Source organism: Oncorhynchus mykiss, chromosome 15 (genome assembly GCF_013265735.2).
Source record: "Oncorhynchus mykiss isolate Arlee chromosome 15, USDA_OmykA_1.1, whole genome shotgun sequence".
Lineage (NCBI taxonomy): Eukaryota > Metazoa > Chordata > Actinopteri > Salmoniformes > Salmonidae > Oncorhynchus > Oncorhynchus mykiss.
In genome coordinates, this window is record NC_048579.1 from 1,782,930 (window position 1) to 1,927,108 (window position 144,179).

Below are 144,179 nucleotides of genomic sequence, written 5' to 3' on the forward strand. Positions count from 1 at the left end.
TGTTCATATTTGTTTTATATACCTACAGGGTTCCTAAAATTCACAATCAAATGTCTGAATTGACTTTGGTGTGATGATCTTTAAACAATTCCACATGTTTAGTTTAGTAGTAATCTCGCGTTGCCAAACTTCCAAAATCCCATCGCTGTCCCGCCTCCCTTGACGGTCTGGATAATGCTTTATTGTTGAATGGTCCGCTGGCTCTGTGGAAAGATTTTGATTGGATGTTACATTTCAAGAACCCTCCCCCCACATGCCCATTGGTGCTACGTGTTCATTGTTTTCAGACCGGGAAGGACACATTTGGCAGAGAGTTGTTCCAATCTTTGCAACAATGCAGAAAATGGAAGAAAACCTGGAGAAAAAACATCATTCTGTTTTGTCAGTGTGCTCTATATAGGAAATCAACATCAACATATTTTTATGGGGTTTAAAAAATAAAAATATTATAATTATTATTATTCTGGGATTTCCCGGCCATCCTCACCATAAACTTTAAAAATAATCGTCACACACTGTTGCATGTATGACACTAATCTAATAAATTATCAAATTACGTCTTTACTATAAAACCCATAAAAAAATGGGATGGGTGGTGGGGGGGGGGCTCAGACTGGCCTCTGCCTGGGTCCTCCAAATAACTAAGTCCGCCCCTGGTTGTGTGAGAGAAACCATTTTGTAACCCTAAGGTTTTGATGAAGTGTTTGGGGTGTGGCTAGATGGTATACAGCCTGGGTTGAACAGATGTAAAAATGTATTACCTTTCATGCTCAAATTGAGTCAGTCAGAAGTTTAGCTAACCTTAACCTACTTCTCCTAACCTTAACCCACTTCTCCTAACCTTAACCTACTTCTCCTAACCTTAACCTACTTCTCCTAACCTTAACCTACTTCTCCTAACCTTAACCTACTTCTCCTAACCTTAACCTACTTCTCCTAACCTTAACCCACTTCTCCTAACCTTAACCTACTTCTCCTAACCTTAACCTACTTCTCCTAACCTTAACCTACTTCTCCTAACCTTAACCTACTTCTCCTTACCTTAACCTACTTCTCCTAACCTTAACCTACCTCTCCTAACCTTAACCCAATTCTCCTAACCTTAACCCAATTCTCCTAACCTTAACCTACTTCTCCTAACCTTAACCTACTTCTCCTAACCTTAACCTACTTCTCCTAACCTTAACCTACTTCTCCTAACCTTAACCTACTTCTCCTAACCTTAACCCACTTCTCCTAACCTTAACCCAATTCTCCTAACCTTAACCTACTTCTCCTAACCGGCTATGAGGTATGTACTGTAGTCGAGGTCTGTTTGTTCCTGTGTGTTTATTTGTTTGACAATATTCATAATGTTGTATTATTTTATTAAGTTATGCAATAATGTATTTAGTTTTCAGTTAGTTGTGTTTGGAGTGGGGTATTTCATATGTGCGTGTCACTGTCAGACATGCAGTATCTTGACGGGTGAAGTAAACACCCACTATTAAGTACTGATACATGGCTCAGTAAGTTAGCCACTGGGCCCTATAGGCTATGCTAAAGAATGGGTAAGCAGGAAATACTGTTTCTACTTAGAAGAGAATTGGCTGGGTTCTTTGCCTGAGAGAATATTAAAGATTGGCCCAGTCAATGGTCGGGGGGGGGGGGGGGGCAGCACACTGCAGGATGCAATCTGTTTCCTGCTAAAACAGATGGACACACTGTACCCAAAGGCGGACATAGTGATTTGGAGAACCTAGGCCGAAGCCAGTCTGAGGGTTTTAGAGTAAAGATATAATTATATTATAGAAATGTTTTTTACCTTGTTATTAATGTGCTACGAACACAACCAGTCATGATGTTTTCATCTGATTGTCAAACAAAGCACTTTAAAAAAGTAGCTTACCTTCACACATTCATCCAGAATAATTCCAGCATTCGAACAGTGAGCTGTGCACCCGCCAGCTTTCCTATAATTCGAGGTGGCTGAAACGATCTCTCCAGAGAAGGCATCCGAGCGAAACAGCGCCCCTCTGTGTTACTATACATAGCCCATGTATCTGATGACGTCTGGCCAAAAAGAGTAATGACACGTCAGCGTCAGGCTACACGTACATGTCCTCTGCCTCAACGATGATGATGACAGTAGAATCAGCAGCGCCTGTCTTTTTTTTTTTACTAAAGAAATGGATATTGTATCCCCCTACGGTCTAAGGGCACTGGGTTTCTACCAAGCTAGCCTTGTGGAGAACCAGGATAAGCCTGGGGAGGTTCATGGCAGAAAAACAGCTAAATGGGGAGGTGACTCTGTAAATCACCTCGCTACATGTCAAACCAATCAAATGCCTTGGCTGAGCTCCATTAGTGCTCACTAGATTAGTGTCGCAGGTGCAACAGAGCATGACAATTATTGTTTACAGTCTGTGGTGAGGATGGCCAGGAAACCACTGATTTAAAACCCCATCAAAATGTTGACGTTGATTTTGGATATTGAGCATACTGACAACACAATTACATTTTTCCTCCAGGTTTTTTTTTTTTCATTTTCTGCAATGATGCAAACATTGGAACAATTCTCTCCAAGATACGTCCTTCCCGGTCTAAAATCAGTGACAAACAAAACATGTAGGTTTAGATCTTGAGGTAGTCACCTCATGGCCCTCGCTTCATACTCGTCGCCAACCCTACTGGCTCCTGGTCATCTACAAGACCCTGCTAGGTAAAGTCCCGCCTTCTCTCTGCTTGCTGGTCACCATAGCAGCACCCACCTGTAGCACACGCTCCAGCAGGTATATCTCTCTAGTCACCCCCAAAACCAATTATTTCTTTGCCCGCATCTCCTTCCAGTTCTCTGCTGCCAATGACTGGAACGAACTACAAAAATCTCTGAAACTGGAAACACTTATCTCTCTCACTAGCTTTAAGCACCAGCTGTCAGAGCAGCTCACAGATCACTGCACCTGTACAAAGCCCATCTATAAATAGCCCAAACAACTACCTCTTCCCCTCCAGTATTTATTTATTTATTACCATTAGGCCATCAGATTTGCCACCAATTCTCCTTATAGGACACAACACTGCAGAGGAGTATAGAGTGTAAACTGGTCATCTCTGTATATCTGTCGCAAGACCCACTGGTTGATGTTTATTTATAAAACCCTCTTAGGCCTCACTCACTCCCTCCTATCTGAGATATCTACTGCAGCCCTCATCCTCCACATACAACACCAGTCACATTCTGTTAAAGGTCCTCAAAGCACACACATCCCTGGGTCGCTCCTCTTTTCAGTTCTCTGCAGCTAGCGACTGCAACGAGCTGCAATAAACACTCCAACTGGACAGTTTTATCTCAATCTCTATATTCAGACTCAATCATGGACACTCTTACTGACAGTTGTGGCTGCTTTGCGTGATGTATTGTTGTCTCTACCTTCTTGCCCTCTGTGCTGTTGTCTGTTTCCAATAATGTTTGTTCCATGTTTTGTGTTGCTACCATGTTGTGTTGCTACCATGCTGTGTTCGTCATGTGTTGCTGCCATGTGCTGCTACCATGCTGTGTTGCTACCATGCTGTGTTGCTACCATGTTGTGTTGCTACCATGTTGTGTTGCTGCCATGCTGTGTTGTCATGTGTTGCTGCCATGTTGTGTTGCTACCATGCTGTGTTCGTCATGTGTTGCTGCCATGCTGTGTTGTTGTCTTAGGTCTCTCTTTATGTAGTGTTGTGTTTTTTTGTCCTATATCTATATATTTTATTTTTAATCCCAGGCCCCGCAGGAGGCGTTTTGGTAGGCCGTCATTGTAAATAAGAATGTGTTCTTAACTGACTTGCCTAGTTCATTTGTATTTATTTCAGTAGCACCAACGAGTGTGGGGGAGGGTTCTTGAAATGTAATATCCAAATCGTGTTGCTTGGGGCCCGCCTCCAAGAGAGGCGTGAAAGCGACGTGATATTAGATGTATGGTAACGGGAGACTATTAAATTTACATATGGAATTGTTTAAAGATGGAAACTAAGGGTAACAACAAGGATAATTTCACTGTTTGATTTGGAATTGTAGGACCTCTGTAGGTATTGTTATTTAATCAAAACAAGTTTGATGAATGTGTCATGCCCTGACCTTAGTTATCTCTGTTTTCTTTATTATTTTGGTCAGGTCAGGGTGTGACGAGGGTGGGTATGTTTGTTTTGTATTGTCTAGGTTTTTTTGTAAGTCTAAGGGTGTTTGTAAGTCTAGGTATATGTATGTCTATGGCGGCCTGAATTGGTTCCCAATCAGAGGCAGCTGTTTAATGTTGTCTCTGATTGGGGACCAAATTTAGATGGATATTTAGGTAGCCATTTTCCCTTGGGTATTTGGTGGGTTCTTGCCTGTTAGCACGCGTGTGTATAGCGTCACGTTTCATTCGGTTATTTTGTTAGTTTGTTTCAGTGTTCATTCATTTAATAAATTAAGAATGTACGCTTACCACGCTGCGCCTTGGTCTCCTCTTTACAACGGACGTGACAGAATGAATGAATGAGTCCTTACTGCTATTAGCCCATAGAAACACATTGAATTGATTCATACATAGGTGTTTTTTATCCTGAAAAAGTCCACAGTCCTTAACAATTACAAGCATACCCATAACATGATACAGCCACCACTATGCTTGAAAATAGAGAGTGGTACTCAGTAATGTGCTCTACTGGATTTGCCCCAAACAACACTTTGTGTTCAGGAAAAAAAGTGAATTGCTTTGCCACATATTTTGTAGCATTCCTTAAGTGACTTGTTGCAAACAGGAAGCATGTTTTGGAATATTTGTATTCTTCTTGTACAAGCTTCATTGTCTTCTTTTCACTGTCAATTAGGTTCGCATTATGGAGCAACTACAATGTTGTCAATTCATCCTCAGATTTCTCCTATCACAGTCATTAAACTCTGTAAATGTTTTAAAGGTTACCTTGGTGAAATCCCTGAGCGGTCTACTTGTTCGGAATTAGGAAGGACGCCTGTGTCCTGGTTGTATTCATATACCATCCAAAGTTTAAATAACTTCAATGGATATTTTTTTTACCCATCTACCAATAGGTGCCCTTCTTTGCGAGGCACTGGAAAACCTCCCTGGTCTTTGTTGAATCTGTGTTTGAAATTCACTGCTTGACTGAATGACCTTACAGATAATTGTATGTGAGGGGTGCAGAGATGAGGTAGTCATTAAAACAATTTGAAAACACCATTATTTTATTTTGTTCTACTGTATTATTGACTGTATGTTTTGTTTGCTCCATGTGTAACTCTGTGTTGTTGTATGTGTCGAATTGCTACGCTTTATCTTGGCCAGGTCGCAGTTGCAAATGAGAACTTGTTCTCAACTAGCCTACCTGGTTAAATAAAGGTGAAATAAAATTGCACACAGAGTGAGTCCATGCAACTCATTATGCGACTTGTTAAAGCAGAAAAGTGTACTCCTGAACATATTTAGGCTTGCCATAACAAACGGGTTGAAAACCTATTGATTCAAGTCATTAAAGCTTTTCATTTTTAATACGTTTTGTAAAAATAAAAAATAAACATAATTCCACATTGACATGATGGGATATTGTGTGTAGGCCAGCGACCAAAAAGATCTAACACAACATAATATCAAATAGTCAAAGGGGTTGAATACTTTCTATAGGCACCGTATGTTTTGAGGTGTAATCACCAGTACAGCTTTTTTACACTCACATGGATTTTTCATCCCGGTGCCGGGTTACCTTCAGATGAGCCTCGTTTAGCAAAACGGAGAACACAATCGTGTTGGTGAGAATCCACTTTCCATGTCGTTATATTCATTTTTGTAGGCCAAATTGTTGGTAGGATACAGATGTTTTCTTAAGACAGATTTTAGAGATGCCTCCTGTTCTGAGAAATAATTTATGTTTTTATATATATGTTATTAGTTATATGCAGGTCGTGAGGTCTGAGGTCATTTTCTCATCTGCCTGAAGGTAAGTCCACCAGTGCACACAGCACAGACCTCTCGCCTAGACGAGACTAAGTCCACATTCCAAACACTTAAAAAGACACACCCTATCCCCTCAGCCCTCAAATTAAGTGGACACTTCTGATGACGTATCATGATGTCTGACGAGTATACACTTGCAGGGCGAAGGAGGAAGGAATGATTTGTGAATGGACTGCACTTTGCCGGAAATTCATCACTCATCCCGCGATGATTGTGTTTTCAGTGCTTTCTATGCGTTAGTCAATTATGATTACAAGTCATCTTAAATTAACTATATCATTATTAATATACGCCTACTGTATGATGACTAGAACATTAATTAGCTAACTAACATTAGCCTGCCTAGCTAATTCTGAAGAATGATAATGTTCAATTTCTACAATTTCTAAAAGTTAACCAAACAAAAACATATTTACTTTTATGAGACGTGTTTGTGTATTAGTAGTAATAGTAGTATTTACATTCGTTTTTACTTAAACTTCTATTTTGGCTCCAAATTGACGTTGAGTTAAGTTTTTGTGGGACAATCATCGCAAATTTAATAATGTGGCGTTTCAGGCCCCGAAGTGAACCTAATTTTTCACTCGCAAACTCCGTTAAAAACCAGGGCTGAGGGGCTTACGTCCCTTACTTGGCTAATAATTTGGACCGACGACAAATATGGACGCAGGGATTCCCATAAGGATAGGGTTTAGGACCAAGGGCTGCCTACTTTGATTTGAAACTCAGGCTAAGAAGAGGTAGAGACGTTGAGGGTATATATACTTTCTACAGGTTCCCCATTAATAAATGTCCCACAAGAAACACTGACCAAAACGTTGGTTCCTACCTTGTCACACTTTGCGGTGTCGCCACGGCCTCATCAATAGGCACACACTGTCACACAACCTACATAAATAGATCTTAAATAAACATGTAAATATTGATTTGAAAATGTGTTTCTAAATGCCTCATGAGGTAAAGGGAAATGCACCAATGCGTTTCCAAATATCACAGACAAACTTCTCAATCAAATGTGTAGAATAAAAAAACATTGCAGAAATACAACAGAGATCAGTAGATTACCATACTAGTATTGTCTGGTCAAGACAGGACCATACTAGAATGCCATGGTGGTAATTGAATGCCCTCTTCTACAGCAGTAACCCACTATCAGACTTCTAGTTGGACAACCTGCCAATTATAGTGATTGATACATTAATCATTTATTAATTTATTTCAGAGAAATAATGCTGCTGATATGAAATACTAGGCTAATATATGCTGGTGATACACTTAGCCTTACCTTACTGTGGTGGGAAAAGTACCCAATTGTTGTACCTAAGTTAATGTAAAGATCTCTTATTAGAAAATGACTCAAGTAAAAGTGAGTCACCCAGTAAAATACCACTTGAGTAAAAGTATGTTAATTACTTGTTTTTAAATAAACGTAAGTATCAAAAGTAAATGTAATTACTCAAATGACTTACGTCTCAAAATATAATTATAAATAATTTCAATTCTTATATTAAATAAACCAGAACCATGATTTATTTTATTTATGGATAGTCAGGGGCACACTCCAACACAGACAAACTAAGCATTTGTGTTTGGCAAGTCCGCCAGATCTGAGGTAGTAGGGATGACCAGGGATGTTCGCTTAATAAGTGCATGAATTAGACCATTTTTCTGTCCTGATAAGCATAAAAAATGTAATGAGTACTTTTGGGTGTCAGGGGAAATGTATGGAGTAAAAAGTACTGTAATGAAACAGGCAGGGAGCAGGCCTCGAACCCCCGACCTTCTAGCCCGATGTCCAGCGCGCTAAAAGCATGCAGTACATTATTATAACATTATAAATTACAGTACATTATTTTCTCTAGGAATGTAGTGCAGTAAAACATAAATAAATAGTAAATACAGATACTTAAAATGTATTTACTTAATTGTACTTCACACCACTTTCTACATGAGAGCACATATGGAAATAGAAAATGTGTCTGATGGAAAAATAAACATTTCATATCAATGGGATTGTTGCGGCGGCACCGGTTTGATTGACACTGACATCGTCCAATAACAATACGATTTTTCCCCTGCAACAACCAATAGGAGTGGTGCATCGTAAACATCTCCAAAGAGCTGGCGTCGTGCTGGAAACCAGGAGGCTAGCTAGCTCTTTCCAAAAAGGCATATGATAAACAGCCAGCTAGCTAGGTTTTGGTCCTATCTAGTCACCATCCATCTACACCGGCGTTTCAAATCCCCTTTTTCAGTATAATATGGTGATTTCATCAAGCAAAAACGGACAGGTACGGCCTATCAGCTAAATTCACAGGTAAGAAGACCAGCGGGGTCTGTGATGTTCATTATGCGTTTTAAAATTAGCTTCGCCAACTAGCCTGTTTTCGGCTAACGCTAGCTAGCTAGGTTAGCTACACTTCTCTGACCTAAAATCTGGAATAGGGGTGGGGGGCACGGCTTGACAATAAAATACAGTCCTATTTTTTTAACGTTGTAGCTAAATGTTTGATAAATAGTATATTGATTAGTTTCACATCAACGCTTACTTCACAAGCCAACTCACTGGCTAACGTTAGATGACTCAATGTTAGTGTTAGCCACACCTGGCTAGCAGGCTAGCCAGAGTGACAACTAACTTGGCTGGCTTTGATTGTTCTGTCTCACGGATTCAGTTTTATGCGATACCCTTCAATTAGAAGACATCTAAATTATTATTATTATTATTATTGGTCAGAAACCCGGTCATAATTGGGGCTGTTGTCTTACATTTTGTCAAGGCATTTTAAACTTGGAATGCTTATTAGTTAACCAGCCAATTTACTGCATAACTAGTTGGCTAACTAGCCAGGCTACCTTTTTTGTTGTTGTAAGATTTCCATAGCCATTTGCCACTCAGTAACGGTTCACGGGTTCCCCTACCAAGAGCTAGCTGACTGATCTTTAGTGCCCCTTTCAAGAGCTAGCTGACTGATCTTTAGTGCCCCTTTCAAGAGCTAGCTGACTGATCTTTAGTGCCCCTTTCAAGAGCTAGCTGACTGATCTTTAGTGCCCCTTTCAAGAGCTAGCTGACTGATCTTTAGGGCCCCTTTCAAGAGCTGGCTGACTGATCTTTAGTGCTCCTTTCAAGAGCTAGCTGACTGATCTTTAGTGCCCCTTTCAAGAGCTAGCTGACTGATCTTTAGTGCCCCTTTCAAGAGCTAGCTGACTGATCTTTAGTGCCCCTTTCAAGAGCTAGCTGACTGATCTTTCACTCACGACTGTGGAAAACCATTGATTGTCATCTGGACCTTGCCATATTTTCCTAATGACATAGCTAGTTAACCCAACCAAGCTGGGTTAGCCTTACAGTCTGGCACGTTACCTGTGTTTTAGCTGTTTAAACTCTAGCCAACCATCTTATCAAACTTATATTTTTGACAGAACGGGTTGGATCAAATACATTGTTTTGTTGTTTTTAAAATGCAGAAGTCCTCATTAAAATAGTTCCTCTTTATCAAAACAACTGACAGAATGAGATGCAGTCTGTTAATTAACGTGACTGCCCATCACAATGCCATACATGGGTTATGTACCATGTTTGTCTTGTCAGAGGGAACTCCTGGACTAGAACAGAATGTATTACATGCTCATAGTGAATATGCAGGGTGCCAATGCCAAGCAACTATTGTCCTTGTCACCGCAAGACAAATCAGAGCATCTGCGCATGCAATTGAACGTCACTAGCCGAAACCGCTATCATCTGAGGGGGTTTGATTGATTTCGCCCGGGCCCCTGAATAGGCGGGTTTTGTTTCGGCTGAAAGTTGATTGCATTCGATTTGGAAGTGGGCTGCCTTCCGGTCGTGAGTTAAGTTCCCCGTTCAAAGCCCACGGCGAAGTCTGCTTAAAACAAAAGTTTTGTAATTAATCACGTGTAGTAATTAGTAGCATTCGGTGTTCTCTCATGCAAAAAGGAATTGCTTTTGAAAAAAAAAATGTTTTATCAGAAAATTCAACCATTTTTATTTGATCGAAAACAGATGATGTATGTGTCTGAACGATGCACCATGCTACCTCGTTGACAACATGACCAAACGGCACACATCAGTGTTCTATTTGAGAAGGGCTCGTCTCCTCCGCTTTCGCCCTTTTCAAGTGACGGGCCTATGCTTGGCGCCCCACTGTTCAGCATAATCGAATCTGCCCATTGTCCAGTCATGCCACAGCACTGTGAACCGCGGCACATTGAAGCATATGATTGGTCTAGTTATGGAAAGGGCCAAGGAGATTTGATGCGCGTTTTAAAGAAACGCCCCTCAATATTAGAGTGGAGCTGAATGGAGAGGGAACGTTCTCCGCTGAGTTTATACTGTAACTGTAAAGGGTAGCGCGGTTTTATGTACAATATTGTCTACAAAATTAGGTTGCTGTAACACTCGTTCCTATTGCAGAATGCAGCGTTTTGACAGCATAACGTTAATTTAATTCACACATGTATTAGTCCCCTTGTTTGGTGGTTTGTCATTAGGCTTTGACAAAGGAAAGGGGGCAGGCGGACCTGTAGGATGTTTTAGCAGGGAAGTTTTGGCCTGATTTTTTTTTTCTTCTTTCTTTTAACTATGAAAATAATTTGGTCAAACATTGGGGATCCAGAAGTGGCAATTTTGACATTTTAGTATTGTGGAGATGGTAGGGGGACTCACAACTCGCAAATATATCATTTTTTAATCTGTAAAGTAAACTGGTGGCAGATACCTTAAACTAATAGGCATAAATTACCTGAGTAATGATATTCATTAGATTTTTTTTTTTAAAGTTGGGTGATTTTGAGAAATGAATTGTTATAAACAAGAAGATTTTCCAACACTCAGCACTTGGGAAACAGATGAGGGGAGGCCAACCCTCCTGGAGAGCCTGCAGGACTTTCTTCCAGCCATGTGTTAGAGTTCACCCAAAATGCTACATGTTTGTGACCTTACCTTGAAAGCAATCTATGATTTGGTTCCTCACAACCATCAACCATTCATATAAACTTTTCCTGTGCAGCGCCTTGGTGTAGTGGTAACATTTCACAGCACGTGTCTCAGAGAACTTTCCACCTGAGAACCGGGATCAATCCCTGCTTCCGACCTTCCCACTGTTTCCCCCCCATCTCCCCATATCATGTCATTACTGTCGGAATAAGGTGTCAAACTACCTAAATAAACAAACAAAAAGTATTAGCGTACTTAAAATATAATCTGCCAACAATCTCAACAAAGTTGACTAACATAGCTGACTAACCTGGGAAACCAGCTCTGCTCTTCATAGCTGACTAACCTGGGAAACCAGCTCTGCTCTTCATAGCTGACTAACCTGGGAAACCAGCTCTGATCTACATAGCTAACTAACCTGGGAAACCAGCTCTGATCTTCATAGCTGACTAACCTGGGAAACCAGCTCTGATCTTCATAGCTGACTAACCTGGGAAACCAGCTCTGCTCTTCATAGCTGACTAACCTGGGAAACCAGCTCTGCTCTTCATAGCTGACTAACCTGGGAAACCAGCTCTGATCTTCATAGCTGACTAACCTGGGAAACCAGCTCTGATCTTCATAGCTGACTAACCTGGGAAACCAGCTCTGATCTACATAGCTGACTAACCTGGGAACCAGCTCTGCTCTTCATAGCTGACTAACCTGGGAAACCAGCTCTGATCTTCATAGCTGACTAACCTGGGAAACCAGCTCTGATCTTCATAGCTGACTAACCTGGGAAACCAGCTCTGCTGACTAACCTGAGAAACCAGTTCTGCTCTTCATAGCTGACTAACCTGGGAAACCAGCTCTCATCTTCATAGCTGACTAACCTGGGAAACCAGCTCTCATCTTCATAGCTGACTAACCTGGGAAACCAGCTCTGCTCTTCATAGCTGACTAACATGGGAAACCAGCTCTGATCTTCATAGCTGACTAACCTGGGAAACCAGCTCTGATCTTCATAGCTGACTAACCTGGGAAACCAGCTCTGCTCTTCATAGCTGACTAACCAGGGAAACCAGCTCTGATCTTCATAGCTGACTAACCTGAGAAACCAGCTCTGCTCTTCATAGCTGACTAACCAGGGAAACCAGCTCTGATCTACATAGCTGACTAACCTGGGAAACCAGCTCTGATGACTAACCTGAGAAACCAGTTCTGCTCTTCATAGCTGACTAACCTGAGAAACCAGCTCTGCTCTTCATAGCTGACTAACCTGGGAAACCAGCTCTGCTCTTCATAGCTGACTAACCTGGGAAACCAGCTCTCATCTTCATAGCTGACTAACCTGGGAAACCAGCTCTGATCTACATAGCTGACTAACCTGGGAAACCAGCTCTCATCTTCATAGCTGACTAACCTGGGAAACCAGCTCTGCTCTTCATAGCTGACTAACATGGGAAACCAGCTCTGATCGTCATAGCTGACTAACCTGGGAAACCAGCTATGATCTTCATAGCTGACTAACCTGGGAAACCAGCTGTGATCTTCATAGCTGACTAACCTGGGAAACCAGCTGTGATCTTCATAGCTGACTAACCTGGGAAACCAGCTCTGATCTTCATAGCTGACTAACCTGGGAAACCAGCTCTGATCTTCATAGCTGACTAACCTGGGAAACCAGCTCTGCTCTTCATAGCTGACTAACCTGGGAAACCAGCTCTGCTCTTCATAGCTGACTAACCTGGGAAACCAGCTCTCATCTTCATAGCTGACTAACCTGGGAAACCAGCTCTGCTCTTCATAGCTGACTAACATGGGAAACCAGCTCTGATCGTCATAGCTGACTAACCTGGGAAACCAGCTCTGCTGACTAACCTGAGAAACCAGTTCTGCTCTTCATAGCTGACTAACCTGGGAAACCAGCTCTGCTCTTCATAGCTGACTAACATGGGAAACCAGCTGTGATCTTCATAGCTGACTAACCTGGGAAACCAGCTGTGATCTTCATAGCTGACTAACCTGGGAAACCAGCTCTGATCTTCATAGCTGACTAACCTGGGAAACCAGCTCTGATCTTCATAGCTGACTAACCTGGGAAACCAGCTCTGCTCTTCATAGCTGACTAACCTGGGAAACCAGCTCTGCTCTTCATAGCTGACTAACCTGGGAAACCAGCTCTCATCTTCATAGCTGACTAACCTGGGAAACCAGCTCTGCTCTTCATAGCTGACTAACATGGGAAACCAGCTCTGATCGTCATAGCTGACTAACCTGGGAAACCAGCTATGATCTTCATAGCTGACTAACCTGGGAAACCAGCTGTGATCTTCATAGCTGACTAACCTGGGAAACCAGCTGTGATCTTCATAGCTGACTAACCTGGGAAACCAGCTCTGATCTTCATAGCTGACTAACCTGGGAAACCAGCTCTGATCTTCATAGCTGACTAACCTGGGAAACCAGCTCTGCTCTTCATAGCTGACTAACCTGGGAAACCAGCTCTGCTCTTCATAGCTGACTAACCTGGGAAACCAGCTCTCATCTTCATAGCTGACTAACCTGGGAAACCAGCTCTGATCTACATAGCTGACTAACCAGGGAAACCAGCTCTGATCTACATAGCTGACTAACCAGGGAAACCAGCTCTGCTGACTAACCTGAGAAACCAGTTCTGCTCTTCATAGCTGACTAACCTGGGAAACCAGCTCTGCTGACTAACCTGGGAAACCAGCTCTGCTCTTCATAGCTGACTAACCTGGGAAACCAGCTCTCATCTTCATAGCTGACTAACCTGGGAAACCAGCTCTGCTCTTCATAGCTGACTAACCTGGGAAACCAGCTCTGCTCTTCATAGCTGACTAACCTGGGAAACCAGGTTAGTCAGAGCTGGTTTCAGTAGCTATAGTTAGCTAGCTAACACCTGTTTCAGTAGCTGCAGTTAGCCGGCTAACACCTGTTTCAGTAGCGCTGCAGTTAGCCGGCTAACACCTGTTTCAGTAGAGCTGCAGTTGGCCGGCTAACACCTGTTTCAGTAGAGCTGCAGTTAGCCGGCTAACACCTGTTTCAGTAGAGCTGCAGTTAGCCGGCTAACACCTGTTTCAGTAGAGCTGCAGTTAGCTAAAATAAGGATTAGCCACAATAGTGGACTTCGCAGTTAGCCTTTTATTGATAGTGATGCTAATTAATACATAGTAGAATTATGCCTTAATTGAATAGATCAGGCTAAACAAGGTTGGAATATTATTTAAAATCAACAAAAGACAATTGTTTATTTGACAAATCTGTTGAAATCACACTGGATGTATTATACTTTAGAATTGCATTTGGGGCATCATTATTTCACTGTACAGCCTTACCTATGGGTTGTGGATCAATGACATGGGGCATCAGTCTACTCAACCCAATGTCTCCAGTCTGCTCTACTGGCAACCCAATGTCTCCAGTCTGCTCTACTGGTAACCCAATGTCTCCAGTCTGCTCTACTGGCAACCCAATGTCTCCAGTCTGCTCTACTCAGCATGATCTTCTCTTGATTTCAATATTTTCCTTTCTGTCTTCACTGGAAAACATATATGTGAGTGTGTGGGGCAGGGGGCCTGTTGCAGCTGGTGAATATTGTACTTTCCCTCTTCAGTCTGAAATTACTGTTCCGTGGATGGGAAGAGGGAGACTGTATCCCAGTGTGCTGGGGGAGGGGGTTGAGGCAAGCTAGGCTATTTATAAAGGGCCGTTTCCTTTAAGGCTAAAAGTCACCCCCAGTCCAGTGAGAAGTTTATTGGACTGGCAATAACTGGCCACTGGGAGCCTCTAGCCCTGTGGAAAAGTCCTTTCCCCCTCCCGCTATGTGTCACTCTCTCCAAGGCCAGCTAGCATTACCCACATTGTACAGACTAGTTTTGAACTGAAACGGTATCAAAAACAGGCCCTACAAAGTGGTGACTAGCCTAATAGGTGGCAGATCAAATCAAATTTATTTGTCACATACACATGGTTAGCAGATGTTAATGCGAGTGTAGCGAAATGCTTGTGCTTCTAGTTCCGACAATGCAGTAATAACCAACGAGTAATCTAGCTAACAATTCCAAAACTACTACCTTATAGACACAAGTGTAAGGGGATAAATAATATGTACATAAAGATATATGAATGAGTGATGGTACAGAGCGGCATAGGCAAGATGCAGTAGATGGTATCGAGAACAGTATATACATATGAGATGAGTATGTAAACAAAGTGGCATAGTTAAAGTGGCTAGTGATACATGTATTACATAAAGATGCAGTAGATGATATAGAGTACAGTATATACGTATACAAATGAGATGAATAATGTAGGGTATGTAAACATTATATTAAGTAGCATTGTTTAAAGTGGCTAGTGATTATATTTTATATCAATTCCCATTATTAAAGTGGCTGGAGTTGAGTCAGTGTCAGTGTGTTGGCAGCAGCCACTCAATGTTAGTGGTGGCTGTTTAACAGTCTGATGGCCTTGAGATAGAAGCTGTTTTTCAGTCTCTCGGTCCCAGCTTTGATGCACCTGTACTGACCTCGCCTTCTGGATGATAGCGGGGTGAACAGGCCGTGGCTCGGGTGGTTGTTGTCGTTGATGATCTTTATGGCCTTCCTGTGACATCGGGTGGTGTAGGTGTCCTGGAGGGCAGGTAGTTTGTCCCCGGTGATGCGTTGTGCAGACCTCACTACCCTCTGGAGAGCCTTACGGTTGTGGGCGGAGCAGTTGCCGTACCAGGCGGTGATACAGCCCGACAGGATGCTCTCGATTGTGCATCTGTAGAAGTTTGTGAGTGCTTTTGGTGACAAGCCAAATTTCTTCAGCCTCCTGAGGTAGAAGAGGCGCTGCTGCGCCTTCTTCACGATGCTGTCTGTGTGGGTGGACCAATTCAGTTTGTCTGTGATGTGTACGCCAAGGAACTAAACTTACTACCCTCTCCACTACTGTCCCATCGATGTGGATAGGGGGGTGTTCCCTCTGCTGTTTCCTGAAGTCCACAATCATCTCCTTAGTTTTGTTGACGTTGAGTGTGAGGTTATTTTCCTGACACCACACTCCGAGGTAGAGTCCTGGAGCCGACAAGGTGTAAAATGTCTCTGTGCCCTTGAGCAAGGAACTTAACCCCAATAGCAAGGTGCATAAAGATGGCGGCCCCCATCGCCTCATTGGCTAAGTTCGGCGTATCGCTACTTTTTTGTTTTGTTTGTTTCTTCTTGTATCGGCGTTAGCGCGGTATACATGATCTCAATTTTAGCTCCAAGACGACGGCAATTTTTAAAAAGCGAAAAAGTAGATTGTGCTGATTTTATAGTTGCGCCATAGTTTCAGAACTCTGTAGATGGTGTTCAAACGATGACGTCATATCTGAATTCCGCCATCTTTATGCACCTTCGTGCTCCTGGGGGCGCTGGACAAGGATTGCCCCTGGCCTTGACCCCACTGCCTGAGTGTGTCTCGGGGAGATGGGATATACAAGAAACAGATGTGATAATATACCTAATATAAGCACTCCCAAATAATAATAATTATTAGTTTATTAGAGAATAACGGGAAAATATTAAGACCCTTAGATTGTATTTCTACGTTTTGTTACGTTACAGCCTTATTCTAAAATGGATCACATTGTTTTTTTCCCCTCATCAAATCTACACACAATACCCCAAAACATGTTTTAGAAATGTTCGTAAATGTATCAAAAATACTAACTGAAATGTCACATTTTACATTAAGTATTCAGTCAGTACTTTGTTGAAGGACGTTCGGCAGTGATTACAGCCTCGAGTCTTCTTGGGTATGACTCTACATGCTTGGCACACCTGTATTTGGAGAGTTTCTCCCATTCTTCTTCGGTGGGTTATCTCAAGCTCCTGTCACGTTGGATGAGAAGCGTGACTGCACAGCTATTTTCAGGTCTCTCCAGAGATCTGGTTCAAGTCCGAGCTCTTGAACCAGATCTCTGGTCTACTTAAGGACATAGAGACTTGTCCTGAAGCCACTCCTGCGTGTCTTGGCTTTGTGCTTAGGGTTGTTTTCCTCAGTCTCCCAGTCCCTTGCCCTGAAAAACATCCCCACAACATGATGCTGCCACCACCATGCTTCAGCGTAGGGATAGTGCCAGGTTTCCTCCAGAGGTGATTCTTTGCTTTCAGACCAAGGAGTTCAATCTTGGTTTTATCAGACCAGCGAATCTTGTTTCTCATGGTCTGAGTTATTTAGGTGCCTTTTGGCAAACTCAAGGCGGGCTGTCATGTAACCTTTTACTGAGCAATGCCTTCCATCTGGCTACTCAGTGCTGCAGAGATGGTTGTCCTTCTGGAAGGTTCTCCCATCTCCACAGAGAAACTCTGGAGCTCTGTCAGTGACCATTGGGTTCTTGGTCACCTCCCTGACCAAGGCCCTTGGGCGGCCAGCTCTAAGAAGACTCTCTAGGTGATTCCAAACCTCTTCCATTTAAGGATGATGGAGGCCAATGTTCTTAGGGACCTTCAATGCTGCAGACATGTTTATGCCTCAACACAATCCTGTCTCGGAGCCACATTGGAGAATTCCTTTGACATGGCTTGGTTTTTGCTCTGACATTCACTGTCAACTGTGGGACCTTATATAGACAGGTGTGTGCCTTTCCAAATCATGTCCAATCAATTGAATTTGCCACCACAGGTGGATTCCAATCAAGTTGTAGAAACATCTCAAGGATGATCAATGGAAACAGGATGTATCTGAGCTCAGTTTCGAGTCTCATAGCGAAGGGTCTGAATACTGATGGAAATAAAACTTTAGTTTTTAGATTAGACATTTTTCAAATATATTCAAGTCCTTTTTTCTCTTTGTCATTATTTGGTATTGTGTGTAGATTGAAAATAATTAGGGACCTATAAAATCTTTTTTTTTTGTCTGATTCGGTTGACCCCAAATTCAGTTTCTTCTGATTTGGTTTTCCGTTTTCCACTTTTTCAGGTTTTCCCTGAAAAAAAATAGAATGTCCAATTTTGTAGTTTTTCTAATTCCTCAACAATATTTAAACCACATCAGGAGACCACCTTTTTGAAGTCTGGGAAAAATGTGTAGTTACCCTTTTAAAATGCAACTGTGCACCAACCAGAGACCCCTGTTCGGTTAGGGATGCTTCTGTAGCGCTCGTGTGATGGCAGATTTCTCAAAACAAAATGGCTACGGGATCGACGCAAATAATCCTGATCTCCTTCTGCCAGGTAGACAGGCTAATTTGTCGTCTTTTCATCTCTATAAGAAGGTTATCATTGGCATCATGGCCAACGGCTAAACCATGTATACACGAGGGCGGGAAAATGCCAATTACTGATGCATGTGGTTCATGTCTTATGATTTAACTTGGGCAAATTAATTCATTTTTCTGTTAAGTTCGATACATTTAGTTGATTTCCTACTAAGTTCAACATTTTTGAATAGTGTTGAATTCAGTTTTAATGTCTGGATTTCGTCATTGTTCTCCAACACAGAATTTATATATTTTTTTTAAATGTATTTATTTTTTGTTTCAATCTATTAGTAATTAGTTAGTCTAATTTGTTTCTTCTTTAGCTCCCCATCCTGTAAACTCCTTGTACTCGTCTGTCTAAAGCTCTGGTTAGCTAATGGGCTCCAGTTTCCACAACAACCGACATTAGAGAGAACTGTTCTCTGTCTGCTAATAAGTGTCTGAAAACCCCCTCTAGTCAAATGACAACTCTGCTGTATTAGACAGTTCACATTTTAGGACTAAATTGAGCAATGGAGGAAAAAGAATCTCGCCCACCATCTTACTTCACTTCTCTAATGCGCTTGCCAGTCTCAATATTGCATAAGCTGATCTCCATTTCACTTCCTCATTTCTGGTTCATGATATCTCTCTCTGGCTGACTGGTTTTACTATGGCTGCTCATGCATGTGGACACATGTCTGAACGCTCATTAATAACCAGGGGTTGGAACGTTCTGAACAGAGTCCCAATTTTTGTATTTTAATTTTCGTGCAACTTGTTCCCGAGCAGCAAAAATAAAGTTCTGAACTGGTTCGAACCCCCAAAAAAGCACCGCTTTATAGTGTTTATTTTTTTTTACCTTTTGAAATCCAAGTTTTTCACTTTTAAGTCATTAAATTACCTTACCAATCAGTGCGGATAGAGCAAGCAAGCTAGTTTAAATGCGTGATGGACAGTGTAGCCTATGGCTCAGGATTTGTCTACTTTTTGCAGGTGGGGAGAGAGCGAGAGAGGGTTGAGGAGGAGGCTTGAAGCTCTGGGGCATCTTGTTATGAAATGAAGTACACAGAATTATATCTAGGTGGAGCGGCTTCTATGGGAAAACTTTGAGCTAGCTAGCTAACAAGCTCGTGTTTCCGAAGAGGCACCAGAATTAAAAACACATCATGTCCTTCTTGCAGTTAAGAAATACAATATGAGACGTTATAACTAGGCCTATAGTATCCTTAATAACAAGCATTGAACAAGTCAACCCGTTCTTCTCAAGATCATTTTTAAATTAGCTTTCTTCTGAATCAAACTTGTAGCGTCAGTACAGTAGCCTATGATCTGGATTGGCAGGTAGCCTAAACCCACTCAAAAAAAAATTCAGCTTGCAGGAAGACACTGGAATACGTTTGAGTGAGGGCTTTGCAAACGTGTTGCGTTTTTGTTGTTTTACTAGAAGAAGAAAAAGCGCTAAACATTTTATTAACCGGTTTCTCAATTTCTGTTACGGATCATTTTCGTTCCGTTTCAGTTTATTGAAAATGTTCGTTATTTTCTGTTTCCTGAACCGGTTCTAACTTCTGTTAATAACAGAGGTACGAGTCCCCGTCAAGGAGAGGTACGAGTCCCCGTCAAGGAGAGGTACGAGTCCCCGTCAAGGAGAGGTACGAGTCCCCGTCAAGGAGGGGTACGAGTCCCCGTCAAGGAGGGGTACGAGTCCCCGTCAAGGAGGGGTACGAGTCCCCGTCAAGGAGGGGTACGAGTCCCCGTCAAGGAGGGGTACGAGTCCCCGCCAAGGAGGGGTACATGTAGGGAGCTGCGTCTGAAACGGCACCCTGTGGACTCTGGTCAAAAGCAGGGCACTATATACTGTGTAGGGTGCTGCGTCTGAAACGGCACCCTGTGGGCTCTGGTCAAAAGCAGGCCACTATATACTGTGTAGGGTGCTGCGTCTGAAACGGCACCCTGTGGGCTCTGGTCAAAAGCAGGCCACTATATACTGTGTAGGGAGCCATTTCAGACAGCGCCTCTGTGTGCAGCCGAATGTTCTCAACTGTTCGTCTTGACTTATCATGCAGAAGACTGAAACAGCAGCGGTTTAACTTCCTCTTTCTGTGTGGGGAAGTTGTTGTCCACAGTGTCAATGTTTGGGTTTCATCTGTCTATCTTCCGTGGTTTTGGTGGATTTTAATGAAGTTCCTCTAAGTAGTGAGAAAGATGTGGCCACTGTTCATGACAGTCTTTCTATGAAGAGATTTTATATTGCCACCGAAATAACTTGTCATATTTCATCGTGTGGTTCTCTAGAGATTGAGACAGTTTTTGATTTGCTACAAAGATAACAAGTGATACAACAATACAGATTTTAAACAGTGTGGTTAAGTGATGCAACAATACAGATTTTAAACAGTGTGGTTAAGTGATGCAACAATACAGATTTTAAACAGTGTGGTTAAGTGATACAACAATACAGATTTTAAACAGTGTGGTTAAGTGATACAACAATACAGATTTTAAACAGTGTGGTTGAGTGATACAACAAAACAGATTTTAAACAGTGTGGTTAAGTGATACAACAATACAGATTTTAAACAGTGTGGTTAAGTGATACAACAATACAGATTTTAAACAGTGTGGTTAAGTGATACAACAAAACAGATTTTAAACAGTGTGGTTGGAAGCCTAAGGGGCTTGTAGAAAAACCACACCACAAAATAAAGGTTTATTAAAATAACTAATGGAACCTACTAATTCTAAATGTAATTGATCAGTAATCACAACATTCGGTTAAAGATCTGGCTACTGACGGTTAGAAAGCAAACATTTCCATTGTTTAGTGAAGGCCGAGGTCTTCTAGGTGGAAGGGGGAAGACGAGGCTTCGCCATGAGGGATGTGGTTGAACATAACGAGAGTACACTTCGACTGGTTTCACTATTACGCAGTGAAAACGAACCTCAACGGCACACAAGACGAGATAGGAGTGCTCCCAGAACAGGAAACATAGGCTTACAGTGTGTGTGTGTGTGCACACCTCAACCTGATTTCTGTATGAAAGGAATATTGCCAGGTGTGGTTCTGTGTGAAATTGAAATGTCTGTTTCCTTCTCTCTTTCACCCCGTCTTTCAAACATTTCCCTTGTTGTATTTAACTAGCCTACATCTGGACCATCCCATTTATCACCGTACTCCTTAGTGTCATGGGAAGGAAACAGAACAGGAAGTGGATTTAACCGCCGTAGTGTTGGAAACAGACATCATTATGACGTTATCCATTGGCACACGTGTTTATTTCCCAAGCTACAGCACAATATTTAACACACAGCAGGTCTTTGAAGGACCAAAGAGATGTGATACTGCTATCTTCCCGGCCAAACATCTGTATGGCGTCGTGTTCCAGAATGCCTCCCTCTGCTTCAGAGAGTCGTCCATCTTGTTTAGTCCTGTAGTGACAGCCAAGCGGCTCCCCCCGGGGGCTTGTTTAGTCCTGTAGTGACAGCCAGACGGCTTCCCCCCCGGGGGCTTGTTTAGTCCTGTAGTGACAGCCAGACGGCTTCCCCCCCAGGGGCTTGTTTAGTCCTGTAGTGATAGCCAGACGACTTCCCCCCGGGGGCTTGTTTAGTCCTGTAGTGACAGCCAGACGACTTCCAGAAGGACAACCATCCCTACAGCACTCCACCAATCAGGCATTTATGGTAGAGTGGCCAGATCAAAGCCACTGTTCAGTGAAAGGCACATGACTGCCTGCTTGGAGTTTGCCAAAAGGCAGACTCGCAGACCATGAGAAACAAGATTCTCTGGTCTGATGAAACCAAGATTAAACTCTTTGGCCTGAATGCCAAGTGTCAGTGCTGGATGAAACCTGGCACCATCCCTATGGTGAAGCATGGTGGTGGCAGCTGCAGGGACTGGGAGACTAGTCAGGATCGAGGGAAAGATGAACAGAGCAAAGTACAGAGAGATCCTTGATGAAAACCTACTCCAGAGCGCTCAGGACCTCAGACTGGGGCAGAGGTTCACCTTCCAACAGGACAACAACCCTAAGCACACAGCCAAGACAACGCAGGAGTGGCTTCGGGACAAGTCTCTGAATGTCCTTGAATGGCCCAGCCAGAGCCTGGACTTGAACCTGATCAAACATCTCTGGAGAGACCTGAAAATAGCTGTGCAGTAATGCTCCCAATCCAACCTGACAGAGCTTGAGAGGATCAACAGAGAAGATTGAGAGACAACACAGGTGTGCCAAGCTTGTAGCGTCATACCCAAGAAGACTCAAGTCTGTAAACGCTGCCAAAGGTGCTTCAGCAAAGTACTGAGTAAAGGGTCTGAATACTTATGTAAATGTGATAATTCAGTTTTATTAAACCTGTTTTTGCCTGGTCATAATGGGGGTATTTTGTGTAGATTGAAAAGAAAACATTTTAGAATAAGGATGTAACGTAACCAAATGTGGAAAAAGTCAACTGGTCTGAATTCTTTCTGATCACCGTATGGAGCCTTTGTCTTCTGAGGTGGAACCTAATCGTGCATTTCCTCTCTAAGACAGGAAATGACGTTGAAATAGTGGGGACAACTTCGTGTGTGTGTGGGGGTCCTTTTAAACATTTATGAAGGTTATTTAATTTTCATGACGGGTTTCATGCATAACCGTTGATTACGTGGTTATACGATACTTGTGAAAGCCTAACAGTGAGAGTCAGTGGACCTCTGTCTATTCTGTTGGTCTAATACAGATGTCTTTCTGGCATTCCCAACTCTGCAAATGGTTATCCCAGGTAACCAACTGATTTCACACAGTGTTGCTAGCCCTGTTCTCTCTGTTTTCTCTCTCTGTTTTCTCTCTACTCTCTCTTTTCTCTCTACTCTGTTTTCTCTCTCTACTCCGTTTTCTTTTCTCTCTGTTTTCTCTACACTCTCATTTAATGATATGCATGTCTCTGAACTCTGACCTCTTGATCTCATGGTTCTCTAGTTCTCTGTCAGAGGGGTGTTGCGTCACTCTTCCACCCACATTCTCTACGGTGTCCCCACTTCCTGTCTCACTGCAGATCCGGTCGCCAAGTCTCCCACGACTACTTGCTGCTTCAATGCCGTTTTTGTTTTGAGAGGATTTGGGACAGCTGTCAGGAGATGCAGAGATGAAGAAATACAGGCTTTGGTGTCAACTACAGTTTTGGGGTCAGATATGTTCTCTTGAGTTAGGTGTAATCTGTAAAATCACACCCAATTGTAACTATTCCTAGTCTTCTCTAAACTGGTCTGTCCATTCTGGGTTCAGACTGTGTGTGTGTGTGTGTGTTTGTAGCCTATACTAGTGTGTGCTGTAAGGAGGTGTAGCATTGGTGCCGGAGGGGGCCTTGCTCAGAGCTCACAGAGCATCACATTCCAAAAGCCTGATTTTTAGCAACCTGTCTGAGGGGTGAGGTTACTCCGCTATCTCTGTCTGTCCCTCTCTGTCTGTCTCAGGTAACGCTATTGCTGTTTCACTGCTTCCGAGCACTGACCCAGATTATCTACTGGGAAGATGGAGAGACCTGTATCTACTGGGAAGATGGAGGAGTAGAGACCTGTGTCTACTGGGAAGATGGAGGAGTAGAGACCTGTGTCTACTGGGAAGATGGAGGAGTAGAGACCTGTGTCTACTGGGAAGATGGAGGAGTAGAGACCTGTGTCTACTGGGAAGATGGAGGAGTAGAGACCTGTGTCTACTGGGAAGATGGAGGAGTAGAGACCTGTGTCTACTGGGAAGATGGAGGAGGAGTAGAGACCTGTGTCTCCTGGGAAGATGGAGGAGGAGTAGAGACCTGTGTCTCCTGGGAAGATGGAGGAGGAGGAGTAGAGACCTGTGTCTCCTGGGAAGATGGAGGAGGAGGAGTAGAGACCTGTGTCTCCTGGGAAGATGGAGGAGGAGGAGTAGAGACCTGTGTCTCCTGGGAAGATGGAGGAGGAGGAGTAGAGACCTGTGTCTCCTGGGAAGATGGAGGAGGAGGAGTAGAGACCTGCGTCTCCTGGGAAGACGGAGGAGCAGAGACCTGCGTCTCCTGGGAAGACGGAGGAGCAGAGACCTGCGTCTCCTGGGAAGACGGAGGAGCAGAGACCTGCGTCTCCTGGGAAGACGGAGAAGCAGAGACCTGCGTCTCCTGGGAAGACGGAGGCTGTACATTTTGATACGTATCACATTAACACCGTTATGCTGTAGTTTTGGTGTGCAACATTGTTGCGGTGGAAGGGGTTGCAACGCTGTGAGAACTGCTGTAGTTTTGGTGTGCAACATTGTTGCGGTGGAAGGGGTTGCAACGCTGTGAGAACTGCTGTAGTTTTGGTGTGCAACATTGTTGCGGTGGAAGGGGTTGCAACGCTGTGAGAACTGCTGTAGTTTTGGTGTGCAACATTGTTGCGGTGGAAGGGGTTGCAACGCTGTGAGAACTGCTGTAGTTTTGGTGTGCAACATTGTTGCGGTGGAAGGGGTTGCAACGCTGTGAGAACTGCTGTAGTTTTGGTGTGCAACATTGTTGCGGTGGAAGGGGTTGCAACGCTGTGAGAACTGCTGTAGTTTTGGCGTGCGCTCAATGTGCACTTTTCCTGCTTCCTCTATCTAACCGGCTGATTGATGCCTCCGTACTAGATAGAAGCATTAGGTTAACACCGTTATGCTGTTAGTTAGGCTGGTAATCTGACTCGGGAGAATTATACTGAACAAATGGTATCTACAAGTTAATCTGACTCAGGAGAATTATACTGAACAAATGATATCTACAAATTAATCTGACTCAGGAGAATTATACTGAACAAATGATATCTACAAATTAATCTGACTCAGGAGAATTATACTGAACAAATGATATCTACAAATTAATCTGACTCGGGGGAATTATACTGAACAAATGATATCTACAAGTTAATCTGACTCAGGAGAATTATACTGAACAAATGATATCTACAAATTAATCTGACTCAGGAGAATTATACTGAACAAATGATATCTACAAATTAATCTGACTCAGGAGAATTATACTGAACAAATGATATCTACAAATTAATCTGACTCAGGAGAATTATACTGAACAAATGATATCTACAAATTAATCTGACTCGGGGGAATTATACTGAACAAATGATATCTACAAGTTAATCTGACTCAGGAGAATTATACTGAACAAATGATATCTACAAATTAATCTGACTCGGGGGAATTATACTGAACAAATGATATCTACAAATTAATCTGACTCAGGAGAATTATACTGAACAAATGATATCTACAAATTAATCTGACTCGGGGGAATTATACTGAACAAATGATATCTACAAGTTAATCTGATTCAGGGGAATTATACTGAACAAATGGTATCTACAAGTTAATCTGACTCGGGAGAATTATACTGAACAAATGGTATCTACAAGTTAATCTGACTCAGGAGAATTATACTGAACAAATGATATCTACAAATTAATCTGACTCGGGGGAATTATACTGAACAAATGATATCTACAAGTTAATCTGACTCAGGAGAATTATACTGAACAAATGATATCTACAAATTAATCTGACTCGGGGGAATTATACTGAACAAATGATATCTACAAGTTAATCTGACTCGGGAGAATTATACTGAACAAATGATATCTACAAGTTAATCTGACTCAGGGGAATTATACTGAACAAATGATATCAATGCAACAATTTCAATGATTTTTCTGAGTTACAGTTCATATAATGAAATCAGTCAATTGAAATAAATAAATTAAACCCTAATCTATGGATTTCGCATGACTGGGAAGGGCCACTGCCATGGGTGGCCTTGGGAGGATATAGGCCCACTCACTGGGGAGCCAGGCCCAGCATATCAGAATAGTTTTTTACGGCTTTTGGGATGCTAATATGACTAGGATTATCATCAACTAGCATGGGATGCTAATATGACTAGGATTATCATCAACTAGCATGGGATACTAATATGACTAGGATTATCAACAATTAGCATGGGATACTAATATTACTAGGATTATCAGTAACTAGCATGGGATACTAATATGACTAGGATTATCAGTAACTAGCATGGGATACTAATATGACTAGGATTATCAGTAACTAGCATGGGATACTAATATTACTAGGATTATCAGTAACTAGCATGGGATACTAATATGACTAGGATTATCAGTAACTAGCATGGGATACTAATATGACTAGGATTATCAACAATTATCATGGGTTGCTAATATGACTAGGATTATCAGTAACTAGCATGGGATGCTAATATGACTAGGATTATCAGTAACTAGCATGGGATACTAATATGACTAGGATTATCAACAATTAGCATGGGTTGCTAATATGACTAGGATTATCATCAACTAGCATGGGATACTAATATGACTAGGATTATCAACAATTAGCATGGGTTGCTAATATGACTAGGATTATCATCAACTAGCATGGGATACTAATATGACTAGGATTATCAACAATTAGCATGGGTTGCTAATATGACTAGGATTATCAGTAACTAGCATGGGATACTAAAATGACTAGGATTATCAACAATTAGCATGGGTTGCTAATATGACTAGGATTATCATCAACTAGCATGGGATACTAATATGACTAGGATTATCAGTAACTAGCATGGGATACTAATATGACTAGGATTATCAGTAACTAGCATGGGATACTAATATGACTAGGATTATCAGTAACTAGCATGGGATACTAATATGACTAGGATTATCAACAATTAGCATGGGTTGCTAATATGACTAGGATTATCAGTAACTAGCATGGGATACTAATATGACTAGGATTATCAACAATTATCATGGGTTGCTAATATGACTAGGATTATCAGTAACTAGCATGGGATACTAATATGACTAGGATTATCAGTAACTAGCATGGGTTACTAATATGACTAGGATTATCAGTAACTAGCATGGGATACTAATATTACTAGGATTATCAGTAACTAGCATGGGTTACTAATATGACTAGGATTATCAGTAACTAGCATGGGATACTAATATGACTAGGATTATCAGTAACTAGCATGGGATACTAATATTACTAGGATTATCAGTAACTAGCATGGGTTACTAATATGACTAGGATTATCAGTAACTAGCATGGGTTACTAATATGACTAGGATTATCAGTAACTAGCATGGGATACTAATATGACTAGGATTATCAGTAACTAGCATGGGTTACTAATATGACTAGGATTATCAGTAACTAGCATGGGTTGCTAATATGACTAGGATTATCAGTAACTAGCATGGGATACTAATATGACTAGGATTATCAACAATTAGCATGGGTTGCTAATATGACTAGGATTATCAGTAACTAGCATGGGATACTAATATGACTAGGATTATCAACAATTATCATGGGTTGCTAATATGACTAGGATTATCAGTAACTAGCATGGGTTAGCATATGACTAGGTTAGTGCCTTTGGCAACTGGACAATGAAAGAAAGAATATTGTAAAATAATTGCCTCCACGAATATGGTCTGGTTTTTGGCTAGGCTATTCTGAAGCAAGGTAAGGTGTGCCTCGTTGTAAAACCTTCATGTTTCCAACTATTTAAGAATATGTTTTCATACTGCCTCCAGCTCATTGCAGAGTGGTGTGTGAGGCGCTGGGGAAGCCTGCCTTCCGTTGACAATTCATTTCATGTTTGAGATGCTGTAGCACCAGCTCTTGTGCTTTTGTGACAGAATATCCACTCAGACTGTATATCTGGACGCTGGACGCATGTGATCAAATGCATAATGAATATACTGTTCACATCCAATTTAATTCCACTAAATGTTGCTAATTAACCCATTAACCATCCATCAATGAGGAGGTTCAAAAACATTTTCTCAATGGGATTTTTTCTTCTCCCTGACAATTGGCCACAAATACATTTCTTGATCTGCTTTTCAAATGTGTTTTATTGGCCAAAGGCCGGCTGTTACTGTCTAACAGACACCCTGTGACCTTTATGACATGACCCAAATACAACTACCAAAACCAATGGTGAACCTGAACAATCCTAATCAGTAGTTGGGTAAAACACCATTTTATACAGCGGGTTTAGTAACAATGACCAACTACGTTGGTTGTCACTCCACTAATAAAGCCTATGATTTAACATTGCGAAAGCCATTTTTAGAAGCATCTGAATGCTGAAGGAGCTGTGCAGATATAGCTTATTAGAACAGGGATAGGCCTACCTCTCGTTGGCGCACTATCCCAAACTGTCCACACAGTTATCTGCCAGTCACACAGGTCCCCAGGTCCAAGATGACAAAACTAAACCGTATATCTCCTCTCTCTCCCCAGGTCCAGAGGTCCAAGATGACTGAAGAGGTGATTGTCATCGCCAAGTTTGACTACCTGGCTCAGCAAGACCAGGAGTTGGACATTAAGAAGAACGAGCGGCTGTGGCTGCTGGACGACAGTAAGTCCTGGTGGAGGGTCCGCAACGCCACCAACAAGACCGGCTTCGTACCCTCCAACTACGTCGAGAGGAAGAACAACGCCAGGAAGGCATCCATCGTCAAGAACCTCAAAGACACACTAGGTCAGGAACTGTCCTAACCTTAACCTCAGTCAGAAACTGTCCTAACCTCAGTCACACTAGGTCAGGAACTGTCCTAACCTTAACCTCAGTCAGAAACTGTCCTAACCTCAGTCACACTAGGTCAGGAACTGTCCTAACCTTAACCTCAGACACACTAGGTCAGAAACTGTCCTAACCTTAACCTCAGTCAGAAACTGTCCTAACCTCAGTCACACTAGGTCAGGAACTGTCCTAACCTTAACCTCAGTCACACTAGGTCAGAAACTGTCCTGTGTGACAGTTATTATGACATGTAAACCCCGTAAACAGTGTAAAAAAAGTGTTATTTGATGTTCAATGAAAGCACATGTTTACTCCAGTACCAGCTTTTTGAGGAGCTGCTCTCTGACAGGTGATGGGCCATTCTGCTCATCAAACTGGGTTCTGTGTGGATGTCATGAAGACTAACAAAAATAGACAGTTGTTAATTTCATTCCACAAAATTATGCAAAATAACCTATAGGCCGATAAGCATCATTGGTGAAAATGTTCTGTGGCTAACCGGTTAACCATTAACATCCCTAGTGGAACTCAAAACACTCGGCTGGATTGTTATCTCTAAATATAATATTGTTGCTATATGGCCATGTAGGCTAATTTATCTGCCAGGGAAATCTGACCATACCTATATCCTCCTGATTCCTGCTTACAAGCAACAACTACAGCTCTGGCTTTTAGCTCAGTGTGGATGTTGTCTGTAATACGTGGCTTCTGGTTGGGAAATGTACGTACGGTCACTGTGGGGACGACGATCCCAGAACATATTCCAGTCTGTGCTAGTAAATCAGTCCTGTAGCATCCGTGTCATCTGACCACTTCCAAATTGAGCGAGTCACTGGTACTTTCATTATTTTTTGCTTGTAAGCAGGAATCAGGAGGATATACACTGTAATTATGGTCAGATTTGCCAAATGCAGGGCGAGGGAGATGTTTGTGTGTGTAGTAAAGGTGGTCTTAATCTATTGTTTTTTTTCTCCAGTTGCACATGCGTTTGTGTTGGGGGGGGGGGGGGTGTAATTATGTTGTGTGTGTGTGTGTTGGAGGGGGGTAATTATATTGTTGGGGGGGTGTAATTATATTTTGTGGGGGGGTGTAATTGTGTGTGTTGGGGGAGGGGGGGGGGTGTAATTATATTGTTGGGGGGGTGTAATTATATTTTGTGGGGGGGTGTAATTATATTGTGGGGGGGGTGTAATTATATTGTGGGGGGGGTGTAATTGTGTGTGTTGGGGGAGGGGGGGTGTAATTATATTGTGGTGGCGGTGTAATTGTGTTGTGGGGGAGGGGGGGGTGTAATTATATTGTTGGGGGGTGTAATTATATTGTGTCGGGGGGTGTAATTATATTGTGTCGGGGGGGTGTAATTATATTGTGTCGGGGGGGTGTAATTATATTGTGTCGGGGGGGTGTAATTATATTGTGTCGGGGGGGTGTAATTATATTGTGTCGGGGGGGTGTAATTATATTGTGTGGGGGGGTGTAATTATATTTTGTGGGGGGTATAATTATATTGTGTGTGGGGGGGGTGTAATTATATTGTGTGTGTGTGGGGGAGTGTAATTGTTGTGTTGGGGGGGTGTTGATTTTGTGTGTTTTTCTTCCTATGGCCCACCGGGAACAGAGGTCTTACCTGGACTTGAAGAACGCACTGCCACCTTTACAGGTTACAACTATAGCCTAGAGATTCAACCATGTTGTCCTACCCAGACTCTCTCCACCTTTACAGGTTACAACTATAGCCTAGAGATTCAACCATGTTGTCCCACCCAGACTCTCCTACTTGGTGGTGATGTCCCTGTGTTACAGACACCTCCTGCTTGGTGATGTTGTCCCTGTGTTACAGACACCTCCTGCTTGGTGATGTTGTCCCTGTGTTACAGCCACCTCCTGCTTGGTGATGTTGTCCCTGTGTTACAGACACCTCCTGCTTGGTGATGTTGTCCCTGTGTTACAGACACCTCCTGCTTGGTGATGTTGTCCCTGTGTTACAGCCACCTCCTGCTTGGTGATGTTGTCCCTGTGTTACAGACACCTCCTGCTTGGTGATGTTGTCCCTGTGTTACAGACACCTCCTGCTTGGTGATGTTGTCCCTGTGTTACAGTGTGTATAGTGGTGATGTGTAAAGTGGTGATGTGTAATAGTGGTGATGTGTATAGTGGTGATGTGTATAGTGGTCTAGAAGGTGATGTGTATAGTAGTGATGTGTATGGTGGTGATGTGTATAGTAGTCTAGGTGGTGATGTGTATAGTGGTCTAAGTGGTGATGTGTATAGTGGTCTAAGTGGTGATGTGTATAGTGGTCTAAGTGGTGATGTGTATAGTGGTCTAAGTGGTGATGTGTATAGTGGTCTAAGTGGTGATGTGTATAGTGGTGATGTGTATAGTGGTGATGTGTATAGTGGTCTAGGTGGTGATGTGTATAGTGGTGATGTGTATAGTGGTCTAGAAGGTGATGTGTATAGTAGTGATGTGTATAGTGGTCTAGAAGGTGATGTGTATAGTAGTGATGTGTATAGTGGTCTAGGTGGTGATGTGTATACTAGTCTAGGTGGTGATGTGTATAGTGGTCTAAGTGGTGATGTGTATAGTGGTCTAAGTGGTGATGTGTATAGTGGTCTAAGTGGTGATGTGTATAGTGGTCTAAGTGGTGATGTGTATAGTGGTCTAGGTGGTGATGTATATAGTGGTCTAGGTGGTGATGTATATAGTGGTCTAGGTGGTGATGTGTATAGTGGTGATGTGTATAGTGGTCTAGGTGGTGATGTGTATAGTAGTGATGTGTATAGGGGTCTAGATGGTGATGTGTATAGTGGTCTAGGTGGTGATGTGTATAGTGGTCTAGGTGGTGATGTGTATAGTGGTCTAGGTGGTGATGTATATAGTGGTCTAGGTGGTGATGTGTATAGTGGTGATGTGTATAGTGGTCTAGGTGGTGATGTGTATAGTAGTGATGTGTATAGGGGTCTAGATGGTGATGTGTATAGTGGTCTAGGTGGTGATGTATATAGTGGTCTAGGTGGTGATGTATATAGTGGTCTAGGTGGTGATGTGTATAGTGGTGATGTGTATAGTGGTCTAGGTGGTGATGTGTATAGTAGTGATGTGTATAGTGGTCTAGGTGGTGATGTGTATAGTGGTCTAGGTGGTGATGTGTATAGTGGTCTAGGTGGTGATGTGTATAGTGGTCTAGGTGGTGATGTGTATAGTAGTGATGTGTATAGTGGTGATGTGTTTAGTGGTCTAGGAGGTGATGTGTATAGTAGTGATGTGTATAGTGGTCTAGATGGTGATGTGTATAGTGGTCTAGGTGGTGATGTGTATAGTGGTGATGTGTATAATGGTCTAGGTGGTGATGTGTATAGTAGTGATGTGTATAGGGGTCTAGATGGTGATGTGTATAGTGGTCTAGGTGGTGATGTATATAGTGGTCTAGGTGGTGATGTATATAGTGGTCTAGGTGGTGATGTATATAGTGGTCTAGGTGGTGATGTATATAGTGGTGATGTGTATAGTGGTCTAGGTGGTGATGTGTATAGTAGTGATGTGTATAGGGGTCTAGGTGGTGATGTGTATAGTGGTCTAGGTGGTGATGTGTATAGTGGTCTAGGTGGTGATGTGTATAGTGGTCTAGGTGGTGATGTGTATAGTAGTGATGTGTATAGTGGTGATGTGTTTAGTGGTCTAGGAGGTGATGTGTATAGTAGTGATGTGTATAGTGGTCTAGATGGTGATAGAGGGTTGGTGACCACTAGAGGGTAACTAACTGTAGGTTGGCGACCACTAGAGGGTAACTGTAGGTTGGTGACCACTAAGAGGGTAACTGTAGGTTGGTGACCACTAAGAGGGTAACTGTAGGTTGGTGACCACTAAGAGGGTAACTGTAGGTTGGTGACCACTAGAGGGTAACTGTAGGTTGGTGACCACTAAGAGGGTAACTGTAGGTTGGCGACCACTAAGAGGGTAACTGTAGTTTGGCGACCACTAAGAGGGTAACTGTAGGTTGGCGACCACTAGAGGGTAACTGTAGGTTGGCGACCACTAAGAGGGTAACTGTAGGTTGGCGACCACTAAGAGGGTAACTGTAGGTTGGTGACCACTAAGAGGGTAACTGTAGGTTGGCGACCACTAAGAGGGTAACTGTAGGTTGGTGACCACTAAGAGGGTAACTGTAGGTTGGCGACCACTAAGAGGGTAACTGTAGGTTGGTGACCACTAAGAGGGTAACTGTAGGTTGGCGACCACTAAGAGGGTAACTGTAGGTTGGTGACCACTAAGAGGGTAACTGTAGGTTGGCGACCACTAAGAGGGTAACTGTAGGTTGGTGACCACTAAGAGGGTAACTGTAGGTTGGTGACCACTAGAGGGTAACTGTAGGTTTGTGTGTGGATGAGTTGGGTTGGGTGTCATCAGTGTGTCATGTTGTGTCTGCAGATGGTTGTTTGTTATAAGCGCGTCTCTACAGGCAACTGGAGCCGGAGCACAGAGTCCTGACTCACTGACTGTAGCTAACGTTCACAGGCAGTTAGACAGGCAGGCAGTTAGACAGGCAGGCAGTTAGACAGGCAGGCAGTTAGACAGGCAGGCAGTTAGACAGGCAGGCAGTTAGACAGGCAGGCAGTTAGGCAGGCAGTTAGACAGACAGGCAGGCAGTTAGACAGACAGGCAGGCAGTTAGACAGACAGGCAGGCAGTTAGACAGACAGGCAGGCAGTTAGGCAGTTAGGCAGGCAGGCAGTTAGACAGGCAGGCAGACAGGCAGGCAGACAGACACACAGACTCACACAGAGACGCACAGACACTCCTCTCTCTCCCCTCTCCCCCTCTCTCGCTCTGCCCTCTCTCCCCCTCTCTCGCTCCCCCCTCTCCCGCTCTCTCGTTCCCCCCTCTCCCCCTCTCTCGTTCCCCCCTCTCCCTCTCCCCCTCTCTCGTTCCCCCCTCTCCCCCTCTCTCGTTCCCCCCTCTCCCCCTCTCCCCCTCTCTCGTTCCCCTCTCTCCCACCTCTCTCGTTCCCCTCTCTCCCACCTCTCTCCCACCTCTCTCGCTCCCCTCTCTCGCTCCCCTCTCTCGCTCCCCTCTCTCGCTCCCCTCTCTCGCTCCCCTCTCTCGCTCCCCTCTCTCGCTCCCCTCTCTCGCTCCCCTCTCTCGCGCCCCTCTCTCGCTCCCCTCTCTCTCTCTCGCTCCCCTCTCTCTCTCTCGCTCCCCTCTCTCTCTCTCGCTCCCCTCTCTCGCTCCCCTCTCTCTCTCTCGCTCCCCTCTCTCTCTCTCGCTCCCCTCTCTCTCGCTCCCCTCTCTCTCGCTCCCCTCTCTCTCGCTCCCCTCTCTCTCGCTCCCCTCTCTCTTGCTCCCCTCTCTCTCGCTCCCCTCTCTCTCGCTCCCCTCTCTCTCGCTCCCTTCTCTCTCGCTCAGCCGCTCTCTCGCTCCCCTCTCTCGCTCCCCTCTCTCTCGCTCAGCCGCTCTCTCGCTCCCCTCTCTCTCGCTCCCCTCTCTCTCGCTCCCCTCTCTCTCGCTCCCCTCTCTCTCGCTCCCCTCTCTCTCGCTCCCCTCTCTCCCCTCTCTCTCGCTCCCCTCTCTCCCCTCTCTCTCGCTCCCCTCTCTCCCCTCTCTCTCGCTCCCCTCTCTCTCGCTCCCCTCTCTCCCCTCTCTCTCGCTCCCCTCTCTCCCCTCTCTCTCGCTCCCCTCTCTCCCCTCTCTCTCGCTCCCCTCTCTCTCGCTCCCCTCTCTCTCGCTCCCCTCTCTCTCGCTCCCCTCTCTCTCGCTCCCCTTTCTCGCTCCCCCCTCTGTCTCTCTCGCTCCCCCCTCTGTCTCTCTCGCTCCTGTCTCTCTCGCTCCTGTCTCTCTCGCTCCCCTCTCTCTCGCTCCCCTCTCTCCCCTTTCTCTCGCTCCCCTCTCTCCCCTTTCTCTCGCTCCCCTTTCTCTCGCTCCCCTCTCTCCCCTCTCTCTCGCTCCCCTCTCTCTCGCTCCCCTCTCTCTCGCTCCCCTCTCTCTCGCTCCCCTCTCTCTCGCTCCCCTCTCTCCCCTCTCTCTCGCTCCCCTCGCTCCCCTCTCTCTCGCTCCCCTCGCTCCCCTCTCTCTCGCTCCCCTCTCTCTCGCTCCCCTCTCTCTCGCTCCCCTCTCTCTCGCTCCCCTCTCTCTCGCTCCCCTCTCTCTCGCTCCCCTCTCTCTCGCTCCCCCTCTGTCTCGCTCTGTGTGTCCTCCCTCTGAGAAGGCTGTACTGGGCTCAGCAGGCAGTTAGCTGAAGCCTCTCTCCTTGCTCTCTATTGGCTGTGTCATGTCACATGTCCATGGAGTGGGCTGCCTGCCCTGTTCCTGTCTCTGGTTGTTCACACAGAATAAGCTGCAGCTGTAGTGGGAAGTGGAGAGAGAGAGGCTGGGAGAGAGAGGCCGGGGGCGAGAGAGAGAGAGAGAGAAAGGGAGCGCCCAAAATGAACATGGCTAACCTCTTCAAGCACTTTTTCCGTGAGTTTTACAATTTCTGGTCTTACCCAGATTCTCTGGCTTTCTGTAAAAATGTTTCTGGTGCGATTTTACTTAGAAAAAGCAGTTTTTTGAGAGTTTTCGAAGTTCAGTATTTGTTTTCCCTCCCAGAGTTTGGAGGTTGTCAGTTATTTCCTTCTTCCTCTCTCTGATTTCTGTCTGGTTTCGGGAGTTTTACACAATGTAAGAACAGCGATGTTGTGTGTTAGTTAGTTGGTGCTGTCTGTGTGTTTTAAACCGAGCTGGTGAAACGGGGCGGATGTGATGCTAAAGCCCGATGCTAAAGCCCGATGCTAAAGCCCGATGCTAAAGCCTGGGATTGCTGCCTAACACACACACACACACACACACACACACACACGACCCTCTGTAATCCTACTACGCTGGAGTGGGCTGTAGTTTTCTATGCTGGAGTGGGCTGTAGTTTTCTACGCTGGAGTGGGCTGTAGTTTTCTACACTGGAGTGGGCTGTAGTTTTCTACGCTGTAGTGGGCTGTAGTTTTCTATGCTGGAGTGGGCTGTAGTTTTCTATGCTGGAGTGGGCTGTAGTTTTCTATGCTGGAGTGGGCTGTAGTTTTCTATGCTGGAGTGGGCTGTAGTTTTCTATGCTGGAGTGGGCTGTAGTTTTCTATGCTGGAGTGGGCTGTAGTTTTCTACGCTGGAGTGGGCTGTAGTTTTCTACGCTGGAGTGGGCTGTAGTTTTCTATGCTGGAGTGGGCTGTAGTTTTCTATGCTGGAGTGGGCTGTAGTTTTCTACGCTGGAGTGGGCTGTAGTTTTCTATGCTGGAGTGGGCTGTAGTTTTCTATGCTGGAGTGGGCTGTAGTTTTCTATGCTGGAGTGGGCTGTAGTTTTCTACACTGGAGTGGGCTGTAGTTTTCTATGCTGGAGTGGGCTGTAGTTTTCTATGCTGGAGTGGGCTGTAGTTTTCTACGCTGGAGTGGGCAGTAGTCTATAGTGGGCAGTAGTCTATAGTGGGCAGTAGTCTATAGTGGGCAGTAGTCTATAGTGGGCTGTAGTCTTGTGGTCTACATGTACATGTCTTGTGGGCTGTAGTCTTGTGGGCTGTAGTCTTGTGGTCTATAGTGGGCTGTAGTCTTGTGGTCTATAGTGGGCTGTAGTCTTGTGGTCTATAGTGCTGCTGGATAATAATCCATTCTAGGTTCTTATCCATGTTTTGGAACTGAAGAGTATTTGGAAAGATGACTAAGCAGTAAACTAGTCTAGCTGGTTTCAGTCTGTAGAGTACATGTCATTTAAGGGGGGCTAGTCGTCTGACTCCCCTGTAGCCCAGGGAGGGTCCCCACTTGGAGAGGCTCTGGTTAGTGGGTCAGCCCTCCCGCTGTGTCGATTGATGATTCAAGGGTATCTCCTCCTCAGCCAGTTATCAGGAACAAGAATGTGATTACAGAGATACTTATTTACCCCTCCCCTCTCTTTACCCTCCCCTCTCCTCTCTTTACCCTCCCCTCTCCTCTCTTTACCCTCCCCTCTCCTCTCTTTACCCCTCTCCTCTCTTTACCCTCCCCTCTCCTCTCTTTACCCCTCTCCTCTCTTTACCCCTCTCCTCTCTTTACCCTCCCCTCTTTACCCTCCCCTCTTTACCCTCCCCTCTTTACCCTCCCCTCTCTTTACCCTCCCCTCTCTTTACCCTCCCCTCTCTTTACCCTCCCCTCTCTTTACCCTCCCCTCTCTTTACCCTCCCCTCTCTTTACCCTCCCCTCTCTTTACCCTCCCCTCTTTACCCTCCCCTCTTTACCCTCCCCTCTTTACCCTCCCCTCCTCTCTCTTTACCCTCCCCTCCTCTCTCTTTACCCTCCCCTCCTCTCTCTTTACCCTCCCCTCCTCTCTCTTTACCCTCCCCTCCTCTCTCTTTACCCTCCCCCCTCTCTCTTTACCCTCCCCCCTCTCTCTTTACCCTCCCCCCCTCTCTCTTTACCCTCCCCCCCTCTCTCTTTACCCTCCCCTCCTCTCTCTTTACCCTCCCCTCCTCTCTCTTTACCCTCCCCTCCTCTCTCTTTACCCTCCCCTCCTCTCTCTTTACCCTCCCCTCCTCTCTCTTTACCCTCCCCTCCTCTCTCTTTACCCTCCCCTCCTCTCTCTTTACCCTCCCCTCCTCTCTCTTTACCCTCCCCTCCTCTCTTTACCCTCCCCTCCCCTCCTCTCTTTACCCTCCCCTCCCCTCCTCTCTTTACCCTCCTCTCTTTACCCTCCCTTTACCCTCCCCTCTTTACCCTCCCTTTACCCTCCCCTACTCTCTCTTTACCCTCCCCTCTCTTTACCCTCCCCTCTCTTTACCCTCCCCTCTCTTTACCCTCCCCTCTCTTTACCCTCCCCTCTCTTTACCCTCCCCCCTCTTTACCCTCCCCTACTCTCTCTTTACCCTACTCTCTCTTTACCCTCCCCTCTCTTTACCCTCCCCTCTCTTTACCCTCCCCTCCTCTCTCTTTACCCTCCCCTCCTCTCTCTTTACCCTCCCCTCCTCTCTCTTTACCCTCCCCTCCTCTCTCTTTACCCTCCCCTCCTCTCTCTTTACCCTCCTCTCTCTCTACCCTCCTTTCTCTTTACCCTCCTTTCTCTTTACCCTCCTTTCTCTTTACCCTCCTTTCTCTTTACCCTCCTTTCTCTTTACCCTCCTCTCTTTACCCTCCCCTCTTTACCCTCCCCTCTTTACCCTCCCCTCTTTACCCTCCCCTCTTTACCCTCCCCTCTTTACCCTCCCCTCCTCTCTCTTTACCCTCCCCTCCTCTCTCTTTACCCTCCCCTCCTCTCTTTACCCTCCCCTCCTCTCTTTACCCTCCCCTCCTCTCTTTACCCTCCCCTCCTCTCTTTACCCTCCCCTCCTCTCTTTAACCTCCCCTCCCCTCCTCTCTTTACCCTCCCCTCTTTACCCTCCCTTTACCCTCCCCTCTTTACCCTCCCCTCTCTTTACCCTCCCCTACTATCTCTTTACCCTACTCTCTCTTTACCCTACTCTCTCTTTACCCTACTCTCTCTTTACCCTACTCTCTCTTTACCCTACTCTCTCTTTACCCTACTCTCTCTTTACCCTACTCTCTCTTTACCCTCCCCTCTCTTTACCCTCCCCTCTCTTTACCCTCCCCTCTCTTTACCCTCCCCTCTCTTTACCCTCCCCTCTCTTTACCCTCCCCTCTCTTTACCCTCCCCTCTCTTTACCCTCCCCTCCTCTCTCTTTACCCTCCCCTCCTCTCTCTTTACCCTCCCCTCCTCTCTCTTTACCCTCCCCTCCTCTCTCTTTACCCTCCCCTCCTTTCTCTTTCCCCTACTCTCTTTACCCTCCCCTCTTTACCCTCCCCTCCTCTCTCTTTACCCTCCCCTCCTCTCTCTTTACCCTCCCCTCCTCTCTCTTTACCCTCCCCTCCTCTCTCTTTACCCTCCCCTCCTCTCTCTTTACCCTCCCCTCTTTACCCTCCCCTCTTTACCCTCCCCTCTTTACCCTCCCCTCTCTTTACCCTCCCCTACTATCTCTTTACCCTACTCTCTCTTTACCCTACTCTCTCTTTACCCTACTCTCTCTTTACCCTACTCTCTCTTTACCCTACTCTCTCTTTACCCTACTCTCTCTTTACCCTACTCTCTCTTTACCCTCCCCTCTCTTTACCCTCCCCTCTCTTTACCCTCCCCTCTCTTTACCCTCCCCTCTCTTTACCCTCCCCTCCTCTCTCTTTACCCTCCCCTCCTCTCTCTTTACCCTCCCCTCCTCTCTCTTTACCCTCCCCTCCTCTCTCTTTACCCTCCCCTCCTCTCTCTTTACCCTCCCCTCCTTTCTCTTTCCCCTACTCTCTTTACCCTCCCCTCTTTACCCTCCCCTCCTCTCTCTTTACCCTCCCCTCCTCTCTCTTTACCCTCCCCTCCTCTCTCTTTACCCTCCCCTCCTCTCTCTTTACCCTCCCCTCCTCTCTCTTTACCCTCCCCTCTTTACCCTCCTCTCTTTACCCTCCCCTCTTTACCCTCCCCTCTTTACCCTCCCCTCTTTACCCTCCCCTCTTTACCCTCCCCTCTTTACCCTCCCCTCTCTTTACCCTCCCCTCTTTACCCTCCCCTCTCTTTACCCTCCCCTCTCTTTACCCTCCCCTCTCTTTACCCTTCCCCCCCCTCTCTTTACCCTCCCCTCCCCTCTCTTTACCCTCCCCTCCCCTCTCTTTACCCTCCCCTCACTGCTACGATTCTTCTTCAAAAGGCCTGGCGGTTTAGTAATCACACACTTTACTGTAGAGTAATGACTGCTCTGCCTCCTCTCTCTGTGGTGTGAGAGAGAGAGATCACGCTGGTTGGGCCTAGTTGTGGTAAAGATACAGGCTAGATTGTTGATGAGAGGAGCTCTTTAAAACCTTACATACCTGCTAACTAAACTATCTGAACTTTTACGTGGTTAAACGTTACAATCACTAGGAGCCTGGTACTCTCTCTGTTTCCTGTACTCACCCCCTTTCTCCCTTTCTGTTTCCTGTACTCACCCCCTTTCTCCCTTTCTGTTTCCTGTACTCACCCCCTTTCTCCTTTCTGTTTCCTGTACTCACCCCCATTCTCCCTTTCTGTTTCCTGTACTCACCCCCTTTCTCCCTTTCTGTTTCCTGTACTCACCTCCTTCTCCCTTTCTGTTTCCTGTACTCACCTCCTTCTCCCTTTCTGTTTCCTGTACTCACCTCCTTCTCCCTTTCTGTTTCCTGTACTCACCTCCTTCTCCCTTTCTGTTTACTGTACTCAACTCCTTCTCCCTTTCTGTTTACTGTACTCACCTCCTTCTCCCTTTCTGTTTCCTGTACTCACCTCCTTCTCCCTTTCTGTTTCCTGTACTCACCTCCTCCCTTTCTGTTTCCTGTACTCGCCTCCTTCTCCCTTTCTGTTTCCTGTACTCGCCTCTTTCTCCCTTTCTGTTTCCTGTACTCACCTCCTTCTCCCTTTCTGTTTCCTGTACTCACCTCCTTCTCCCTTTCTGTTTCCTGTACTCACCTCCTTCTCCCTTTCTGTTTCCTGTACTCACCTCCTTCTCCCTTTCTGTTTCCTGTACTCACCTCCTTCTCCCTTTCTGTTTCCTGTACTCACCTCCTTCTCCCTTTCTGTTTCCTGTACTCACCTCCTTCTCCCTTTCTGTTTCCTGTACTCACCTCCTTCTCCCTTTCTGTTTCCTGTACTCACCTCCTTCTCCCTTTCTGTTTCCTGTACTCACCTCCTTCTCCCTTTCTGTTTCCTGTACTCACCTCCTTCTCCCTTTCTGTTTCCTCTCCCTACCCCCTCCTTGTCCCTTTCTGTTTCCTCTCCCTACCCCCTCCTTGTCCCTTTCTGTTTCCTCTCCCTACCCCCTCCTTGTCCCTTTCTGTTTCCTCTCCCTACCCCCTCCTTGTCCCTTTCTGTTTCCTCTCCCTACCCCCTCCTTGTCCCTTTCTGTTTCCTCTCCCTACCCCCTCCTTGTCCCTTTCTGTTTCCTCTCCCTACCCCCTCCTTGTCCCTTTCTGTTTCCTCTCCCTACCCCCTCCTTGTCCCTTTCTGTTCTCCTCTCCCCCTCCTTGTCCCTTTCTGTTCTCCTCTCCCTCTCCGTGTCCCTTTCTGTTCTCCTCTCCCTCTCCTTGTCCCTTTCTGTTCTCTCCCTCTCCGTGTCCCTTTCTGTTCTCCTCTCCCTCTCCTTGTCCCTTTCTGTTCTCCTCTCCCTCTCCGTGTCCCTTTCTGTTCTCTCCCTCTCCGTGTCCCTTTCTGTTCTCTCCCTCTCCGTGTCCCTTTCTGTTCTCTCCCTCTCCGTGTCCCTTTCTGTTCTCTCCCTCTCCGTGTCCCTTTCTGTTCTCTCCCTCTCCGTGTCCCTTTCTGTTCTCCTCTCCCTCTCCTTGTCCCTTTCTGTTCTCCTCTCCCCCTCCTTGTCCCTTTCTGTTCTCCTCTCCCTCTCCTTGTCCCTTTCTGTTCTCCTCTCCCTCTCTGTATCCCTTTCTGTTCTCCTCTCCCCCTCCTTGTCCCTTTCTGTTCTCCTCTCCCTCTCCGTGTCCCTTTCTGTTCTCCTCTCCCTCTCCTTGTCCCTTTCTGTTCTCTCCCTCTCCTTGTCCCTTTCTGTTCTCCTCTCCCCCTCCTTGTCCCTTTCTGTTCTCCTCTCCCTCTCTGTATCCCTTTCTGTTCTCCTCTCCCTCTCCGTGTCCCTTTCTGTTCTCCTCTCCCTCTCCTTGTCCCTTTCTGTTCTCTCCCTCTCCTTGTCCCTTTCTGTTCTCCTCTCCCCCTCCTTGTCCCTTTCTGTTCTCCTCTCCCTCTCTGTATCCCTTTCTGTTCTCCTCTCCCTCTCCGTGTCCCTTTCTGTTCTCCTCTCCCTCTCCTTGTCCCTTTCTGTTCTCTCCCTCTCCTTGTCCCTTTCTGTTCTCCTCTCCCCCTCCTTGTCCCTTTCTGTTCTCCTCTCCCTCTCTGTATCCCTTTCTGTTCTCCTCTCCCTCTCCGTGTCCCTTTCTGTTCTCCTCTCCCTCTCCTTGTCCCTTTCTGTTCTCTCCCTCTCCTTGTCCCTTTCTGTTCTCCTCTCCCCCTCCTTGTCCCTTTCTGTTCTCCTCTCCCTCTCTGTATCCCTTTCTGTTCTCCTCTCCCTCTCCGTGTCCCTTTCTTTTCTCTCCCTCTCTGTATCCCTTTCTGTTCTCCTCTCCCCCTCCTTGTCCCTTTCTGTTCTCTCCCTCTCTGTATCCCTTTCTGTTCTCCTCTCCCCCTCCTTGTCCCTTTCTGTTCTCTCCCTCTCTGTATCCCTTTCTGTTCTCCTCTCCCCCTCCTTGTCCCTTTCTGTTCTCTCCCTCTCTGTATCCCTTTCTGTTCTCCTCTCCCCCTCCTTGTCCCTTTCTGTTCTCTCCCTCTCTGTATCCCTTTCTGTTCTCCTCTCCTTGTCCCTTTCTGTTCTCCTCTCCCTCTCTGTATCCCTTTCTGTTCTCCTCTCCCTCTCCGTGTCCCTTTCTGTTCTCTCCCTCTCTGTATCCCTTTCTGTTCTCCTCTCCTTGTCCCTTTCTGTTCTCCTCTCCCTCTCTGTATCCCTTTCTGTTCTCCTCTCCCTCTCCGTGTCCCTTTCTGTTCTCTCCCTCTCCGTGTCCCTTTCTGTTCTCCTCTCCCCTCCTTGTCCCTTTCTGTTCTCCTCTCCCTCTCCGTGTCCCTTTCTGTTCTCCTCTCCCTCTCTGTGTCCCTTTCTGTTCTCCTCTCCCTCTCCTTGTCCCTTTCTGTTCTCCTCTCCCTCTCTGTGTCCCTTTCTGTTCTCCTCTCCCTCTCCTTGTCCCTTTCTGTTCTCCTCTCCCTCTCCTTGTCCCTTTCTGTTCTCCTCTCCCTCTCTGTGTCCCTTTCTGTTCTCCTCTCCCTCTCTGTGTCCCTTTCTGTTCTCCTCTCCCTCTCTGTGTCCCTTTCTGTTCTCCTCTCCCTCTCCTTGTCCCTTTCTGTTCTCCTCTCCCTCTCCTTGTCCCTTTCTGTTCTCCTCTCCCTCTCCTTGTCCCTTTCTGTTCTCCTCTCCCTCTCCTTGTCCCTTTCTGTTCTCCTCTCCCCCTCCTTGTCCCTTTCTGTTCTCCTCTCCCTCTCTGTATCCCTTTCTGTTCTCCTCTCCCTCTCCGTGTCCCTTTCTTTTCTCTCCCTCTCTGTATCCCTTTCTGTTCTCCTCTCCCCCTCCTTGTCCCTTTCTGTTCTCTCCCTCTCTGTATCCCTTTCTGTTCTCCTCTCCCCCTCCTTGTCCCTTTCTGTTCTCTCCCTCTCTGTATCCCTTTCTGTTCTCCTCTCCCCCTCCTTGTCCCTTTCTGTTCTCCTCTCCCTCTCTGTATCCCTTTCTGTTCTCCTCTCCCTCTCCGTGTCCCTTTCTGTTCTCTCCCTCTCTGTATCCCTTTCTGTTCTCCTCTCCTTGTCCCTTTCTGTTCTCCTCTCCCTCTCTGTATCCCTTTCTGTTCTCCTCTCCCTCTCCGTGTCCCTTTCTGTTCTCTCCCTCTCCGTGTCCCTTTCTGTTCTCCTCTCCCCTCCTTGTCCCTTTCTGTTCTCCTCTCCCTCTCCGTGTCCCTTTCTGTTCTCCTCTCCCTCTCTGTGTCCCTTTCTGTTCTCCTCTCCCTCTCCTTGTCCCTTTCTGTTCTCCTCTCCCTCTCCTTGTCCCTTTCTGTTCTCCTCTCCCTCTCCTTGTCCCTTTCTGTTCTCCTCTCCCTCTCTGTGTCCCTTTCTGTTCTCCTCTCCCTCTCTGTGTCCCTTTCTGTTCTCCTCTCCCTCTCTGTGTCCCTTTCTGTTCTCCTCTCCCTCTCCTTGTCCCTTTCTGTTCTCCTCTCCCTCTCCTTGTCCCTTTCTGTTCTCCTCTCCCTCTCCTTGTCCCTTTCTGTTCTCCTCTCCCTCTCCTTGTCCCTTTCTGTTTCTTGGTCTGATGAGGAACATTCAGACGCTGCAGTTGATACGTCCATGATGTTGATTCTTCCAGGTATTGAATTATTATATATGAATTGTGTTATTATATTCCAGCACCTATTAAACTGTCTGTTATAACTGTTAAGGCCCTGTGTATTGATGAGGAATTTAAAAGCTGTAGAGGTACGAGGCAGACGATTTGGTGAATAAGTCTGATTGGTTGACTTACTGTAAATTGAGAAATGATGAGACTTAAACTGAACAAAAAAAGATTGTATTATGAAACCAAGATAAATGACCATGTATGAATGATTTAACTCTTTCATTGAATCAGATGGCTCATTCATCACAAAACCATTTGATGTTGCCAATTATTTTAATGATTACTTCATTGGCAAAGTGGGCAAACTTAGGCAGGAAATGCCAACAACAAACAGTGAGTCATCATATTCATGCATAAAATAACTAATAATGAAAGATAAGCATTGCAATTTTGGTATTTCATAAAGTTAGTGTGGGAGAGGTGTTATCGATCAATAATGACACCTCCTGGCATTGACCACTTAGATGGAAAGTTACTGAGGATGGTAGGAGTGGCTATAGACTCAGCCATCTGTCATATCTTTCTGGGGGTGTAACAGGTGGGTCTGAAAAGAGTGATGTAGTTGATGGGGGTGTAACAGGTGGTTCTGGACAGAGTGATGTAGTTGATGAAGATGGGGGTGTAACAGGTGGGTCTGGACAGGGTGATGTAGTTGATGGGGGTGTAACAGGTGGGTCTGGACAGGGTGATGTAGTTGATGGGGGTGTAACAGGTGGGCCTGGACAGGGTGATGTAGTTGATGGGGGTGTAACAGGTGGGTCTGGACAGGGTGATGTAGTTGATGAAGATGGGGGTGTAACAGGTGGGTCTGGAAAGAGTGATGTAGTTGATGGGGGTGTAACAGGTGGGTCTGGACAGGGTGATGTAGTTGATGGGGGTGTAAAAGGTGGGTCTGGACAGGGTGATGTAGTTGATGGGGGTGTAAACAGGTGGGTCTGGACAGAGTGATGTAGTTGATGGGGGTGTAAACAGGTGGGTCTGGACAGGGTGATGTAGTTGATGGGGGTGTAAACAGGTGGGTCTGGACAGGGTGATGTAGTTGATGGGGTGTAAACAGGTGGGTCTGGACAGGGTGATGTAGTTGATGTGGGTGTAACAGGTGGGTCTGGACAGGGTGATGTAGTTGATGGGGGTGTAACAGGTGGGTCTGGGCAGGGTGATGTAGTTGATGGGGGTGTAACAGGTGGGTCTGGACAGGGTGATGTAGTTGATGGTGGTGTAAACAGGTGGGTCTGGACAGGGTGATGTAGTTGATGGGGGTGTAACAGGTGGGTCTGGACAGGGTGATGTAGTTGATGGGGGTGTAACAGGTGGGTCTGGACAGGGTGATGCCTTTAATTGTTTTTGTTTAGTTCTGTCCTTGAGCTGTTCTGTGTAGACCCCAGGAAGAGTAGCTTCTGCTTTTTGCAACAGCTAATGGGATCCTAGTAAAATACCAAATAACCTCCCTCCCTCCCTTCCTTCCTTCCTTCCTTCCTTCCCTCATTCCCTCATTCCCTCATCCCCTCCCTCATTCCCTCCCTCATTCCCTCCCTCCCCTCCCTCATTTCCTCCCTCCCCTCCCTCATTTCCTCCCTCCCCTCCCTCATTTCCTCCCTCCCTCCCTTTCTGTTTCCTGCCTTGGCCTCCTCAGCGAGGGAGCGGAAGCTCTAATTTGAGACACATTTCTCCCGAGGAGCAGCAACAGGAAGTGAGGGGGAGGCAGATGGCCGGGCCTGTTGAAGAACAGCTAGCTCCATAAACCTGATAGACAGACAAAGGAAATATCCACCACACCATTTGGGGCGGCAGGTAGCCTAGTGGTTAGGGCGTTGGGACAGTTCCCGAAAGGTTGCTGGATCGAATCCCCGAGCTGACAAGGTTCTGCCCCTGAACAAGGCAGTTAACCCACTGTTCCCTGGTAGGCCGTCATTGTAAATAAGAATTTGTTCTTAACTGACCTAGATAAATAAAAAATATATAAAAATGTTCTGCTGGATAGATCACAACTACTGCATTAGTCTATAACCCTAGGAGAAGTCTCTCTGGGATAACCCTTAGACAAGTTGATATAACCCTAGGAGAAGTCTCTCTGGGATAACCCTTAGACAAGTTGATATAACCCTAGGAGAAGTCTCTCTGGGATAACCCTTAGACATGTTGATATAACCCTAGGAGAAGTCTCTCTATAGGATAACCCTTAGACAAGTTGATATAACCCTAGGAGAAGTCTCTCTGGGATAACCCTTAGACAAGTTGATATAACCCTAGGAGAAGTCTCTCTGGGATAACCCTTAGACAAGTTGATATAACCCTAGGAGAAGTCTCTCTGGGATAACCCTTAGACAAGTTGATATAACCCTAGGAGAAGTCTCTCTATAGGATAACCCTTAGACAAGTTGATATAACCCTAGGAGAAGTCTCTCTCTGGGATAACTCTTAGACAAGTTGATATAACCCTAGGAGAAGTCTCTCTGGGATAACCCTTAGACAAGTTGATATAACCCTAGGAGAAGTCTCTCTCTGGGAAAACCCTTAGACAAGTTGATATAACCCTAGGAGAAGTCTCTATGGGATAACCCTTAGACAAGTTGATATAACCCTAGGAGAAGTCTCTCTATAGGATAACCCTTAGACAAGTTGATATAACCCTAGGAGAAGTCTCTCTCTGGGATAACCCTTAGACAAGTTGATATAACCCTAGGAGAAGTCTCTCTGGGATAACCCTTAGACAAGTTGATATAACCCTAGGAGAAGTCTCTCTGGGATAACCCTTAGACATGTTGATATAACCCTAGGAGAAGTCTCTCTATAGGATAACCCTTAGACAAGTTGATATAACCCTAGGAGAAGTCTCTCTGGGATAACCCTTAGACAAGTTGATATAACCCTAGGAGAAGTCTCTCTGGGATAACCCTTAGACAAGTTGATATAACCCTAGGAGAAGTCTCTCTGGGATAACCCTTAGACAAGTTGATATAACCCTAGGAGAAGTCTCTCTGGGATAACCCTTAGACATGTTGATATAACCCTAGGAGAAGTCTCTCTATAGGATAACCCTTAGACAAGTTGATATAACCCTAGGAGAAGTCTCTCTGGGATAACCCTTAGACAAGTTGATATAACCCTAGGAGAAGTCTCTCTGGGATAACCCTTAGACAAGTTGATATAACCCTAGGAGAAGTCTCTCTGGGATAACCCTTAGACAAGTTGATATAACCCTAGGAGAAGTCTCTCTATAGGATAACCCTTAGACAAGTTGATATAACCCTAGGAGAAGTCTCTCTCTGGGATAACTCTTAGACAAGTTGATATAACCCTAGGAGAAGTCTCTCTGGGATAACCCTTAGACAAGTTGATATAACCCTAGGAGAAGTCTCTCTCTGGGAAAACCCTTAGACAAGTTGATATAACCCTAGGAGAAGTCTCTATGGGATAACCCTTAGACAAGTTGATATAACCCTAGGAGAAGTCTCTCTATAGGATAACCCTTAGACAAGTTGATATAACCCTAGGAGAAGTCTCTCTCTGGGATAACCCTTAGACAAGTTGATATAACCCTAGGAGAAGTCTCTCTGGGATAACCCTTAGACAAGTTGATATAACCCTAGGAGAAGTCTCTCTGGGATAACCCTTAGACAAGTTGATATAACCCTAGGAGAAGTCTCTCTCTGGGATAACCCTTAGACAAGTTGATATAACCCTAGGAGAAGTCTCTCTGGGATAACCCTTAGACAAGTTGATATAACCCTAGGAGAAGTCTCTCTGGGATAACCCTTAGACAAGTTGATATAACCCTAGGAGAAGTCTCTCTGGGATAACCCTTAGACAAGTTGATATAACCCTAGGAGAAGTCTCTCTATAGGATAACCCTTAGACAAGTTGATATAACCCTAGGAGAAGTCTCTCTCTGGGATAACCCTTAGACAAGTTGATATAACCCTAGGAGAAGTCTCTCTGGGATAACCCTTAGACAAGTTGATATAACCCTAGGAGAAGTCTCTCTATAGGATAACCCTTAGACAAGTTGATATAACCCTAGGAGAAGTCTCTCTATAGGATAACCCTTAGACAAGTTGATATAACCCTAGGAGAAGTCTCTCTGGGATAACCCTTAGACAAGTTGATATAACCCTAGGAGAAGTCTCTCTATAGGATAACCCTTAGACAAGTTGATATAACCCTAGAAGAAGTCTCTCTATGGGCTAACCCTTAGACAAGTTGATATAACCCTAGGAGAAGTCTCTCTATATACTAACCATTGGATAAGTTGATATAACCCTAGGAGAAGTCTCTCTATAGACTAACCCTTAGACAAGTTGATACAGTGCCTTGCGAAAGTATTCGGCCCCCTTGAACTTTGCGACCTTTTGCCACATTTCAGGCTTCAAACATAAATATATAAAACTGTATTTTTTTGTGAAGAATCAACAACAAGTGGGACACAATCATGAAGTGGAACGACATTTATTGGATATTTCAAACTTTTTTAACAAATCAAAAACTGAAAAATTGGGCGATACAGGAATCCTAACTCAGTTGCCAGAGGAAGGAAACTGCTGAGGGATTTCAGCATGAAACTAATGGGGATTTTAATATCGTTTTAATGGCTGTGATAGGAGAGAACCGAGAATGTATTAACAACGTTGTAGCTACTCAGTAATACTAACCGAAATTACAGTGGTGCAAATCTAGCACATCACTGAATACGGCTTTCCATATTTTCAAGCATTGTGGTGGCTGTATCATGTCATAGGTATACTTGTCTTCAGCAAAGCATGGTGAGTTTTTCAGGATAAAAGGAAACAAGTAGAGCTAAGCACAGGCAATATCCTAGAGGAAAACCAGGTTCAGTCTGCTTTCCAACAGACACTGGGAGACAAATTCACCTTTCAGCAGGACAATCACCTACAACACAAGGCCAAATATATACTGGAGTATCTTACCAAGAAAACCGTGAATGTTCCTGAGTGGCAGAGTTACAGTTTTAACTGAAATCTGGTTAAATCTATTGCAAATGGCTTTCTAGAAAGTATAAACAACAAACCAGACAGAGCAAGAATGTTTCACAATCCAGGTGTGGAAATCTCTTGGAGATGTTCCCAAAAAGACTCACAGCTGTAATCTCTGTCAAATGTATTTCTAGCACTTATTGACCATTAGAGGAAGGGGAAGAGGAGGGACAGGAAGAGGAGGGACAGGAGGAGGAGGAGGGGGGACAGGCGGAGGGACACGAGAAGGTTGGGCGACAGGAGGAAGAGGCATTGGCTTCCTTCCTCAATGACCACCGCTCAGTGTTTCCTCTCCTCACTTTTCTTAGACAATAAGGCAAGGGCTGTTTCCTCACCTCCTCCCTCTGCTGCTGCCTCGGCCACATTGTTCTCAACACCAATATGCTGGTTACTTTTGCTATTATGCACATAGCAACACGGTCTAGAAAAAGACGCCAATTCAACCGCGCACTGATGTTTCAGAACTGTGGACAGGGACTGCTATCCAACGTCGGAGAAAACATTTTTTTAAATAATATTACAGTTGAAGTTGGAAGTTTACAAACACCTTAGCCAAATACATTTAAACTTTGTTTTTCACAATTCCTGACATTTAATCCTAGTAAAGATTCCCTGTTTTAGGTCAGTTAGGATCACCACTTTATTTTAAGAATGTGAAATGTCAGAATAATAGTGATTTATTTCAGCTATTCATTCTTTCATCACATTCCCAGTGTGAGATGTTTACATACACTCAATTAGTATTTGGTAGCATTGCCTTTAAATTGTTTAACTTGGGTCAAACGTTTTGGGTAGCCTTCCACAAGCTTCCCACAATAAGTTGGGTGAATTTTGGCCCATTCCTCCTGACAGAGATGGTGTAACTGAGTCAGGTTTGTAGGCCTCCTTGCTCGCAAACGCTTTTTCAGTTCTGCCCACAAATGTTCTATGTGATTGAGGTCGAGGCTTTGTGATGGCCACTCCAATACCTTGACTTTGTTGTCCTTAAGCCATTTAGCCACAACTGGAAGTATGCTTGGGGTCATTGTCCATTTGGAAGACCCATTTGCGACCAAGCTTTAACTTGACTTTAGATGTTGCTTCAATATATCCACCTATTTTCCCTCCTTCATGATGTCATCTATTTTGTGAAGTGCACCAGTCCCTCCTGCAGCAAAGCACCCCCACAACATGATGCTGCCACCCCCGTGCCTCACGGTTGGGATGGTGTTCTCCGGCATGCAAGCATCCCCCTTTTTCCTCCCGACATAACGCTGGTCATTATGGCCAAACAGTTCTATTTTTGTTTCATCAGACCAGAGGACATTTTATGACGGTTGCGTGGTCCCATGGTGTTTATACTTCGTACTGTAGTTTGTACAGTTGAACGTGGTACCTTCAGGCGTTTGGAAATTGCTCCCAAGGATGAACCAGACTTGTCGGTCTACAATTATTTTTTTTCTGAGGTCTTGGCTGATTTTTTTTGATTTTCCCATGATGTCAAGCAAAGAGGCACTGAGTTTGAAGGTAGGCCTTGAAATACATCCACAGATACACCTCCAAATTATGTCAATTAGCCTATCAGAAGCCATGACATCATTTTCTGGAATTTTCCAAGCTGTTTTTATTTTATTTATCAGTTAAGAACAAATTCTTATTTTCAATGACGGCCTAGGAACAGTGGGTTAACTGCCTGTTCAGGGGCAGAACGACAGATTTGTACCTTGTCAGCTCGGGGATTTGAACTTGCAACCTTCCGGTTACTAGCCCAATGCTCTAACCACTAGGCTACCCTGCCGCCCCAGGGCACAGTCAACTTAGTGTATGTAAACTTCTGACCCACTGGAATTGTGATACAGTGAAATAATCTGTCTGTAAACAATTGTTGGAAAAATGACTTGTGTCATGCACAAAGTAGATGTCCCAACCAACTTGCCAAGACTATAGTTTGTCAACAAGAAAGTTGCGGAGTGGTTGACAAACAAGTTTTAATGACTCCAACCTAAGTGGATGTAAACTTCCAACTTCAACTGTATGTACAGTATGTAGATCTGATCTATATTCTGTAGATCTGATCTAGATCTTCAACTGTATCTATATTCTGTAGATCTGATCTATATCTTCAACTGTATCTATATTCTGTAGATCTGATCTAGATCTTCAACTGTATCTATATTCTGTAGATCTGATCTATATCTTCAACTGTATCTATATTCTGCAGATCTGATCTAGATCTTCAACTGTATCTATATTCTGTAGATCTGATCTATATCTTCAACTGTATCTATATTCTGTAGATCTGATCTTCAACTGTATGTTTATTAGTGCTGCACCATTGTTCTTACGTAGTCTAACTAATTACAGTAGGACATGTCTTAGTGATGACCATCCCCACGGCCTTCACAATAGACAGGCGCCAATCAGACCGGTGTCTTGTACACCAGGAAATATAGATCTTTTTTTTTGCTACTGCTCGACTAAAGAAATCTCGGTCGGCCAACAGCCTATTGACCAAACAATGGACCATTCTGCAAAATGTGGTCAGCCCTAGTGACTGTAGAAGGTTTTAAGGTGTATATGTTGGAGTGGTTTAGAGAGCTCAGTGGTAGCTCTGACGAAGGACGTGAGGCCGATACGTTAGCTAAATTAAGTGATACTGGCAAGCACAATGTGCAAGTTTCTCCTGATCTATCGCACAGTCCCATACATTGGTGTTATTGTTGCTTCCTGAGATGAGTAGAGTACTTTGATGAATGAATGTATACCATTTTAGATCAGGACAGGCAGGCCTCTCATTTTACACAACCAGGCTTATACATGACTACTACTATTAGGACTGGAACAATTGCCTAACAGCACAGCCCTGACAAGCTCAGACACGTTGACATCACGACAGACACACCAGATGCCCTAGAATACCACCTCTTATCTTAGTCCAGTGTCATCCTCCTATCACTCCAGAGGATACCGACTACCATAGACCACCATGACTAGCTGATATTACCGGGGGTGCGGGTGGGTGGGTGGGATGGTGGGGGATGCCAGCCGGGTAAACAAAGTGATCAGTCTCGGGCCTCCATGCTATTTTAATGCAAAGTGATTGTTTTGAATAGTGGAGGAAAAAATAAATTCCCTTGATGCCCAGTGTGATAACACTACTGTCTCCTCTCTAGTTCTATACAGTTGAAGTCTGAAGTTTACACACACCTTATCCAAATACATTTAAACTCAGTTTTTTTTAACCTTTACTGACATTTAATCCTAGTAAAAATTCCCTCTCAGTTAGGATCACCACTTTATTTTAAGAATGTGAAATGTCATAATATAATAGTAGTGATTTATTTCAGCTTTTTATTTCTTTCATCACATTCCCAGTGGAGTCAGAAGTTTACATACACTCCATTAGTATTTGGTAGTATTGTCCATCAGCTTCTCCATGTGGTCTCCCTAAAGACTGGTTATCAGTTTAAAGACTGGTAGCTCTTTGTCTAGGAGTCTAGTACGGCCTTATAGAGGGTAGCTTTTTGTCTAGGAGTCTAGTACGGCCTTATAGAGGGTAGCTTTTTGTCTAGGAGTCTAGTACGGCCTTATAGAGGATAGCTTTTTGTCTAGGAGTCTAGTACGGCCTTATAGAGGGTAGCTTTTTGTCTAGGAGTCTAGTACGGCCTTATAGAGGATAGCTTTTTGTCTAGGAGTCTAGTACGGCCTTATAGAGGATAGCTTTTTGTCTAGGAGTCTAGTACGGCCTTATAGAGGATAGATTTTTGTCTAGTACGGCCTTATGACTTTACTTTTGACTTTTTAATTTTGAGTTAATAGGGTCTGTTCTCAGGGCCTGTACTGACCTGTTGTTTTTTTCTCACTGTGTTGTGGCTCTCTCCATGTGGAGTCTAATGATGGGGTCTACCTGCCTGGCCTTAGTTCTGCTGGCTCATCAAACTACCATGGGACTGGCTGTCTGTCAGCTGGCTGGCTGTCTGTCTGTCAGCTGTCTCTGTCTGTCGGCTATCTCTCTGTCTGGCTGTCTGTCAGCTGGCTGGCTGTCTGTCTGTCAGCTGGCTGGCTGTCTGTCGGTTGTCTCTCCGTTTGTCGGCTTGCTGTCTGTCTGGCTGGGTCTGGCTGTCTGTCAGATGGCTGTCTGTCTGTCAGCTGTCTCTGCCTGTCGGTTGTCTCCCTGTCTGTCGGCTTGCTGTCTGTCTGGCTGGGTTGCTCAACAACAGCCTGAAGGGGTAATATAGACTAGCCGGCTCAGACTGTGGCCTAAATAGCACCCTATTACCTATGGGCCCTTGTAAACAGTAGTGCACTATGTAGAGAATAGGGTGTTATTTGAGATGTAACCGCAGACCTCCTCACTCCTTCACAGACCAGACGGTCTCTGGTTCACCCTGTTACCAAGGACACTCCTTCACAGACCAGACGGTCTCTGGTTCACCCTGTTACCGAGGAGATCTCCTCATTCCTTCACAGACCAGACGGTCTCTGGTTCACCCTGTTACCAAGGACACTCCTTCACAGACCAGACGGTCTCTGGTTCACCCTGTTACCAAGGACACTCCTTCACAGATCAGACGGTCTCTGGTTCACCCTGTTACCAAGGACACTCCTTCACAGACCAGACGGTCTCTGGTTCACCCTGTTACCAAGGACACTCCTTCACAGACCAGACGGTCTCTGGTTCACCCTGTTACCGAGGAGACCTCCTTCACAGACCAGACGGTCTCTGGTTCACCCTGTTACCGAGGAGACCTCCTTCACAGACCAGACGGTCTCTGGTCCACTCTGTTACCAAGGACACTCCTTCACAGACCAGACGGTCTCTGGTTCACCCTGTTACCAAGGACACTCCTTCACAGACCAGATGGTCTCTGGTTCACCCTGTTACCAAGGAGACCTCCTCACTCCTTCACAGACCAGACGGTCTCTGGTTCACCCTGTTACCAAGGAGACCTCCTTCACAGACCAGACGGTCTCTGGTCCACTCTGTTACCAAGGACACTCCTTCACAGACCAGACGGTCTCTGGTTCACCCTGTTACCAAGGACACTCCTTCACAGACCAGACGGTCTCTGGTTCAACCTGTTACCAAGGAGACCTCCTCACTCCTTCACAGACCAGACGGTCTCTGGTCCACTCTGTTACCAAGGACACTCCTTCACAGACCAGACGGTCTCTGGTTCACCCTGTTACCAAGGACACTCCTTCACAGACCAGATGGTCTCTGGTTCACCCTGTTACCAAGGAGACCTCCTCACTCCTTCACAGACCAGACGGTCTCTGGTTCACCCTGTTACCAAGGAGACCTCCTTCACAGACCAGACGGTCTCTGGTCCACTCTGTTACCAAGGACACTCCTTCACAGACCAGACGGTCTCTGGTTCACCCTGTTACCAAGGACACTCCTTCACAGACCAGACGGTCTCTGGTTCAACCTGTTACCAAGGAGACCTCCTCACTCCTTCACAGACCAGACGGTCTCTGGTTCACCCTGTTACCAAGGACATTCCTTCACAGACCAGACGGTCTCTGGTTCCCCCTGTTACCGAGGAGATCTCCTCACTCATTCACAGACCAGACGGTCTCTGGTTCACCCTGTTACCAAGGAGACCTCCTCACTCCTTCACAGACCAGACGGTCTCTGGTTCACCCTATTAGCAAGGAGACACCCTCACTCCTTCACAGACCAGACGGTCTCTGGTTCACCCTGTTTCCAAGGAGACCTCCTCACTCCTTCACAGACCAGTCGGTCTCAAAAAACACAGCCATTTTTGCAGCCAAAGATGGGAGTCACAAAAAGCATAACTAGAGATAAAATGAATCACTAACATTTGATGATCTTCATCAGATGACACTCATAGGACATCATGTTACACAATACATGTATGTTTTGTTCGATAATGTGCATATTTATATCCAAAAATCTCAGTTTAGATTGGCGCCTTGCGTGCAGTAATGTTTTGATTCCAAAACATCCGGCAATTTTGCAGAAATACTCAAAATAAACATTGATGAAAGATACAAGGGTTATTCACATAACTAAAGATAGACTTCTCCTTAATGCAACCGCTGTGTCAGATTTTTAAAAAACGGAAAAGGCATAATCTGTGAATGGCGCTCAGAGCCCAATCCAGCCAGAGAAATATCCGCCATTTTGGAGACAACAGAAGTTAGAAATAACACTATAAATATTCACTTACCTTTGATCTTCATCAGAATGCACTCCCAGGAAACCCAGTTTGACAATAAATGACTGATTTGTTCCATTAAGTTCCATAAAATCCATTTATGTCCAAATAGCCACTTGTTGTTAGCGTGTTCAGCCCACTAATTCATCTTCATGAGGCGCGAGCTCTTCGTCCAGACAAAAACTCAAAGTTCCGTTACAGGTCGTAGAAACAAGTCAAACGATGTATGGAATCAATCTTTAGGATGTTTTTAACATAAAACATCAATAATGTTCCAACCGGAGAATTCCTATGTCTGAAGAAAAGCTCTTGAACGAGAGGTAACTCTGTCGGGGGCGCGTGTCACGAGCCTGAGACACTCTGCCAGACCACTGACTCAAACAGGTCTCATGAGCCCCTCCTTTATAGTAGAATCCTCATTCAAGTTTCTAAAGACGGTTGACATCTAGTGGAAGCCATAGGAAGGTGCAACTTTATCCATATCCCACTGTGTGTTCAGTAGGCCAACCTTTGAAAAACTACAAACCTCAGATGTCCCACTTCCTGGTTGGATTTTTCTCTGTTTTTTTGCCTGCCATATGAGTTCTGTTATACTCAGACATCATTCAAACAGTTTTAGAAACTTCAGAGTGTTTTATATCCAATACTACTAATACTATGCATATATTAGCATTTGGGACAGAGTAGGAGGCAGTTCACTCTGGGCACGCTATTCCTACAAAAGTGAAAATGCTGCCCCCTATCCCAAAAAGGTTACGTTTGCTGATGACATGACAGTGGTAGGCCTGATCACCGACAAAGATGAGACCGCCTATAGGGTAGAGGTATGAGACCTGACCATGTGGTGCCAGGACATCAACCTCTCCCTCAATGTTAGCAAGACAAAGGAGCTGATTGTGGACTACAGGGCCGAACACAACCCATTCACATCGACAAGGCTGTAGTGGAGTGGGTCTAGAACTTCAAGTCCCTCGCTGTCCACATCGCTAAAGATCTATCATGGTCCACAACCACCAACATAGTCGTGAAGAGGGCACAACAATGACTCTTCCCCTGCAGAAGGCTTAAAAGATTTGTCATGGGCTCTCTACAGCTGCATCACCTCTATACCAGGCGGTGTCATAGGAATGCCCTAGAAAATGTCTACAGCTGCATCACCTCTATACCAGGCGGTGTCAAAGGAAGGCCCTAGAAAATGTCTACAGCTGCATCACCTCTATACCAGGCGGTGTCAAAGGAAGGCCCTAGAAAATGTCTACAGCTGCATCATCTCTATACCAGGCGGTGTCAAAGGATGCCCTAGAAAATGTCTATAGCTGCATCACCTCTATACCAGGCGGTGTCAAAGGAATGCCCTAGAAAATGTCTACAGCTGCATCACCTCTATACCAGGCGGTGTCAAAGGAAGGCCCTAGAAAATGTCAGACTCCAGCCACTCAAGTCTTATAAGAAATTTGAAATCATTTAAACTTTCACTTTTGATTCTTAAGTATATTTGGGCAATTACATTTATTTTTGATACTTACGTATATTTAAAACCAAATACTTTTGGACTTTTCAAGTATTTTTTTTACTGGGTGACTTTCACTTTTACTTCAGTCGTTTTCTATATTAAGGTATCTTTACGTTTACTCAAGTATGACAATTGGGTAGTTTTTCCTCCACTGCTGGTGATGATGGTAGTACGTATTTACTACTGTGTTTATGTGTGACTCACTTGGTAGAGTGTTTGCAACGGCAGGATTGTGGGTTTGTTTCCCGCTTGGGCCACCCCAAGTCGCTTTGGATAAAAGGGTCTTCTTAAATGCCATATATTATTTATTATTATATTAGCTATGATCACACACACACAAGTTTCACCCTTTTTTATAAGATCTCATGGTGCATCGCTCCCTGTCCTAACAGACCATAATATAACTGTCTGAATACCCTCTCAGTAACTATGACAACCTCTCCTGGTGTTTCCCAACAGGCATCGGGAAGGTGAAGCGGAAAACGGGAATGCGTGATACGGCCTCGAACGCCGACATGTGCTCTGACAATGGCGAGCGCCTTTACGACCTCAACCTGCCGGCGCTCGTCAAGTTCAGCTACACCGCCGAGCGTGAGGACGAGCTCTCATTGGTTAAGGGTACACGCGTCATCGTCATGGAGAAGTGTAGCGATGGCTGGTGGCGTGGGGGGTACCAGGGCTGTTCTGGATGGTTCCCTTCCAACTACGTGACGGAGGACGCAGATGGGACAGCGGGGGGAGGAGGGGGTGACAGTTTGGGGGACCCAATAGGGTCACTGACTGAGAAGCTAGCAGCAGTGGTTCACAGTGTGTCTAACGGGAACCGGAGACTCCACACAGTGCAGGCGCTGTACCCTTTCAGCTCGGGGAACGACGAGGAGCTGAACTTTGAGAAGGGAGAGGTGATGGAGGTGGTAGAGAAACCAGACAACGACCCTGAGTGGTGGAAGTGCCGTAAAGCAGATGGACAGCTGGGACTAGTACCTAAGAACTACGTCAATGTGCTGCCTCCCCAGCAGGACTCCACTGCCCAGAATGCCTCACCGGGCCCCGCGGGGCCGCCCACGCCCGACTGTGACTACATCTCTCCAGCCACGGTGGGGCGGTTTGCTGGGAAGCCGTGGTACTATGGCAAGGTGACGCGTCATCAGGCAGAGGTGGCTCTCAACCAGAGAGGAGTGGAGGGAGACTTCCTCATCAGAGACTCTGAGTCATCGGTGAGTCCTGACCTTCATATATAGCCCAGGGTTTTAGACTTCCTCATCAGAGACTAGGTCATCGGTGAGTCCTGACCGAGACCGAGGTGTCTTTATTTAGACAGGGAGTCAATGCTGAGACCAAGGTGTCTTTATTTAGACAGGGAGTCAATGCTGAGACCAAGGTGTCTTTATTTAGACAGGGAGTCAATGCTGAGACCAAGGTGTCTTTATTTAGACACGGAGTCAATGCCGAGACCGAGGTGTCTTTATTTAGACAGGGAGTCAATGCTGAGACCGAGGTGTCTTTATTTAGACAGGGAGGACAAGCATGACTGTAGACTTTAGCAGAGTTTTTATTTGATACTGCGAAAATGATCAATGACGGGCTATTTAGACACTGAGAATCTGAGATCAATAAAATCGACCCTGTCTTGAATCCATCAATAGCCAAGGCCCAGGTTGTGTGGAGGAGACATATTGTACAATATATGAGGAGAAATTATAGTCCTAAAGAAGCATTCCAGTTTCACTGACTCAACCACTGATATGCATCTCGCCTCACTGACTGGCGATGGTCAATGTCCTCGTGCCAGAAGCCTGTCTCTTGTTTTACTTAGTGAAACAATGCTGTTCCCTCAATAGGCCCATTTGGAAGTTGATGACATGGCAGCCTGCAGTCAAACTAGGCTTTTCTTTTCAGCAGGAACCATTCCAACCTGTGATTGTATTTGAAATCTTGCTAAAAGCCTGTTTTGTCTGCATGCTGTTCACTTTTGTCTGCGGTGGTCTATACGGTCTGTACAGGCGGTGGTCTGTACAGGCGGTGGTCTGTACAGGCGGTGGTCTGTACAGGCGGTGGTCTGTACAGTCTATACAGGGGGTGGTCTATACAGTTTGTACAGGCGGTGGTCTATACAGACGGTGGTCTATACAGGCGGTGGTCTATACAGGCGGTGGTCTATACAGTCTATACAGCCTCCTCTCTTCTGTGAAGGCTTTAATATGGAGTTGGTCCCCCCTTTGCTGCTATAACAGCCTCCACTATTCTGGGAAGGATTTAATATGGAGTTGGTCCCCCCTTTGCTGCTATAACAGCATCCACTCTTCTGGGAAGGATTTAATATGGAGTTGGTCCCCCCTTTGCTGCTATAACAGCCTCCACTATTCTGGGAAGGCTTTAATATGGATTTGACCCCCCCCCCCCCCCCCCCTTTGCTGCTATAACAGCCCAATTTTTCAGTTTTTGATTTGTTAAAAAGTTTGAAATATCCAATAAATGTCGTTCCACTTCATGATTGTGTCCCACTTGTTGTTGATTCTTCACAAAAAAATACAGTTTTATATCTTTATGTTTGAAGCCTGAAATGTGGCAAAAGGTCGCAAAGTTCAAGAGGGCCGAATACTTTCGCAAGGCACTGTATATATATATATATATAATATATATATATATATATATTAGTCTCTGTTGTAACCAATGAGCCTTATCTTGACATCTAGCCACTTGGCTAGCAAGTTAACAAACCAAATGCACTGCTGGAGCCCTGAGCTGGACATCATTGATTTCTTATATTATACTTATAGTTATAAACGGTGGCGTAGCTCTCAGCCTTGTATCAGCCCTGCCTTGCCGAGGAGGAACCTGTTAGCATTTCAACTTGAAACTGTTGGTGCTCATTGGTCCTCTTTTAGATGAAAATGCCCTACAGTCACAAGTAGTAGAATCTGTCATGAGATTAATAGTGTTTACTGTCTGCTCAGTTTACAGCCTGTATTGACCTTTCTCTGTCTCTCTCTCTCCAGCCCAATGATTTCTCCATCTCTCTGAAGGCCCTAGGGAAGAACAAGCATTTCAAGGTTCAGTTGAAGGATGGTTTGTACTGCATTGGCCAGAGGAAGTTCAGTTCTCTGGAGGACTTGGTGGATCACTACAAGAAGGCTCCCATCTTCACCAGCGAGCAGGGAGACAAGCTCTACCTGGTTAAGGCCCTGGCTGCCTCTTGATCACACACTCTTAAACACACTCACACACAGAGGGAAACAAACAGTACATACACTCACAGAGACTTCACATCGCTAGGACTACTTATGTGCCAGGAGCTGTGTGCAAGAAGAAAGGGGAGGAGGGGAGAGAGAAGAAGAAAGGGGAGGAGAGAGAGAGAAGAAGAAGAAGAAGAAGAAGAAGAAGAAGGGGAGGATGAAAGAGAAGGAGTGGAGAGGGGAGGGAAAAGGACATTCTGGATTCTGTCAGACCTGTAGGTGGATCATGTGTTTATGTCTTCTAGGTCATTATGCCATCTACTAAATCTACACTGAACAAAAATATAAACGCAACATGTAAAGTGCTGATGAGCTGAAATAAAAGATCCCCTAAAAATATTCCATACACACAAAATGCTAATTTCTCTCAACTTTGGTGCACATCCCACATCCCAGCATTTCGTTGCCAAGATAGTCTATCCACCTGACAGGTGTGGTATATCAAGAAGCATGGCCTTACACAGGTGCACCTTGTGCTGGGGGACAATAAAAGGTCACTCTAAAATGTGCAGTTTTGTCAAACAACACAATGCCACAGATGTCTCAAGTTTTAAGGGAGCGTGGCATGCTGACTGCAGTAATGTCCACCAGAGCTGTTGTAAGATAGTTGCAACCAAATCCACCTCCAATGTAGTTTTAGAGTGTAACCACACTAGCCCATATCCGGTGTCTCCACCCATGGCTGTGCCCCGGCCCGCTCTGGCCAAATCATGTGAAATCCATAGATTAGGGCCTCATATTTTTCCAATTGACTTGATTTTCTCATAAACTGTAACTCAGTAAAATCTTTGAAATTGTTGCATGTTGCGTTTTTAATATTTTTTCCAGTATACGTTTAGTTGTGAATAATATATAGTTTTATTTTTTAAAATGTGATGTTTTTTTATTCAACCCGAACATACCCAATAACGACCAGTCACCAGCGAGCAATGTTTTGTATTGGGGGGGTGCCAATTTGGGGGGGGGGGGGGGGCTGCCAAGTGATTAATAATAAAGACCTAGTTAAATAAGTATACAGATTTTGTAGATTTATCAGCGGATGCTGCAGTCCCTTCCTCCCGCTGCAGTCCCTTCCTCCCGCTGCAGTCCCTTCCTCCCGCTGCAGTCCCTTCCTCCCGCTGCAGTCCCTTCCTCCCGCTGCAGTCCCTTCCTCCCGCTGCAGTCCCTTCCTCCCGCTGCAGTCCCTTCCTCCCGCGGCAGTCCCTTCCTCCCGCGGCAGTCCCTTCCTCCCGCGGCAGTCCCTTCCTCCCGCGGCAGTCCCTTCCTCCCGCGGCAGTCCCTTCCTCCCGCGGCAGTCCCTTCCTCCCGCTGCAGTCCCTTCCTCCCACTGCAGTCCCTTCCTCCCGCTGCAGTCCCTTCCTCCCCCAGTCCCTTCCTCCCGCGGCTATAAGGCCTTTTGTTGGGGATCCAGAATGTAGTCTAGCTAAACATTTCAAAGCTACACTTGTATTTTTGTCTGTTTTTTTTTTTTTAACTCTCTCAACGTTTCACAACATATGTTGTGGACAGAAATCCACAGTCCTGCTAATTTACTGCTCAACCTGAATAAAACATGTTTAAATGACCAGGGTTTCATTTCATCCTAGGTCATTTGATGTATTTAGGATATAAAATGGAACCAATGACTGAGGTCAGGAGAGATACTGTGTGGATCTGCTCTCCTATCTGTCTGTAGTTGAGATTACGGGTCAGAAGACCGGTTCTGTTCTGAACCAACAGTATAGAGTCGGGTGGATGGTGTTACCTGAATATGTTTTACCACCTAGCAGTGATGTCACTGGATTAAACACCAGTACATGATGTGGTGTTTCCTCCCCTAGACATCTCGTCCCCTAGACATCTCGTCTCCTAGACATCTCGTCTCCTAGACATCTCGTCTCCTAGACATCTCGTCTCCTAGACATCTAGTCTCCTAGACATCTAGTCTCCTAGACATCTAGTCTCCTAGACATCTAGTCTCCTAGACATCTAGTCTCCTAGACATCTAGTCTCCTAGACATCTAGTCTCCTAGACATCTAGTCTCCTAGACATCTCGTCCCCTAGACATCTCTTCCTGGGTTCCACACAAACATTACAGAACGTTAATAGACACGAACAGCTCAAGGACAGAACTACATCAATTAAAACATATCAATACACACACAACCTATCTGGGTCCATTAGAGGAGAGGAGTTGTTAGGTGTTGCTTTATCTGTATTTTGAAACCAGGTTTGCTGTTTATTTGAGCAATATGAGATATGAGAGGGCTCTATATAATACTGTACTCTTTTTGGAATTTGTTCTGGATTTGGGGACTGAAAAGACCCCTGGTGGCATAAGTGTGTGTGTCATTGCTGTGTGTAAGTTGACTATGCAAACAATTTGGGATTTTTCCCACAATGTTTCTTATAAAAAAGTACTGATGCAGTCAGTCTCTCCTCAACTCTTAGCCAAGAGAGACTGGCATGCATAGTATTTATGTCAGCCCTCTGATTACAATGAAGAGCAAGAGGTGCCGCTCTGTTCTGGGCCAGCTGCAGCTTAACTAGGCCTTTCCTTGCAGCACTCGGCCACACGACTGGACAATAAGCAAGATCAAAAAAGCAGAACATCTCTTCATTACAGACAGACCTCTCCCCATCTTTACAACCATTAAATCTGTGTTTTGACCATGACAGTTTACAATCTAAGGTAACGATAAGTATTTTAGTCTCCTCAACTTGTTCAACAGCAACACCATTCATTACCAGATTCAGCTGAGGTCTAGAACTTAAGGAATGATTTGTACCAAACACAATGCTCTCATTAAAACCAGGAGAGAGTGATCGCGCTCACGTATTCCCTTGGAAACGCCTAAAGGAGCATGAAGGCGGAAATATTTGAGTTTTAAGCGCGACATATTGTATTGATGAATGGCACCAAGAAATAGCTATGGATCATGGGGAAGGTGGCCGTAACTAGCAAAGGATCATGGGGAAGGTGGCCGTAACTAGCAAAGGATCATGGGGAAGGTGGCCGTAACTAGCAAAGGATCATGGGGAAAGTGGCCGTAACTAGCAAAGGATCATGGGGAAAGTGGCCGTAACTAGCAAAGGATCATGGGGAAAGTGGCCGTAATTAGCAAAGGATCATGGGGAAAGTGGCCGTAACTAGCAAAGGATCATGGGGAAGGTGGCCGTAACTAGCAAAGTGTCATGGGGAAAGTAGCTAGTAGCTTGCCAGCCAATGATTGGTCTGTTTTAGCACTTTGTCCTGTGTGACAACAAATGTAGTCACAATGGTTCATTATCCCCAAAAAATTGCTGGTGATGGTAATTGACGCTTTCTAGGGAACAACAGGGCTTTCTTTGGGCACCGCTAGGTTGCTATGCAGTAGCCGACCAGCAGAGCTTGTGACTTCACACTCCGAGAGAGAAATAAATATAGTATATGGGGTCGTGTGTGCGTTCCAAACAAGACAACTCTTGTACAACACCCAGGAATCCTCCCTTCTTCACAATAGCTTCCCCCAAGTAGATGGTTGCCACTGTGTGTTGTATGATATGATAAGATATTTTGGTGTATTCTCTTCTCCTTTAACTTCTGAAGGCTACAGTGTTTCTGCTTGTCTTTTGCTTAGTACCACCCTGTCAGACAGCACTAACAGATCTGGTACCAGGCTATTCAACACCTACTGTCTTAGTACCACCCTGTCAGACAGCACTAACAGATCTGGTACCAGGCTATTCAACACCTACTGTCTTAGTACCACCCTGTCAGACAGCACTAACAGATCTGGTACCAGGCTATTCAACACCTACTGTCTTAGTACCACCCTGTCAGACAGCACTAACAGATCTGGTACCAGGCTATTCAACACCTACTGTCTTAGTACCACCCTGTCAGACAGCACTAACAGATCTGGTACCAGGCTATTCAACACCTACTGTCTTAGTACCACCCTGTCAGACAGCACTAACAGATCTGGTACCAGGCTATTCAACACCTACTGTCTTAGTACCACCCCGTCTGTCCCCCCCCCCACCCCCCCCCCCCCCCCCCCCCCGTGCTTCCCTCTAGCCTGTCATAGCAGTGTGTTATCTGATTACAGCTTTGCATGTACGTACTGATCTGGTAGAGATGTTGAACTGATTTCTGTTCCAACCCATCTCTTCTCAAAACTTCCTCCTCCATCCAAACAGATCACTTTTCCTATGGAGACTTGAATAACATTTTGATCTATATCTCTGTCAATTGAAAATATTGAATGCTAAATAATCAAGTGACCTTAAACTCGAGCTCAAATCAAATCTAATTGTATTGGTCACATGTAGCTTAGTGTTTAGAGAGTTGGACTTGTAACCGAAAGGTTGCTGGTTCGAATCCCCGAGCTGACAAGGTAAAACTCTGTCATTCTGCCCCTGAACAGGCAGTTAACCCACTGTTCCTAGGCTGTCATTGACAATAAGAATTTGTTCTTAACTGACTTGCCTAGTTAAACATATGGATGACTAAGATACAGTATACACATATGAGATGAGTAATGGAAATATGTAAACATTATTAAAGTGGCATTAATAAATGGAACACTAGCCACTTTAATAAAGTGGCCAATGATCTCAAGTCTATAAACAGTCATTGCCTAAAATATTGGCACACTTTTTTTCAAATAATGCAACATTTCTCCCAGAATTTTGTATGTATGTGTGTCATATGTATGTCTTCGGTGTGCAGTTGAACCCCCCCCAAAAAACAGAATAATTTACTAAATCTTAGCTAATTCCACAAAGAAATCTTTAAAGGGCCCAGACAATATTATTGGCACCTAGAAGTAGTTAGAAATCATTTGATTTCAAGCAGGTGATTTCTCCTTTATTCTCTCAGTATATCCCGAGAGAGCCATGTTTCCGTGAGAAACAGAGTATGTTACAATCCCTGATGTCTCTCTGGAAAGAGACCCGCACCATGAGCTCGTCAATTTTGTTATCCAGAGACTGAACATTAACGAGTAGTATACTCGGAAGCGGTGGGTGGTGTGCGCGCCTGCTCAGTCAGACTAGAATACCTCTCCTTCGCCGGCTTGTTTTGGGTCGGCTTCTGGAATCAGTTCAATTGCCCTTGGGGGTGCAAACAAAGGATCTGCTTCGGGAAAGTTGTGTTCCTGGTCGTAATGGTTCTAGTGCTGATGAGTTACCGCCGCTCTGATATCCAAAAGTTCTTCCCGGTTGTATGTAATAACACAAAACATTTTCTGAGCTAACAATGTAAGAAATAATACGTTTAGAAAAATATATCAAGTTTCCTAAGAGCTAGAAGCAAGGCAGCCCTCTCCGTCGGCTCCATTTTTAATCAAACTGATGAGAAATCTGCGTCCCAAATTGCACCACATTCCCTATATAGCGCAGTACGTGTGACCGGGGCCCATAGGGGTGCGATTAATCTAAACTCAAAACAGTGCTTTACAGTGAATGTAAACTCAGCAAAAAAAGAACCGTCCTCTCACTGTCAACTGTGTTTATTTTCAGCAAACTTAACATGTGTAAAGATTTGATTTGAACATAAGATTCAACAATTGAGACATAGACTGAACAAATTACACAGACAGGTGACGAACAGAGATGGAATGACATGGACTGCACCAGATTTGCGAGTTCTTGCTGTGAGATGTTACCCCACTCTTCCACCAAGGCACCTGCAAGTTCCCAGACATTTCTGGGTGGACCATGGCAGAGCATTGACATTCCTGTCTTGCAGGAAATCACTCACAGAACGAGCAGTATGGCTGGTGGCATTGTCATGCTGGAGGGTCATGTCAGGATGAGCCTGCAGGAAGGGTACCACATGAGGGAGGAGGATGTCTTCCCTGTAACGCACAGCGTTGAGATTGCCTGCAATGACAACAAGCTTAGTCTGATGATGCTGTGACACACCGCCCCAGACCATGACGGACCCTCCACCTCCAAATCGATCCCGCTCCAGAGTACAGGCCTCGGTGTAACACTCATTACTTCAACGATAAACGCAAATCCGACCACCACCCCTGATGAGACAAAACCGCGACTCGTCAGTGAAGAGCACTTTTTGTCACTCCTGTCTGGTCCTGCGATGGTGGGTTTGTGACCATAGGCAACGATGTTGACAGCGATGTCTGGTGAGGACCTGCCTTACAACAGGCCTACAAGCCCTCAGTCCAGCCTCTCTCAGCCTATTGCGGACAGTCTGAGCACTGATGGAGGGATTGTGCATTCCTGGTGCAACTCGGGCAGTTGTTGTTGCCATCCTGTACCTGTCCCGCAGATGTGATGTTTGGATGTACCAATCCTGTGCAGGTGTTGTTACACGTGGTCTGCCACAATTATGTTTAACTCTGTACAATGAAGATCTGTGAAGTTATTTGGATTTTTATGAATTATCTTCGAAAGACAGTCCTGATAAAGGGCTGTTATTTTTTTTTGCTGAGTTGATGTTATGTCCAGGCCTCCTGCTATGGTGCACAGCTAGGGACAAACTTCTAGACCTGTGTTGAACAGCTTGGCAGTGCTAGAACATGTCATTCACTTTTACTAGAATAAAAACTGATCCCAGATCAGCACTGCCACCTTGAGACGCTTTGTAGAATCAGTTTAGTTTAGTGTTTAGTTACGACATGATTCCGTGGGTTATTTCATAGTTTTGATGTCTTCACTATTATTCTGTAATGTAGAAAATACTATAAATAAAGAATTTAAAGAATTTTTGACTACTTTTACTTCACTACATTCCTAAAGAAAATAATGTAGTTTTTACTCCATATATTTTCCCTGACCCGTTACATTTTGAATGCTTAGCAGGACAGCAAAATGGTCCAATTCACACAGTTACAGTATCAACAGAACATCCCTGGTCATCTCTACTGCGTCTGATCTGACTGACTCACTAAACAGAGAACATCCCTGGTCGTCCCTACTGCCTGATCTGGAGGACTCACTAAACAGAGAACAGAGAATGCTTAGCAGGACAGCAAAATGGTCCAATTCACACACTTACAGTATCAACAGAACATCCCTGGTCATCCCTACTGCCTGATCTGGAGGACTCACTAAACAGAGAATAGAGAATGCTTAGCAGGACAGCAAAATGGTCCAATTCACACACTTATCCCTTGTCATCCTGACAAACACACACGTTTCATGTTTAAATTAGGTCTGAGTGTGCCCCTGGCTATCTTTAATAAAAAATGGTGTCGTCTTTACACATAATTCAATAATTTCGTCCAAACTTCTGGTTCCATTTTAGACGGTTGACGCGCTACAAGTTCCGCCTCTCCCGTCTCCTCATTGGTTTTTAGGAGCATATACCCACGTGCAGTCTCCTCTCCATGTGGGTGATTGAAAGATGAATGAGGTCCACACTCCAGTCCAGTTGGTGGTGGTAATGCACCTTAAAGTTGGTTGCCAATCACCAAATAAAGTCCAAAGAAGATGAATGATGAGAGATTAATCAAAGAAAACTAACACTGCAGAACAAAAATATAAACGCAACATGTAGTGCTGGTCCCATGTTTCATGAAATAAAAGATTACAGAAATGTTCCATGTGCAAAAAAGCTTTATTTCTCTCATGGTGTGCACATCCTGTTAGTGAGCATTTCTCCTTTGTCAAGATAATCCATCCACCTGACAGGTGTAGCATATCAAGAACCTGATTAAATGGCATGATCATTACACAGGTGCACCTTGTGCTGGGGACAATAAAAAGCCACTCTAAAATGTGCAGCTTTGTCACAACACAATGCCACAGATGTGTTGAGGGAGTGTGCAATAGGCATGCTGACTGCAGGAATGCCCACCAAAGCTGTTGCGAGATAATATAATGTTCATTTCTCTACCATAAGCCTCCGTTGTTTTGTACGTCCAACCAAAGAATTTCTGCACAAACTGTCAGAAACCGTTTCAGGGAAGCTCGTCGTCCTCACCATTGTGACCATAGTTACTGCTGTATTTAGGGTTGGTCGTCATGTTACTGCTGTATTTAGGGCTGGTTGTCATGTTACTGATGTATTTAGGGTTGGTCGTCATGTTACTGCTGTATTTAGGGTTGGTCGTCATGTTACTGCTGTATTTAGGGCTGGTCGTCATGTTACTGCTGTATTTAGGGCTGGTCGTCATGTTACTGCTGGTCGTCATGTTACTGCTGTATTTAGGGCTGGTCGTCATGTTACTGCTGTATTTAGGGCTGGTTGTCATGTTACTGATGTATTTAGGGTTGGTCGTCATGTTACTGCTGTATTTAGGGTTGTTCGTCATGTTACTGCTGTATTTAGGGCTGGTCGTCATGTTACTGCTGTATTTAGGGCTGGTCGTCATGTTACTGCTGTATTTAGGGTTGGTCGTCATGTTACTGCTGTATTTAGGGTTGGTCGTCATGTTACTGCTGTATTTAGGGCTGGTCGTCATGTTACTGCTGTATTTAGGGCTGGTCGTCATGTTACTGCTGTATTTAGGGCTGGTCGTCATGTTACTGCTGTATGTAGGGCTGGTCGTCATGTTACTGCTGTATGTAGGGCTGGTCGTCATGTTACTGCTGTATTTAGGGCTGGTCGTCATGTTACTGCTGTATTTAGGGCTGGTCGTCATGTTACTGCTGTATGTAGGGCTGGTCGTCATGTTACTGCTGTATTTAGGGTTGGTCGTCATGTTACTGCTGTATTTAGGGCTGGTCGTCATGTTACTGCTGTATTTAGGGCTGGTCGTCATGTTACTGCTGTATTTAGGGCTGGTCGTCATGTTACTGCTGTATGTAGGGCTGGTCGTCATGTTACTGCTGTATTAAGGGCTGGTCGTCATGTTACTGCTGTATTTAGGGCTGGTCGTCATGTTACTGCTGTATTTAGGGCTGGTCGTCATGTTACTGCTGTATTTAGGGCTGGTCGTCATGTTACTGATGTATTTAGGGTTGGTCGTCATGTTACTGCTGTATTTAGGGTTGGTCGTCATGTTACTGCTGTATTTAGGGCTGGTCGTCATGTTACTGCTGTATTTAGGGTTGGTCGTCATGTTACTGCTGTATTTAGGGCTGGTCGTCATGTTACTGATGTATTTAGGGTTGGTCGTCATGTTACTGCTGTATTTAGGGTTGGTCGTCATGTTACTGCTGTATTTAGGGCTGGTCGTCATGTTACTGCTGTATTTAGGGCTGGTCGTCATGTTACTGCTGTATTTAGGGCTGGTCGTCATGTTACTGCTGTATTTAGGGCTGGTCGTCATGTTACTGCTGTATTAAGGGCTGGTCGTCATGTTACTGCTGTATTTAGGGTTGGTCGTCATGTTACTGCTGTATTAAGGGCTGGTCGTCATGTTACTGCTGTATTTAGGGTTGGTCGTCATGTTACTGCTGTATTTAGGGCTGGTCGTCATGTTACTGCTGTATTTAGGGCTGGTCGTCATGTTACTGCTGTATTTAGGGCTGGTCGTCATGTTACTGCTGTATTTAGGGCTGGTCGTCATGTTACTGCTGTATTTAGGGCTGGTCGTCATGTTACTGCTGTATTTAGGGCTGGTCGTCATGTTACTGCTGTATTTAGGGCTGGTCGTCATGTTACTGCTGTATGTAGGGCTGGTCGTCATGTTACTGCTGTATGTAGGGCTGGTCGTCATGTTACTGCTGTATTTAGGGCTGGTCGTCATGTTACTGCTGTATTTAGGGCTGGTCGTCATGTTACTGCTGTATTTAGGGCTGGTCGTCATGTTACTGCTGTATTTAGGGCTGGTCGTCATGTTACTGCTGTATGTAGGGCTGGTCGTCATGTTACTGCTGTATGTAGGGCTGGTCGTCATGTTACTGCTGTATTTAGGGCTGGTCGTCATGTTACTGCTGTATTTAGGGCTGGTCGTCATGTTACTGCTGTATTTAGGGCTGGTCGTCATGTTACTGCTGTATGTAGGGTTGGTCGTCATGTTACTGCTGTATTTAGGGCTTGTCGTCATGTTACTGCTGTATTTAGGGCTGGTCGTCATGTTACTGCTGTATTTAGGGCTGGTCGTCATGTTACTGCTGTATTTAGGGCTGGTCGTCATGTTACTGCTGTATTTAGGGTTGGTCGTCATGTTACTGCTGTATTTAGGGCTGGTCGTCATGTTACTGCTGTATTTAGGGCTGGTCGTCATGTTACTGCTGTATTTAGGGCTGGTCGTCATGTTACTGCTGTATTTAGGGCTGGTCGTCATGTTACTGCTGTATTTAGGGCTGGTCGTCATGTTACTGCTGTATTTAGGGCTGGTCGTCATGTTACTGCTGTATTTAGGGCTGGTCGTCATGTTACTGCTGTATTTAGGGCTGGTCGTCATGTTACTGCTGTATTTAGGGTTGGTCGTCATGTTACTGCTGTATTTAGGGCTGGTCGTCATGTTACTGCTGTATTTAGGGCTGGTCGTCATGTTACTGCTGTATTTAGGGCTGGTCGTCATGTTACTGCTGTATTTAGGGCTGGTCGTCATGTTACTGCTGTATTTAGGGCTGGTCGTCATGTTACTGCTGTATTTAGGGCTGGTCGTCATGTTACTGCTGTATTTAGGGCTGGTCGTCATGTTACTGCTGTATTTAGGGCTGGTCGTCATGTTACTGCTGTATTTAGGGCTGGTCGTCATGTTACTGCTGTATTTAGGGCTGGTCGTCATGTTACTGCTGTATTTAGGGTTGGTCGTCATGTTACTGCTGTATTTAGGGCTGGTCGTCATGTTACTGCTGTATTTAGGGCTGGTCGTCATTTTACTGCTGTATTTAGGGCTGGTCGTCATGTTACTGCTGTATTTAGGGCTGGTCGTCATGTTACTGCTGTATTTAGGGCTGGTCGTCATGTTACTGCTGTATTTAGGGCTGGTCGTCATGTTACTGCTGTATTTAGGGCTGGTCGTCATGTTACTGCTGGTCATCATGTTACTGCTGGTCGTCATGTTACTGCTGTATTTAGGGCTGGTCGTCATGTTACTGCTGTATGTAGGGCTGGTCGTCATGTTACTGCTGTATTTAGGGTTGGTCGTCATGTTACTGCTGTATTTAGGGCTGGTCGTCATGTTACTGCTGTATTTAGGGCTGGTCGTCATGTTACTGCTGTATTTAGGGCTGGTCGTCATGTTACTGCTGTATTTAGGGTTGGTCGTCATGTTACTGCTGTATGTAGGGCTGGTCGTCATGTTACTGCTGGTCATCATGTTACTGCTGGTCATCATGTTACTGCTGGTCGTCATGTTACTGCTGGTCATCATGTTACTGCTGTATTTAGGGCTGGTCGTCATGTTACTGCTGGTCATCATGTTACTGCTGTATTTAGGGCTGGTCGTCATGTTACTGCTGTATTTAGGGTTGGTCGTCATGTTACTGCTGTATAGGTTTGTAAAATTACGGTAACTTTCCCCAAATTCCAAGATAGTTCAATATCACCTCCAACGTTCTATTTGTTTTTCAGAGTTAAATATTTGTCAAAGTTGCCTGTGAATATATATTACTTTGTATCTGCTAGGAAGATTTACTAGAACTGCAAATTAATCGTACTTAGATACTGTATAAACTGCATGAGGTGGACTAGGACTGATTCGTCTGAGCTGAAGCCAGACGTAACAACTATTCTGATGTTGATAGCAGATGTGATACCTTGGTGCTGCCTCCATGTTGGTTTGCCTTGCTCTAACCTCGTCGCCAGGCACAATGCATGTAATCCTGGGTTAACAACCATTCAAAATTGGCCTTAGTGGGAGTGACCACAGAATTCTATTAGTAAAATATTTGCCATTTAATTTTAGCGAATCACATGACTGTTATACGTGGGAAGGTATTGTGGGAGATGATTGGTTGGTAGATTAAGCTGATTTAGCCGAAAATCTTTGAGCAGGGAGATTTTCCGGGTCTTTCTGTATTGGCTAACGGAGGCCACGTTATCCATTGTGATATGTCAGTTCCCATGGGGGGTTTCGGGGCGGACATCTGCAGAGCTGTGTGTGACTCCTCTGTTATGACTCAGACAGATAATGCAACACGATTCCAACATAGAGAGTATGTTCCTGAGAAGACTAGGCCTGTATATAGTATGCAGTCAGTGGAGGATTACATTTGTGATTATGAGGCATGGCAATTCATTTAGTTGTTTATGTGTCAAAACAGTAAGGTCTATATGCTGTATATGGGATAGAAATATCATGATATCTGACCTGAAACACTGTAGTTGATACAGAACATCATGATAACTGACCTGTTGATACAGAACATCATGAAAACTGACCTGCTGATACAGAACATCATGAAAACTGACCTGTTGATACAGAACATCATGATAACTGACCTGCTGATACAGAACATCATGATAACTGACCTGTTGATACAGAACATTATGATAACTGACCTGCTGATACAGAACATATAACATCATGATAACTGACCTGCTGATACAGAACATCATGATAACTGACCTGCTGATACAGAACATCATGATAACTGACCTGCTGATACAGAACATATAACATCATGATAACTGACCTGCTGATACAGAACATCATGATAACTGACCTGCTGATACAGAACATTATGATAACTGACCTGCTGATACAGAACATATAACATCATGATAACTGACCTGCTGATACAGAACATCATGATAACTGACCTGCTGATACAGAACATCATGATATCTGACCTGCTGATACAGAACATCATGATAACTGACCTGCTGATACAGAACATCATGATAACTGACCTGCTGATACAGAACATCATGATAACTGACCTGCTGATACAGAACATTATGATAACTGACCTGCTGATACAGAACATCATGATATCTGACCTGCTGATACAGAACATCATGATAACTGACCTGCTGATACAGAACATTATGATAACTGACCTGCTGATACAGAACATCATGATATCTGACCTGCTGATACAGAACATCATGATATCTGACCTGCTGATACAGAACATCATGATATCTGACCTGCTGATACAGAACATCATGATAACTGACCTGCTGATACAGAACATCATGATAACTGACCTGCTGATACAGAACATTATGATAACTGACCTGCTGATACAGAACATATAACATCATGATATCTGACCTGCTGATACAGAACATCATGATAACTGACCTGCTGATACAGAACATCATGATATCTGACCTGCTGATACAGAACATCATGATATCTGACCTGCTGATACAGAACATCATGATAACTGACCTGCTGATACAGAACATCATGATAACTGACCTGCTGATACAGAACATCATGATATCTGACCTGCTGATACAGAACATCATGATATCTGACCTGCTGATACAGAACATCATGATAACTGACCTGCTGATACAGAACATCATGATAACTGACCTGCTGATACAGAACATCACCATTTGTCTGTCTTAACATGTTGTGCAATTGCATCATCTGGTGGTCAGCTATAATAGTGCACCTTTCCTCCGGTGGTTTGGCTTCAAATCAAGGAGATGAACCCCCACCGAATGGGAATGAAGGAAATGGAGAATCGTTATCAGTTAGTTGTTTATTCCAGGTCATCTTTGAAAGGAAATCTGATTGCAACATTATTTTATTGTTATCTTTAAATCCACAAATATTCAAATCCACAGATTCCAAAGAAAAAGTTTTCATCAATTACAAAATCGTACCTATTCAAATACAGAATGCTTGTTTACGTTTGCAAGGCCAAAGTCCTCCGATTTATTAAAACCAACCGTGCGGATGATTATAATCTCAGAGAGGAGCCAGCAACACAAAGCCAGTCTGTTGTCATTTCATAGCCTGGAATGAGTCTAGCCAAGTCTCCCAGGGGTCGTACAGTAAGGCAGACTGGCCTGTTCCAGACTGGGCAACAACAGAACAGCAGGAACCCTATAGTTCTTCATCTCTAGCTCTCCATCCAGAAAGCATCTCAGAGTAGGAGAGCTGATCAGCTTAGCCTTTTAGATCATAATAAATAAGATTGTACGGACAGATCCTAGACCCGTACTTCTACTCTAAGACGGTTTGTGGGTACGGGCCCTGGTCCCTGAGCCAAGCTGACAGCCCAGAAGGGGTCCTGGCCAATCAGAACAAAGGGCCTATCTCTGCTGAGACAACAGTTAAAACTGAAAGACTCTTTTTGTGGTTAAATGAATGGATATGATGGATTTGATGGATATGAATGGATGTGATGGATGTGATGGATGTGATGGATATGATTGATGTGAAGGATATGATGGATGTGATGGATATGAATGTCAAAGGGACTGCAGTGCATCATGGGTATGATAGATATGAATGCCAAAGGGACTGCAGTGCATCATGGGTATGATGGATGTGATGGATATGAATGTCAAAGGGACTTCAGTGCATCACTTATAACCCATAAGACAGTAATGGTACAGCCAGCAGGTAGTTAAGACAGTAACAATACACCCAGCAGGTCATTAAGACAGTAACAATACACCCAGCATATCATTAAGACAGTAACAGTACACCCAGCAGGTCATTAAGACAGTAATGGTACACCCAGCAGGTCATTAAGACAGTAACAGTACACCCAGCAGATCATGAAGACAGTAACAATACACCCAGCAGGTCATTAAGACAATAATGGTACACCCAGCAGGTCATTAAGACAGTAACAGTACACCCAGCAGGTCATTAAGACAGTAATGGTACAGCCAGCAGGTCATTAAGACAGTAACAGTACACCCAGCAGGTCATTAAGACAGTAACAATACACCCAGCAGGTCATTAAGACAGTAACAGTACACCCAGCATGTCATTAAGACAGGAACAGTACACCCAGCAGGTCATTAAGACAGTAACAATACACCCAGCAGGTCATTAAGACAGTAACAAAATACCCAGCATGTCATTAAGACAGTAACAGTACACCCAGCAGGTCATTAAGACAGTAACAATACACCCAGCATGTCATTAAGACAGTAACAGTACACCCAGCAGGTCATTAAGACAGGAACAGTACACCCAGCATGTCATTAAGACAGGAACAGTACACCCAGCAGGTCATTAAGACAGTAACAATACACCCAGCATGTCATTAAGACAGTAACAGTACACCCAGCAGGTCATTAAGACAGGAACAGTACACCCAGCAGGTCATTAAGACAGTAATGGTACACCCAGCAGGTCATTAAGACAGTAACAATACACCCAGCATGTCATTAAGACAGTAACAATACACCCAGCATGTCATTAAGACAGGAACAGTACACCCAGCAGGTCATTAAGACAGTAATGGTACACCCAGCAGGTCATTAAGACAGTAACAATACACCCAGCATGTCATTAAGACAGGAACAGTACACCCAGCAGGTCATTAAGACAGTAATGGTACACCCAGCAGGTCATTAAGACAGTAACAATACACCCAGCATGTCATTAAGACAGTAACAGTACACCCAGCAGGTCATTAAGACAGTAACAGTACACCCAGCAGGTCATTAAGACAGTAACGGTACACCCAGCAGGTCATTAAGACAGTAACAATACACCCAGCAGGTCATTAAGACAGTAACAATACACCCAGCAGGTCATTAAGACAGTAATGGTACACCCAGCAGGTCATTAAGACAGTAATGGTACACCCAGCAGGTCATTAAGACAGTAACAGTACACCCAGCAGGTCATTAAGACAGTAACGGTACACCCAGCAGGTCATTAAGACAGTAACAGTACACCCAGCAGGTCATTAAGACAGTAACAATACACCCAGCAGGTCATTAAGACAGTAACAGTACACCCAGCAGGTCATTAAGACAGTAACAATACACCCAGCAGGTCATTAAGACAGTAACGGTACACCCAGCAGGTCATTAAGACAGTAACAATACACCCAGCAGGTCATTAAGACAGTAACAATACACCCAGCAGGTCATGAAGACAGTAACAGTACACCCAGCATGTCATTAAGACAGTAACAGTATGTGTGTTACGAGTACATAACAGATCAGAGATATGGGGTGTAATGACATATAGTAATGTCCTGTACCATTGAACCTTGCTGAATGAACCCTGTCTGTCTGTTTTATGGTTAGATGTGCCAAATAAAGACCCAGCACAACTCACTATTTATTCTACAAGTACTTTATTTAGCATGTGACAGCGTCTGTGGTACAGGCACCATTGGGGTGGTAAAACAGCAGTAGGCTAAAAACTAAGAGGTTCAACACGTAGCGGCATTAGGAGCCAGTACCTAGACAAGAGTACAGATGATCAAACACTAGAAGGAGGTGTGAGGGTAACAGATACTCAAAAGGTCCAACTGTGAGGGTTAAGGCCAACTGGAAACGTACCCTGGGTTAAGGCCAACTAAAAAACCTACCCTAAGTTAAGGACAACTAAAAAAACCTACCCTGGGTTAAGGCAAACTAAAAAACCTATCCTAGGTTAAGGCCAACTGGAAACCTACCCTGGGTGAAGGCAAACTAAAAACCTACCCTAGGTTAAGGCCAACTGGAAACCTACCCTGGGTGAAGGCAAACTAAAAACCTACCCTAGGTTAAGGCCAACTGGAAACCTACCCTGGGTTAAGGCAAACTAAAAACCTATCCTAGGTTAAGGCCAACTGGAAACCTACCCTGGGTTAAGGCAAACTAAAAACCTATCCTAGGTTAAGGCAAACTAAAAACCTATCCTAGGTTAAGGCCAACTGGAAACCTACCCTGGGTTAAGGCCACACAAAAAACTACCCTGGGTAAAACAAACCGGAGAGGAGATCCCTCACAGCAGCTGAAGAAGTGAAGATGGTATGAAAACTAAGGGACCAGAACAGTCCGTTCAGAAAGTGGTCACTTGACTTATTCCACATGAAAAATTAAACAAATATACAGTATATTGATTAGGTAAGTATTTAACCCCCGAGTCAATACACATTAGAATCACCTTTGGCAGTGATTACATCTGTCTTTCTGGGGAAAGTCTCTAAAAGATTTGCACACCTGGATTGTACAATATTTGCCCATTATTCTGTAAAAAAATTTTTAAAAAAAGCTTCAAGCTCTCAAGTTGGTTGCTGATCATTGCTAGACTTTTTCAAGCTGCATTAAGTCAAACTAGGCCACTCAGGAACATTCGTCATCTTGGTAAGCAACTCGTGTATAGTTGGCCATGTTTTAGGTTATTGTCCTGCTGAAAGGTGAAATTGTCTCCCAGTGTCTGTTGGAAAGCAGACAACCAGGGTTTCCTCTAGGATTCTGCCTGTGCTTATAGCTCTGTTTCCTAAGAAAAAAAAAAAAAAAAAAAAACTTGTCCTTGCCAATGACAAGCATACCCAGAACCTGAAGCCACCGCCATGCTTGAAAATATGGCGAGTGGTCCTCCGTAATGTGTTGGATTTGTCCCAAACATAACGCTTTATTCAGGACAAAGTACAGTTCTTTACGTTAGTGCCTTATTGCAAACAGGATGCTTGTTCTGTACAGGGTTCATTCTTTTCACTATCAATTAGGTTTGTATTGTGGAGTAGCGGATGGCCCCACAACATTGTATTATCCAATCACAGCCACTAAACGCTGTTAAGTCACCATTGGCCTCATTGTTAAATCCCTGAGCGGTTTCCTTCCTCTCCGGCAACTGAGTTAGGAAGGACGCCTGTTTCTTTGTAGTGTCTGGATGTATTGATACACCATCCCAAGTTTTGTAACTTCACCATGCTCAAATGGATATTCAATGTCTGCTTTTTCTAAAATGTTTACCCCTCTACCAATAGGTGCCCTTCTCTGGCATGGCATTGGAAAACCTCCGATCTTTGTGGTTGAATCTGTTACATTCACATTTAAATGTATGGGGAGGTACAGCGATGAGTCATTCAGAAATCATGTTCAACACTATTCAGGCAACTTTAGCACTTATTTAGGCCATAAGGGGTTGAATACTTGACGAGACATTTCAGTTAATTTAAAATGTGTCTAAAATAAATAAACACACATACTCCGCTGACAAAATAGGATATTGTGTGACAAAATCTCAGTTAAAAATGAAGCTGTAACAACTAAATGTGGATAGAGTCAAGAGTTCTGAACACTTTCTGAAAGCCCAGACTACAGACAGGGCAGGACATCACATCAGTTATACAGTGTATAGCCACGCCGACATCTATGAAACTACAAGACGTACTGTATAGATCTTCTTTCATTTGTCAAAGTGTCCACACGTGGAAAAAGGCTCATGTCCATATACCAAGGCCATATTTATTATATTTTATTGCAGTTTTAATTCTCTAAACATTTTCTTCACAAATAGAAAAAAAACTAGATAGGACTTGTAAAAGCTGGTCAATAAATCGGTGCTTCAGTGTCGTAATCTTCACAGTACATATATGACAGGAAAAACATACTATACAAGTGTTGCTCAGTTGGATGCCCTCTGCCAACAATGTCAGAATGTTTCCCATCGTAACAGAATTGTGTTGTAGTCTTCGGAGCTGGTGGGGTGGGTAATGGCTCACTAATATGGAGAACCAACTATTGGTAAGATGGAGAGTTGGGTGGGGGGGGGGGGGGGGGGTGAAACTAACTAAACTGAATCAGTCAAACTCAGTTTCCCTTTATTTGAGAAAAGCGTCAAGCTTTTTCTGGATATTGTCAAACGAGTCCATTCCCATGTAGTCTGCCTGGCCCTGCTCCCATTTCTGCTTGCGTTCCTCGGATGTCTCTGGAGACATGTATGGCTCAGTGTGATGGGAGTCATGTGACGAGCTGCTTCCCTGGAGGAGGAGAAGGGAACACAAAAAAAATAATATTAGAAGGGAGCGATTTGATCAATTAAGGAACAAGCCACAAGACTAAGAGCTCTGGAGAAACAGTGGTTCCTTTGCAGTCAGTGCAGCAACAGAACAGTAGCACACCGTGATCTAAAAACCTGGCATTTATATCAAGACATTTCCACTACTGCAAACCACCCATCTACTCGATCATCAGAGAACACACGGCTATGGTATTAGCAAAGCCAGGTGTTGTTGTACAAACAGATTGTCCACAAGAAGCAGTGACAGTTAGTGACCAGGTGTTTGTTTGTGATGCTGGGCTTAACATACAACTAGTCTTCATCATACCTTCCAGCCACCTTCCTTGTGACTATTGATCTGTGACCATGACCCAGGCCAGTGACCATGGTGGTCACAATTTTCTTTGACAGGGGACTGGAACTTTAGACGGACGAATGAGAGGGTTAAACATCAATAGCCTTCAAGGCTGAAGTATCACTACATTTTAGAAAGACGAATCTTATATATATGATGACTTGGATGCTTATTGTTAGTAAAAAGTAATGTTGGACCCACCTCCTGAATGAATATATAGATATATGTAAATATTAATTCATTCAGGAGGGTCCAACATTACTTTTTATTAACAATAAGCATCCAAGTCATCACTTAATTCAATCTGTTATAAACTGTTTTGCTAACAGTTTCTGTAGAGGAAGGACAAGAGGTTAATACTTCTAGATGAACTTCCACACAGCCAGAGTGGAAAGGCTGGTCTCCGTATCCCTCCACCATCATGGGCACCACAGAGGAAGAGTAGAGGAACCACCAGTCCTGGAGGAAGCTGGTGTGTGTGGAGGTCTCCTGCATGTCCCCGCTGACCCTCTTGGTCTTGGGGTCGTACGTGTAGCTCCACGGCTTGGTCTGACCCAGGAAGTGGACCACCTTGGCGTTGCCACCGTATCTGGAACAGAATGCGTGTTGATTTACTTAGCTCTTGTTGTGAATGTAACTCATATCTGGCAGTTAAAGACTGTTGTAAATGCTTTGGTTTGACAAGTTCGAACACACACAGACAGAGAGCGAGCCCGACGGGCGACGGGAGCGAGCCCGACGAGGACGGGCGACGAGAGCGAGCCCGACGGGAGCCGGGCGGCGAGAGCGAGCCCGACGGGAGCGGGAGCGAGCCCGACGGGAGCCGGGAGCGGGAGCGAGCCCGACGGGAGCCGGGAGCGGGAGCGAGCCCGACGGGAGCGGGAGCGAGCCCGACGGGAGCCGGGAGCGAGCCCGACGGGAGCGAGCCCGACGGGAGCCGGGAGCGGGAGCGAGCCCGACGGGAGCGGGAGCGAGCCCGACGGGAGCCGGGAGCGGGAGCGAGCCCGACGGGAGCCGGGAGCGGGAGCGAGCCCGACGGGAGCCGGGAGCGGGAGCGAGCCCGACGGGAGCCGGGAGCGAGCCCGACGGGAGCGAGAGCGAGCCCGACGGGAGCGAGAGCGAGCCCGACGGGAGCGAGAGCGAGCCCGACGGGAGCGAGAGCCCGAAGGCCAGGTGAGAGAATAGCCATTGTGACAGAGGCATAAAAGTCTTTAAACAGAAGGCCTCTATTTCGTCCGCTGGTCTCGGCTCTGTGGAACTCAGGCTCGAACACCACGAGGCCGCCCCCTAAATGAACTGGTAACCTGACGTTATGGCATGAGAACACTAATGACTATCGCCTCACGCCGACCCATTCTCTCGCAGCCCAAGAAGACTTTCCCTGCCAGGGGATTCACAGGTAGTCTACTTTTGAGTCACTGCTGCTGGCTGATCTTCCTCCCCCTTAAGGTCAATGTCCACACCCTGATGCAATCTAATTAGCATAATAATACAAAATCCCATCTAAAAGCTGTCAGTTTAAACTACAGATGTTTTGACGCATTAGCTGCTTCTTAATCCACCTGTCACACCTGCAGTAAAATAAATCAGACAGGAGCATGAAGTCCTTTGTAGCGTCCCAATGGTTTGGCCTAAAAAAAAATGACCCCTCTATGAAAAAGAGGAGACTCAAGAACACGGTGGTGTTCTCCATTTTGCTCTGCGATGCAGTATATGGAGATTTTTGCCACTTAACTATGGGGTTAAATACAAGTAAAAAAATAAATATATATGTTGCCTCATCTTTCTTCTCTCAGATAGGACAGACGCCTCAGAACAAACTGTCTTTACATGTGGGTGGACTTTTGTTACATGTAATGAATCTGTTATTCAATGTGTTTCTATGGGCTAATAGCAGTAAGGACTATCTGTTATTCAATGTGTTTCTATGGGCTAATAGCAGTAAGGACTATCTGTTATTCAATGTGTTTCTATGGGCTAATAGCAGTAAGGACTATCTGTTATTCAATGTGTTTCTATGGGCTAATAGCAGTAAGGACTATCTGTTATTCAATGTGTTTCTAATAGCAGTAAGGACTATCTGTTATTCAATGTGTTTCTATGGGCTAATAGCAGTAAGGACTATCTGTTATTCAATGTGTTTCTAATATCAGTAAGGACTATCTGTTATTCAATGTGTTTCTATGGGCTAATAGCAGTAAGGACTATCTGTTATTCAATGTGTTTCTATGGGCTAATAGCAGTAAGGACTATCTGTTATTCAATGTGTTTCTATGGGCTAATAGCAGTAAGGACTATCTGTTATTCAATGTGTTTCTAATAGCAGTAAGGGCTATCTGTTATTCAATGTGTTTCTATGGGCTAATAGCAGTAAGGACTATCTGTTATTCAATGTGTTTCTATTGGCTAATATCAGTAAGGACTATCTGTTATTCAATGTGTTTCTATGGGCTAATATCAGTAAGGACTATCTGTTATTCAATGTGTTTCTATGGGCTAATAGCAGTAAGGACTGTCTGTTATTCAATGTGTTTCTATGGGCTAATAGCAGTAAGGACTATCTGTTATTCAATGTGTTTCTATGGGCTAATAGCAGTAAGGACTATCTGTTATTCAATGTGTTTCTATTGGCTAATAGCAGTAAGGACTGTCTGTTATTCAATGTGTTTCTATGGGCTAATAGCAGTAAGGACTATCTGTTATTCAATGTGTTTCTATGGGCTAATAGCAGTAAGGACTATCTGTTATTCAATGTGTTTCTATTGGCTAATCGCAGTAAGGACTATCTGTTATTCAATGTGTTTCTAATAGCAGTAAGGACTATCTGTTATTCAATGTGTTTCTATTGGCTAATAGCAGTAAGGACTATCTGTTATTCAATGTGTTTCTAATAGCAGTAAGGACTATCTGTTATTCAATGTGTTTCTATGGGCTAATAGCAGTAAGGACTATCTGTTATTCAATGTGTTTCTATGGGCTAATAGCAGTAAGGACTGTTATTCAATGTGTTTCTATTGGCTAATATCAGTAAGGACTATCTGTTATTCAATGTGTTTCTATTGGCTAATATCAGTAAGGACTATCTGTTATTCAATGTGTTTCTATTGGCTAATATCAGTAAGGACTATCTGTTATTCAATGTGTTTCTATGGGCTAATATCAGTAAGGACTATCTGTTATTCAATGTGTTTCTATTGGCTAATATCAGTAAGGACTATCTGTTATTCAATGTGTTTCTATGGGCTAATATCAGTAAGGACTATCTGTTATTCAATGTGTTTCTATTGGCTAATATCAGTAAGGACTATCTGTTATTCAATGTGTTTCTATGGGCTAATATCAGTAAGGACTATCTGTTATTCAATGTGTTTCTATGGGCTAATATCAGTAAGGACTATCTGTTATTCAATGTGTTTCTAATAGCAGTAAGGACTGTGTTATTCAATGTGTTTCTATTGGCTAATAGCAGTAAGGACTATCTGTTATTCAATGTGTTTCTAATAGCAGTAAGGACTGTTATTCAATGTGTTTCTAATAGCAGTAAGGACTATCTGTTATTCAATGCGTTTCTATTGGCTAATAGCAGTAAGGACTATCTGTTATTCAATGCGTTTCTATGGGCTAATAGCAGTAAGGACTATCTGTTATTCAATGTGTTTCTATGGGCTAATAGCAGTAAGGACTATCTGTTATTCAATGTGTTTCTATGGGCTAATAGCAGTAAGGACTCTGTTATTCAATGTGTTTCTATTGGCTAATAGCAGTAAGGACTATCTGTTATTCAATGTGTTTCTATTGGCTAATAGCAGTAAGGACTATCTGTTATTCAATGTGTTTCTAATAGCAGTAAGGACTATCTGTTATTCAATGTGTTTCTATTGGCTAATAGCAGTAAGGCTGTCTGTTATTCAATGTGTTTCTATTGGCTAATAGCAGTAAGGACTATCTGTTATTCAATGTGTTTCTAATAGCAGTAAGGACTATCTGTTATTCAATGTGTTTCTATTGGCTAATAGCAGTAAGGACTATATGTTATTCAATGTGTTTCTAATAGCAGTAAGGACTATCTGTTATTCAATGTGTTTCTATGGGCTAATAGCAGTAAGGACTATCTGTTATTCAATGTGTTTCTATTGGCTAATAGCAGTAAGGACTATCTGTTATTCAATGTGTTTCTATTGGCTAATAGCAGTAAGGACTATCTGTTATTCAATGTGTTTCTAATAGCAGTAAGGACTATCTGTTATTCAATGTGTTTCTATTGGCTAATAGCAGTAAGGACTGTCTGTTATTCAATGTGTTTCTATTGGCTAATAGCGGTAAGGACTATCTGTTATTCAATGTGTTTCTATGGGCTAATAGCAGTAAGGACTATCTGTTATTCAATGTGTTTCTAATAGCAGTAAGGACTATCTGTTATTCAATGTGTTTCTAATAGCAGTAAGGACTATCTGTTATTCAATGTGTTTCTATGGGCTAATAGCAGTAAGGACCATCTGTTATTCAATGTGTTTCTATGGGCTAATAGCAGTAAGGACCGTCTGTTATTCAATGTGTTTCTATGGGCTAATAGCAGTAAGGACTGTCTGTTATTAATGTGTTTCTATTGGCTAATAGCAGTAAGGACTATCTGTTATTCAATGTGTTTCTATGGGCTAATAGCAGTAAGGACTGTGTTATTCAATGTGTTTCTATGGGCTAATAGCAATAAGGACTATCTGTTATTCAATGTGTTTCTATGGGCTAATAGCAATAAGGACTATCTGTTATTCAATGTGTTTCTATTGGCTAATAGCAGTAAGGACTGTCTGTTATTCAATGTGTTTCTAATAGCAGTAAGGACTGTCTGTTATTCAATGTGTTTCTAATAGCAGTAAGGACTATCTGTTATTCAATGTGTTTCTAATAGCAGTAAGGACTGTCTGTTATTCAATGTGTTTCTATTGGCTAATAGCAGTAAGGCAAAATATTTTTCTCATATTTTTCAAGACATCAAGGGGTCTTGAAATTCAAAATCAAATAGCTAAAATGATCCTTGGTGTGACTTTAAAACAATTCCTTATAGTTTAGTAGAACCCCCCCCCGGCTTCGACTCTTATGAGCTGTTAATGCTTTGGCAGGGAATTATAGACAACACCTCACATATTTAGTTTGAGATTTACCAGAATGTTTCTCAATGTAAGAAATACAGATATCTAGATAATAGTTAGTGCCTAAACCAGCAACTAGATCTACACACAGTTCTCTATCACATGATTACATACTGTTTGAATGCTGGAAGGTAAGTGTAGATTGAGTACTGACTGTTTGAATGCTGGAAGGTAAGTGTAGATTGAGTACTGACTGTGAATGCTGGAAGGTAAGTGTAGATCGAGTACTTACTGTTTGAATGCTGGAAGGTAAGTGTAGATCGCTATGCTGCTGAGGTTGTAGATGAAGGGGAGGTGTTTTGATATATCTGCTGTTGCCCAGTTACCGAAGAAGCCATTCAAGACCCCTTGGTCTCCTCCTAGAGAAAAGAAGAACAGCAGTTAGCAACAAGAGTGTAAATAGGGAGCGCAATACATTTAGCCCCAACCCATATCAATGCATAGGGGTGGTTCAGAACGCAAGGAAGCAGAGTCTATATCAAGACTTAATCCATCTACCAGTAACGCATTGATGGGCAAAACGTATACAATATGATCAGCTTGGTATGTTCAGTAATAGGAATAGACCAGACAGTGAGGCAGACGCCAAGCCCACCAGTGAGACAAGGGTTACACAGTAAGACCAAAGTTATTTTAAACAGGCGTTGTGAAACGGAAATTCATCTTGATATTCTCTTCACTACGGTTGCGAAAGGGAGGTGTGTGTGATATATATAGCTCAGTAAAGAAAGAAACGTCCTCTCACTGTCAACAGTGTTCATTTTCAGCAAACTTAACGTGTAAATATTTGTATGAACATAACAAGATTCAACAACTGAGACAAACTGAACCAGTTCCACAGACATGTGACTAACATAAATGGAATAATGTGTCCCTGAACAAAGCAAAATCAAGTGGCCACCAGCTGCATTAAGTACTGCAGATCATCTCTTCCTCATGGACTGCACCAGATTTGCATGTTATTGCTGTGAGATGTTACCCCACTCTTCCACCAAGGCACCTGCAAGTTCCCAGACATTTCTGGGGGGGGGGGGGCAGCCCTAGCCCTAGCCCTCACATCCAACAGGTCCCAGACATGCTCCATGGGATTGAGAGCCAGGGTCTTCTCTGGCCATGGCAGAACACTGACATTCCTATCTTGCAGGAAATCACTCACAGAACAAGCAGTTTGGCTGGTGGCATTGTCATGCTGGAGGGTCATGTCAGGAGGAGCCTGCAGGAAGGGTACCACATGAGAGAGGAGGATGTTTTCCCTGTAACGCACAGCGTTGAGATTACCTACCTGCAATGACAACAAGCTCAGTCCGATGATGCTGTGACACACCATGACGGACCCTCCACCTACAAATCGATCCTGCGCCAGAGTACAGGCCTCGGCGTAACGCTCATTCCTCTGACGATCAACATAAATCCGACCATCACCGCTGGTGAGACAAAACCACGACTCGTCAGTGAAGACCACTTTCTGCCAGTCCTGTCTGGTCCAGCGACGGTGGGTTTGTGCCCATAGGCAACGTTGTTGCCGGTGATGTCTGGAGAGGACCTGCCTTTACAACAGGCCTACAAGCCCTCAGTCCAGCCTATTGCGGACAGTCTGAGCACTGATGGAGGGATTGTGCGTTCCTGGTGTAAACCCTTTCCAATGAAACTCTGTGAAATTATTTGAATTTTTACAAATGATCTTTGAAAAGACCTGAAAAAGGGACATTTATTTTTTGCTGAGATTAGATTTATATCAAAACCTTTGTCTTTGACCAGTAAACTACCATAATCTTAAATAAAATAAATAATCTTTCAAGGACAATTCTCTTGGGCCATATGGTCTATTTACTACAAACTCAGGGAGACACATTAACACTATTTTTTAATGAATAATTATTTACCAAGTTATTCAAGTATAAATTACAATAGATTAACAGAAAATGTATGGCAATTACAAAAATTGCTGAAGATTCCAGTAACTGGTGTAAATTAGCAGTAGCTTTGCTACTCTTCACCCAAGCCCCAACTTCAGAGACGAGCAATAGTCACTATACAACAGGTTGGCATACAGACAGACTAGCACAGCCATTGCAGATAGCAGTAGTCAGGAAAAACGTACTTCCTATGAACGACATGTGGTTGTCTCACCTAGCTACCTTAAAATGGATGCTGAGTCACTCGGAGGTGTCTGCTAAAATGAAAAAAATGTAATCTAACGAGCGGAAAGATAATGATTTATGGTTGTCTGAATAGATCTACTTCAAACAACGCCTAATTGCTGTAGATTGCTGTAGATTGAACCGGTAACAGGTGAGTATGGTTCAGCTGGCTGTCAGTCTCATTCAGCAGTCTATCCAACCGATCATAAACCTGTAACTCCTAAAGCCATGAGGCTTTCTGCCAACACAACCTCTAAAACCTAGTTCACACTGCAGGCCTTGACGCACAAATCAGTTAGCTTTTTTCAAAATCTGTTTGGGAATACCGACTGGTTTAGAGGCTGATTGGAGCACGAGCGCCACCACCCATCATTCAGACAGTATGTAGCTGAAGGTGACGAAGTCCACCATGGACATTTCAAAGTCATAGTGGATAGCATGATCCGCCTTTCAAAACGAGTCCTTTTTGGCGTCAGTTAAACTGGCTAGCTAGGCAGCGGTTTAGCACATGCAATAATTTGTAAACAATTAACAAGTCAATGAGCTACCTACCACACGTTCTTCTCAAACGGTCAGAGTAGCTAGCAAGCAGATATGGCAAATAAAGCCTAGAAACCACTGGAGGGAAAATAAAATCAGATTTGACCGTTCAGACATGTCACATGGCCAGGAATCACCTACGAGGGTAGTTTAAAGTGTGGCTTGAAATATCAGCTTTTTGGCTGTTCAGACTGCAGGAAAAACAGATTAGAGAAGCAAAAAATGTAAAGGGTTTGAAACTGCCAACGATGTGAACAAGGCTTTAGTCAGCAGACTGCTCTGTACAGACAGGATAAAAACAGGATGTTTACAATCACACAACTGCCCACAATGTCTACATAGAGTGGATTCGGAAAGTATTCAGACCCCTCCACTTTGTTACATTACAGCCCAATTCTAAAATGGATTAAATTGTATGCGTCTCAATCTAGACACAATACCTCATAATAATGACAAACCATAAACATGTTTAGAAATGTTTGCAAAAGTATAAATAAAAAAACAGAAATGTCACAATTACATAAGTAGTCATACCCATTACTTTCTGTTGAAACACCTTTGGCAGAAATTACAGCCTCGAGTCTTCTTGGGTATGACACTACAAGCTTGGCACACCTGTATTTGGTGAGTTTCTCCCATTCTTCTCAGCAGATCCTCAAGCGCTGTCAGGTTGGATGGGGAGTGTCGCTGCACAGCTATTTTCAGGTCTCTCCAGAAGTGTTGGCTCAGGTTCAAGTCCGGGCTATTCAAGGACATTCAAAGACTTGTCCCGAAGCCACTCCTGCGTTGTCTTGGCTGTGTGCTTAGGGTTGTTGTCCTGTTGGAAGGTGAACCGGCACCCCAGTCGGAGGTCCTGAGTGCTCTGGATTGCTGCACTTTGCTTAGTTCAAATTTCCCTCAAATCCTGACTAGTCTCCCAGTCCCTGCCACTTAAAAACATCTGCACAGCATGCTGCCACCACCACCGCCATGCTTCACTGTAGGGATGATACCAGGTTTCCTCCAGACGACACACTTGGCATTTAGGCCAAAGAGTTGAAGCTTGGTTTCATCAGACCAAAGAATCTTGTTTCTCATGGTCAGAATCCTTCTTGGCAAACTCCAAGCAGGCTGTCATGTACCGTTTACTGAAGAGTCACTTCCGTCTGGCCACTCTACCATAAAGGCCTTATTGGTGGAGTGCTGCAGAGATGGTTGTCCTTCTGGAAGATTCTCCCATCTCCACAGAGGAACTATGTAGCTCTGCCAGAGTGACCATCGGGGTCTTGGTCACCTCCCTGACCAAGGCCCTTCTCCCCCAGATTGCTCAGTTTGTCCGGGTGGCCAGCTCTAGGAAGAGTCTTGGTGGTTCCAAACGTCTTCCATTTAAGAATGATGGAGGCCACTGTTCTTGCAGACCTTTAATGCTGCAAAAAGTTTATGGTACCCTTCTCCAGATCTGTGCTTCGACACAATCCTGTCGTCTCGGAGCTCTATGGACAATTCCTTCGACCTCATGGCTTGGTTTTTGCTCCGACATGCACTGTCCACTGTGGGATCTTATATAGACAGTTGTGTGCCTTTCCAAATCATGTCCAATCAATTGAAATTACCACAGGTGGACTCCATCCAAAAAAGTTGTAGAAACATCAAGTATGACCAATGGAAACAGGATGCACCAGAGCTCAATTTCAATTCTCATAGCAAAGGGTCTAATAAATTGGCAAACATTTCCAAAAAGCTGTCACTGTCATTACAGGATAGTGTTGAGATTAAAGGTACATTTTTATTTATTTAATACATTTTAGAATAAAGCTGTAACAAAATGTGAATGAAGTCAAGGGGTCTAAATACTTTCCGAATGCACTGTACACTGAATAGACTGACTAAAAAGTGCCCTGTGTGTACACGTACTGACTGCTGTCTGGATATTGATGGGGTCGTCTTTCAGTAAACACAGCACTCTCCAAACAGCACAGCCTTGCATTTGTTTACGTCCCAAAACAGCACGTCGCCCATCAAAGTTGTGTTCTTGTAGGTCTGTCCGTTTAATTTTAAAAGACACCATCAGCTACTTTGTGTAGGTCTCCCTCCGAGACCTGGCCGGTGACCACTACACATTACTGGCTATCGACTAGCCGTAAGTATCAGACACATGGCCATGGCTCTGACATGTGAAAGACAAGGAGGAAAGATCTAGAGTCCGGTAGATTTAAACCCCACCGACAGATTAGCACGAGCCTGAAACCTCAACTGTAACTACTATCCCAACAGGAAATACAGCCAGCCACTACACATGAACTCGTTGGGTTCAGCTAGGCGCCAGCTGAAGCATGCGGATGCGTTGCACCATCCAGAGATATAAATAGGAAAAGGAGTGTTGCTGTCACTATAGGACTAAGTCACTATGCATATAGCTGTACATGCAGTCACCATCCAGAGATTTATTTCTAGGTCTGGGCAGTGTGGCTGGTAGTATGTAGCGTGCAAAAGATCACATACAGAACATGGAGTACAGCCTTCCAGAGAGACCCCTGCATTCGTCTGGTAACTGACATGAGGGGGGGGGGGGGGGTGTTGAAGCAGTTCTCTTTAGGCTTCTATAGTAGTATTACCCATATGTACTGAACAAAAACAAAGATGCAACAATTGACGATTTTACTGAGTTGCAGTTCATAAGGAAATCCGTCAATTAGAACTAAATTCATTAGGCCCTAATCTATGGATGTCACATGACTGGGCAGTGGTGCAGTCAGAGTGAGTTTTTCCCCCACAGAAATACTCTTCACTTTCATCAGCTGTCTGGGTGGCTAGTCTCAGATAATCCCGCAGGTGAAGAAGCCGGATGTGGAGGTCCTGCGCTGGCCGTGGTTAAACGTGTTCTGCGGTTGTGAGGCCGGTTGGACGCACTGTCAAATACTCTGAAACGAAGCTGGAGGCGGCTTATGGTAGAGAAATGACAAGAAATATGTAGCCAGGAAGAACTTTAGGATATCAGAGCGGCGGTAACTCATCAGCATTACAACCTGAACTGAATCCTTCGTTCATACTGATCCCAGAGTTCCAAAACAGGCAGAGCAGTCGGACACACAACGCTTTGAGTATATTACTCGCAAATGTTCAGGTCTCTGAAGTTGACAAGCTCAGGGCTTCCTTCCAGAGAAACATTAGGACTTGTCACATACTATTTTCCTTTATTTAACTTGGCAACAAATTCTTATTTTCAATGACAGCCTGGGAACAGTGGGTTAACTGCCTTGTTCAGGGGCAGAATGACAGATTTTTACCTCGTCAGCTAGGGGATTCGAACCAGCAACCTCTCGGTTACTGGCCCAACACTATCGACAAGGTTACCTGCCGCCCCAAATGTTTCACGGAAATGTGGCTCTCTCGGGATATAGAGTCCGTTCTGCCAGTTGGCTTCAGTTCATCGCGCAGACAGGAATAAATATATTTCGGGAAGAAGGGCGGGGGTTTCATGATACCACACCATGAGTAGTTAAACATAATAACATAAACTCAAGCCATTTTGTTAACCCGACCTAGAATTCCTCACAAGCAAATGCCGACCGTATTATCTCCCAAGATAATATTCTTCGGTTATAGTCACGGCCATGTATATTCCCCCTCAAGCCGATACCACGACGGCCCTCAAAATAACTTCACTGGACTTTATGCAAACTGGAAACCATATCCCAAGGCCGCATTGATTGTAGCTGGGGATTTTACAGTAAATGAGAAAAACCTTACCAAAGTTCTGTCAACACATTGACTAACAGTCACGCTGCTAAACACTCGACCACTGCTATGCCAACAAGGCCCTCCCCCACCCTCCCTTTGGCAAATCTGTTTTGCTCCTCCCTTCCTATAGGCAGAAACAGGAAGTACCCGTGCTAAGTACCCGTGCTATTCAATGCTGGTCTGACCAATCAGAATCCATGCGTCATAATTGTTTTGATCATGCGGATTGGGATATGTTCCGGGTAGCCTCTGGCAAATAAACTGATACGGTGACTTATATTATCAGGAAGTGTTGTACCCACTATTAAAACCTATCCTAACCAGAAACCGCAGATAGATGGAAGCATTCATGCAAAACAAAAGTGCGAACCATCGCATTTAACCATGGCAAGGTGACTGGGAATATGGCTGAATACAAACAGTGTAGTTATTCCCTCTGGAAGGCAATCAAACAGGCAAACCGTCAGTATAGAGACAAAGTGGAGTCGCAATTCAATGGCTCAGACAAGACGTATGTGGCAGGGTCTACAGACAATGACGGACTACAAAGGGAAAACCACCCACGTCACGGACAACTATGTCTTGCTTCCGGACAAGCTAAACAGTCACCGCTTTGAGGATAATACGGTGCCACCGACACGACTCGCTACCAAGGACTGTGGGTTCTCCTCCGTGGCCGACATGAGTAAGACATTTAAGCGTGTTAACCCTGGCAAGGCCGCCGCCCAGATGGCATCTCTAGCCGCATCCTCAGAGCATTCGTATTTATAGTTGTTCCTGTACCCAAGAAGGCAAAGGTAACTGAATTAAATGACTACCGCCCCGTAGCACTCACTTCTGTCATCATGAAGTGCTTTGAGAGACTAGTCAAGGATCATATCACCTCCACCCTACCTGACACCCTAGACCCACTTCAATTTGCTTAACGCCCCAATAGATCCACAGACGACGCTATCGCCATCCCACTGCCCTATCCCATCTGTACAAGAGGAATACCTAGGTTAGAATGCTGGTCATTGACTACAGCTCAGCATTCAACACCATATTACCCTCCAAGCACATCATTAAGCTCGGGGCCCTGGACTTCCTGACGGGCCGCCCCCAGGTGGTGAAGGTAGGAAACAACATCTCCACTTCGCTGATCCTCATCACTGGGGCCCCACAAGGATGCATGCTCAGCCTCTTCCTGTACTCCTGTTCACCCATGACTGCATGGCCACGCATGCCTCTAACTCAAGCATCAAGTTTGCAGACGACACTACAGTAGTAAGCTTGATTTACCAACGATGACGAGACAACCTACAGGGAGGAGGTCAGGGCTCTGGGAGTGTGGTGCCAGGAAAACAACCTCTCACTCAACGTCAACAAAAACAGGAGATGATTGTGGACTTCAGGAAAGAGCAGAGGGAACACCCCCCTAGCCACATCGACGGGACAGTAGTGGAGAAGGTAGTAAGTTAAGTTCCTCGGCGTACACATCACGGACAAACTGAAATGGTCCACCCACACAGACAGCGCCTCTTCAACCTCATGAGACTGAAGAAATTTGGCTCGTCACCAAAACCCACAAACTTTTACAGATGCACAATTGAGAGCATCCTGTCGGGCTGTATCAGCGCCTGGTACGGCAACTGCAGCACCTGATGTCACAGGATGTACAACAACCACCCGAGCCACTGCCTGTTCACCCCACTATCATCCAGAAGGCGAGGTCTGCATCAAAGCACGGACCAAGAGACTGAAAAACAGCTTCTATCTCAAGACCATCAGACTGTTAAACAGCCACCACTAACACAGAAAGGCGGCTGCCTACATACAGACTTGAAATCACTGGTCACTTTAATGTTTACATATCTTGCGTCACTCATCTCATATGTATATACACTCTATTCTATACTATTTCTTAGTCTAATGCTGCTCTGACATTGCTCACCCAAGTATTTTTATAATCTTAATTTCATTCCTTTATATTGTGTGAAATGTTAGACATTACTGCACTATTGGAGCTAGAAACACAAGCATTTCGCTACACCCACAATAACATCTGCTAAACACGTCTATGTGACGAACACAATTTGATTTGACTAAGCCCTGCTGTCCACCAAGTCACACCACAACATGAGAAAGTCCTTTAAAAATGGCAAACCAACAGCTGAGCTTCTCAGAAGAGGCTCCACACACACAAACACAGTGGAAAAATCTACACTTGAGGTGTCACAGTCCACCAGTCGAACCACGACACAAGGAGTGAATGTATTCATTGTGCACTAGGTGGAGGAGATGGACCTGTAACATGTGGTTAGTCCATTTATTGTACATGGTACAGAAGGGGAACAAGAGGACCTTTGTGTTCGACAGCACAGCGCTCCCCCAGGCCCCTATCCCCCCCCCCCCCCCCCCCCCCCCCCCCCCCAGCCCTAGATACCTAGAGGCTGTCCTCAAGCAGAGCGTCTCCATAGAATTAACATGGACCCTTTTCATTTAGAGGGGATGAACAAGGCTCAGCAGGAATGTAGCACTTCTCCAGTATACCTGAACCAAACCACAGGTCTACAGATACCTCAGGGAAGTCCAAGATCTGACCTGGGCCGCATGCAGTAGAAAGAGGAAATTGAATAGAGGCGCCCAGGACTGGAAGAGTAATCTCTCCTGAACCATTTCATCACTCAGATCTGCCATTGCCCAATAGTTGGTTCTGTTGGTTAGCCAGCGCTACACAGTCAATTTAAAAATTAGGCATAATGTTAGTCAAGTTAAGTTCTATAGTGGGTAGTTGGTTTCTCCCGTGTGATACCAGCCCAGACAGAGAGACACTAGATTCTCCTGTGTGATACCAGCCCAGACAGAGAGACACTAGATTCTCCCGTGTGATACCAGCCCAGACAGAGAGACACTAGATTCTCCCGTGTGATACCAGCCCAGACAGAGACACTAGATTCTCCCGTGTGATACCAGCCCAGACAGAGACACTAGATTCTCCCGTGTGATACCAGCCCAGACAGAGACACTAGATTCTCCCGTGTGATACCAGCCCAGACAGAGACACTAGATTCTCCCGTGTGATACCAGCCCAGACAGAGAGACACTAGATTCTCCCGTGTGATACCAGCCCAGACAGAGAGACACTAGATTCTCCCGTGTGATACCAGCCCAGACAGAGACACTAGATTCTCCCGTGTGATACCAGCCCAGACAGAGAGACACTAGATTCTCCCGTGTGATACCAGCCCAGACAGAGAGACACTAGATTCTCCCGTGTGATACCAGCCCAGACAGAGACACTAGATTATCCCGTGTGATACCAGCCCAGACAGAGAGACACTAGATTCTCCCGTGTGATACCAGCCCAGACAGAGAGACACTAGATTCTACCGTGTGATACCAGCCCAGACAGAGAGACACTAGATTATCCCGTGTGATACCAGCCCAGACAGAGAGACACTAGATTATCCCGTGTGATACCAGCCCAGACAGAGACACTAGATTCTCCCGTGTGATACCAGCCCAGACAGAGAGACTAGATTCTCCCGTGTGATACCAGCCCAGACAGAGAGACTAGATTCTCCCGTGTGATACCAGCCCAGACAGAGAGACTAGATTCTCCCGTGTGATACCAGCCCAGACAGAGAGACACTAGATTCTCCCGTGTGATACCAGCCCAGACAGAGACACTAGATTCTCCCGTGTGATACCAGCCCAGACAGAGAGACACTAGATTCTCCCGTGTGATACCAGCCCAGACAGAGACACTAGATTCTCCCGTGTGATACCAGCCCAGACAGAGAGACACTAGATTCTCCCGTGTGATACCAGCCCAGACAGAGACACTAGATTCTCCCGTGTGATACCAGCCCAGACAGAGAGACTAGATTCTCCCGTGTGATACCAGCCCAGACAGAGACTAGATTCTCCCGTGTGATACCAGCCCAGACAGAGAGACTAGATTCTCCCGTGTGATACCAACCCAGACAGAGAGACTAGATTCTCCCGTGTGATACCAACCCAGACAGAGAGACTAGATTCTCCTGTGTGATACCAGCCCAGACAGAGAGACACTAGATTCTCCCGTGTGATACCAGCCCAGACAGAGAGACACTAGATTCTCCTGTGTGATACCAGCCCAGACAGAGAGACACTAGATTCTCCCGTGTGATACCAGCCCAGACAGAGAGACTAGATTCTCCCGTGTGATACCAACCCAGACAGAGAGACTAGATTCTCCTGTGTGATACCAGCCCAGACAGAGAGACACTAGATTCTCCCGTGTGATACCAGCCCAGACAGAGAGACACTAGATTCTCCTGTGTGATACCAGCCCAGACAGAGAGACACTAGATTCTCCCGTGTGATACCAGCCCAGACAGAGAGACTAGATTCTCCCGTGTGATACCAGCCCAGACAGAGAGACACTAGATTCTCCCGTGTGATACCAGCCCAGACAGAGACACTAGATTCTCCTGTGTGATACCAGCCCAGACAGAGAGACACTAGATTCTCCCGTGTGATACCAGCCCAGACAGAGAGACACTAGATTCTCCCGTGTGGTACCAGCCCAGACAGAGAGACACTAGATTCTCCTGTGTGATACCAGCCCAGACAGAGAGACACTAGATTCTCCCGTGTGATACCAGCCCAGACAGAGAGACTAGATTCTCCCGTGTGATACCAACCCAGACAGAGAGACTAGATTCTCCTGTGTGATACCAGCCCAACAGAGAGACACTAGATTCTCCCGTGTGATACCAGCCCAGACAGAGAGACTAGATTCTCCCGTGTGATACCAACCCAGACAGAGAGACTAGATTCCCCCGTGTGATACCAGCCCAGACAGAGAGACTAGATTCTCCCGTGTGATACCAACCCAGACAGAGAGACTAGATTCCCCCGTGTGATACCAGCCCAGACAGAGAGACACTAGATTCTCCCGTGTGATACCAGCCCAGACAGAGAGACACTAGATTATCCCGTGTGATACCAGCCCAGACAGAGAGACACTAGATTCTCCTGTGTGATACCAGCCCAGACAGAGAGACACTAGATTCTCCCGTGTGATACCAGTCATGTTGTTTTCCAGTCGTAGAGGACTGTAGCACTATAAAAAATAAAAAAGGGTCAGAGGAACTGCAAGTCACGGCTACAGCGCAACATGAAAAGACCGTCGCTGGCTAAAAATACTGCAGCTTTAGCCAATTAGCATACCCCACAACCTGCTAGCATATCGCTAGGCCATTAATGTGGCATTCAACAGCACAGGGAATCTAAGGGGTTGAGAAAACAGTCTGAGGAGCAAGAGTCTGACACACACAGCTTCAAATAACAAGAGAGCCTGACATTAGATGATGACGCAACAGGCTCCTCCCACACAGAGCCTGACATTAGATAATGACGCAACAGGCTCCTCCCACACAGAGCCTGACATTAGATAATGACGCAACAGGCTCCTCCCACACAGAGCCTGACATTAGATAATGACGCAACAGGCTCCTCCCACACAGAGCCTGACATTAGATAATGACGCAACAGGCTCCTCCCACACAGAGCCTGACATTAGATAATGACGCAACAGGCTCCTCCCACACAGAGCCTGACATTAGATGACGCAACAGGCTCCTCCCACACAGAGCCTGACATTAGATAATGACGCAACAGGCTCCTCCCACACAGAGCCTGACATTAGATAATGACGCAACAGGCTCCTCCCACACAGAGCCTGACATTAGATAATGACGCAACAGGCTCCTCCCACACAGCTAGTGTGTTCTATAGTGGGCTGTAGTCTATAGTGGGCTGTAGTCTATAGTGGGCTGTAGTCTATAGTGGGCTGTAGTCTATAGTGGGCTGTAGTCTATAGTGGGCTGTAGTCTATAGTGGGCTGTAGTCTATAGTGGGCTGTAGTCTATAGTGGGCTGTAGTCTATAGTGGGCTGTAGTCTATAGTGGGCTGTAGTCTATAGTGGGCTGTAGTCTCTGCTGCCCTACCAAGAAAAAAGGTAGTAACTGCTCTGAGAAAAATGTATTTTATCTACCCTGGTTTCACAGTGTCTTTATGCAGTTACTGCTAACATGACCCCCATTTACTCCTGAACACAATAGAGGCAGGACACTTGTCCACATGATTAAGCATGTTTTAATGGAGCAAAAATGACATGAACTCATTTTAGACCAAATGAGTTAGTTACTGCCTTTTTGCTTGGTAGGGCAGTATAGTGGGCTGTAGTCTATAGTAGGCTGTAGGGAGAGACGGCATTCTTGGGAGACATAAAAATTAAAATGGGTAGTTGGTTTCTCCCGTGTGATACCAGCCCAGACAGAGAGACACTAGATTCTCCCGTGTGATACCAGCCCAGACACAGAGACACTAGATTCTCCCGTGTGATACCAGCCCAGACAGAGAGACACTAGATTCTCCCGTGTGATACCAGCCCAGACAGAGAGACACTAGATTCTCCCGTGTGATACCAGCCCAGCCCAGACAGAGACACTAGATTCTCCCGTGTGATACCAGCCCAGACAGACACTAGATTCTCCTGTGTGATACCAGCCCAGACAGAGACACTAGATTCTCCTGTGTGATACCAGCCCAGACAGAGACACTAGATTCTCCCGTGTGATACCAGCCCAGACAGAGAGACACTAGATTCTCCTGTGTGATACCAGCCCAGACAGAGACACTAGATTCCTGCCAACAGTCACTTCAGTTCGCCAGAACGAGTCTGCTCTTGAAAGCACGTGGCACTATTAAGCAAACTAATTGGTGTCCCGAACCATAGATGGAATATTTGAGCCATATTAGACAGAGCTGCTTCACGGATTCACTGTTCTGATGAGGGTGGACTGCTGCTAGCTTTACTGAGCTAGCCAGACGAACTGCAATATGTTCCTGTTTAAAAGGGATTATTAAATGTGTTATTGCAGAGTACATACACAAAGCAGGGTGTTTTGTTTGCAATAGGCCCAAAAGTCTATTTTCCCAAAGTTAAAACTGTAGCATATTCAAACATGCATTAAAATATCCAGTTTAAGTCTTCCTATTGTGGATGAGGACACGTTAGTACCAACAGGCTTGGTAAAATACACAATTCAATTACTATGTGTCCCCTGATGACTAATCAGTACAAACCAGAACTACTTTTCAAGCCTGCCCTCCCTCAAATAGTTCCATTTAGTTCCATTCCAACAAAGTGACTTCCCAAACTGGGTCTCAACGCTTATAAAAACAAGTCTGCCATGAAAGAGCGCGTTGTTCTCAGTCTACACCTGCTAAATTCACCATGTTGTTCTCTGAATGCTCTGAAGTGCCATTAGAGAGAGAGAGAGAAAGAGATACTGCTAGGATGCCGGCTCCATTTATATAAATGGCCTGCCAACAGGTTGCCTGAAGACCCACATTGAATTTTACTTCAGGTAGAAATCAAAAAATGGTATTTGTCACACGCGCTGACTACAACAGGTGTAGTAGACCTTACAGTAAAATACGAAAACAACAGGTGTAGTAGACCTTACAGTGAAATGCTGAATACTACAGGTGTAGTAGACCTTACAGTGAAATGCGAAAACAACAGGTGTAGTAGACCTCACAGTGAAATGCTGAATACTACAGGTGTAGTAGACCTCACAGTGAAATGCTGAATACAACAGGTGTAGTAGACCTTACAGTAAAATACGAAAACAACAGGTGTAGTAGACCTTACAGTGAAATGCTGAATACAACAGGTGTAGTAGACCTTACAGTGAAATGCTGAATACTACAGGTGTAGTAGACCTCACAGTGAAATGCTGAATACAACAGGTGTAGTAGACCTTACAGTGAAATGCTGAATACAACAGGTGTAGTAGACCTTACAGTGAAATGCTGAATACTACAGGTGTAGTAGACCTCACAGTGAAATGCTGAATACAACAGGTGTAGTAGACCTCACAGTGAAATTCTGAATACAACAGGTGTAGTAGACCTTACAGTGAAATGCTGAATACAACAGGTGTAGTAGACCTTACAGTGAAATGCTGAATACAACAGGTGTAGTAGACCTCACAGTGAAATGCTGAATACAACAGGTGTAGTAGACCTCACAGTGAAATGCTGAATACAACAGGTGTAGTAGACCTCACAGTGAAATGCTGAATACAACAGGTGTAGTAGACCTTGCCATGAAATGCTTACTTACAAGCCCCTAACCAACAATGTAGTTCCAGAAATATTTACTAAATAAACTACAATTTTAAAAAGTTGACAAGAAAATGACATAACAACAAGACTACATGCTAGCAGTCAGGGGATGTGTCGGTACTGAGTCAATGTGCAGGGATACAGGGGAGTCGAGGTAATTCGTGGAGTGAGTATGCATAGATAATAAACAGAGTAGCAGCAGTGTCAAAACAAAGGGGGGGGGGGGCTCGCGTTTGGAAAGTTCTGAAATCCGCCACAAACCAGAAAGCTGAATAAAATGATACATTGGTCCTTCTGCAGGTAGGAAGGAGAGAGAAGATCCACGACTATTGTAGTCAACTCCACCTTCAGTATGCTGGTCTGTATAGTTTGGATTTTTGGTTTCGAGCCTACCCAAACACGTCCACGTTATGGCCGAGCCTACCCGAACACTTCCACGTTATGGCCGAGCCTACCCAAACACTTCCACGTTATGGCCGAGCCTACCCAAACACTTCCACGTTATGGCCGAGCCTACCCAAACACTTCCACGTTATGGCCGAGCCTACCCAAACACTTCCACGTTATGGCCGAGCCTACCCAAACACTTCCACGTTATGGCCGAGCCTACCCAAACACTTCCACGTTATGGCCGAGCCTACCCAAACACTTCCACGTTATGGCCGAGCCTACCCAAACACTTCCACGTTATGGCCGAGCCTACCCAAACGGCAAACACTTCCAGCTGATTGCAAGGAAACCTGCAATCGGTCGACAATTTTTTACACATTTTTATTTAGCTAGGCAAGTCAGTTAAGAACAAATTCTTATTTACAATGGTGGCCTGGGCCAATTATACGCGGCCCTATGGACTCCCAATAACAGCCTGTTGTGATACAGCCTGGAATCGAACCAGGGTCTGTAATGATGCCTCTTTCACTGAGATGCAGTGCCTTAGACCGCTGCGCCACTCGGGAGTCAGAGTGCATCACTTGCAATGAGTCAGATTGGATTTTCAATCAAGAGACTACCTGCGCCACAGAAGGTCACCGCTTTCCTGTGGATCCCATCTCCATCAGAACAGCAACCAGTAACGCGTCAATATAAATTGTACTCGACATTCTGCCCTGTAGAGACTGTTTAAAGTTGTTTACAGCGACTTCTTTCAGACTGATCTCCATGGTAACAGTAATGTTTAGGCAAGCCGACGGACAGTGAGCAGACTACTGACGTACGTGCATAGCAGCCATTTCCAGTAGTAGTAAGGCTGAGTCTTAAAATGGGCCTGGACATAAGTAGTGGCCTGTAAAGAACAGGGTAGCATTTCAGCCTGGGGCTGTAGCCAAGACAGAGGTCACTATTCACCAGGGGTCTCACGGGATGTGCAGGGTTAATGTCAGCCAGTGCCCATCTCAAATTCAACCCCACCCTGTAGAGCCCCTCAGAATAACTCCCAGAGTTAGAGGCAGTGTCATGACAGGACCCTGTGTTCAGACTTTAAGTAAGGTCTTTATCAAGCTTAGAGGAAAAGTCATCCCCCCCCCCTCCCGTACCCCGTAAAACACCTCAGAATAACTCACAGGGTTAGAGAGAGGCGGTATCGTGACAGGACCGTGTGTTGACAAAAACCCGTTTGACATATGTAGATTGAGCTATTTAAAAAATGGTTAAACCACAAACACTACAAATGGACAGCAGACTGCTAGCATCCAACCTACAGGACAGCAGACTGCTAGCATCCAACCTACAGGACAGCAGACTGCTAGCATCCAACCTACAGAACAGCAGACTGCTAGCATCCAACCTACAGAACAGCAGACTGCTAGAGGCCAGCCACGACCCAATAGGAAATACCACAGATATTTGGAATGCTGCACATATTGCTTCTACATAGTTGGAAAAGCAGCACATTTAATACCAGCAGACCATGGAAACACTACAATATGCTGCATGACCTACCAGCAGACCATAGAAACACTACAATATGCTTCATGACCTACCAACAGACCATAGAAACACTACAATATGCTGCATGACCTACCAGCAGACCATGGAAACACTACAATATGCTGCATGACCTACCAGCAGACCATGGAAACACTACAATATGCTGCATGACCTACCAGCAGACCATGGAAACACTACAATATGCTGCATGACCTACCAGCAGACCATGGAAACACTACAATATGCTGCATGACCTACCAGCAGACCATAGAAGCACTACAATATGCTGCATGACCTACCAGCAGACCATAGAAACACTACAATATGCTGCATGACCTACCAGCAGACCATGGAAACACTACAATATGCTGCATGACCTACCAGCAGACCATAGAAACACTACAATATGCTCAATGACCTACCAGCAGACCATGGAAACACTACAATATGCTGCATGACCTACCAGCAGACCATGGAAACACTACAATATGCTGCATGACCTACCAGCAGACCATGGAAACACTACAATATGCTGCATGACCTACCAGCAGACCATGGAAACACTACAATATGCTGCATGACCTACCAGCAGACCATGGAAACACTACAATATGCTGCATGACCTACCAGCAGACCATGGAAACACTACAATATGCTGCATGACCTACCAGCAGACCATGGAACTACAATATGCTGCATGACCTACCAGCAGACCATGGAAACACTACAATATGCTGCATGACCTACCAGCAGACCATGGAAACACTACAATATGCTGCATGACCTACCAGCAGACCATGGAAACACTACAATATGCTGCATGACCTACCAGCAGACCATGGAAACACTACAATATGCTGCATGACCTACCAGCAGACCATGGAAACACTACAATATGCTGCATGACCTACCAGCAGACCATGGAAACACTACAATATGCTGCATGACCTACCAGCAGACCATAGAAACACTACAATATGCTGCATGACCTACCAGCAGACCATAGAAACACTACAATATGCTGCATGACCTACCAGCAGACCATAGAAACACTACAATATGCTGCATGACCTACCAGACCATAGAAACACTACAATATGCTGCATGACCTACCAGCAGACCATAGAAACACTACAATATGCTGCATGACCTACCAGCAGACCATAGAAACACTACAATATGCTGCATGACCTACCAGCAGACCATGGAAACACTACAATATGCTGCATGACCTACCAGCAGACCATGGAAACACTACAATATGCTGCATGACCTACCAGCAGACCATGGAAACACTACAATATGCTGCATGACCTACCAGCAGACTATGGAAACACTACAATATGCTGCATGACCTACCAGCAGACCATAGAAACACTACAATATGCTGCATGACCTACCAGCAGACCATGGAAACACTACAATATGCTGCATGACCTACCAGCAGACCATAGAAACACTACAATATGCTGCATGACCTACCAGCAGACCATGGAAACACTACAATATGCTGCATGACCTACCAGCAGACCATAGAAACACTACAATATGCTGCATGACCTACCAGCAGACCATGGAAACACTACAATATGCTGCATGACCTACCAGCAGACCATGGAAACACTACAATATGCTGCATGACCTACCAGCAGACCATGGAAACACTACAATATGCTGCATGACCTACCAGCAGACCATAGAAACACTACAATATGCTGCATGACCTACCAGCAGACCATGGAAACACTACAATATGCTGCATGACCTACCAGCAGACCATGGAAACACAACAATATGCTGCATGACCTACCAGCAGACCATGGAAACACTACAATATGCTGCATGACCTACCAGCAGACCATAGAAACACTACAATATGCTGCATGACCTACCAGCAGACCATAGAAACACTACAATATGCTGCATGACCTACCAGCAGACCATAGAAACACTACAATATGCTGCATGACCTACCAGCAGACCATGGAAACACTACAATATGCTGCATGACCTACCAGCAGACCATAGAAACACTACAATATGCTGCAAGACCTACCAGCAGACCATAGAAACACTACAATATGCAACATGACCTACCAGCAGACCATGGAAACACTACAATATGCTGCATGACCTACCGGCAGACCATGGAAACACTACAATTTGCTGCAAGACCTAATGGCAGACCATAGAAACACTACAATATGCTGCATGACCTACCAGCAGACCATAGAAACACTACAATATGCTGCAAGACCTACCAGCAGACCATAGAAACACTACAATATGCAACATGACCTACCAGCAGACCATGGAAACACTACAATATGCTGCATGACCTACCAGCAGACCATGGAAACACTACAATATGCTGCATGACCTACCAGCAGACCATGGAAACACTACAATATGCTGCATGACCTACCAGCAGACCATGGAAACACTACAATATGCTGCATGACCTACCAGCAGACCATGGAAACACTACAATATGCTGCATGACCTACCAGCAGACCATGGAAACACTACAATATGCTGCAAGACCTACCAGCAGACCATAGAAACACTACAATATGCTACATGACCTACCAGCAGACCATGGAAACACTACAATATGCTGCATGACCTACCAGCAGACTATGGAAACACTACAATATGCTGCATGACCTACCAGCAGACCATGGAAACACTACAATATGCTGCATGACCTACCAGCAGACCATGGAAACACTACAATATGCTGCATGACCTACCAGCAGACTATGGAAACACTACAATATGCTGCAAGACCTACCAGCAGACCATAGAAACACTACAATATGCTGCAAGACCTACCAGCAGACCATGGAAACACTACAATATGCTGCATGACCTACCAGCAGACCATGGAAACACTACAATATGCTGCATGACCTACCAGCAGACCATGGAAACACTACAATATGCTGCATGACCTACCAGCAGACCATGGAAACACTACAATATGCTGCATGACCTACCAGCAGACCATAGAAACACTACAATATGCTGCATGACCTACCAGCAGACCATGGAAACACTACAATATGCTACATGACCTACCAGCAGACCATAGAAACACTACAATATGCTGCAAGACCTACCGGCAGACCATAGAAACACTACAATATGCTGCATGACCTACCGGCAGACCATGGAAACACTACAATATGCTGGATGACCTAATGGCAGACCATAGAAACACTACAATATGCTGCATGACCTACCGGCAGACCATAGAAACACTACAATATGCTGCATGACCTACCAGCAGACCATAGAAACACTACAATATGCTGCATGACCTACCAGCAGACCATGGAAACACTACAATATGCTGCATGACCTACCAGCAGACCATAGAAACACTACAATATGCTGCATGACCTACCAGCAGACCATAGAAACACTACAATATGCTGCATGACCTACCAGCAGACCATAGAAACACTACAATATGCTGCATGACCTACCAGCAGACCATGGAAACACTACAATATGCTGCATGACCTACCAGCAGACCATGGAAACACTACAATATGCTGCATGACCTACCAGCAGACCATGGAAACACTACAATATGCTGCATGACCTACCAGCAGACCATGGAAACACTACAATATGCTGCAAGACCTACCAGCAGACCATGGAAACACTACAATATGCTGCATGACCTACCAGCAGACCATAGAAACACTACAATATGCTGCATGACCTACCAGCAGACCATAGAAACACTACAATATGCTGCATGACCTACCAGCAGACCATAGAAACACTACAATATGCTGCATGACCTACCAACAGACCATGGAAACACTACAATATGCTGCATGACCTACCAGCAGACCATAGAAACACTACAATATGCTGCATGACCTACCAGCAGACCATAGAAACACTACAATATGCTGCATGACCTACCAGCAGACCATGGAAACACTACAATATGCTGCATGACCTACCAGCAGACCATGGAAACACTACAATATGCTGCATGACCTACCAGCAGACCATGGAAACACTACAATATGCTGCATGACCTACCAGCAGACCATAGAAACACTACAATATGCTGCATGACCTACCAGCAGACCATGGAAACACTACAATATGCTGCATGACCTACCAGCAGACCATAGAAACACTACAATATGCTGCATGACCTACCAGCAGACCATAGAAACACTACAATATGCTGCATGACCTACCAGCAGACCATAGAAACACTACAATATGCTGCATGACCTACCAGCAGACCATGGAAACACTACAATATGCTGCATGACCTACCAGCAGACCATGGAAACACTACAATATGCTGCATGACCTACCAGCAGACCATAGAAACACTACAATATGCTGCATGACCTACCAGCAGACCATAGAAACACTACAATATGCTGCATGACCTACCAGCAGACCATGGAAACACTACAATATGCTGCATGACCTACCAGCAGACCATGGAAACACTACAATATGCTGCATGACCTACCAGCAGACCATGGAAACACTACAATATGCTGCATGACCTACCAGCAGACCATAGAAACACTACAATATGCTTCATGACCTACCAGCAGACCATGGAAACACTACAATATGCTGCATGACCTACCAGCAGACCATGGAAACACTACAATATGCTGCATGACCTACCAGCAGACCATGGAAACACTACAATATGCTGCATGACCTACCAGCAGACCATGGAAACACTACAATATGCTGCATGACCTACCAGCAGACCATGGAAACACTACAATATGCTGCATGACCTACCAGCAGACCATAGAAACACTACAATATGCTGCATGACCTACCAGCAGACCATAGAAACACTACAATATGCTGCATGACCTACCAGCAGACCATGGAAACACTACAATATGCTGCATGACCTACCAGCAGACCATGGAAACACTACAATATGCTGCATGACCTACCAGCAGACCATGGAAACACTACAATATGCTGCATGACCTACCAGCAGACCATGGAAACACTACAATATGCTGCATGACCTACCAGCAGACCATAGAAACACTACAATATGCTTCATGACCTACCAGCAGACCATGGAAACACTACAATATGCTGCATGACCTACCAGCAGACCATGGAAACACTACAATATGCTGCATGACCTACCAGCAGACCATGGAAACACTACAATATGCTGCATGACCTACCAGCAGACCATGGAAACACTACAATATGCTGCATGACCTACCAGCAGACCATGGAAACACTACAATATGCTGCATGACCTACCAGCAGACCATGGAAACACTACAATATGCTGCATGACCTACCAGCAGACCATGGAAACACTACAATATGCTGCATGACCTACCAGCAGACCATAGAAACACTACAATATGCTGCATGACCTACCAGCAGACCATAGAAACACTACAATATGCTGCATGACCTACCAGCAGACCATAGAAACACTACAATATGCTGCATGACCTACCAGCAGACCATGGAAACACTACAATATGCTGCATGACCTACCAGCAGACCATGGAAACACTACAATATGCTGCATGACCTACCAGCAGACCATGGAAACACTACAATATGCTGCATGACCTACCAGCAGACCATGGAAACACTACAATATGCTGCATGACCTACCAGCAGACCATGGAAACACTACAATATGCTGCATGACCTACCAGCAGACCATAGAAACACTACAATATGCTGCATGACCTACCAGCAGACCATAGAAACACTACAATATGCTGCATGACCTACCAGCAGACCATGGAAACACTACAATATGCTGCATGACCTACCAGCAGACCATGGAAACACTACAATATGCTGCATGACCTACCAGCAGCTTATTTTGGTGACATGGTGATCGATGGTTGGCTGCCCGTTTGACCAATAAAAATAAACCATGTATCAGCGGTTGGCCAGAGTACACAAGCCACATGGCCACTTCAGTAAATAGACCACCAATTTGGTTTTTCAGGAAATTCTACCCCTGACATCCATTTTGTTTCCAGTATGAGGGTGAAGAAAATCCCCTTTGATCACAGACATAACATTCTCAAATGAAAGGAAATCACTAAAAGCTCTGACACGTACCATCGAAGCTGCCGTGTTCTGCGCAGTACTGGAGCAGTTTGCTGTACGTTTCGTTGGAGGGTCGGAACACGAACACGCCGGAGTTGAAACAGTCTGGCCAGCCGGGATCCGGGGCCGCAGACAGCTCCTCTCTGTCAAACAACTCATCTATGTTCTGTACCACCTGCAATAAACACACACAGGTGAACTCTACTGTAGCTACCTGGAGGACATACAGGTGAACCCCCCCCATACCAGTGTGTGTGGGTCCTTGAAGGTCAGAGTATCGTGTGTATCTCACCAGTGTGTCTGCATCCATGAAGACACATTTGGAGTAGTGTGTAAGGGTCCAGCAATGTAGCTTGGTGAAGGTGACTCCCAGGTCAGGTCTCTTCATCAGGGCCAGGTTAGCTGAGTCTCCGCTGTCCAACACATCTACCAACAGTACCTCATCAAAGATCTTCAGAAGCACTCCTCTGGTGGTAAGAGAAGGAGTGAGGAGTGAGAGGAGGAGGAGGGCAGGAAGGAGAGAGAGAAGGAGCGAGGAGGAGGGCAGGAAAGAGAGAGAGAAGGAGTGAGGAGGAGGGCGGGAAAGAGAGAGAGAAGGAGCGAGGAGGAGGGCGGGAAAGAGAGAGAAGGAGCGAGGAGGAGGGCGGGAAAGAGAGAGAGAAGGAGCGAGGAGTGAGAGTAGGAGGAGGGCGGGAAGGAGAGAGAGAAGGAGCGAGGAGTGAGAGGAGGAGGAGGGCGGGAAGGAGAGAGAGAAGGCGGCACAGGACAGTTTGGCGAGAGGGCTTTGAGAGATCATGCCAACAATCCTGCATGTGGGAGATGAAGATCATGTTTGATCAAGCCCCAGATCATCATCACCAACAAGGTCTAGGATCAGATCTTTGACTCCCAACGTTAGAAAGGTCATAGGTTACACTAACCAGTTGATGCTCAAGCGTCACTCTAGGACATAATAAACAGTCGTCCCTGGGAAGTGGAAAAGGGTTCTTACTTGCAGGGGTCAGAGACATGGGGTCCGATCATCACCACCAGCTTCCTGGTTGTCTTGTGGTTCCTCAGGGACTTGCCGAGGACCATGGCTCCTCTGGCATAGTTGTCATTGGTCGCCAAAGTCACAAAAGCCTGGTCTGAGTGGGGACATAACTTATTAATAAAAACCTGGAAATAACATTTTGTTCGGTTAAAAACAGTGTAAATCCATCAGAGTTAAATGACTTCATTGCTATAACCAACTCCATGGGTAGGCAACCATGTTCCTGGAGTGCCGTGGGTACAAGTGTGGTGCCTAGTTCCAACTAGGTACCACACCTGACCAACTGAGCTAATTGATGAGTTCAGTGACTGACTAAAGTCAACACACCTGGTCCTCCAGGTTGATTAAATCAAAACCATTAGGTGCCTGAGGCACTCCAGGACCAGCGTCGTCTAAACCTGCCCTACTCAAACACCCCCCCCCCCCCAAAAAAAAAAAACTTTGTAAAGCCTGACTCAATGGTCCATCTCATAACTGGTGTGTCAAAACAAAGGCCTTAGTGTTCGTATGTATGAAGACCATAACATATTACTTCAGTGAGGGACGGTCTGTGGTTGTTTTACCAATGTCAGCACGTCACACAAAATGGCCAAGGGTTCCACGGCAACTGTGCCAAATAGGAACGTCTAGAGATTGCCCATAAACTCAAGTATCAACAATGGACTGATTGTAAGATGGCAAAGGACAAAATATAATTATTATAATGACAAAATCTAAACCCTGGAAGCTAATATCAGCATCCTTGACAAGCCAGTAAATCAACAGTAGTCACTACAGTTGGTCCTGAACAATCCCCCGGGTGCAGTAGTCACTACAGTTGGTCCTGAGCAATCCCCTGGGTGCAGTAGTCACTACAGTTGGTCCTGAGCAATCCCCTGGGTGCAGTAGTCACTACAGTTGGTCCTGAGCAATCCCCTGGGTGCAGTAGTCACTACAGTTGGTCCTGAACAATCCCCTGGGTGCAGTAGTCACTACAGTTGGTCCTGAACAATCCCCTGGGTGCAGTAGTCACTACAGTTGGTCCTGAGCAATCCCCTGGGTTCAGTAGTCACTACAGTTGGTCCTGAACAATCCCCTGGGTGCAGTAGTCACTACAGTTGGTCCTGAGCAATCCCCTGGGTTCAGTAGTCACTACAGTTGGTCCTGAGCAATCCCCTGGGTGCAGTAGTCACTACAGTTGGTCCTGAGCAATCCCCTGGGTGCAGAAGTCACTACAGTTGGTCCTGAACAATCCCCTGGGTGCAGTAGTCACTACAGTTGGTCCTGAACAATCCCCTGGGTGCAGTAGTCACTACAGTTGGTCCTGAACAATCCCCCGGGTGCAGTAGTCACTACAGTTGGTCCTGAGCAATCCCCTGGGTGCAGTAGTCACTACAGTTGGTCCTGAGCAATCCCCTGGGTGCAGTAGTCACTACAGTTGGTCCTGAGCAATCCCCTGGGTGCAGTAGTCACTACAGTTGGTCCTGAACAATCCCCTGGGTGCAGTAGTCACTACAGTTGGTCCTGAACAATCCCCTGGGTGCAGTAGTCACTACAGTTGGTCCTGAGCAATCCCCTGGGTTCAGTAGTCACTACAGTTGGTCCTGAGCAATCCCCTGGGTGCAGTAGTCACTACAGTTGGTCCTGAGCAATCCCCTGGGTGCAGAAGTCACTACAGTTGGTCCTGAACAATCCCCTGGGTGCAGTAGTCACTACAGTTGGTCCTGAACAATCCCCTGGGTGCAGTAGTCACTACAGTTGGTCCTGAACAATCCCCTGGGTGCAGTAGTCACTACAGTTGGTCCTGAGCAATCCCCTGGGTTCAGTAGTCACTACAGTTGGTCCTGAGCAATCCCCTGGGTGCAGTAGTCACTACAGTTGGTCCTGAGCAATCCCCTGGGTGCAGAAGTCACTACAGTTGGTCCTGAACAATCCCCTGGGTGCAGTAGTCACTACAGTTGGTCCTGAACAATCCCCTGGGTGCAGTAGTCACTACAGTTGGTCCTGAACAATCCCCTGGGTGCAGTAGTCACTACAGTTGGTAGTGACTACAGAAAAGTAATCAACTGTACCTCGCTCCCAAGAAAATATCTGATAAATTATAAGCAAATAAAACTTGGCCATCAAAAGTAGTCAGACGCCTGTTCCTCCGTGTCACTGTTATTCGCCACATTTAATTCACACTTGAAAAAATGCCATTTGATAAGCGACATGACACACTGTACATGGTCCCCTTCTATACAAGCGTCAGCTATAGAAAGACTAGTTCAGTAATGGACTAGAGCCTAACGTTGTTCCTTATATAGTCCAAGGTCCTTCTGTTTAGAGGGAAATTGGCTCTGGCAGCCAAAAAACACCATCTAAAACATGAATCGATTCTCAATTGCGGTTTTGTTCTTTAAAAAATTAAAAGAAAAAAAAGCACCCTACTTTCAAATCACATCAAAATAATTCCACTAAATATAGCGTGTTGTAACCAGTTTTAACAGTTGCAGCCAACAGTATTTGTCAATGACGTGGCATCTGTCTTCCGTATATAAACACAGGTAGGCGTTAGGACATGGCGTTAGGACATGGCGTTAGGACATGCAGCTCTCAGTCTTCTGTTAGTTGTCCTAACAAGCGATATAACATGGAGACGTGGCTGTGAACCCCAACCCTGGAAGAGGTGCCTAGTAATTCAACTTTTTGTTTTTAGATAAAGTTTGGAAACGTAAGGTGATGAGTTTTAATGTTCATAAGGAGCATCGGGGGAACTTAAAACGCCACTGGCCAGAAGATATTATTGTCAATAGGCACTAAAGTTAGCTTCTATGAATGTGTCACATAAAGACATCCTGCTGGCCTTTAGGCCTCAACCCACAGAAAGTGAACAGAAATATGAAGACGCAACACCTGGTGTTGGTCCAATTTTCCCATGAGCTGAAATTTTTAAAATCACCACAAAATACTTCTCTAAACTTTTGCGCACAAATTTGTGAACATTCCTGTTAGTAAGCATGTATCATTTGTCAACATAATCCATCCACCTGACAGGTGTAGCATATCAAGAAGCTGATTAAACGGCATGATCAATACACAGGTGCACCTTGTGCTGGGGACAATAAAAAGGTCACTCAAAATCTAGTTGCTGCAAATTTTAAGTTTTGAGGGAGTGTGCAATTGCCATGCTGACTGCAGGAATGCCCACCAGAGCGGTTGCCAGATAATTGATTTTTCATTTCTAACATAAGCCGCCCCCAATGTCCTTAAAGAATTTGGCAGTACGTCCAAATGGCCTCAATCGCAGACCACGTGTATGGCATAGTGTGGGCGAGCAGTTTGCAGATGTCAAATGTTGCGAACCAAGTGTCCCATGGTGGCGGTGGGACTATGGTATTGGCAGGTTTGGGATGCTCTGGATTGACGTGTACAACAGCGTGTTCCAGTTCCTGACAACATCCAGCAACTTCACACGGCCATTGAGGAGGAGTGGGTCAACATTCGACAGGCCACAATCAACAGCCTGATCAACTACTTGATGGAGATGTGTGGTACTGCGTGACGTAAATGGTGGTCACACCATACTGACTGGTTTTCTGATCCACGCCCACTCATTTTTTATTAAAAGGTTTGTGACCAATGCCTATCTGTATTCGCAGTCATGTGAAATCCATAGATTGGGGCCTAATGAATGAATTTCAATTGACTGATTTCCTTATTTGAACTGTAAAACTCAGTAAAATCTTTGACATTGTTTCGTTCGTATTTGTGTTCAGTACAAATTAAGATTTAATAATCACCACCACTCTTAGAAAGGCAGATGACCAAGGGATGACTTGCAACTTTCGGAAATCATGGGGGACAGACTGGACATCGGGTTTCACTATTGACATTTTGCCAAATACATTTATAACTGTCACATTGGCGGGAGGCACTGTGCCTTTAGTAATATAATATCACAAAACACTGGAGGTACTTCAAGTTCAGAGAGTCACCAAGTTAGGACATTGAGTTTAACATGGACCACTAATTCAATGAATAAAATGACACTTCTAGTAGTCTACAGCGACGTGTCCACTAGGAAGCCTACGAGCGAACATGGTCCAACTAAGGACGAGACTGATGGTGCTGGCAACACAACAGGGAACTCGGATAAATAATCAAGACCCAAGATCTTCAGGTTGGAAAGTGGGAACTAGTAAGAGGCCAGAGTTCACGACTTGGGCTTCAGAGTGGGATCACCTTTCAAAAATCAGAGTTGTTTTCTTTCGAGTTCCCAGCGGTTTTGAACGCGGCATAATCAACAGCAAAAATGCAACGACCCGACAATTACTCCGTGATCCACACAATTACACCCGCAAAACGTGAATTGATAAGATTGTATTAGAAAACATGCGCTGATGGTAGGTGGAAAAGAGACTCCATTTTAAAATGTCAGCATTGCCACTTTCGTGTTCTTGAGTCAACGATTACACTTCCTTGATATGATACAACAAACCAAGCTGTAGGTTTGTCAAAGTGCCCGTCATCCCCAATCATGTAGGCATACATACCAATTGTTGTAGTTGGGATACTTAGTAACACACTGACTGACAGTCCGAACAATCATGAATAGTTACTTTGTTTCCCCCGTTTCGCCACAGTGCGAAACTTCAACCAGATCGTCCACTGATAAGATTGTTACAAAATGTCAACGTACCTTCTGCCATGATTCTATTACAAGTCGTAGCTACTCTGTTGATGGACTCGGCGTCTTACGTGGGAAAGGAACAACTTCATATAAGAAGGAGAATTTATAGACGCATGAACCAGAACTAGACAGTTGCCCACGTGACCGGTGCTAGGCACACACCCACTTCTGTACTGCATGCGCCATTGAGCACAACTACTCTCTCTCTCTCTCTCTCTCTCTCTCTCTCTCTCCCTCTCCCTCTCTCTCTCTCTCTCTCTGTCTTTCTCTCTCTCTCTCTCTCTCTCTCTGTCTCTCTCTCTCTCCCTCTCCCTCTCCCTCTCTCTCTCTCTCTCTCTCTCTCTCCCTCTCCCTCTCCCTCTCTCTCCCTCCCTCCCCGTCTCTCCCTCTCTCGCTCTCTCTCTCTCTCTTTCTCTCCCTCTCTCTCTCTCCCTCTCCCTCTCTCTCTCTCTCTCTCCCTCCCCGTCTCTCTCTCTCTCTCTCCCTCCCCCTCTCCCTCTCTCTCTCTCTCTCTCTCTCTCTCTCTCGCTCTCTCTCTCTCTCTCTCTGTGTCTCTCTGTGTCTCTCTCTCTCTCTCTCTCTCTCTCTCTCTTTCTCTCCCTCTCTCTCTCTCCCTCTCCCTCTCTCTCTCTCTCTCTCCCTCCCCGTCTCTCTCTCTCTCCCTCCCCCTCTCCCTCTCTCTCTCTCTCTCTCTCTCTCTCTCGCTCTCTCTCTCTCTCTCTCTGTGTCTCTCTGTGTCTCTCTCTCTCTCTCTCTCTCTCTCTCTCTCTCTCTCCCTCTCTCACACCCCTAAAGTAAACGGATTCTACTGGTTATGCTAACATCACTAAGAAGGTTGGTTCCATCTCTAATCTACCCCGCAGACTACTGTACTCATGTTTATCAAATCAAATCTAATGTTATTGGTTGTGTATTACATATTTTGCAGATGTTGTCGCAAGTGCAACGAAATGTTTATGTTTTTAGACAGTGCGTTGATACCTAACAAAACAAAACAAAACAATACACACACAAACACATCTAAATAAGAAAGATCAGAACGATATATATATGTAAAATCAAATCAAATTTTATTTGTCACATGGGCCGAATGCAACAGGTTTTACCGTGAAATACTTACTGACAAGCGTTGACCAAGAGTGCAGTTTTAAGAGAAATAAGAGTTAAGAAAACAAGAGCATCAGTAAAATAAAGAATGTGGAGGCTATATACAGGGTATTACGGTACAGAGTCAATGTGGAGGCTATATACAGGGTATTACGGTACAGAGCCAATGTGGAGGCTATAAACAGGGTATTACGGTACAGAGTCAATGTGGAGGCTATATACAGGCTGTTACGGTACAGAGTTAATGTGGAGGCTAAATACAGGGGGTACCGTTACAGAGTCAATGTGGAGGCTATATACAGGGTGTTATGGTACAGAGTCAATGTGGAGGCTATATACAGGGTATTACGGTACAGAGTCAATGTGGAGGCTATATACAGGGTGTTACGGTACAGAGTCAACGTGGAGGCTACATACAGGGTATTACGGTACAGAGTCAATGTGGAGGCTATATACAGGGGGTGCCGGTACAGAGTCAATGTGGAGGCCATATACAGGGTGTTACGGTACAGAGTCAATGTGGAGGCTATACACAGGGTGTTACGGTACAGAGTCAATGTGGAGGCTATACACAGGGTGTTACGGTACAAAGTCAATGTGGAGGCTATATACAGGGGGTGCCGGTACAGAGTCAATGTGGAGGCTATATACAGGGGGTGCCGGTACAGAGTCAATGTGGAGGCTATATACAGGGGGTACCGGTACAGAGTCAATGTGGAGGCTATATACAGGGGGTGCCGGTACAGAGTCAATGTGGAGGCTATATACAGGGGGTACCAGTACAGAGTCAATGTGGAGGCTATATACAGGGGGTACCGGTACAGAGTCAATGTGGAGGCTATATACAGGGTATTACGGTACAGAGTCAATGTGGAGGCTGTATACAGGGTGTTATGGTACACAGTCAATGTGGAGGCTATATACAGGGGGTACCGGTACAGAGTCAATGTGGAGACTATATACAGGGGGTACCGGTACAGAGTCAATGTGGAGGCTATATACAGGGGGTACCGGTACAGAGTCAATGTGGAGACTATATACAGGGGGTACCGGTACAGAGTCAATGTGGAGGCTATATACAGGGTGTTACAGTACAGAGTCAATGTGGATGCTAAATACAGGGTACAGTTGAAAACCCCTTGGTTAACATAGAGATTCTGGGAACATCAGAAGGTCGGGGGAAATGAACTATATTCTGGTAATCTGACCAATTGACCATATGCAGTGGTACTTAATGAATATGGTGTCAGTTCAGTTGTCATCTGAGACATTCTCATCAATGATGAAATTACATAAACCCTACAGTGTAAAGTCTACACACCAGAGTTATCGGATTCACATGGAATTGTTGTCCAATTTAAATGTTTGAAAATGAAAAATGATTCGTGATAGGATGAAATGTGATTTTAGCTTCTAAAATGTGAGATTTGGGTTTTCATAAGGTTAGGGCTCTGCTCAATCAGTGGCCCGCCCCTGTGAAGGGACATGGGTTATTGTAAGGGTTTTTGTCCTCCTCTTCGTCTGAAGAGGAGAGGCGAGAAGGATCGGAGGACCAATATGGGTACTGGTACATGGTGGTAAGTGTCCATGTTTTTTTTTATTAAACACATAAACGGAACACTCCATACAAAACAATAAACGTAACGTGAATAACGAAAACCAAAAACAGTACCATGTGGTATAAAACACAGGCACGGAAACAATCACCCACAAAACAACAGTGAAACCCAGGCTACCTAAGTATGATTCTCAATCAGAGACAACTAACGACACCTGCCTCTGATTGAGAACCATACTAGGCCGAACACAGAAAAACAACCTAGACACACAAAACATAGAATGCCCACCCAAGTCACGCCCTGACCAACTAAAACAAACAATTAACACAATAACTAGGGTCAGAACGTGACAGTACCCCCCTCCCAAGGTGCGGACTCCGGCCGCAAAACCTGAACCTATAGGGGAGGGTCTGGGTGGGCATCTGGCGCCTCTGGACTGAGGGGTGGAAGCTCTGGCAGCGCCGGACATGCGGGAGACTCCAGCAGCGCTGGAGAGGAGGAAGGCTCTGGCAGCGCTCGACAGAGGGGCTCTGGCGCCTCTGGACTGAGGGGCTCTGGTGCCTCTGGACTGTGGGGTGGAAACACTGGTAGCGCCGGACAGGCGGGAGCACCTGTATTGATGGGACGGAGAGACAGCCTGGTGCGGGGTGCCGGCACTGGTGGTACCGGGCTGGGGACATACACCTCAGGACGAATGCCTTGCATACTACGCCAAATCAACAGCTCTCTCTTCACTCTCCTCCAATTCTATCAACAACTCCTCGAGTGTCTCCTCATCTCCCATCCGTTCACTCGCCTCCAATCTGTCCAATAACCTCCTCGACCCTCTCAGACTCAGCCCTCAGCTTCGCCGACAGCTCTGATTCCATCCATGGCTCCTTACGGTAAACAGGGGGAGTTGGCTCAGGTCTGACTCCTGACTCTGCCACACTCTCCCTGTGCCTCCCCCCAATACATTTTTGGGGCTGTCTCTCGGGCTTCCTACCGCGCCGCCGTGCTAGTTTCGCCAACCTCATTCTCCTGTAACCCTCCTCACACTGCTTCAGTGAATCACAGGCGAGCTCCGGCACTCTCCCTGGGTCGACCGCCCACCTGTCTATCTCTTCCCTAATTGTATAGTCCAGATAATGCTGCCTGTCCTGTTGCTGCTGGTGCTTCTTCTGCTGCTGTTGCCTCTCCTGCTGCTGCCTTTGCTGCTGCTGCCGCTTCCTCTGCTGCTTCTGTTGCTTCTCCTGCTGCTGCTTTTGCTTGCTGCCGCTGTCTGTTACGCCGCTTGGTCCTTGGTTGGTGGGTGATTCTGTAAGGGTTTTCGTCCTCCTCTTCGTCTGAAGAGGAGAGGCGAGAAGGATCGGAGGACCAATATGCGGCGTGGTAAGTGTCCATGGTTTTTTATTAAACACATAAACTGAACACTCCATACAAAACAATAAATGTAACGTGAATAATGAAAACCGAAAACAGTACCATGTGGTGTAAAACACAGGCACGGAAACAATCACCCACAAAACAACAGTGAAACCCAGGCTACCTAAGTATGATTCTCAATCAGAGACAACTAACGACACCTGCCTCTGATTGAGAACCATACTAGGCCGAACACAGAAAAACAACCCAAGTCACGTCCTGACCAACTAAAACAAACAATGAACACAATAACTAGGGTCAGAACGTGCCAGTTATAAAACTTTTCAGAGTACAGACAGAGTATCCCGCCTATCACACAACGACGTTACTACAACGTATCCAATTGACCACCAGAGACGTTCTTCTAAGGACAAAGGACTCAGTTTGGCAACACGGCCTTCCATCTACCATCAACCTACAGTAGCCGCAGCTCTGAGTAAATATTTATTGCATTTTCCTTTTCCAAATGGGCGATAATTTAGAATGAATAAGATACTGTATTTACGATAGCACAGCTTCTTCATTGTTTACTCAGTCTTCCCGCTCTTTCACTCAAACCCAGCCCTTTTCTTTTGTGTAACAAGCTGTCATATCTGTTCCGCCCGCTAGGGACGTTTTCCTTTATGACGTAATTTGTAATCAAGTTATGACTAATTATGTGTATGTGTAATTCTGTGTGATTAGTTATGTATTTAGTAAATAAATAATTCAACCCAATTTTGTATTGCTGATTCAACTTGTTAGCCAGGGATCGTGAAGATAATCAAGAATTTAAAACTTTTGGATGAGACTGAATTAAGGTGACGATTAATATTGACTGCTATTGATGTAAAATATTACTAGGTCTTTAAGAGTTTATTTGGAAGATAACAGCTCTATAAATATTCTCTCGTGGTGCCCTGACTCTCTAGTTAATTACATTTACATGATTAGCTCAATCAGGTCTGTCATATTATAAAAGAGACAGTAGATCTAGCTAGTCTGTCATATTCTAATAGAGACAGAATATCTAGCTGGTCCGTCATAATATAATAGAGACAGTAGATCTAGCTGGACTGTCATAATATAATAGAGACAGAAGATCTAGCTTGTCTGTCATAGTACAATAGACACAGTAGATCTAGATGATCTGTCATATTTTAAAAGAGACAGTAGATCTAGCTGGTCTGTCATAATATAATAGAGAGAGTAGATCTAGCTGGTATGTCATAACATAATAGAGACAGTAGATCTAGCTGGTCTGTCATAATATAATGGAGAGAGTAGATCTAGCTGGTCTGTCATAATAAAATAGAGACATGAGATCTAGCTGGTCTGTCATATTACAATAGAGACAGTAGATCTTGCTGGTCTTTCATAATATAATAGAGACAGTAGATCTAGCTGGTCTCTCATAATATAATAGAGACAGTAGATCTAGCTGGTCTGTCATATTTGAATAGAGACAGAAGATCTAGCTGGTCTGTCATAATATAATAGAGACAGTAGATCTAGCTGGTCTGTCATAATATAATAGAAACAGTAGATCTAGCTGGTCTGTCATAATATAATAGAGACAGTAGATCTAGCTGGTCTGTCATACTAAAATAGAGACAGTAGATTCAATTCGTCTGTCATAATATATTAGAGACAGTAGATCTAGCTAGTTTGTCATAATATAATAGAAACAGTAGATCTAGCTGGTCTGTCATAATATAATAGAGACAGTAGATCTAGCTGGTATGTCATACTAAAATAGAGACAGTAGATTTACCTCGTCTGTCAAAATATATTAGAGACAGTAGATCTAGCTGGTCTGTCATATTACAATGGAGACAGTAGATCTTGCTGGTCTTTCATAATATAATAGAGACAGTAGATCTAGCTGGTCGGTCATATTTTAATAGAGACAAAATATCTAGCTGTTCTGTCATAATATAATAGAGACAGCAGATCTAGCTGGTCTGTCATAAAAAATAGAGACAGTAGATCTAGATGGACTGTCGTAATATAATAGAGACAGTAGATCTAGCTGGTGTTATAATACAATAGAGACAGTAGATCTAGCTGGACTGTCTTATTTTAATAGAGAGAGTAGATCTAGCTGGTCTGTCATAATATAATAGAGACAGTAGATCTAGCTGGTCTGTCATAATATAATAGAGACAGTAGATCTAGCTGGTCTGTCATACTAAAATAGAGACAGTAGATTCACCTCGTCTGTCATAATATATTAGAGACAGTAGATCTAGCTGGTCAGTCATAATATAATAGAGACAGTAGATCTAGCTGGTGTGTCATATTATAATAGAGAAAGGAGATCTAGCTGGTCTGTCATAATATAATAGAGACAGTAGATCTAGCTGGTCTGTCTTATTTTAATAGAGACAGAATATCTAGCTGGTCTGTCATAATATAATAGAGACAGCAGATCTAGCTGGTCTGTCATAAAAAATAGAGACAGTAGATCTAGCTGGACTGTCGTAATATAATAGAGACAGTAGATCTAGCTGGTGTCATAATACAATAGAGACAGTAGATCTAGCTGGTCTGTCATAATATAATAGAGACAGTAGATCTAGCTGGTTTGTCATAATATAATAGAGACAGTAGATCTAGCTGGTCTGTCATAATATATTAGAGACAGTAGATCTAGCTAGTCTGTCATATTATTATAGAGACAGTAGATCTTGCTGGACTGTCTTATTTTAATAGAGAGAGTAGATCTAGCTGGTCTGTCATAATATAATAGAGACAGTAGATCTAGCTGGTCTGTCATAATATAATAGAGACAGTAGATCTAGCTGGTCTGTCATACTAAAATAGAGACAGTAGATTCACCTCGTCTGTCATAATATATTAGAGACAGTAGATCTAGCTGTTTTGTCAAAATATAATAGAGACAGTAGATCTAGCTGCTCTGTCATAATATAATAGAGACATTAGATCTAGCTGCTCTGTCATAATATAATAGAGACAGTAGATCTAGCTGATCTGTCATAATATAATAGAGACAGTAGATCTATCTGGTCTGTCATAATACAATAAATACAGTAGATCTAGCTGGTCTGTCATATTATAATAGAGACAGTAGATCTAGCTGGTCTGTCATATTATAAAAGAGACAGTAGATCTAGCTGGTCTGTCATAATATAATAGAGACACTATATCTAGGTGGTCTGTCATAATATAATAGAGACAGTAGATCTAGCTGGTCTGTCATAATAGAATAGAGACAGTAGATCTAGCTGGTCTGTCATAATATAATAGAGACAGTAGATCTAGCTGCTCTGTCATAATATAATAGAGACAGTAGATCTAGCTGCTCTGTCATAATATAATAGAGACAGTAGATCTAACTGATCTGTCATAATACAATAGAGACAGTAGATATAGCTGGTCTGTCATATTATAATAGAGACAGTAGATCTTGGTCGTCTGTCATGAAAAGAATAGAGACAGTCGGTATAGCTGGTCTGTCATAAAATAATAGAGACAGCAGATCTAGCTGGTCTGTTAGAATTTAATAGAGACAGTAGATCTAGCTTGTCAGTCATAATATAATAGAGACAGTAGATCTAGCTGGTCTGTCATATTATAATAGAGACAGTAGATCTTGGTCGTCTGTCATGAAAATAATAGAGACAGTCGCTATAGCTGGTCTGTCATGAAATAATAGAGACAGTAGATCTAGCTGGTCTGTCATAATATAATAGAGACAGTAGATCTAGCTGGTCTTTCATAATATAATAGAGACAGAAGATCTAGCTGGTTTGTCATAATTATAATAGAGACAGTAGATCTAGCTGGTCTTTCATAATATAATAGGGAGAGTAGATCTAGCTGGTCTGTCATAATATACTAGAGACAATAGATCTAGCTGGCCTGTCATAATATAATAGAGACAGTAGATCTAGCTGGTCTGTCATATTATAATAGAGACAGTAGATCTAGCTGGTCAGTCATAATATAATAGAGACAGTAGATCTAGCTGGTCTGTCATATTATAATAGAGAAAGGAGATCTAGCTGGTCTGTCATAATATAATAGAGACAGTAGATCTAGCTGGTCTGTCTTATTTTAATAGAGACAGAATATCTAGCTGGTCTGTCATAATATAATAGAGACAGCAGATCTAGCTGGTCTGTCATAAAAAATAGAGACAGTAGATCTAGCTGGACTGTCGTAATATAATAGAGACAGTAGATCTAGCTGGTGTCATAATACAATAGAGACAGTAGATCTAGCTGGTCTGTCATAATATAATAGAGACAGTAGATCTTGCTGGACTGTCTTATTTTAATAGAGAGAGTAGATCTAGCTGGTCTGTCATAATATAATAGAGACAGTAGATCTAGCTGGTCTGTCATAATATAATAGAGACAGTAGATCTAGCTGGTCTGTCATACTAAAATAGAGACAGTAGATTCACCTCGTCTGTCATAATATATTAGAGACAGTAGATCTAGCTGGTTTGTCATAATATAATAGAGACAGTAGATCTAGCTGCTCTGTCATAATATAATAGAGACAGTAGATCTAGCTGTACTGTCATAATATAATAGAGACAGTAGATCTATCTGGTCTGTCATAATACAATAGATACAGTAGATCTAGCTGGTCTGTCATATTATAATAGAGACAGTAGATCTAGCTGGTCTGTCATATTATAATAGAGACAGTAGATCTAGCTGGTCTGTCATAATATAATAGAGACACTATCTCTAGGTGGTCTGTCATAATTTAATAGAGACAGTAGATCTAGCTGGTCTGTCATAATAGAATAGAGACAGTAGATCTAGCTGGTCTGTCATAATATAATAGAGACAGTAGATCTAGCTGCTCTGTCATAATATAATAGAGACAGTAGATCTAGCTGCTCTGTCATAATATAATAGAGACAGTAGATCTAACTGATCTGTCATAATACAATAGAGACAGTAGATATAGCTGGTCTGTCATATTATAATAGAGACAGTAGATCTTGGTCGTCTGTCATGAAAAGAATAGAGACAGTCGGTATAGCTGGTCTGTCATAAAATAATAGAGACAGCAGATCTAGCTGGTCTGTTAGAATATAATAGAGACAGTAGATCTAGCTGGTCTGTCATATTATAATAGAGACACTATATGTAGCTGGTCTGTCATACTATAATAGAGACACTAAATCTAGCTGGTCTGTCATAATATAATAGAGACAGTAGATCTAGCTGCTCTGTCATAAAATAATAGAGACAGTAGATCTATCTGGTCTGTCATAATACAATACATACAGTAGATCTAGCTGCTCTGTCATAATATAATAGAGACAGTAGATCTAGCTGCTCTGTCATAATATAATAGAGACAGTAGATCTAGCTGCACTGTCATAATATAATAGAGATAGTAGATCTAGCTGATCTGTCATAATATAATAGAGACAGTAGATCTATCTGGTCTGTCATAATACAATAGATACAGTAGATCTAGCTGGTCTGTCATATTATAATAGAGACAGTAGATCAGGCTGGTCTGTCATATTATAATAGAGACAGTAGATCTAGCTGGTCTGTCATAATATAAGAGACACTATATCTAGGTGGTCTGTCATAATATAATAGAGACAGTAGATCTAGCAAGTCTGTCATAATATAGTAGAGACAGTAGATCTAGCTGGTCTGTCATAATATAATAGAGACAGTAGATCTAGCTGCTCTGTCATAATATAATAGAGACAGTAGATCTAGCTGCTCTGTCATAATATAATATAGACAGTAGATCTAGCTGATCTGTCATAATATAATAGAGACAGTAGATCTATCTGGTCTGTCATAATACAATAGATACAGTAGATCTATCTGGTCTGTCATATTATAATAGAGACAGTAGATCAGGCTGGTCTGTCATATTATAATAGAGACAGTAGGTCTAGCTGGTCTGTTATAATATAATAGAGACAGTAGATCTAGCTGCTCTGTCATAATATAATAGAGACAGTAGATATAGCTGCTCTGTCATAATATAATAGAGACAGTAGATCTAACTGATCGGTCATAAAACAATAGAGACAGTAGAAATTGGTCGTCTGTCATGAAAAGAATAGAGACAGTTGGTATAGCTGGTCTGTCATACCATAATAGAGACAGCAGATCTAGCTGGTCTGTTAGAATATAATAGAGACAGTAGATCTAGCTGGTCTGTCATAATATAATAGAGACACTATATGTAGCTGGTCTGTCATACTATAATAGAGACACTAAATCTAGCTGGTCTGTCATAATATAATAGAGACAGTAGATCTAGCTGCTCTGTCATAAAATAATAGAGACAGTAGATCTATCTGGTCTGTCATAATACAATAGATACAGTAGATCTAGCTGCTCTGTCATAATGTAATAGAGAGAGTAGATCTAGCTGGTCTGTCATAATACAATAGATACAGTAGATCTAGCTGCTCTGTCATAATGTAATAGAGACAGTAGATCTAGCTGGTCTGTCATAATATAATAGAGACAGTAGATCTAGCTTGTCTGTCATATTATAATAGAGACTTTAGATCCAGCTGTTCTGTCATAATATAATAGAGACAGCAGATCTAGCTGGTCTGTCATAATATAATAAAGACAGCAGATCTAGCTGGTCTGTCATCATTTAATAGAGACAGTAGATCTAGCGGGTCTGTCATACTAAAATAGAGACAGTAGATTCAATTTGTCTGTCATAATATATTAGAGACAGTAGATCTAACTGGTTTGTCATAATATAATAGAAACAGTAGATCTAGCTGGTCTGTCATAATTTAATAGAGACAGTAGATCTAGCTGGTCTGTCATACTAAAATAGAGACAGTAGATTCACCTCGTCTGTCAAAATATATTAGAGACAGTAGATCTAGCTGGTCTGTCATATTACAATAGAGACAGTAGATCTTGCTGGTCTTTCATAATACAATAGAGACAGTGGATCTAGCTGGTTTGTCATAATATAATAGAGACAGTAGATCTAGCTGGTCTGTCATAATATATTAGAGACAGTAGACCTAGCTAGTCTGTCATATTATAATAGAGACAGTAGATCTTGCTGGACTGTCTTATTTTAATAGAGAGAGTAGATCTAACTGGTCTGTCATAAGATAATAGAGACAGTAGATCTAGCTGGTCTGTGTCATAATATAATAGAGACAGTAGATCTAGCTGGTCTGTCATACTAAAATCGAGACAGTAGATTCACCTCGTCTGTCATAATATATTAGAGACAATAGATCTAGCTGCTCTGTCATAATATAATAGAGACAGTAGATCTAGCTGGTTTGTCATAATGTAATAGAGACAGTAGATCTAGCTGTTCTTTCATAATATAATAGGGAAAGTAGATCTAGCTAGTCTGTCATAATATAATAGAGAAAGGAGATCTAGCTGGTCTGTCATAATATAATAGAGACAGTAGATCTAGCTGGTCTGTCTTATTTTAATAGAGACAGAATATCTAGCTGGTCTGTCATAATATAATAGAGACAGCAGATCTAGCTGGTCTGTCATAAAAAATAGAGACACTATCTCTAGGTGGTCTGTCATAATTTAATAGAGACAGTAGATCTAGCTGGTCTGTCATAATAGAATAGAGACAGTAGATCTAGCTGGTCTGTCATAATATAATAGAGACAGTAGATCTAGCTGCTCTGTCATAATATAATAGAGACAGTAGATCTAGCTGCTCTGTCATAATATAATAGAGACAGTAGATCTAACTGATCTGTCATAATACAATAGAGACAGTAGATAAAGCTGGTCTGTCATATTATAATAGAGACAGTAGATCTTGGTCGTCTGTCATGAAAAGAATAGAGACAGTCGGTATAGCTGGTCTGTCATAAAATAATAGAGACAGCAGATCTAGCTGGTCTGTTAGAATATAATAGAGACAGTAGATCTAGCTGGTCTGTCATATTATAATAGAGACACTATATGTAGCTGGTCTGTCATACTATAATAGAGACACTAAATCTAGCTGGTCTGTCATAATATAATAGAGACAGTAGATCTAGCTGCTCTGTCATAAAATAATAGAGACAGTAGATCTATCTGGTCTGTCATAATACAATACATACAGTAGATCTAGCTGCTCTGTCATAATATAATAGAGACAGCAGATCTAGCTGGTCTGTCATAAAAAATAGAGACACTATCTCTAGGTGGTCTGTCATAATTTAATAGAGACAGTAGATCTAGCAAGTCTGTCATAATATAGTAGAGACAGTAGATCTAGCTGGTCTGTCATAATATAATAGAGACAGTAGATCTAGCTGCTCTGTCATAATATAATAGAGACAGTAGATCTAGCTGCTCTGTCATAATATAATAGAGACAGTAGATCTAGCTGATCTGTCATAATATAATAGAGACAGTAGATCTATCTGGTCTGTCATAATACAATAGATACAGTAGATCTAGCTGGTCTGTCATATTATAATAGAGACAGTAGATCAGGCTGGTCTGTCATATTATAATAGAGACAGTAGGTCTAGCTGGTCTGTTATAATATAATAGAGACAGTAGATCTAGCTGCTCTGTCATAATATAATAGAGACAGTAGATATAGCTGCTCTGTCATAATATAGTAGAGACAGTAGATCTAACTGATCGGTCATAAAACAATAGAGACAGTAGAAATTGGTCGTCTGTCATGAAAAGAATAGAGACAGTTGGTATAGCTGGTCTGTCATACCATAATAGAGACAGCAGATCTAGCTGGTCTGTTAGAATATAATAGAGACAGCAGATCTAGCTGGTCTGTCATTAAAAATAGAGACAGTAGATCTAGCTGGACTGTCGTAATATAATAGAGACAGTAGATCTAGCTGGTCTGTCATAATATATTAGAGACAGTAGACCTAGCTAGTCTGTCATATTATAATAGAGACATTAGATCTTGCTGGACTGTCTTATTTTAATAGAGAGAGTAGATCTAGCTGGTCTGTCATAAGATAATAGAGACAGTAGATCTAGCTGGTCTGTGTCATAATATAATAGAGACAGTAGATCTAGCTGGTCTGTCATACTAAAATCGAGACAGTAGATTCACCTCGTCTGTCATAATATATTAGAGACAATAGATCTAGCTGCTCTGTCATAATATAATAGAGACAGTAGATCTAGCTGGTTTGTCATAATGTAATAGAGACAGTAGATCTAGCTGTTCTGTCTTATTTTAATAGAGACAGAATATCTAGCTGGTCTGTCATAATATAATAGAGACAGCAGATCTAGCTGGTCTGTCATTAAAAATAGAGACAGTAGATCTAGCTGGACTGTCGTAATATATTAGAGACAGTAGATCTAGCTGGTGTCATAATACAATAGAGACAGTAGATCTAGCTGGTATGTCATAATATAATAGAGACAGTAGATCTAGCTGGTTTGTCATAATATAATAGAGACAGTAGATCTAGCTGGTCTGTCATAATATAATAGAGACAGTAGATCTAGCTGGTCTGTCTTATTTTAATAGAGACAGAATATCTAGCTGGTCTGTCATAATATAATAGAGACAGCAGATCTAGCTGGTCTGTCATAAAAAATAGAGACAGTAGATCTAGCTGGACTGTCGTAATATAATAGAGACAGTAGATCTAGCTGGTGTCATAATACAATAGAGACAGTAGATCTAGCTGGTCTGTCATAATATAATAGAGACAGTAGATCTAGCTGGTTTGTCATAATATAATAGAGACAGTAGATCTAGCTGGTCTGTCATAATATATTAGAGACAGTAGATCTAGCTAGTCTGTCATATTATTATAGAGACAGTAGATCTTGCTGGACTGTCTTATTTTAATAGAGAGAGTAGATCTAGCTGGTCTGTCATAATATAATAGAGACAGTAGATCTAGCTGGTCTGTCATAATATAGAGACAGTAGATCTAGCTGGTCTGTCATACTAAAATAGAGACAGTAGATTCACCTCGTCTGTCATAATATATTAGAGACAGTAGATCTAGCTGGTTTGTCAAAATATAATAGAGACAGTAGATCTAGCTGCTCTGTCATAATATAATAGAGACATTAGATCTAGCTGCTCTGTCATAATATAATAGAGACAGTAGATCTAGCTGATCTGTCATAATATAATAGAGACAGTAGATCTATCTGGTCTGTCATAATACAATAGATACAGTAGATCTAGCTGGTCTGTCATATTATAATAGAGACAGTAGATCTAGCTGGTCTGTCATATTATAATAGAGACAGTAGATCTAGCTGGTCTGTCATAATATAATAGAGACACTATATCTAGGTGGTCTGTCATAATATAATAGAGACAGTAGATCTAGCTGGTCTGTCATAATAGAATAGAGACAGTAGATCTAGCTGGTCTGTCATAATATAATAGAGACAGTAGATCTAGCTGCTCTGTCATAATATAATAGAGACAGTAGATCTAGCTGCTCTGTCATAATATAATAGAGACAGTAGATCTAACTGATCTGTCATAATACAATAGAGACAGTAGATATAGCTGGTCTGTCATATTATAATAGAGACAGTAGATCTTGGTCGTCTGTCATGAAAAGAATAGAGACAGTCGGTATAGCTGGTCTGTCATAAAATAATAGAGACAGCAGATCTAGCTGGTCTGTTAGAATATAATAGAGACAGTAGATCTAGCTTGTCAGTCATAATATAATAGAGACAGTAGATCTAGCTGGTCTGTCATATTATAATAGAGACAGTAGATCTTGGTCGTCTGTCATGAAAATAATAGAGACAGTCGCTATAGCTGGTCTGTCATGAAATAATAGAGACAGTAGATCTAGCTGGTCTGTCATAATATAATAGAGACAGTAGATCTAGCTGGTCTTTCATAATATAATAGGGAGAGTAGATCTAGCTGGTCTGTCATAATATACTAGAGACAATAGATCTAGCTGGCCTGTCATAATATAATAGAGACAGTAGATCTAGCTGGTCTGTCATATTATAATAGAGACAGTAGATCTAGCTGGTCAGTCATAATATAATAGAGACAGTAGATCTAGCTGGTCTGTCATATTATAATAGAGAAAGGAGATCTAGCTGGTCTGTCATAATATAATAGAGACAGTAGATCTAGCTGGTCTGTCTTATTTTAATAGAGACAGAATATCTAGCTGGTCTGTCATAATATAATAGAGACAGCAGATCTAGCTGGTCTGTCATAAAAAATAGAGACAGTAGATCTAGCTGGACTGTCGTAATATAATAGAGACAGTAGATCTAGCTGGTGTCATAATACAATAGAGACAGTAGATCTAGCTGGTCTGTCATAATATAATAGAGACAGTAGATCTTGCTGGACTGTCTTATTTTAATAGAGAGAGTAGATCTAGCTGGTCTGTCATAATATAATAGAGACAGTAGATCTAGCTGGTCTGTCATAATATAATAGAGACAGTAGATCTAGCTGGTCTGTCATACTAAAATAGAGACAGTAGATTCACCTCGTCTGTCATAATATATTAGAGACAGTAGATCTAGCTGGTTTGTCATAATATAATAGAGACAGTAGATCTAGCTGCTCTGTCATAATATAATAGAGACAGTAGATCTAGCTGTACTGTCATAATATAATAGAGACAGTAGATCTATCTGGTCTGTCATAATACAATAGATACAGTAGATCTAGCTGGTCTGTCATATTATAATAGAGACAGTAGATCTAGCTGGTCTGTCATATTATAATAGAGACAGTAGATCTAGCTGGTCTGTCATAATATAATAGAGACACTATATCTAGGTGGTCTGTCATAATTTAATAGAGACAGTAGATCTAGCTGGTCTGTCATAATAGAATAGAGACAGTAGATCTAGCTGGTCTGTCATAATATAATAGAGACAGTAGATCTAGCTGCTCTGTCATAATATAATAGAGACAGTAGATCTAGCTGCTCTGTCATAATATAATAGAGACAGTAGATCTAACTGATCTGTCATAATACAATAGAGACAGTAGATATAGCTGGTCTGTCATATTATAATAGAGACAGTAGATCTTGGTCGTCTGTCATGAAAAGAATAGAGACAGTCGGTATAGCTGGTCTGTCATAAAATAATAGAGACAGCAGATCTAGCTGGTCTGTTAGAATATAATAGAGACAGTAGATCTAGCTGGTCTGTCATATTATAATAGAGACACTATATGTAGCTGGTCTGTCATACTATAATAGAGACACTAAATCTAGCTGGTCTGTCATAATATAATAGAGACAGTAGATCTAGCTGCTCTGTCATAAAATAATAGAGACAGTAGATCTATCTGGTCTGTCATAATACAATACATACAGTAGATCTAGCTGCTCTGTCATAATATAATAGAGACAGTAGATCTAGCTGCTCTGTCATAATATAATAGAGACAGTAGATCTAGCTGCTCTGTCATAATATAATATAGATAGTAGATCTAGCTGATCTGTCATAATATAATAGAGACAGTAGATCTATCTGGTCTGTCATAATACAATAGATACAGTAGATCTAGCTGGTCTGTCATATTATAATAGAGACAGTAGATCAGGCTGGTCTGTCATATTATAATAGAGACAGTAGATCTAGCTGGTCTGTCATAATATAAGAGACACTATATCTAGGTGGTCTGTCATAATATAATAGAGACAGTAGATCTAGCAAGTCTGTCATAATATAGTAGAGACAGTAGATCTAGCTGGTCTGTCATAATATAATAGAGACAGTAGATCTAGCTGCTCTGTCATAATATAATAGAGACAGTAGATCTAGCTGCTCTGTCATAATATAATAGAGACAGTAGATCTAGCTGATCTGTCATAATATAATAGAGACAGTAGATCTATCTGGTCTGTCATAATACAATAGATACAGTAGATCTAGCTGGTCTGTCATATTATAATAGAGACAGTAGATCAGGCTGGTCTGTCATATTATAATAGAGACAGTAGGTCTAGCTGGTCTGTTATAATATAATAGAGACAGTAGATCTAGCTGCTCTGTCATAATATAATAGAGACAGTAGATATAGCTGCTCTGTCATAATATAATAGAGACAGTAGATCTAACTGATCGGTCATAAAACAATAGAGACAGTAGAAATTGGTCGTCTGTCATGAAAAGAATAGAGACAGTTGGTATAGCTGGTCTGTCATACCATAATAGAGACAGCAGATCTAGCTGGTCTGTTAGAATATAATAGAGACAGTAGATCTAGCTGGTCTGTCATAATATAATAGAGACACTATATGTAGCTGGTCTGTCATACTATAATAGAGACACTAAATCTAGCTGGTCTGTCATAATATAATAGAGACAGTAGATCTAGCTGCTCTGTCATAAAATAATAGAGACAGTAGATCTATCTGGTCTGTCATAATACAATAGATACAGTAGATCTAGCTGCTCTGTCATAATGTAATAGAGAGAGTAGATCTAGCTGGTCTGTCATAATACAATAGATACAGTAGATCTAGCTGCTCTGTCATAATGTAATAGAGACAGTAGATCTAGCTGGTCTGTCATAATATAATAGAGACAGTAGATCTAGCTTGTCTGTCATATTATAATAGAGACTGTAGATCCAGCTGTTCTGTCATAATATAATAGAGACAGCAGATCTAGCTGGTCTGTCATAATATAATAAAGACAGCAGATCTAGCTGGTCTGTCATCATTTAATAGAGACAGTAGATCTAGCGGGTCTGTCATACTAAAATAGAGACAGTAGATTCAATTTGTCTGTCATAATATATTAGAGACAGTAGATCTAACTGGTTTGTCATAATATAATAGAAACAGTAGATCTAGCTGGTCTGTCATAATTTAATAGAGACAGTAGATCTAGCTGGTCTGTCATACTAAAATAGAGACAGTAGATTCACCTCGTCTGTCAAAATATATTAGAGACAGTAGATCTAGCTGGTCTGTCATATTACAATAGAGACAGTAGATCTTGCTGGTCTTTCATAATACAATAGAGACAGTGGATCTAGCTGGTTTGTCATAATATAATAGAGACAGTAGATCTAGCTGGTCTGTCATAATATATTAGAGACAGTAGATCTAGCTAGTCTGTCATATTATAATAGAGACAGTAGATCTTGCTGGACTGTCTTATTTTAATAGAGAGAGTAGATCTAGCTGGTCTGTCATAAGATAATAGAGACAGTAGATCTAGCTGGTCTTTCATAATATAATAGAGACAGTAGATCTAGCTGGTTTGTCATAATATAATAGAGACAGTAGATCTAGCTGGTCTTTCATAATATAATAGGGAGAGTAGATCTAGCTGGTCTGTCATAATATACTAGAGACAATAGATCTAGCTGGTCTGTCATAATATAATAGAAACAGTAGATCTAGCTGGTCTGTCATAATATAATAGAGACAGTAGATTTAGCTGGTTTGTCATAATATAATAGAGACAGTAGATCTAGCTGGTCTTTCATAATATAATAGGGAAAGTAGATCTAGCTGGTCAGTCATAATATAATAGAGACAGTAGATCTAGCTGGTCTTTCATAATATAATAGAGACAGTAGATCTAGCTGGTTTGTCATAATATAATAGAGACAGTAGATCTAGCTTGTCTTTCATAATATAATAGGGATAGTAGATCTAGCTGGTCTGTCATAATAGACTAGAGACAATAGATCTAGCTGGTCTGTCATAATATAATAGAAACAGTAGATCTAGCTGGTCTGTCATAATATAATAGAGCCAGTAGATCTAGCTGGTCTGTCATAACATAATAGAGACAGTAGAACTAGCTGGTCTGTCATATTATAATAGAGACAGTAGATCTTGCTGGTCTGTCATAATATAATAGAGACAGCAGATCTAGCTGGTCTTTCAGAATATAATAGAGACAGTAGATCTATCTGGTCTGTCATATTACAATAGAGACAGTAGATCTAGCTGGTATGTCATAATATAATAGAGACAGTAGATCTAGCTGGTATGTCATAATACAATAGAGACTGTAGATCTAGCTTGTCTTTCATAATATTATAGGGTGAGTAGATCTAGCTGGTCTGTCATAATATAATAGAGAAAGTAGATCTAGCTGGTCTGTCATAATATAATAGAGAAGATCTAGCTTGTCTGTCATATTATAATAGAGACTGTAGATCCAGCTGTTCTGTCATAATATAATAGAGACAGCAGAGCTAGCTGGTCTGTCATAATATAATAGAGAAGATCTAGCTCGTCTGTCATATTATAATAGAGACTGTAGATCCAGCTGTTCTGTCATAATATAATAGAGACAGCAGATCTAGCTGGTCTTTCATAATATAATAGAGACAGCAGATCTAGCTGGTCTGTCATAATTTAATAGAGACACTATATCTAGCTGGTCTGTCATAATATAATAGACACACAATATCTAGCTGGTCTGTCATATTATAATAGAGACAGTGGATCTAGCTGGTCTGTCATAATATAATAGAGACACTATATCTAGCTGGTCTGTCATAATATAATAGAGACAGTAGATCTAGCTGCTCTGTCATAATATAATAGAGACAGTAGATCTAGCTGGTTTGTCATAATATAATAGAGACAGTAGATCTAGCTGGTCTTTCATAATATAATAGGGAAAGTAGATCTAGCTGGTCTGTCATAATATAATAGAGACAGTAGATCTAGCTGGTCTGTCATACTAAAATAGAGACAGTAGATTCACCTCGTCTGTCATAATATATTAGAGACAGTAGATCTAGCTGGTTTGTCATAATATAATAGAGACAGTAGATCTAGCTGCTCTGTCATAATATAATAGAGACAGTAGATCTAGCTGTACTGTCATAATATAATAGAGACAGTAGATCTATCTGGTCTGTCATAATACAATAGATACAGTAGATCTAGCTGGTCTGTCATATTATAATAGAGACAGTAGATCTAGCTGGTCTGTCATATTATAATAGAGACAGTAGATCTAGCTGGTCTGTCATAATATAATAGAGACACTATATCTAGGTGGTCTGTCATAATTTAATAGAGACAGTAGATCTAGCTGGTCTGTCATAATAGAATAGAGACAGTAGATCTAGCTGGTCTGTCATAATATAATAGAGACAGTAGATCTAGCTGCTCTGTCATAATATAATAGAGACAGTAGATCTAGCTGCTCTGTCATAATATAATAGAGACAGTAGATCTAACTGATCTGTCATAATACAATAGAGACAGTAGATATAGCTGGTCTGTCATATTATAATAGAGACAGTAGATCTTGGTCGTCTGTCATGAAAAGAATAGAGACAGTCGGTATAGATGGTCTGTCATAAAATAATAGAGACAGCAGATCTAGCTGGTCTGTTAGAATATAATAGAGACAGTAGATCTAGCTGGTCTGTCATATTATAATAGAGACACTATATGTAGCTGGTCTGTCATACTATAATAGAGACACTAAATCTAGCTGGTCTGTCATAATATAATAGAGACAGTAGATCTAGCTGCTCTGTCATAAAATAATAGAGACAGTAGATCTATCTGTTCTGTCATAATACAATACATACAGTAGATCTAGCTGCTCTGTCATAATATAATAGAGACAGTAGATCTAGCTGCTCTGTCATAATATAATAGAGACAGTAGATCTAGCTGCTCTGTCATAATATAATAGAGATAGTAGATCTAGCTGATCTGTCATAATATAATAGAGACAGTAGATCTATCTGGTCTGTCATAATACAATAGATACAGTAGATCTAGCTGGTCTGTCATATTATAATAGAGACAGTAGATCAGGCTGGTCTGTCATATTATAATAGAGACAGTAGATCTAGCTGGTCTGTCATAATATAAGAGACACTATATCTAGGTGGTCTGTCATAATATAATAGAGACAGTAGATCTAGCAAGTCTGTCATAATATAATAGAGACAGTAGATCTAGCTGGTCTGTCATAATATAATAGAGACAGTAGATCTAGCTGCTCTGTCATAATATAATAGAGACAGTAGATCTAGCTGGTCTGTCATAATATAATAGAGACACTATATCTAGGTGGTCTGTCATAATTTAATAGAGACAGTAGATCTAGCTGGTCTGTCATAATAGAATAGAGACAGTAGATCTAGCTGGTCTGTCATAATATAATAGAGACAGTAGATCTAGCTGCTCTGTCATAATATAATAGAGACAGTAGATCTAGCTGCTCTGTCATAATATAATAGAGACAGTAGATCTAACTGATCTGTCATAATACAATAGAGACAGTAGATATAGCTGGTCTGTCATATTATAATAGAGACAGTAGATCTTGGTCGTCTGTCATGAAAAGAATAGAGACAGTCGGTATAGCTGGTCTGTCATAAAATAATAGAGACAGCAGATCTAGCTGGTCTATTAGAATATAATAGAGACAGTAGATCTAGCTGGTCTGTCATATTATAATAGAGACACTATATGTAGCTGGTCTGTCATACTATAATAGAGACACTAAATCTAGCTGGTCTGTCATAATATAATAGAGACAGTAGATCTAGCTGCTCTGTCATAAAATAATAGAGACAGTAGATCTATCTGGTCTGTCATAATATAATAGAGACAGTAGATCTAGCTGCTCTGTCATAATACAATACATACAGTAGATCTAGCTGCTCTGTCATAATATAATAGAGACAGTAGATCTAGCTGCTCTGTCATAATATAATAGAGACAGTAGATCTAGCTGCTCTGTCATAATATAATAGAGATAGTAGATCTAGCTGATCTGTCATAATATAATAGAGACAGTAGATCTATCTGGTCTGTCATAATACAATAGATACAGTAGATCTAGCTGGTCTGTCATATTATAATAGAGACAGTAGATCAGGCTGGTCTGTCATATTATAATAGAGACAGTAGATCTAGCTGGTCTGTCATAATATAAGAGACACTATATCTAGGTGGTCTGTCATAATATAATAGAGACAGTAGATCTAGCAAGTCTGTCATAATATAATAGAGACAGTAGATCTAGCTGGTCTGTCATAATATAATAGAGACAGTAGATCTAGCTGCTCTGTCATAATATAATAGAGACAGTAGATCTAGCTGCTCTGTCATAATATAATAGAGACAGTAGATCTAGCTGATCTGTCATAATATAATAGAGACAGTAGATCTATCTGGTCTGTCATAATACAATAGATACAGTAGATCTAGCTGGTCTGTCATATTATAATAGAGACAGTAGATCAGGCTGGTCTGTCATATTATAATAGAGACAGTAGGTCTAGCTGGTCTGTTATAATATAATAGAGACAGTAGATCTAGCTGCTCTGTCATAATATAATAGAGACAGTAGATATAGCTGCTCTGTCATAATATAATAGAGACAGTAGATCTAACTGATCGGTCATAAAACAATAGAGACAGTAGAAATTGGTCGTCTGTCATGAAAAGAATAGAGACAGTTGGTATAGCTGGTCTGTCATACCATAATAGAGACAGCAGATCTAGCTGGTCTGTTAGAATATAATAGAGACAGTAGATCTAGCTGGTCTGTCATAATATAATAGAGACACTATATGTAGCTGGTCTGTCATACTATAATAGAGACACTAAATCTAGCTGGTCTGTCATAATATAATAGAGACAGTAGATCTAGCTGCTCTGTCATAAAATAATAGAGACAGTAGATCTATCTGGTCTGTCATAATACAATAGATACAGTAGATCTAGCTGCTCTGTCATAATGTAATAGAGAGAGTAGATCTAGCTGGTCTGTCATAATACAATAGATACAGTAGATCTAGCTGCTCTGTCATAATGTAATAGAGACAGTAGATCTAGCTGGTCTGTCATAATATAATAGAGACAGTAGATCTAGCTTGTCTGTCATATTATAATAGAGACTGTAGATCCAGCTGTTCTGTCATAATATAATAGAGACAGCAGATCTAGCTGGTCTGTCATAATATAATAAAGACGGCAGATCTAGCTGGTCTGTCATCATTTAATAGAGACAGTAGATCTAGCGGGTCTGTCATACTAAAATAGAGACAGTAGATTCAATTTGTCTGTCATAATATATTAGAGACAGTAGATCTAACTGGTTTGTCATAATATAATAGAAACAGTAGATCTAGCTGGTCTGTCATAATTTAATAGAGACAGTAGATCTAGCTGGTCTGTCATACTAAAATAGAGACAGTAGATTCACCTCGTCTGTCAAAATATATTAGAGACAGTAGATCTAGCTGGTCTGTCATATTACAATAGAGACAGTAGATCTTGCTGGTCTTTCATAATACAATAGAGACAGTGGATCTAGCTGGTTTGTCATAATATAATAGAGACAGTAGATCTAGCTGGTCTGTCATAATATATTAGAGACAGTAGATCTAGCTAGTCTGTCATATTATAATAGAGACAGTAGATCTTGCTGGACTGTCTTATTTTAATAGAGAGAGTAGATCTAGCTGGTCTGTCATAAGATAATAGAGACAGTAGATCTAGCTGGTCTGTGTCATAATATAATAGAGACAGTAGATCTAGCTGGTCTGTCATACTAAAATCGAGACAGTAGATTCACCTCGTCTGTCATAATATATTAGAGACAATAGATCTAGCTGCTCTGTCATAATATAATAGAGACAGTAGATCTAGCTGGTTTGTCATAATGTAATAGAGACAGTAGATCTAGCTGTTCTTTCATAATATAATAGGGAAAGTAGATCTAGCTGGTCTGTCATAATATAATAGAGACAGTAGATCTAGCTGGTCTTTCATAATATAATAGAGACAGTAGATCTAGCTGGTTTGTCATAATATAATAGAGACAGTAGATCTAGCTTGTCTTTCATAATATATTAGGGATAGTAGATCTAGCTGGTCTGTCATAATAGACTAGAGACAATAGATCTAGCTGGTCTGTCATAATATAATAGAAACAGTAGATCTAGCTGGTCTGTCATAATATAATAGAGCCAGTAGATCTAGCTGGTCTGTCATAACATAATAGCGACAGTAGAACTAGCTGGTCTGTCATATTATAATAGAGACAGTAGATCTTGCTGGTCTGTCATAATATAATAGAGACAGCAGATCTAGCTGGTCTTTCAGAATATAATAGAGACAGTAGATCTATCTGGTCTGTCATATTACAATAGAGACAGTAGATCTAGCTGGTATGTCATAATATAATAGAGACAGTAGATCTAGCTGGTATGTCATAATACAATAGAGACTGTAGATCTAGCTTGTCTTTCATAATATTATAGGGTGAGTAGATCTAGCTGGTCTGTCATAATATAATAGAGAAAGTAGATCTAGCTGGTCTGTCATAATATAATAGAGAAGATCTAGCTTGTCTGTCATATTATAATAGAGACTGTAGATCCAGCTGTTCTGTCATAATATAATAGAGACAGCAGAGCTAGCTGGTCTGTCATAATATAATAGAGAAGATCTAGCTTGTCTGTCATATTATAATAGAGACTGTAGATCCAGCTGTTCTGTCATAATATAATAGAGACTGCAGATCTAGCTGGTCTTTCATAATATAATAGAGACAGCAGATCTAGCTGGTCTGTCATAATTTAATAGAGACACTATATCTAGCTGGTCTGTCATAATATAATAGACACACAATATCTAGCTGGTCTGTCATATTATAATAGAGACAGTGGATCTAGCTGGTCTGTCATAATATAATAGAGACACTATATCTAGCTGGTCTGTCATAATATAATAGAGACAGTAGATCTAGCTGCTCTGTCATAATATAATAGAGACAGTAGATCTAGCTGGTTTGTCATAATATAATAGAGACAGTAGATCTAGCTGGTCTTTCATAATATAATAGGGAAAGTAGATCTAGCTGGTCTGTCATAATATAATAGAGACAGTAGATCTAGCTGGTCTGTCATACTAAAATAGAGACAGTAGATTCCCCTCGTCTGTCATAATATATTAGAGACAGTAGATCTAGCTGGTTTGTCATAATATAATAGAGACAGTAGATCTAGCTGCTCTGTCATAATATAATAGAGACTGTAGATCTAGCTGTACTGTCATAATATAATAGAGACAGTAGATCTATCTGGTCTGTCATAATACAATAGATACAGAAGATCTAGCTGGTCTGTCATATTATAATAGAGACAGTAGATCTAGCTGGTCTGTCATATTATAATAGAGACAGTAGATCTAGCTGGTCTGTCATAATATAATAGAGACACTATATCTAGGTGGTCTGTCATAATTTAATAGAGACAGTAGATCTAGCTGGTCTGTCATAATAGAATAGAGACAGTAGATCTAGCTGGTCTGTCATAATATAATAGAGACAGTAGATCTAGCTGCTCTGTCATAATATAATAGAGACAGTAGATCTATCTGCTCTGTCATAATATAATAGAGACAGTAGATCTAACTGATCTGTCATAATACAATAGAGACAGTAGATATAGCTGGTCTGTCATATTATAATAGAGACAGTAGATCTTGGTCGTCTGTCATGAAAATAATAGAGACAGTCGGTATAGCTGGTCTGTCATAAAATAATAGAGACAGCAGATTTAGCTGGTCTGTTAGAATATAATAGAGACAGTAGATCTAGCTGGTCTGTCATATTATAATAGAGACACTATATGTAGCTGGTCTGTCATACTATAATAGAGACACTAAATCTAGCTGGTCTGTCATAATATAATAGAGACAGTAGATCTAGCTGCTCTGTCATAAAATAATAGAGACAGTAGATCTATCTGGTCTGTCATAATACAATACATACAGTAGATCTAGCTGCTCTGTCATAATATTATAGAGACAGTAGATCTAGCTGCTCTGTCATAATATAATAGAGACAATAGATCTAGCTGCTCTGTCATAATATAATAGAGATAGTAGATCTAGCTGATCTGTCATAATATAATAGAGACAGTAGATCTATCTGGTCTGTCATAATACAGTAGATACAGCAGATCTAGCTGGTCTGTCATATTATAATAGAGACAGTAGATCAGGCTGGTCTGTCATATTATAATAGAGACAGTAGATCTAGCTGGTCTGTCATAATATAAGAGACACTATATCTAGGTGGTCTGTCATAATATAATAGAGACAGTAGATCTAGCAAGTCTGTCATAATATAATAGAGACAGTAGATCTAGCTGGTCTGTCATAATATAATAGAGACAGTAGATCTAGCTGCTCTGTCATAATATAATAGAGACAGTAGATCTAGCTGCTCTGTCATAATATAATAGAGACAGTAGATCTAGCTGATCTGTCATAATATAATAGAGACAGTAGATCTATCTGGTCTGTCATAATACAATAGATACAGTAGATCTAGCTGGTCTGTCATATTATAATAGAGACAGTAGATCAGGCTGGTCTGTCATATTATAATAGAGACAGTAGGTCTAGCTGGTCTGTTATAATATAATAGATACAGTAGATCTAGCTGCTCTGTCATAATATAATAGAGACAGTAGATATAGCTGCTCTGTCATAATATAATAGAGACAGTAGATCTAACTGATCGGTCATAAAACAATAGAGACAGTAGATATTGGTCGTCTGTCATGAAAAGAATAGAGACAGTTGGTATAGCTGGTCTGTCATACCATAATAGAGACAGCAGATCTAGCTGGTCTGTTAGAATATAATAGAGACAGTAGATCTAGCTGGTCTGTCATAATATAATAGAGACACTATATGTAGCTGGTCTGTCATACTATAATAGAGACACTAAATCTAGCTGGTCTGTCATAATATAATAGAGACAGTAGATCTAGCTGCTCTGTCATAAAATAATAGAGACAGTAGATCTATCTGGTCTGTCATAATACAATAGATACAGTAGATCTAGCTGCTCTGTCATAATGTAATAGAGAGAGTAGATCTAGCTGGTCTGTCATAATACAATAGATACAGTAGATCTAGCTGCTCTGTCATAATGTAATAGAGACAGTAGATCTAGCTGGTCTGTCATAATATAATAGAGACAGTAGATCTAGCTTGTCTGTCATATTATAATAGAGACTGTAGATCCAGCTGTTCTGTCATAATATAATAGAGACAGCAGATCTAGCTGGTCTGTCATAATATAATAAAGACAGCAGATCTAGCTGGTCTGTCATCATTTAATAGAGACAGTAGATCTAGCGGGTCTGTCATACTAAAATAGAGACAGTAGATTCAATTTGTCTGTCATAATATATTAGAGACAGTAGATCTAACTGGTTTGTCATAATATAATAGAAACAGTAGATCTAGCTGGTCTGTCATAATTTAATAGAGACAGTAGATCTAGCTGGTCTGTCATACTAAAATAGAGACAGTAGATTCACCTCGTCTGTCAAAATATATTAGAGACAGTAGATCTAGCTGGTCTGTCATATTACAATAGAGACAGTAGATCTTGCTGGTCTTTCATAATACAATAGAGACAGTGGATCTAGCTGGTTTGTCATAATATAATAGAGACAGTAGATCTAGCTGGTCTGTCATAATATATTAGAGACAGTAGATCTAGCTAGTCTGTCATATTATAATAGAGACAGTAGATCTTGCTGGACTGTCTTATTTTCATAGAGAGAGTAGATCTAGCTGGTCTGTCATTAGATAATAGAGACAGTAGATCTAGCTGGTCTGTGTCATAATATAATAGAGACAGTAGATCTAGCTGGTCTGTCATACTAAAATCGAGACAGTAGATTCACCTCGTCTGTCATAATATATTAGAGACAATAGATCTAGCTGCTCTGTCATAATATAATAGAGACAGTAGATCTAGCTGGTTTGTCATAATGTAATAGAGACAGTAGATCTAGAAGTTCTTTCATAATATAATAGGGAAAGTAGATCTAGCTGGTCTGTCATAATATAATAGAGACAGTAGATCTAGCTGGTCTTTCATAATATAATAGAGACAGTAGATCTAGCTGGTTTGTCATAATATAATAGAGACAGTAGATCTAGCTGGTCTTTCATAATATAATAGGGAGAGTAGATCTAGCTGGTCTGTCATAATATACTAGAGACAATAGATCTAGCTGGTCTGTCATAATATAATAGAAACAGTAGATCTAGCTGGTCTGTCATAATATAATAGAGACAGTAGATTTAGCTGGTTTGTCATAATATAATAGAGACAGTAGATCTAGCTGGTCTTTCATAATATAATAGGGAAAGTAGATCTAGCTGGTCTGTCATAATATAATAGAGACAGTAGATCTAGCTGGTCTTTCATAATATAATAGAGACAGTAGATCTAGCTGGTTTGTCATAATATAATAGAGACAGTAGATCTAGCTTGTCTTTCATAATATAATAGGGAGAGTAGATCTAGCTGGTCTGTCATAATAGACTAGAGACAATAGATCTAGCTGGTCTGTCATAATATAATAGAAACAGTAGATCTAGCTGGTCTGTCATAATATAATAGAGCCAGTAGATCTAGCTGGTCTGTCATAACATAATAGAGACTGTAGAACTAGCTGGTCTGTCATATTATAATAGAGACAGTAGATCTTGCTGGTCTGTCATAATATAATAGAGACAGCAGATCTAGCTGGTCTTTCAGAATATAATAGAGACAGTAGATCTATCTGGTCTGTCATATTACAATAGAGACAGTAGATCTAGCTGGTATGTCATAATATAATAGAGACAGTAGATCTAGCTGGTATGTCATAATACAATAGAGACTGTAGATCTAGCTTGTCTTTCATAATATTATAGGGTGAGTAGATCTAGCTGGTCTGTCATAATATAATAGAGAAAGTAGATCTAGCTGGTCTGTCATAATATAATAGAGAAGATCTAGCTTGTCTGTCATATTATAATAGAGACTGTAGATCCAGCTGTTCTGTCATAATATAATAGAGACAGCAGAGCTAGCTGGTCTGTCATAATATAATAGAGAAGATCTAGCTTGTCTGTCATATTATAATAGAGACTGTAGATCCAGCTGTTCTGTCATAATATAATAGAGACAGCAGATCTAGCTGGTCTTTCATAATATAATAGAGACAGCAGATCTAGCTGGTCTGTCATAATTTAATAGAGACACTATATCTAGCTGGTCTGTCATAATATAATAGACACACAATATCTAGCTGGTCTGTCATATTATAATAGAGACAGTGGATCTAGCTGGTCTGTCATATTATAATAGAGACAGTGGATCTAGCTGGTCTGTCATAATATAATAGAGACACTATATCTAGCTGGTCTGTCATAATATAATAGAGACAGTAGATCTAGCTGCTCTGTCATAATATAATAGAGACAGTAGATCTAGCTGGTTTGTCATAATATAATAGAGACAGTAGATCTAGCTGGTCTTTCATAATATAATAGGGAAAGTAGATCTAGCTGGTCTGTCATAATATAATAGAGACAGTAGATCTAGCTGGTCTTTCATAATATAATAGAGACAGTAGATCTAGCTGGTTTGTCATAATATAATAGAGACAGTAGATCTAGCTGGTCTTTCATAATATAATAGGGAGAGTAGATCTAGCTGGTCTGTCATAATATAATTGAAACAGTAGATCTAGCTGGTCTGTCATAATATAATAGAGACAGTAGATCTTGCTGGTCTGTCATAATAGAATAGAGACAGCAGATCTAGCTGGTCTGTCAGAATATAATAGAGACAGTAGATCTAGCTGGTATGTCATAATATAATAGAGACAGTAGATCTAGCTGGCCAGTCATAATATAAAAGATACAGTAGATCTAGCTGGTATGTCATAATGTAATAGTGACAGTATATCTAGCTGGTCTGTCATAATATAATAGAAACATTAGATCTAGCTGGTCTGTCATAATACTATAGAGACTGTAGATCTAGCTGGTCTTTCATAATATTATAGGGTGAGTAGATCTAGCTGGTCTTTCATAATATAATAGGGAGAGTAGATCTAGCTGGTCTGTCATAATATACTAGAGACAATAGATCTAGCTGGTCTGTCATAATATAATAGAAACAGTAGATCTAGCTGGTCTGTCATAATATAATAGAGACAGTAGATTTAGCTGGTTTGTCATAATATAATAGAGACAGTAGATCTAGCTGGTCTTTCATAATATAATAGGGAAAGTAGATCTAGCTGGTCTGTCATAATATAATAGAGACAGTAGATCTAGCTGGTCTTTCATAATATAATAGAGACAGTAGATCTAGCTGGTTTGTCATAATATAATAGAGACAGTAGATCTAGCTTGTCTTTCATAATATAATAGGGAGAGTAGATCTAGCTGGTCTGTCATAATAGACTAGAGACAATAGATCTAGCTGGTCAGTCATAATATAATAGAAACAGTAGATCTAGCTGGTCTGTCATAATATAATAGAGCCAGTAGATCTAGCTGGTCTGTCATAACATAATAGAGACAGTAGAACTAGCCGGTCTGTCATATTATAATAGAGACAGTAGATCTTGCTGGTCTGTCATAATATAATAGAGACAGCAGATCTAGCTGGTCTGTCAGAATATAATAGAGACAGTAGATCTATCTGGTCTGTCATATTACAATAGAGACAGTAGATCTAGCTGGTATGTCATAATATAATAGAGACAGTAGATCTAGCTGGTATGTCATAATACAATAGAGACTGTAGATCTAGCTTGTCTTTCATAATATTATAGGGTGAGTAGATCTAGCTGGTCTGTCATAATATAATAGAGAAAGTAGATCTAGCTGGTCTGTCATAATATAATAGAGAAGATCTAGCTTGTCTGTCATATTATAATAGAGACTGTAGATCCAGCTGTTTTGTCATAATATAATAGAGACAGCAGAGCTAGCTGGTCTGTCATAATATAATAGAGAAGATCTAGCTTGTCTGTCATATTATAATAGAGACTGTAGATCCAGCTGTTCTGTCATAATATAATAGAGACAGCAGATCTAGCTGGTCTTTCATAATATAATAGAGACAGCAGATCTAGCTGGTCTGTCATAATTTAATAGAGACACTATATCTAGCTGGTCTGTCATAATATAATAGACACACAATATCTAGCTGGTCTGTCATATTATAATAGAGACAGTGGATCTAGCTGGTCTGTCATATTATAATAGAGACAGTGGATCTAGCTGGTCTGTCATAATATAATAGAGACACTATATCTAGCTGGTCTGTCATAATATAATAGAGACAGTAGATCTAGCTGCTCTGTCATAATATAATAGAGACAGTAGATCTAGCTGGTTTGTCATAATATAATAGAGACAGTAGATCTAGCTGGTCTTTCATAATATAATAGGGAAAGTAGATCTAGCTGGTCTGTCATAATATAATAGAGACAGTAGATCTAGCTGTTCTTTCATAATATAATAGAGACAGTAGATCTAGCTGGTTTGTCATAATATAATAGAGACAGTAGATCTAGCTGGTCTTTCATAATATAATAGGGAGAGTAGATCTAGCTGGTCTGTCATAATATAATTGAAACAGTAGATCTAGCTGGTCTGTCATAATATAATAGAGACAGTAGATCTTGCTGGTCTGTCATAATAGAATAGAGACAGCAGATCTAGCTGGTCTGTCAGAATATAATAGAGACAGTAGATCTAGCTGGTATGTCATAATATAATAGAGACAGTAGATCTAGCTGGCCAGTCATAATATAAAAGATACAGTAGATCTAGCTGGTATGTCATAATGTAATAGTGACAGTATATCTAGCTGGTCTGTCATAATATAATAGAAACAGTAGATCTATCTGGTCTGTCATAATACTATAGAGACTGTAGATCTAGCTGGTCTTTCATAATATTATAGGGTGAGTAGATCTAGCTGGTCAGTCATAATATAATAAAGACAGTAGATCTATCTGGTCTGTCGTAATACAATAGAGACAGTAGATCTAGTTGTTCTGTCATAATACAATAGAGAGTGTAGATCTAGCTGGTATGTCATAATGTAATAGAGACAGTAGATCTAGCTGGTCTGTCATAATATAATAGAGACATAGAGACAGTAGATCTAGCTGGTCAGTCATAATATAATAGAGACAGTAGATCTATATGGTCTGTCATAATACAATAGAGACTGTAGATCTAGCTGGTCTGTCATAATATAATAGAGACAGCAGATCTAGCTGATCTGTCATAATTTAATAGAGACAGTAG

At 43.1% G+C, this 144,179-nt stretch overlaps 2 protein-coding genes across 8 annotated transcripts; one reads left to right on the forward strand and one right to left on the reverse strand.

The window, feature by feature from the left end:
* Nucleotides 1-8,083: 8,083 nt before the first annotated feature.
* On the forward strand, nt 8,084-59,562 carry LOC110490874 (cytoplasmic protein NCK1). 5 transcript variants are annotated; one of them, XM_036945641.1, is made up of 5 exons: nt 8,084-8,266; nt 28,468-28,708; nt 30,369-30,473; nt 56,778-57,535; nt 59,318-59,562. In XM_036945641.1, exons 1-5 carry the CDS (start codon nt 8,237-8,239, stop codon nt 59,516-59,518), a joined length of 1,335 nt encoding a protein of 444 aa, XP_036801536.1. In that variant the 5' UTR covers nt 8,084-8,236; the 3' UTR covers nt 59,519-59,562. The 5 variants fall into 5 exon arrangements, with proteins under 5 accessions (XP_036801536.1, XP_036801538.1, XP_036801537.1 ...); XM_036945642.1 differs by having other exon boundaries at nt 8,100-8,292; XM_036945643.1 differs by lacking the exon at nt 30,369-30,473 and having other exon boundaries at nt 8,085-8,266.
* A 16,038-nt stretch (nt 59,563-75,600) lies between these two features.
* Nucleotides 75,601-112,218, reverse strand: LOC110489515 (glycogenin-1). 3 transcript variants are annotated; one of them, XR_005036338.1, is made up of 9 exons: nt 112,062-112,218; nt 107,360-107,495; nt 106,661-106,835; nt 106,381-106,543; nt 83,994-84,120; nt 78,972-79,200; nt 78,585-78,677; nt 76,190-78,236; nt 75,601-76,105 (listed from the first exon to the last, which is right to left on the reverse strand). XR_005036338.1 is itself a non-coding variant. In XM_021562228.2 (8 exons), exons 1-8 carry the CDS (start codon nt 112,069-112,071, stop codon nt 78,078-78,080), a joined length of 1,092 nt encoding a protein of 363 aa, XP_021417903.2. In that variant the 5' UTR covers nt 112,072-112,218; the 3' UTR covers nt 75,601-78,077. The 3 variants fall into 3 exon arrangements, 2 of the variants coding, with proteins under 2 accessions (XP_021417903.2, XP_021417904.2); XM_021562228.2 differs by having other exon boundaries at nt 75,601-78,236; XM_021562229.2 differs by lacking the exon at nt 78,585-78,677 and having other exon boundaries at nt 75,601-78,236.
* Between the last annotated feature and the right edge of the window lie 31,961 nt (nt 112,219-144,179).

Coding starts and splice junctions, on each gene's coding strand:
- LOC110490874 (XM_036945641.1), top strand. CDS start 8,237: ATGGTGATTTCATCAAGCAAAAACGGACAG. Junction 28,709..30,368: donor GAACCTCAAAGACACACTAG/GTCAGGAACTGT, acceptor CACCGGGAACAG/AGGTCTTACCTGGACTTGAA. Junction 57,536..59,317: donor TCAGAGACTCTGAGTCATCG/GTGAGTCCTGAC, acceptor CTCTCTCTCCAG/CCCAATGATTTCTCCATCTC.
- LOC110489515 (XM_021562228.2), bottom strand. Junction 106,836..107,359: donor CATGTCTCTGACCCCTGCAA/GTAAGAACCCTT, acceptor TCTTACCACCAG/AGGAGTGCTTCTGAAGATCT. Junction 78,678..78,971: donor GTGTGGAAGTTCATCTAGAA/GTATTAACCTCT, acceptor GTCCGTCTAAAG/TTCCAGTCCCCTGTCAAAGA.